This window comes from Varroa destructor, unplaced genomic scaffold, assembly GCF_002443255.2.
Source record: "Varroa destructor unplaced genomic scaffold, Vdes_3.0 BEIS01000001.1, whole genome shotgun sequence".
Taxonomy (NCBI): domain Eukaryota; kingdom Metazoa; phylum Arthropoda; class Arachnida; order Mesostigmata; family Varroidae; genus Varroa; species Varroa destructor.
The window spans coordinates 61,776,088-61,900,686 of record NW_019211454.1 but is presented as its reverse complement, the minus strand read 5'-3'; the positions used below and the strand labels follow the sequence as shown (position 1 = coordinate 61,900,686).

General features: G+C 41.9%; 2 protein-coding genes and 4 long non-coding RNA genes across 18 annotated transcripts in view; 4 read left to right on the top strand and 2 right to left on the bottom strand.

Annotated features, from left to right (window-relative positions):
* Nucleotides 1-3,588: 3,588 nt before the first annotated feature.
* On the bottom strand, nt 3,589-41,114 carry LOC147758912 (uncharacterized). 10 transcript variants are annotated; one of them, XR_015318362.1, is made up of 9 exons: nt 40,072-41,114; nt 37,031-38,538; nt 31,641-31,757; nt 30,815-31,091; nt 30,437-30,637; nt 26,230-29,594; nt 17,086-20,336; nt 12,265-16,841; nt 8,785-9,301 (listed from the first exon to the last, which is right to left on the bottom strand). It is a non-coding gene; the product is annotated as an uncharacterized LOC147758912 (long non-coding RNA). The 10 variants fall into 10 exon arrangements; XR_015318334.1 differs by lacking the exons at nt 37,031-38,538; nt 40,072-41,114 and adding an exon at nt 3,589-4,871 and having other exon boundaries at nt 7,076-9,301; nt 31,641-32,152; XR_015318356.1 differs by lacking the exons at nt 37,031-38,538; nt 40,072-41,114 and adding an exon at nt 32,159-36,943.
* Nucleotides 5,101-16,324, top strand: LOC147758913 (uncharacterized). 2 transcript variants are annotated; one of them, XR_015318373.1, is made up of 3 exons: nt 5,101-6,812; nt 13,078-13,240; nt 14,317-16,324. It is a non-coding gene; the product is annotated as an uncharacterized LOC147758913 (long non-coding RNA). The 2 variants fall into 2 exon arrangements; XR_015318366.1 differs by lacking the exon at nt 13,078-13,240 and having other exon boundaries at nt 5,118-6,812.
* On the top strand, nt 37,707-56,740 carry LOC111243446 (ras-related protein Rab-11A-like). Of its 2 annotated transcripts, none has more exons than XM_022789013.2 (5): nt 37,707-37,846; nt 50,627-50,730; nt 51,715-52,069; nt 52,407-52,522; nt 53,373-56,740. In XM_022789013.2, the coding sequence occupies exons 2-5, from the start codon at nt 50,691-50,693 to the stop codon at nt 53,528-53,530; spliced, it is 669 nt and encodes a 222-aa protein (XP_022644748.1). In that variant the 5' UTR covers nt 37,707-37,846; nt 50,627-50,690; the 3' UTR covers nt 53,531-56,740. The 2 variants fall into 2 exon arrangements, with proteins under 2 accessions (XP_022644748.1, XP_022644749.1); XM_022789014.2 differs by lacking the exon at nt 37,707-37,846 and adding an exon at nt 38,372-38,509.
* A 5,030-nt stretch (nt 56,741-61,770) lies between these two features.
* Nucleotides 61,771-69,768, top strand: LOC147758911 (uncharacterized). The gene is made up of 3 exons (XR_015318401.1): nt 61,771-61,904; nt 64,811-66,991; nt 69,652-69,768. It is a non-coding gene; the product is annotated as an uncharacterized LOC147758911 (long non-coding RNA).
* Nucleotides 69,769-74,059: 4,291 nt separating this feature from the next.
* LOC111255454 (ras-related protein Rab-18-B-like) lies at nt 74,060-79,103 on the top strand. 2 transcript variants are annotated; one of them, XM_022817425.2, is made up of 5 exons: nt 74,060-75,612; nt 75,900-76,053; nt 76,509-76,664; nt 77,734-77,867; nt 78,033-79,103. In XM_022817425.2, the coding sequence occupies exons 1-5, from the start codon at nt 75,555-75,557 to the stop codon at nt 78,347-78,349; spliced, it is 819 nt and encodes a 272-aa protein (XP_022673160.1). In that variant the 5' UTR covers nt 74,060-75,554; the 3' UTR covers nt 78,350-79,103. The 2 variants fall into 2 exon arrangements, with proteins under 2 accessions (XP_022673160.1, XP_022673161.1); XM_022817426.2 differs by lacking the exons at nt 74,060-75,612; nt 75,900-76,053 and adding an exon at nt 76,060-76,273.
* Nucleotides 79,104-111,729: 32,626 nt separating this feature from the next.
* The window catches only part of LOC147758910 (uncharacterized), a 27,544-nt gene continuing 14,674 nt past the window's right edge, over nt 111,730-124,599 (bottom strand). The window contains exon 3 of the long non-coding RNA XR_015318404.1: nt 111,730-112,021. This is a non-coding gene — a long non-coding RNA (uncharacterized LOC147758910). The remainder of the gene's footprint in view (nt 112,022-124,599) is intronic.

Sequence of the window (124,599 nt, the reverse complement as noted above, 5' to 3'; positions counted from 1 at the left end):
TATATATATATGTAATTTTTTTTACTACTTACTTCCCATATATTTCCAAAACGTCTGACGACCATCATTCTGGACCACGACCTTGGCCGTCAAGAAGTCTTTTTCTATTGATACTACAACTACACACTTCGGCAAGTTTCAGTGCCTTTTTCAGGAGACACAGGACAGTCGTTGACGTGACATCCTCCCCTTACGTCACTGTCCTGCAAACTGTCCCGCAGGCGAATTCTAGTCTTCTGATACACAGTGTCCGTTAGCTACCTGATTTGAGCTGGCGGTCCGGGAGGATGGTTTGCTATTCTCCGCCCTCTTCTATCTAGACGCCGTCACCGTTTCTTCCTGGTTATTCGACATCGTCCTGCTCAGGCTCATCAACCATTGAGCCAAGTAGCCAGCCACCAAGCCAAGCTGAGTCCTTTTCATTTATCGCATCCTGCTTCTTCTCCTTGTCTTTTTACTCCTCGGCTGAAGAAGGGACAGCATGAGCGCTGTCCCTTGGACACCAGTTACAACGAAAAGATCGCACTTGGCCGCGATCCAACTTTTCAATTTGCGCGTTTGCGCTACACCCGGCGCTGCCACAACGACTACTACAACTAGCCCTCATGCTTGGAATCTGGGGTCAGACCTTGCTCGGCTCCTCGACACTGCCGCCGGTGATTTTTGCTATTGCTGTGCTACCCGTGTCGCAAGGCGTATATATTCGAGTTGGACGGGACAGGGAGATCTGTGCGGAAGGGACATTGTTACTTTTCTCCCTTCTTGTTAAGTCGTTCATACTCACCCCCGGTTGTTCTCAAACTGCTTCTCGAAAAGTAAGCTGTCCTGCCTGCTCTCGTGTTCTCTCTTTGTGTCTGCAAGCTCTGCCTGCGAATTTGCCCCAGTGTGTGACCGAGTCTACATCATCTCTGGCTAGCCAGCCGACTCGGCCTGTAGCTCCTCTTTCACAATTCTTCTCCCACCGCTGCCGGTATTACTAGTGCCGTTTCGATGACATGAACGAGAAGCGAAGGAAGAGTGGCTGTAGGAGTTGCTCAGAGGCCAATCGAGCATGTCATTTGTGTGTTGTGTGGCTTGGTCCACAGCTCGTCGTGGCGGGACGGCACCATCTTTTTGAATCGTAGCTGCTGGCTAAGTAGATCTTCCATTCGGGCGCTGTCGCAGTAGGCGACAAGTAGCAGTAGGAGTGTCGACGGCGGCGGCAGCAGAAATAGTCGTTGAGTTCCCCAAGTCCTTACTTTCAAGATCCATCGAGCGAACTCCGCAAACAAAATCTTCTTTCCTATATAGATGGGTAGGCTACCCGCACTCAAGAACGTGTAAGGCTGATGCCTGTATGGCGTGACGCTCTAGTTACTGCAAGTACATACGAGCGAGAGTTGCATCTTCCTTTCTTCACAACTGAATCGTGCTGCGAAGCCATTCGTTCGTTGTCAGCCCTGTAAGTACACTTATGAAAATTATCATCATCCAGATATGTATAAATTACAATAAAGAAGTGGCAAATATACGACTCATAACGGCTGTAACAATACTGGACGGGTGACGGGAATAAAAGACACATGATAAAATTTTAACTAGGGCAAAGTGAGGCAAGATTAATTTCCTCACATGTTACAGAAATATGTCTATAGTGAAGTCGATTAACGGCCAGAACAATGATCTGATAGGCCATAAAAATACTTTAAGCATAAGTGAGCATAAGTGTTTATAATTCTTCTGCAGATTTGCAGCTAACAGGAAGTGTTGAAGGATTTGTACTTTCATACGTTTAGATGTACCACTCAATGAAGGTATAATTTCTTGTGCAAACAAATACGTTGCTTTAGAGGATACCGCTTCGTGAAATCTAGAGTACTAATAGCACTTAGATGGATCATTGGTTCTCTACTTATAAACTATAGAAGCCAGGCGTAATCATTAACATTCAGTACTAAAACTGATCAACAGGCCTCTCTATGTTTTGAGTTACGTTTGGTATTGCTGTTAAGCATTCCACCACACAGCAGGCCAATAGACACTGTCGAAAATCGACTAACCAACCTCGACAAACTCAAGGCTTAGCTATCACTCTGACGCTTTACAAAGCCTTCTGATAAGGTGACGTTTTACAATTTGCGATGTAATTTACTCTCTAGTACTACGTAATTGCCTATTGAGCCTAATTCTACGCTTGTCAACATTGCCGTTAGAGATATTTGAATTGAAAGAGAGAAGTCCGGTTTTGCGGACCGCATTTTCAGGTGATGATGGCGCAAAATAGCGCGCAGCGTGGCGCGGCCAAGTTCGGCTTACAATATATATATGTAAGCCCTAATCATTTGGCTGTCTACTTGCGCTATCACAGACACCTTTAAAAAAATGGCATGATAGAAAAAGAATGTCTGACGATGACGTAACGTTAACACGACAACACGGTGCCGGCTGGAGCTAGGCTCAACTGTATTAAGACAACCTTTCCATGGCCATTTCTACGGAACAGCTAAACCAACGTCCTCCTAGGGGAGAGCTAGGGGTTTCCTGATTTTAGTTAGATAGCTCAAATGGCAATAAGTAATCTTTACTCAAAATCTCAAAAGTAGATAAGAGACCCAAAGCTCCACAATAGGTGAATACCGGGAAGTCGGTACCCACACATCGATTGATAAAAACTAGTTGGGCGACTTTATTGGGCGCCCAAGGATCATACGAGGTCAAACAAAGCTGATTTGACCATTCTATCACCTCCGATGCAGCGTTATTTCTCAAAAACAAGTCCTACAACAATGTTCCGACAAAGCTGTTGAACTTTTAATCTATAAATTGTAGCTGGGGTAGCAGTACAACTTTCCTCGTCTGCATTTACCATCTTGTTCCACTTTTTATTGTTGTTGTCTTAGCTAGCTTACCTCTCCTTACATTAGTACTTTGACTAGTTGGAAGCCAATGATATTTGTTTTCCCTTGATAAATGCAACTTCAGCATAAGCGTTTACTAATCAACATCCACAACCCAAGCTTACATTAGCCCATGTGCGAGAATATTATGAACGTTGTCATGGGTAAGTGAAAATCCTTTTGTTTTGCCTTCGTTGATTTTTTATGCCTCCATTCATCCGTTGCTCAAGACTTGACGAAAGGAGTATTAACGGCGACAGCATCGCCTCAGCAGTAGTAGTGGGAAATAGTTGTAGAGCATTATACACACATTGGCCATAAACCATGAGTCGTAAGCAAAGAACGGCAGTGGCCTGTAGCGGTTACCAGTTGGCCTCCTATTATAATATAGAGTCAGGCGTGGGTCGTTTAACAAGTGGAAAGACGTAAAGTGATAGGGCCTGACAAACTGGCCGGCTGCTAATTGTCTTTTCGCTTGCTTGCCTGACTGCCTGGGCATTGTTTGCTCCGTAAGTCTTTCGGCAGTAGAAGGCCAGGTAGGCACAAGGGATGGGGTCGGGCAGAGAAATGTAAAAGTAACTTCAGTAATAGAGGGGAAGTGTGGTGTAGTTACTCTATGAGATTTCTTGGGTCGGTGCGTTGGCACTTTTGTGGCATGACCGATCTCCCTTGCTAGGTATCGCCCCCCCCCCCCCCCAAACGTGTTTCAGCTGAAATAATCAGTTGAATTGGACGGAATGACGGTTTAGCCACTTTCTCACATTGCCGAGTCATGTTATGGCGTTTCAACAGTAAGTCTGCTCTCACTAGCTGCTTGACGTGGATAGCGAATTGAAAGGCAGCAGAAGGAGGTCCGTGCTTTTTTAGCAGGCGGCAGCCTTAGAGTCAACAACTTCGTTTTGTATGAGTTGTTGACTCCAAGAACGAAGATGAGACTGGGTTTACGACTACACTATAAGAAAGGACATCAAATGGCGAAATAAGTTTCGTGTAGATCACACGCTCAACAAAAATACTACAGAGGGAACACGACGAACAGGAAGTGGTTGACAATGTTGTTGACCAAAAAGGACTTGGGCCCCGTTTAGCTTCACGGTGTTCCTATCATTTCCTATACCTATTTTACCTCGCAATACTAAAAAATTTAAACTGTTTTCAGCGCAATATAGGCAGTTACATTGAAGGTTCTTACTGCTGTAGTGTTAACAAGCACTGTTCCCACGAAAAGTGACACTATCTCAAACATCATTGTCACTATCATTTCAAGCAGTAATATGTAGCACCAATCACGCAAGAAGGTCCGGATAGGACAGAATGACAGCGTTCGTTGGCAGGACTAGGGAAAAGCAATAGAGGTAGAAGATGGTAAGTGCAGTAAGACACAGAGACGAAGAAAAGTAGGATGGACACGAAGCGCATAGACGGAAAATAAAAGTCAGTTGAGCTTTTGCTACGTTGAGCCAACGCTACATCAGCCATGTGGAGTAGCAGTGGTAAACGTATGTTCCGTTTAACGCAGTGCATGCGAAAGGACCGGGCAACTAGGCTCGGTGACGAGGAGCAGTAACTACGCAGTTTTCTCACGTCGAGCTAACTACAGCGGCGCAGCTCGAGACGTAGTCTAAAGGCATGATGGGATTGAGCGGAGCTGCTACTGAGCTAGTTCGCTGAGTTCGTTGGTACATAGGCTCGAAGTAGAAAAAACCTCCTCGCATTACGTTCGGGTCTCCATATACAACTAGTACGTTCTCGTTTCTTTCTCGTCGTTTTCCGCGTGAGCATGGCTAAACAAACGTACCTTCCGTCTCTTTCTCTCTTCAGCTGTAAATGGCGCTCAATCTGCGCCAAGTCTCCATCGCACGGTCGCCGTCCTTCATTCTCACGCCAATACTACCTTTGAGAGCTTATCTCGCTGAGCTACTATCAGAGCTACGGCACAGGGCAGAGAGTTTTGCCTTCAGGCTGATGGCGTTTGAGGCGAATGGGGTTAACGGTCTGAAAGGAAAACACTGGACAGCCTGTAACAAGAGGCGTATAATGCATCTACTGTTTCACGCAAAGGGTTGGATATGACAAAAAAAACGGGCTATCATTGATTCGATGATTTTTCAGTTTAGTCACCATGCTAGTATAACGTATGCCGAACTTGTTTTTACAGTAAGTGCATTTGTATTTAATGCCATTATCAATGGAACATTTGTTACATAGGCAGATTCATCAGCCGGCAAAGTTTACGAGTCACACTGCTACGGTGATGTGCAATTCATTATAACCAGAAGAGCCAGGGTGATCCAGCAGCCCGACTATCATTAGAAAGCAGCATAAAAAAGAGAAGCAGTATCCTCTAAACGCGCCCAACATCATCACAGAATAAAATTGCGTCTATATCATACTTTTCGTTTCTTTGCCTTCGAAACACGAAGTCGTGCCGGCTTCACAGCTTCATCGAATGCAAACTATCTCTGTGTCCATGTACGGCATTGGAATGTTCAAGGTCTGGCATTTCCATTTTCTATCTTTATCACTCTGTGGTTGATTTTTCTCGTTGGCGCCGTTTGTTAAACGCTGTGAGATGCCGCGCTAATGCTGCAGTTCTTCCTCCATCGACGTCATGAAAGACAAACTGTCTATCATCTTCAAGCAAAACGTCGAGCGAATTCATTTCGCCACTTCCCCAGCGGCGTCCGTCGCTTTCGCGAGCGCTCCAATCGAAATTTACAAGAACCGTGAACGAATTCTATGCGATGGACATATACAGCGCCCACTGCGACACCGATGTCCTGAGGGCAGGCACGCTCGTTCGCTGGCTAATTCGATCGTACGCCGAACCGTCAAGTCAAAGCTGATATTCGGGAATCTTAGCGAATTAGTAAATTCATGAAGTCGCGCTTACGTTCAGCATTGCTCCGTCGCTCGAGATTTACAAATCACTTGCCAGAAAAAAAGGACAAGGCGCGAGTTACCATACTGCCGCATTGCTTCGTCTGTACACAAAATCACTTAGACGCCTCGTATTGGTGCAGTATTCATATACTATAGTAGCGCAGGCAGATGCTGTTATATTCTAAACTTATGATATATATTATTGCTTCTAAATGTATCCATTTTCAAGTTCCAATGCGTCGCTAACCATTGCTTTAAACTGCTGATTCGCAGCGTAAGCATTATGTCTACTTCCAGTGTCCTACATAAACCTTGTGGTTGTCCTTAAAATCTGTGAGTAAACAAGTTACGATTAACGCATCAGAGGAAGTTTCATTTTTGTGACAAAGTAAATGTGAAGTCCATGTCGGACATTTTGTGATTGTTTTTACCGAAGGAAAGAAAGGAGGCAAACTACTCAGCAGCCGACCGGCACAGCGAGTAGTGCGATGCGTATAAAAAGATGAAATCCTCTTTTGCATTTTGCGGGATTCAACTCTCTGGATCATCAAGCTATCTCTCCGGATTCGAGACAGCAGCACTATCCTTGCCGCGTTGGCGTCGCTATCCATGGTACTTCTGCTGGTCTTTCGCTTCTGGTTTTGCAGTGGTAACTACGGGCAATGCCAACACTGACTTGAGGCCTCCACCCAGCTTATTTGTCGATAGTAACGCGACGACGGCCTCGAATAACCTTTGTACCTGTCTTCTATACTGAACAGCCACCCTTGATGCTAAGTTGGCTTGGTTCTTCACAGCGCCCTTGGACGGCGACGCTGACACAGGCCCTCGATGAAGCCGGCTCACGTCGTTCCATCGATGCTTCTGTTTACAGTGGGCGCCTCGTGCACATACACATATTCACGCGCAGCGACCTACAGCAAGCCTCTTCGTTATGTCGTTTTTCCTCTCAGCCCACGTAAAACTCGTCTACCCCGAGGAAGCACGAGATGCAGTTCGAAAGAGGCAGAAGAAGGATCGAGTGGCGAGAAAAGCATCGAAGAATGCTTCGAGGTATGCACAAGATGTGGTACTCTTCTGTGCATTCTATGTATGTGAGTGTTCAGCTGCCTGTGTGGTGCCTTTTCTGTTTCGTGCATGCGTGACAGTGTGTTTGTGTGTCTGCGAAGGATCTGTGGATGATGAGTCGCATTATAGGCATCCAAAGGTATCCATAGCAGAGACGGTATGGTAGCTAGTTGTAGAGGAATGGATAGGAGGTGGGGGATGCTGGCTCATCGTTTGGATCTAGTCCTAGGGACGTTCGTTGCTGTTACCTTAGGTGCTCAAGGACCGGTCGGTCGACAAGGCGACGAAATTAGCTTGACACCCAACGCCCGATCCCGTTGCCGTCCGCATCGCTGCTCATCTGGGTCATGGCATCACGTTTTTGTTCCTTATTTATATCTGCTCACCTTATCCTCTAGGCCTGCTCCTCACAGGCGTGCCCTCGCAAAAGCCCCTGCGGCTCTATGGCACTCCAAGCACTATTCTTCCTCTCCTTTTACGCACTTTCGCCTTTGCAGAAACTCACCCGTTATCTCACTCATCTCTCGACGTGCCGTCGCCGTTGCCCTGTTCTCTCTATGAGACTACTAGCCCACCTACGCTGTAGCTCCTGTACTGGCTCAGCCGACCAGCGGCATACGGGCTTGGCTTCTACACAGTTGCCTTTAGCAGCTAGGTAACCGAGACGGCAAGAAGGTACCTAATTACCTCGCTATATAGCTAACTTTGCTGAAAAGTAATGATATATAGACATCAGGCACAGGTGACAGAAGAAACTTAGGTTGATTGCAAGGCCAAAGCAGAAATCACGTCTCGAGGTTGTGTCGTATTGAAATTTGATGTTCCTGAATGCAACATCGAATTTCAATTTGACACATAAATACTAGCGACACATTACTAGCTTGAACCGACCTTGATTCCTTACAAAATCTGAAACGAGCTGGATATAATAAGTGGACGTCAGAAAAAAAAGGTTTATCACAATAGTGCTAGCATAGCTTTGTTGAATTTGGCTCGTATAACGTAACTTCCTAAAAAATCGCTAATGGCTGCAACCGTGGTTCGATTCATGACCATCAGTTAACAACGGTCCGCGAAACCGCAACCACTTTAAACGTCTCAGTTGAACATTTTTCGCTACTTTAATTTCGTTTTTATGAAAACTCCGTATGAAGTTCTATCTAAATACACAGTAACTGCTATTACAAGGTAAAACACCATGTAGCCCTGTAAAGCGATGATTTAAGGAACGCCGAGCAAGTTCGTATAATAGCCATAAGTCTAGTGCGACAAAATTGGGCAGCGGACGCGTTTGAGTTCATTCGAGCTTGAGGCACTACGTAAGCCGTCGGGGAATAATCGTTTTGGGTCCGGCAGGACTTAGGGTCGAGCGGGGTAAAAATATGGCCGCTCGCTCACGACCTTTTACGGACCTGGCCTGCAGAGCAAATAGGCTTTATATGTTGTGCAAAAACTCTTGCCTTCATTGAAAACCCTGTGATAAGGCAACTGGGCGAAAAGGAGAACTCTTTCTTAATGTAAGGAGAAAAAATTAGGTGAGCTTCGAAAGCGGGATTTTAAAGGACGTTTCACCTGACGTAATCAACACTCTACCACGGGTGGTATTGTTATAAGCACATGTCTTTTCCAAATTAGATACTGCAAAGTCGTTGAGTTTGAGGTTTGTATTGAATCCTGCTGTCAATAATACTCATGCCTGTTGAATTATCAAACTCTACTTAGTGCGCAAGATCTGATGCACCGACATAGCGCACCTGGAAAGTTAAAAGATTATCCCGTTACCTTAGTATACATGAACTGAGGCCAGTGAAATCTACCGGTACTATCTGAGACTGACAGTTTAACTAGTTCATTGAACCCATAATGTATGTATAAAGCTTATGAAAGAATATGCCCCTTTGAGAATAGCTTCATACAGCCTTCAGTTGTCGTTTCGTTAAATAAAAAAGCAAACGGGGACTGTATACATGTAGTGACCGCTCTTCAACAACATTAAGCATCATAACATTTTCTTCAATCCCACTCAGACCTCATTTTCTTCGATCGCACTTCAACCGACCTCCAGTTGCCTCATTGAGCCGACTGTATGAGATTGGTAAGCGAATGAAAAACTAATGTACATTGCTATAATGCGTTAGAGAAATCGGACCGGATTTCGCACCCGGTGCTTTTGTCCAATTCTACAGCTTATGGAATACAATACATCTCAACTTATGGCGATTGTCTCGAGGAGCTCGCATCTTGTTGCTCCACAGGCTGACCTTCGACCTGCGGGATAGTAGAGCAGGGTCTTGGCTTTCGGAACGAGAAGAGACGAACAGGACCTTCGCTGTTCGTTCCGGTTACTGTTGAGTCAGCACCTTCCTTCCTGCTTCCGCAAAAAATGGTGTCCTCGACTGAGTGCCAAGTGTCGTTCAGCAGCATTGGCGCACGGACGATGTACTCCAGCATAGCAAGGGATCATGTCAATTCATCTGTAAAAGAAAAGATGGAGCTCTAATAGGAGGGAAAGGGCTCAAGGTGAGCAATGTAGGTATCTAGGCACTGTCTGTTGTTTCTTTCTACTTTTCAGTAGAATGGTGTGAAACTTATATCTGTCTATATTAAATGTGGGAATAATCAGGTACGATCATCGTCCGTTTGTTGATTATGATGCACCGGAAATGGCGAGTGTAGCCCCTGGACCTTAGGCAACTGATCACATCGTTGCCTCGCCGTTGAAGAAAAAAGGGGCAACAGCAGCAGCAGACTAAAGGCATCCAAATTCTCTTTTTCATTACTCAGGTTGCCATTGACGTTAACGGCGACGCTAATGATGTCTTTTTCTTTCCTGTTTTCCTTCGCCCTTTATCCATCTCGTAGGTATCCGTCCATTATACTATCGTTATTGCTTACAGCTTTGTTTCATGCAGTTCATCCATACCTGCATAGGATTGATTGCTTGACAAACAAATCCACGGCGTCTTGATCTTCGTAACTAAGGCGATTGCTTCTGCGTACATGAAAAGGACGAATAAGGGTCAACAAGAGAATAAAGCAAAAGGAAACGGATTGACGTCCAGGTGCTGTTAATGCTCGTTTCTCATCAATAACGATAATACAGTTTAGCCATTAGTAAAGATGTGGTGATCTTAGCTCCAAAAAGAAGTCAAATGAATCTGAAACGTAATCAACCAGCAGGCTAGTCACCTACCGCCTAGGAAAAAGATAGGGCACCCATATGTATAAAGCAAACGAAATGGATAAAAAGAGGATGTGCACGTATATGTGCGGGGATCAGGGGCATTTAGAAAGGGGACAGCCGCAGTCCCACTAAATAGCAGTATAAAGGCAAGACGAACGGGAAAAATGACCATGGGATGACATGAATGCGCTTGTTTATGGAGGGATGTGATCTAAGCTGTGTAGGCCAAATAAAAGGGTGCCGCCTACTCACAAAGCCTAAAAATCCAAGGAGAGATGCCTAGAAAGAAATGCATTCGTGCTCCGAGCACAATCACCAAGAAGGGGTGACACGAGTACAAGCATGACCTTGAAGATATGCCTCGCCCTGCGACTATGCGGTGTTGAGAAATGATGCCGAATAGCAGACGAAACGGAACGCGTAAAAGAGCAAATGTCACACGGAAGAAGAGTCATCGATTGTCGCGCCTTGCTCTACTATATTGCTGCGGTGTGTAGCATGGTGCTATGGTGAGGTACCGGCGATAGTAGCACAGAGGCGACTGCTTCTGCCGCAGTTATGGTTTCCGGTACAAGTAGTAGTGGCAGTGACGGAAAGGGGTTCACAGCAGTGGCGGAACCCGCAGGAGCAACAAATTTGTGTCGACACTTCTGTAAGCGGCAGTGGCAGTGGCCGAAAAGGCAATGATTTCGACTTTCAGTGATATACCGATGTGGCGAAAGATGGTGGGGCTTGACAAGGGCGTATTGAGGGCGCGAGGATGTTGCGCCCGCTCTTTTGCCGTTACTGTCCTGCTCCCCATTCCTTCTGCTCCCGTTTGTCGACGTTCAGGGGTGTAACGAAACGTAGCAAAAGGGTGCGACATCTAGGTGGCGGGGGTGGTACAGAAAGCCGAGAAAGTGAAGGCCCTGAGGCTACCGCAGACCAGAGAAAGAAAGGGTGGCGTTGGTGCCATGTATGTAGCCATAGCCATTGCCAAGCGGGTGAACGCTCGCTTGTAAATGTGCACTATGTAAAAGCAGGCAGGCGGGCAGGCTCGTGTTATGTGGTATTTCCATGTGAATGGAAGATTGAGGAGTCGCCGTAGTGGCACTATTGGGGCCCTACCCCCGTATGCAGCCACGGGGACGTAGCAGCGGAAACCGCTGACGCCACGGCGGCGGTTCGTTTCTTTCAAGTTGTCGACATGCAGAACGTGCGGTACTACCTCTTCCGTCAACCCTGACTAACCGACGCCAGCACATGCTACCTCCAAGCGTCATAGTCTACATCCCGAAACTTCTATTTGCTCCTTGCCTGTTTGGCGACGCGCTCGCCATTGACGTGCTATGGTGTCGCTCTTCGCAGAGCACAAACGAGCCGTATTTGAAGACTGCAGCACATCACACATACAACCCCGACACGGAGCTTTCATTTTTTATGGTACTTCGGGTGAACTCTACCCCTCAGTCCTTGAAATCAAGCAAAGCGGGTTTAAATCAAGCAGAAATGCTAAAATCAAGCTTTAAATCGTTTTTACTATTATATAGTTTTATTTTTAAAGGTGATTTAACATCCAGAAGTCAAAATCGTTTTAGTCTTTCTGAATGCAGTTAAGCAACCTCTGGTCGGCGCACAAACAAGAAAGATTAGAAGTGGTATTTCAATGACTTTTCCTTGGTAATAATGCAGTCTTAGTTTCACGTCGGTTTTTTTGCCTCAATATGATTATATAGTATGTGTAATAACATTTGGTCTATGAGCACAAACGCGTGAGAGAAGATTGTGTGTGTATCAATGAAATTTATAATTCGTTTGCAAACATTGCTTTTTTACTGCTTTTACACAGGATTTTTACTATGTCTCTACAAATGTCTTTCACGGTTTGTCTAGAGTAACGAATTAAACTGTATTAATTAGCGAAGTCATCCATCGCTGTGTGTAACTTCCAAGCAAATACAGTGAGGTAGTCACACCTCCTATAATCAGAAGCCAGCTTAGCGGTATGCGAAATCGCTTCCCTTGTCTGTAGCGAAACCTATGGAGACTATCTAGGTAAACACGTCTATTTAAACAAAATATAAATGATTCACATACAACTACGTAAGGCCATCAACAAATCGATGGCTATCATGCTTCACTGAATTAGATTTTCTCGTCGTAACGGTAAATAACAGTGATACGTTTCTCACGACACGATTATTTTGGGAACCCTAGATAGTACGCGACTGTCTTTTCTGCAAGAACTTTTAGGAGCTTTCAGTGATTACATACCCTATTTCTAGAGTGTATAAGCTTAGGTAACGGGCGGAAACCTTTGTCCAGCAATTTCTCTAATTTCCGCACAACAACTCGATACGTCTTCTAGTTAGTTCAAGCACAGCCAGGACACCCATCGACAGAACGGTGTCCGTAATTGTAAAACGTTTATATACTGGCAATTCTGTTACGTTGAACAGTGCTTTCCAGCCGGTGTGTTGGATATATCGGTTGTAAACTGCAAACATAGTGTAAGTAAGTCGCTCTCCGTTAGATTACTGTGTGTTACAATCGCCGTAATACGCCCTATAGGTTTTCTCAACACCTATGTACACATCGCATTCATAGAGAGGTTACGTGAGGTCCTTCATAATAGAGCGTTCAATAGTAGAGTTCGTTTCCATAAAGAGGTATTATTCTATTTGTGGACCGGCTCAATTGAACAAAAAAAAAAGCCGCTCAACGGTTCGACAAAACGTATACTTTAATAGACCATAACTAGCTGATACAGTCAATTCACACAGCCATGTTTTGTAGGTTGCATGCATGTTTCTAGATGTATTTTTATTGTTTTTAATTATTTTCTATTTAGACCTTTGTCAAGTTTAAAACTCGGTAATGATTGCTCTCACCACCAAAATTTTACCTCACGTCCGTGTTATTAATCAGGTATAATTAATAAAAGCTAAATCATAAAAATGTTCTTACAATGGCTACACATATTGATTTGAATAAAATGGGCCTCAAAAAGAGAACAGAAGGCCCCAATAGCGGTTGGCCCGCCTAGTTGATTTGTTACGGTCTCTATGATTTCCTTTTACCGATTAGTTCACTGCGTAGTAAAGGAAGATCGACCAAGGACGAGAAAGGCCCACCTACACCACTTCGGTTACCAAACGGTGGCGGCAGAAGGGCGCGCCCAGTTCGAAGTGCACCTCCGTCGATAGCCGGCAGCCGCGAACGCAGTTTATCTTAATTTAAAAACCATCAGGTAATAATGAGGGAGGATGTGTCTCAATTGATATTAAGCACTCCACTCAGAGCTGACGTCGGCTTACGGACTGCCCTTCCGGCCTGAGTGCCTTTTGTAACTTCCACTTTGGTCTAACCGAAAGTTCAGCTTAGGTAGGAGGTCTACATCAGTGTAGAACGAAAAAGATCTGTCTGAGAGGTAAAACTGGGTTCAATACGAATATTGGTTTTTACAGTGACGATGAAAGTAGCCAGGGAAATAAAACGCGTCCGAGCGCTCGTCGCAGGCCGCGATTATTTGGATAAGGGCAATCGAAGTATGTTATGTTTGCTAACTTTCTTTTGTATTTGTATTTGTTATCTACGTTTACCAAGGAAGTCAACTTCACTAACTTTGATTTGTGTAAAGGTCCTTGTGATGACAGGGAAATTCTGCTAAAATTCCATTATCCGTACCAACTTTTGATGACGTAACATTTGACATCAGTGATTTCCAAGGGGCCGCACCTAAGCCATTTACACATTTGCCATTCTGACCATCGGCTTTTGGAGCAGGTTTGGGGCTAAACGAAAATATCTTAATTATATTTTAATAATTATGGCATCTTCATTACTGAGCGAAGTTTGATGTAATACGAACATGATTTATTTATTTTAAACTTACTCCAGGTTGTTAAAATGTGGTTCCGCTTGTTTAACCGCTGCATGAAAACTGTCGTTATAAAGCATCTTAACTGCCTTACAGTCCTTTTTATAAACCGTCCGGCAAAATCTAATGTATTCTCTCCGAAAAGTTATCTCGTGACATCAGATTAGTTACAGTCGATAACGGTACCGGATCGATATAGGCACCGTTACGCTGAACGTACATTCGTTAATTTCTAGATTCACATTCACTGGTCGTCGCTAATAACTAACAATGGCCGCGGAATCGTCGCCGGGGTGAAGCTTTCACATACGATGATTCCAAAAGCGATTTGTGTCTTTTGCAATCCCTGCAGTTTCACCCCTCTTCTGTCGTTAGTGATTTCATTCTTTTCGCGTGCTCTTGACACAAATTTGACTCTTTTTCTCTTCTTTTCATTTGGCATTCAGGTGAGAGGAAAGCGATTGCAGCAATCGAAAGCCCAACTCGGACCCATTTGAGATGCAGTAGAGCAGCTAACTGAACCAAGATACAGTAAAGAACTTGCGTGACGTAAGGCGGTTTTCCTTTTTCCAAGAGGATACCAAATGCACAACCTGACTCGTGTGTGCCACTGTCAACGCCTCCCTCTTGACCACCGTACTCTAATCATTTCCTTCTGGGTAAACAGAGAAGTGTTTCCCTCAGACTGAGAAATAATAGTGTTACCTAGGCGGAGCAGCCTCAAAGGTGAGCATCAGCACCAAGTAGCCCTAAACGAAAAGACCTACCCAATACCCAACGTAAGCTTGCTCAGAAAAAGACGGCTGAGTCTTTCCCTCTCTATTCCACCTTCACAGTACACTGGCTGCTGTCAGCAACACCCGCTAGTCGCTTGCGTCTGCTACTGATTCCGCCCGCCTATGCATTGCTACGGAGTCTTGTCAGCAAACCTGACCATTCTCGTTGTGTCTGTCGTGTACGACGACGCTATCCCCACTTTAAAAATTGTTCAGAAGGATCTGGCCGAATCGCTGGAAAAGTTACTGGACACTAGTCGACGGACAGCGTGGCTGGTTAAGCGACCCGAAGCAAAGCTGGATGGATAGTCACAACTACTATTATTGAAGACTGTGATACTAACCGCTGTTACCAGCACCGCCCCCACCATCGTCATTCCCTGAACGAAAAAGGGCGTCTGCATTAACTACGAAATTAGACTTGAACTTTGTGGATGAATGCGAAGCCGGCAATGCCGAGGAAAGTACCAGACAGAAAAGCGAAGTGGAAAAAGGGACACGAAGATAACGTAGTGACAGCGACGAGTGGCATGAACGAGTGGGCCGAATGGAAGTGAATGTTGTCGCGTGCTCTTCTTCTGTTCTGTCAACTTCTCTCCCTTTGCTACATCCCCTTCATTACCTCTTCAAGCATTAGCCTTTCTGTCCATAGCCCCCGTCCCCACTGTCCTTCCCAGAACAGGGCTTTGACAGTCGCTCCCTCTGTATCTTCTCTGACCGTCTGCCATTCGTCCATTCGCAGATGCTGTCCCAACCGGCCGGTTTGCCACGCATTTCCTTTCAATTCCACAGCCGTCCGTTGCATCCCTTCCTGCTCATCTGCAGACTTTGTTTCCCCGGGGCTCAAGTCGACTCGTCGAGTTCGTTGTCAGCGGTTACTGGCCAAACTCAAACTCCTGTGGGCTCACTTACTTAGCCAGCCTTTGTACAGAAAAGAGGGTTAGACCGGGTTAGTAGTAGCTAAACACTCTTCACTCCCCGGCTATTCCTCCAGAAACACGCTTGTTTGCCTGTGTAGCGCTCATTTTCCACGTCCGTTCAGTGGTCGCGTTGCGGTTACTACAGCAATCGTCAACAGCGTCAGGCGACGAGTCCACGAATGAGCTTGGTCCGCACTCTCATGAGCGTCATCAAGAATGAGAAGATGATAGCCGACCTTATCGCAAGTGAATGTTGTTTGGCCTAGTACGATAAGTGTTTTGTTAACAGTTACAGCAGCCAGCTGGCAGACGGATGGCGTTTTAAAATGTAGCTCAGCTGAATCAAATATCTCTTTCACTATTGGAATTAGTTTTTTTCGTAGTCAGCTTAAATTTGAAAGGTTATAAAGCAACCTATACGGTTTATTTTATCCTTTATGTTTCGAGTGTTTAAATCGATGTCACGTGTTTCTAGATACCAATAATAAACGAATATAGCTACAATGTAACTTAATGCGCCAAAAAACAATGATAAACAAAGAGTGACGATAATATTAAATGATGGGTAGATATTTCGATTGCGGAAAGAAAGTAACCTTGGCTTAACTATTTTTCACGCACGCGTGCTTAGATGAAGAAGAGGAATACACATAATGGAGGCTCTGTGCTACTAAGACTAAGATTGGAAAAGATTATAGCGTGATCGCAATCGCTGCTTGAAATAAATTATTGCCTGAAGGCCAGATCAATCCTCTAAATATTGGAATTGAATTGAGAATCTAAATTATACTCAAATGCTTATAGCAGCACAAAAAATTCTCTACCAGCGTAGAAAATGCATAAACTGTGTATCCTAAAATTTCATAAGGGTTCGAATTTTACTGCATTTAGAACCAACGTAAAATTTTGGACGCATTTTTTCAGGCGTGACAAGACGTTGTTGGCAATGATGGTAAGAAGGTGGTAAAACTAAACATCTCTACATGATTCGACTTTTGTATCGCATCTCCATATTGACAGCCACAGAGATGTCAGACAAAGTTGCATTCGAGTAACTTGTCCAAAATCCGCCCACTAAGTTGAAAGACGTTACACATTGAAATATCAAGCTAAACAGAAATAGAAGAATCTATACTATGCTACAAACCCGCGCCCTATTTGATTTTATCCCCCCTGGGCACTCTCTTAAACACAACACACAGTCTTGTCAGGTTCCGTGTTAGTGATCATCATGTGTTAACTAGGCGTTCCTGGTGAACCAAATATCTCGATCGACTGAAAAAAAAATGGCATCTATTACCAGAAGTCGACAAACTGTTTCAATGTTGACATCTCTTATACTTTCTAAACAATATCATACTTCTCGTTTGCTTACTGTGTATTACAAAATACAAAGCGCACTCTGTATGGTCTCACGTCGCCGTGAAACTGTCTAAAACTATCTAATCAGTCCTAGCTGCTTATAATTCCGGATCTATTTTCTCACACCGGTGCAGTGTTAGCGTGACTGCCTATTCACCTTAAACGTATAGAGGGGCCCTACGTTCAAATTTGGGCATGGACAGACTGCTATTCTGCAATAGAAGGCCCAGAAAGAGGAAAAGCGATGCATCTAGCGATTGTGCCTTCTTCTGCTTGGTCGTATCAGGTCTCTTGTGTTCAGCTCTTAACCCCGAGTTGTCCTTGAAGCATGCTGCGAAATAGCAAGCTGACCAAGAAAGGAGAGCTGAGAGGCAGCTGCAGAAAATGTTAGACAGAAAGGGTTTAGCTAAAATTAAGGACCATCAAAAACCTCGTTTTCGTATTGATTGTATAAATACCCTACAACAGTGTGGGCGTGATTGAGTCCAATTGTAGATGGATTATATACGTGTGAAGGAAAGTTCTGAAAGAAAATAATAAGTTGATATACCTTTTCGAGCGCAATGCCTGAAGGCCTGAAAGCTAGTGATTACTCCAAATCGAACAAAGATTTATCGATGCCATATACCGATTGCTAATGGTCGATTTGTCGAGTTGGGAAATAGCACCTGTGTCGTATTAATGGCTGTATTTAATCTGGGAAATCCTATAGCAGAAACCTTGTCATCGTAGAGCCACATATTGTTATTTCAAATTCTCTGTTCTACTAATCGATTAATTGCAATCCTACAACCTAACACACATGAACGTCGTGTACATCGAATCTAAAAACTAATGTATTTTCGGTCTACACCCGCAGTGATACGGCTTCACATCTGTAATATAACGAACATCAAAGAAACCATCTCCAAAGCTCGACCAGGCCTATCTGCTATCTCTCAAATGCGAATTACCCGAACGTATATACACACTGCTTCGTATACTGCCCATTCTGAAATACCTACTTACGTGTGTGTTCTGTAAATCTAAGAATGAATAGCGAACCCCTCAAATAGTTCACTAGCTTCGAGCACATCAGCTACGGGTACAAGTATGTTGGAGATGTCTTCTCTTCTCGATTTGAGAGTCTCGACCAAGTGGTCTTCAGTTGACGATCGGCGACTGCCGCTAGTGTCTGTACGGTGGCCTGTGACGTGCAAAGCCGTACACAACCGCTGGTCACTGGTGTACTCTCCATTCAGGAGGACACCTACCCCTTCCGCCCTTTAACCCTTCGATCTTTCCCCCAATTGCCAACTCCTGCCGAACCTCCGATCGTAGCCTCGTCTTTCCCCCAAGCTGCCTCCTCTGGTCTCCACCCCTTAACCCTGCTCCCATTCCTTCCCCTCTTCATGTAGAAATAAACTTTTGGATGGCATCGAAAGCCCTCGCCGCTGCTTTTGCACGATCTCCTCTCTTGATCCATCTCTCTCGCTTTCACTCATCGGACGAAACTGCTTGCTGCGTCGTGCGTATGGAATTTCAATGCGAGCTCAGCATCCGCCTGTGCTTTATCGCGTTTGCCCGTGTGTCTGTCAAAACCTAGCCACACATCAACTTCAGCACAAGCAGGCAGAATCCCTAACCAAAGCCCTCTACAAATTCTATCTTCATCTTCCTGCACCGTCCCCCGCCCCTCTTTGAAACGCCCGTGTTTCGCTACCAAACCTTCCTCTTGTGAGCCACACAGCTATACGAACGCACACACTCGTAGATCTATACATATACATATATATATATACATGCACGCTCAACTATACTCTACTTCGTTAAAGACTACTGTGCCAAAGTACTGGCCGGGTCTCCGCATATCCTCTCAATTTCGCCGATCCCAGAAATTCCACAGCCATTTTTTCGATAACGCGTAAAAAGCTGATGTTGTACTTTGTCCTGTTCACAGCGATTGCTGAAAGCCAAAGTGAGTCATGGTTACCGTGAAACATTCGTGCAATCGTACCGTCTCGTCCCATATGAGCGTCTATGACATGGCACTCAGGGCCTACCCAACAGAAGCGGGACCGAGACAGTACTATATAAATTCTGCTAAGCCAATAATTATTGATTTAGATGTGATGCTCGATACGATTCACATTTAAGACACAGACCTATTTTGAATAACAAGTTTCTCAGAAGCATTAAAACGAGCAATTTTCTCAGACCTTCAATATCTCTGTAGTTAATCCTTATGGGCTATTCAAGAAAGCAAGCCTGTGCATCTCATCACCATAGGCTATTCATATGGCATAAAAGGGATTTCTGTCTGTGCTAAGTATAATTATTTAAATACGACTACAGCAACACAAAGGGATCTGAAGAACGTGCAAAAGCTGAGGGCGATTGTTTACAGGGGCGTAATGATTACGACATAGTGGGAAGGTTTTTGTTCACTGGTACAAAGGTAGCTAAGTCTCATCGCAAGGGCACGATAGGCTCGTGAAAGTTAGAACTTTAACAGTGTGTCCCATGAGTCATTGATAACTTGAAGTATCCAGACATTATAAAAGTACACCGACATTTTAACACTGGTATGACAAAGGATACGGCTACTTAGTTTGGTAACGACTGTTCCCAAGCTAAGGCAAAATCAGTCATCTAAATATGGACTTTCTTATCGATAGATGAGATAGTTTTTTTCGTAATGGCGTACTACGTAGCGCAATCACCAGTGTTACTCTTCGAAATGCTTACCTAGCGTACCAGTAACGTAATGTAAACTATAAAAATAGAATTATTTGTTTTTGGTATAACAACTCGATCCTATTCTAGCCATACAACATGAGTTAAACGACAATTCCTCTTAACTGCAACTTCTTTTTTAGAGGTGGCAGTCTACTGAGTCTATCCTGAGCCGCCTTAGAATACGGTTTTTAGACGAGTTCTTTCCGACGATTCAAAATCAGCCGACAGTCGAGGATCGTTCATAGGGCACCGCTAAGTTTTCCAATTAGAATAGACACAATAGTCACTTCGAGACTCTGAAATCGAAAATCGGGTTTCATCGCAAATCGGAGCCAAACAGAAGCGTCTGTTTCGGTTGCTCATTTCGTAGACTTTGCATGGGTTAATTGACAATGCGGAGTGCTATCATGCTTGTTTCCATTTCTTTGCCTGCGTTTGTAAGATAATCCTGCTGAATTTGTATTTTAACCTTGCACCTTTATTACGATCCCATAGGGTACGTTTAAAGATGATTGCATGGCCGCCTACTCCGCAACCTTTCCAGGTTTCACGTCTTTCCGGTACGAACTTTTCCTCACGTAAGTCAGAGCTACCTTCAGGTGTGCCGTCTGAAAATGTCGGATTTGACATCTTGGACACGTTGTCGAGGGGTATATTGCCAACTGAGGCGTTCTTACAATCGAATTGAATCTGAAAATTCACAATAATCATTTAATAACAATAATAATGAGAATATTAACGTTCCTCGTAATACTCTTTCGTTATAAAAATACCTTTTCTAGATTACTAATTGAAATAAGTATTCCTTATGTAATAATTAGTTTGTGCCTTTGACTCGCTCGGCACGCTCAGGTAGCGCATTTTAACACTGTATAGTTACACAATTTCCAATTAAGTGCTCAAACCGTGCAAACAGCTTTCACTCCTAGCGAAACGTCTACCATAAAAAAAAATGTCGCCAATTGGTTCCAAATTAAAATTTGGCAATCAATTCCGATGCGATTGTATTTAGCTTAGTATAACAGCCAAGCCCGCTATTTTCCTGCCGAGAGTCATCTACAGTTTTCCACAAATGGCTTGAGCTAACGGTTTTGTTTGATCTTTGCATCCTATTTTGTATTACCATTGTACTAATAAATACCGTGCCATTGAGTAACCCGTAATAGAACCAATCTATCTAGCCTGTGTTCTTATCGCTGATGTTAGATCCTTCACGGATTCTTCCGCGCCTCATTAGCTGATTTCTCAATAGATCCCAGCATGGGCGCATCTTCCTTTGCTCGTGTCTATGTGCATGTATTTTATTTTTTGCAAATACAGATCCTTCAAAATCCAGACTAGCTACAGATTCCTTACAAACATTAGTCGGGTTTAAAACTTCTCTCCCACAAATTTAGTCAACGCAAACAAACGACACTAAAGACTGAAAATAGCCTTCTGAAAATCATCAATTTCGCCCGAAACTAAGTCATTTTGTACCAATGATGTCCTTCGAGCAGTCAAAAATGACAACATACTATTCGCTAATTCCTTAGCTGTGGGATTCACAATAAATGTTTTGGGCGTATTTTAAAAACGGTACTCGTGACCCCTTCAAGAGAGGAAATCCTTGTTAGCCAGATTATATTTGGCTCGTCCCTTATACAGTCTCGTATTAAACAGTGAAGTGACGATTCGAAGTTTTAACAAGTTGATTTTAACACCGACTCGTCATAAACAAGTAAGAGTTATTTTTTGCAGGACTTTTGTCAAATGACTGTGCAATAGCTTGCGTTGAAACGCCGAATATAACTGCGTACTCCCATTGTGCTGCCTACAAAAAAATTAAATATAATTCATACCTCACGTTGAGGCTGATGACTCGTTTGATATTTACTATCTCATGAACAAACAGATCTACTGTAGAGCAAATAAACGGGTAAGTGCACAAAAGAGCAATGAAACGAGTAAACATATGTCGCTTTCTCAGTATCATCACGCGTGAATTATACTTTGCAGAACGAACAGAATATACCTATTGACAATTATGCTTCAGTGTTAGAGAGTCAACAAAAACTTCAGGCCCTTGTGTCTTAAGAAGGTCTTTTATGTAATAAAATACCTTTTATGCATCCGATCTTTTATGGCAATCTACCTAAAATCACAGTGAATAAGCCACAATCAGCTATACTGTGTTGTGAAGATGTTATGTCCATCGGCACGTTAGGAACAAGCTTGGTGTTCTCCGGCCTTAGAGACCTTTAAGGCGTCATACAATTAAAATATACGGATTTTCGTAGTATTCGTATAGAAATGAAAGGGTACAAACGAGTTTGATAACAAGCTGATAGTAGAGATGACTGTTTAGTGGGTGCCGTTTCCATCCACGTAAAATTTGGCAGTAGCGATTTATGCTATATACAACGAATATGTTTCGTTACGAAGGGGCGAAGCAAAACTTGTTCTTAGCGGATTTAGAGAAGGCTCTTTTTCATCGTTTGTTATGTCTAACGGAAATCTTAAAAATACTTGTTTTATTTCACGTCGTAGAACATCTCAGCCTTAACATAATACATAAATAAGAAATTTACAATGCTTCCGAACCAAACCTCACTGTTACTTGTAGAAACAATTATATTACGTGCCTCAGAGCAGCTTGACCATATATCACTCAGTTTCACTAGGCCGACTACTCTAGATAGCTAAACCCAAGTTTAGATTTTTTTCTTCAATAAAACTAGCAGAGTTGTATATATGCTATTATTTCTAGTTAATCGTGCTACTGTAGTGGCCATCGCCAGTTTATTTTTGTAAACACGAGGGTTAGTTTGTAAGGCTTTGCATTCCCGTCTATAAAATTCATCTATAAAGATTTGACAGCCAAGTTACTAGCTTTATCCGCCAATTTTTCATTTGGCGTAGGCCACATCATATTTCTGTCGTATTTTGTAGTAAGTCTGAATACGATCTCTCGTAATAATCAGCTATTAGTACCACAACCAATCTACGTACACCCATCGTCCTAATGTCATATCATCATAAGAACGTCCATCATTTCCCATTTTATGTGAGTGTCTTCATATTATCATTTAGCGTTCTTTTTTAGTAGCCTGATGGCTAGATGTGGCGATCGCACATTTTTTTAATATATATAATTTTTTTAATATAAAAATGGAGTGCAAACACAGGCCGAGCCATAGAATTGACTAGTTCTCAGGAATGAACCTTAGGTTAAGTGCGGTTGCCCGGTGTCGTTTTTAAGAAAAATTTAAAGGATATTGACAAAACCAGTGGCGCTTCAAGAAACTGCAGAGGTCTATGTGATATAGCATTCAAGTGTTGTAGCCGCGTCTAGAAGTCTGACTGTATGCAAAAAGCGGAGAAATCAGTACTTTATAACGTACGCGATAAGAGCCATGAGTGAATGCATCCAATTTGTTGATCGGAAAATAAAGCAGTGTTTCTTCTCAAAAATATTCATTATCGGGAACCAAATATCGATCCTTTACAGCGGAGAAAATTTTAAATGAAAACGATTTACCAATTCCTGCCAGATCCGGACTAAATAAATTCTCGATTTGGTAAGGTATTAAAAATTATTTAGCATGAGTTTATCACATGGCCAGCCATTATACCAACTGAGACACACTGTTTAACAGAAGTTTTATATAGTTGACATACAAATTTTTGTGCCTGCTAAAAAACTAGTCCTTTTTCCCTAAGATGGTTTATCCTATGTACTGTGCAGATCTAGGCTTATCAAGTGGGATTATCAGACTCTAAAATTTTTAAATAGAAAAATCGTTTAATATAGAGATGCAGTTTTGCGACAAAAAGCCAAAGCATTTAAGGAAAAAAAGTTAATTACCTTTCCATTCATTTAGCATTTAGTGGAGAATCATTATGTATAATGTGTCTTCTGACCACATACTCTACCACGTTACTGAGTCATTGTTTCTCTACTCTTCTCTCTCTCTCTCTCTCTCTCTCTCTCTCTCTCTCTCTCTCTCTCTCTCTTTTTTTTTTTTTTTTTTTTTTAACAAAAACACTATTTCGAAATGTGTACGCTTTATAAACATAACGTTAGCTTTATTCACTGTATAAAAATCATCGCCGCATATTGATTTGGCGGAAATTGTCTACGTAAGCTATCTATGGTTATTTGATACGGCGCTCCTATTAATACAACCTTTTAAGATCATTACACTTTCCTCGTCGAAGTCTTCAAAATGCATTGAGCTAAAGCTCCTCTTATGGCACTGTGCATTATGAAACGTCTCACAGAATGCTAGTTCTCAATATTTCTTCTGGTCTTCTTGTTGTTTCTTTATTTTTATGGTTCGTTTATTAAGTTTAGAATGTATTTTCTAGGATAGTTAGTAGTCACAGCTCGTTTAACTCGCAAAAGCTACATGTTGCGGACTCGCTCCTCCGAGGCTGTTAACCCTGCTTTGAATGTGACGTAGCCAGATGCGACGCACCACCTAACCAATAACCCTTGCCTCCTTCAATTTAGCGAAAAGTCTATTCGTTAGGGAGCGTAAACATTGATGATGCTGGCTCTGGATTTTATATATTGCCTCATCTGCCATCTGTGCGGGCGAGCAAGCCTAGCTTGAGAGGAAAATCGATGGGAAAACTGATATAGGTCTCATGCATCGTCGCAGTCGATCGTCGACTATCAATCAATGTAACTTAAAGCTAGGACTTATCACCCAAAAGCCTTGCTGCGAAGTAAAATCTGACTAACTTACTACAAGTACGTTAATAATCGGTGTGTGTTATGGGCTCTATGCTAAACATCTTTAGTAAACTAATGAGGTAATATCCTCTGTAATCGAGATAAAAAGAAGCGAGCTTTGAAACTCTTTGGTAAGGGCTTCTGTGGGAATACTTTCTATTAGCAATATTATCACTATCGCTATAGCGACCCATTCTCAAAATCGGTCCGCAAACTATTCATGTTGGACAAACGTAATTAAGCGATGGATTGACACAATGTAAACACTGGGTTGGTTACCTCTATAAATTTAAATTAAATTTAAAATAATTCTAAATCCAGCATTTTCCTCACTGTCAACGTTAGGATTTGTTTGTCAGTGGTAAGATCAAATATGATATCGCCTAATTGTACCCTTCATTATTTCAACGTTTCAGAAGGTACGGCTCGAGTATAGGAGCTCGTTGCATACGTGTAACATCTGATTTGCCAAGTAATATCAGAAATGCCGTTGTTATTACGAGTGAGAGGTCACTTCGTAGCTACACGGATTGCGCCAATTCTGAACAAAGTTCCTTTGCACTCCTTGATCGTTAGCGTCATAAGGGAAATTCAAATTGTCACTGTATATCTGTCGTGTTTTCATGACCTATCACGCGAAAACGTCGGGGTATACTGCGACCATCGTTTGAAATCGAGTTCGCCTCTTCAAAAAAGCAACTTAACTAGCCCTTTTGCTTTAAAAGAAATAACAGTTGCAAGTGGACGCTACGACGACTGATATCTGAGGTAGCTCCTGCTCTATCGTTAACAGTTACTTATAGCTGAATGAGCAAATTAAAAAGTGGTCTTATGAGAACTAAAGTGAGCCATTTCAACGACGGCGACCAGAACGGGTATCCTTCGAGAAGATTGAATCAAATATTAGATTGACAAAATGTTTTCATGGCCACTCAAATGAGATGACGGAGGTCGCGACTATTAAGCAGAGCTTGACATTTCTCGCAAGCGAAAGAACGTAAAAAAGATGAATGGGTGAATAACTGTTGGAGTTTCCCACTTTGACGCCTAAGTTAACTACGAGCTGAACTAGCTACGACCTACGGTTACGTTGGGCCGATATGACCTCGGGTCGAATTCTTTCCGTGTGCAAGTTTGCTAGATTTGTTTGAAAAACTTTACGATGAAAAGAAAGAAGTTAACTGTGCTTATAGTATTTTAAATGCACAGTCGGATATTCTTCCTATTCAGAAAAATATTAGCCAGGCAATAATGAAAACAAACATTCTGTTTCAGCATGAATTTGCACGTACGTACAGTCCAGCGAAGGTAAAACTAAGAGAACTGAGCTTCGATAACGATGATAAAAATTAACCGTCAATGCCACTTTTGTTTCGAATATTTCAAGCGATAAATCTTTAAAGGCCTTCAATGGCGGCAATAAAATGAGGTTATTATAATAAAACGATTTTAGATCCCAGGATTCTGTCTGTCATCGTTGCGAGATACCGAACGAAGAGCTACATAGATGTAGCTGAAAAAATAGGTCTGACTGATATTAGGCATTTAATTCCCATTTCGGCTTCAATTAACATCAAATCCTTAACACCCAAATCTGACTGCTGAGACTGAACGATGGAAGTTAGGGGCCAAACCTAATAATGACTTCGATTCCCAGTTAAGCTCAATAATGTTTTCAACACCGTTAAATTCCTGATGTCAGACGGCTATGTTAAACCAACTGGAGTTTTTTTTATAAACTCGTAACCTACTGAAAAATTATTCCCGCTGTGTTGCAAGTACCATTATTAGCCATGACGAACGTATCGGTGGCGAGAGGTTTTAGTCTTAAAAAAAGAGAAATTTAGCCTTAGTGAGACTCACCTGTTACTCGAAATAATTAGTAAGATGCAGGGATTAATTCGTCCCTTATCCACTCTCGTTGTTAATTTCAGTAGTGTGCTCTTGAATATCTCATGGTCATGGCGCCAGGATGCTAAAACGGTCCGCAAACAGATGGGTTCGCTTTAGGTAGGCCTTGCTGTTCACGTTTGCGATAGCAGTCTGATTGTAAACTTTTGAATTTTCTTCTGCTTTTAACTTCTGTGCGACGAAAACGACCACCCTGGACGCAAGGATGACAATTAGGCGTATTACCAACACGGCGAAACCTAGCCACATTTTAACACTTCCCTTTTTTGATTTAAGCCAAAGGCACAAAAAGCTGTTTATGATCGAAACCACTGATTGCTACGGTTAGCCGTGCTCATTTTTGGTTATGAATATAAAGCCCAACGATAACGCTAATTCGCCAATAAGACAACAACTGATCGATTCTGTCAATGCGTTTTTTATCTGGATCCACTCTCTACTTCAAAACAATGGATTACTTTACAAAAGAGCCTAAGCTCGCTTCCGATACGCAAATGAATGCAAATGGCTAAACAAGATTATTGGAATTGGCTCTCTAATAAGCAACGTTTTGCTCACGACTCTGACTCTGACACAACTGATAAGACTCTTTGCGATGCGGCCTATTAAACCCACACGAGCCTCCATAGCATCAACTTTGCCTCTGTCCAAGACGCCTAACAGCCTTGATATAAGGTTAAACCTTACCCCCCGAAAACCTGTTTCATATCATCTTTAAGAAGGTGGCCGACGTACTTATCGAGCCTTTGCCCATAATGTTTACAGTCTTTTCAAAGCGAGTTATACTCTCAGTCTTTTACAATTGATTGTATTGTAACCTCATTCTACAAAAGAGACAGTGTTCGACTGCTGAAAACCACTGCCTCGTTGCTCAGGAGTTTATATGTTGTATTGTAATGAACGACATTATCGTAGCCTATCTATGCTAGTCTGGACTTTTCGATCCAAACTAACATAATCTTGCTAGAAAGAAGTCTACCTGCACTTAATTATCGGAAGTTCTTAAATGCATCACTAGGCAATTGTTAAAAATGCGCTCCCTAGCATTTATTTTGATTTTTTTCCCTGAACTTGGCAAATCACGATCTATTAATGTCAAAGATATCTATTCCTTGTATATGTTTCAGACTGACAAACTGCTGTCCTGCAGATCTTGCGGATTGCTCATGCAAAGTGCAAATCGAACACTGCCTGTCAGCCTGTTCGATCACACCCTTAGGAGAGCCGTAGGGCTTTTGTCTAAGCCCCTTCTATACATCACATTCTATCAGGGTGTCGAGTTTTTATTCAATGGTGTCCCTATCAAATATAACGTATACGGGCGTGATGTAAAAATCTAAATCAAGCTAAGCATAACAACAGATGTGCTTACAGTCCAGCATGCTATGGGTTTGCTTGCATCCTGGCCGAGAATCAGCCAAATGATGTTATCTATATCAAAATTACTAAGACTACTCCGAATGACGCCGGATCTATATTTTCTGTACGGAGATCAGCTGCCTTTTTTCTTTTTTCTCATACGCCTCTTGCTCATAAGAATACAAATATTTGACAAAGCCATATGGACCGTTTTCTATGAAGAGTAGTATGAACACGTGATCTCCTCCGCGAGTTCCTTGCACCTCTTCACAAAAAGGACACTTGGAACTTATATATATAAAAAAAAAAAAAATTTCCTAGCAATTTCTTTAATTTCGTCGGGGCTTGTCAATTCGCACTTCAGAGGTAGCCACCCTTATCATGTTTCTAAAAATCATCCACGAAGAACCCGCTCTAAACCATTATAGGATAACCAATATCTAAACCCCTCAAATGAAAGACTGTTTTGTGTTCCCGGCATCTACTTATAACCGAATCTGCCAAAACCGTTGGCCTGAAAATAATAAGTTTGTATTTCCAATGTTGACATCATAGCTTGTCTCCAATACACCGTGACATAAGGTATAACAACGGATCGGTAAGAGTCAACTATCTACCTTACAATCAAATGTTTCAATTAAGATATTATTAATTGGCACTCACAGTTCCCCTATATGCTGATACTACAATGTGAGTGTGACAGGCAGACCATTTATATGAATTTTTACAACTCTCAAAACTCGAGTAAAGTCTTCACCTGCGTGATCGCCTGACTTAAGTTCATGTACTGCGTATTTTCGTTAAAAAAAAAACAAATTTACACAAGGCGTTACTTTTCATGATCAGCATTTGATCTTTGTTTTCGGCACTGCATTAGGGGGTTTTCTCAGTTCCACCACTGCCACCCATCAAAAATATCTGTTGTATCCGAGGGCTAAAACAACTGAACACTGTTTCAATGTTCTTTAACAACCCCTAACCTCTTAAGCTTGTTGTATTTTAACAGAAATAAGAATTTCTGAAACAATAGTAAATCCACTGCTGCACATACGTTTGAATTAGGGTTATAGATGGGGTGCTCTCCAGTGTATACAAGCTCTGCTTGAAGGCGGGTGTGAAGAAGATTCTTTTATCAATCGTTTACGGTAGCCTCTGTGAAAATAAGGAAACGACCGATTTTCACCCACTAGAAAAACTAACCGTTGTTTAGCGGAGTTGTGTGGAGTTCCCCGGAACCGTAAAGGCCAGCAGAGTAAATTATAGGGAACAAAAAAAAACGAATTTTCTATTAGGATCACACGTTCCTACTTGATGGACAAATCATATACGTCCTAGTTCTTATTAAAAAGAAATGTATATGTATCCCAAAACTTCCCTTTTGCATCAAACAAGTAAATGTGTTACGTATTTCATCTACACAGAACTTGATTTTGTGCGAACTAGGCATTTAAATAATGAACTAGTAGTCTCAACAAATTTCCCACTCTCTTTGTCCTAACAAACGGAAAACCGTTTTATATTCCCTACACTTAAATAGAACGAACATTTTTCAAAGAATTTTACAGTGGCAGGGGAATGGATAGCCTAGTAGCAACAACTATGATAGACATATACAATTCGTGCGTGAACAAATGTTAAGGAAAAATGCAAAAACATTGTTTAATGTTAACGCCATAAAGTGTGGAACAGTTATGCGACGCCATACCATGCCCTCGAGTAGGAGGTGCAACGATTTAGCTTGTTCTAATAGAAATACTAATTGCTATCTTTATTTGTATGTTCCCCGAAGAAGGTATAGATATACATATATATATTAGCGAGATCAATATATTTTTCCGAGACGCCCATAGTCACGGATAAAATAGTTTTTGGCACACTGAAGGTCTTTTGTCGTCGGTCATTGCCACATTGGCATTCAAAGCTGTATGAAAGGCGCTTAGGCGAAGCGTCACAAGTATCTGAAATGGTGAAGATAAGCAACAACGTCAGCTAAGAGCTTTGTTAGCGCGGGCAATTCAAATGTGATTACTTCACAAAATGAAGCGGCTCTCTTCTGTCAAAACAGGGAGCGTTTCGAAGTCAAGCAGATTTCAGCATACGATATCATTAAAATCGCTAAATCTAAAAAGCTCTGAAGGAGCTCTTGAAAAGTTCTTAGTCGGCACGACATATACCGCGAATGGATCTTTAGTTTACCAATGGAAATATTGTAGTTGACCTGTGCCGCACGCTAGATCAGACAGGCTGTAAACGATATGATGACTAAAATCCAGGAGTTTTGCATCGTTGACTTCAAGCTGTTCATGGCCGAAGTTCGCTTCATACAGTTGAATAAATGAATAGTTTACTTCACGAAAATCTCTGCAGTTCAAATCTTTATAAACACCCGCCACTGGATTTCTCAGAACGAAAGAAACTGCGTAATTGGAGTGACCTTTCATCAACAGGCTCTTCACGGTAGATTGAATGAGAATTACTGTCTCTTTAAATGAATTGTACAAAGTGACGCAAAAGAACGCCTCGCTTAATTGCAAAGCACTTTAAGGCTACACGAATAGTAACTTGTACGTTGAAGGTGGCATAACTCAGAATCTACATGGGATAACCTTTATTCACCCGAACTTCGACCTAACAATGACTTGACGTAGATAGCTATCCAAGGACTGGTTGGTTACTATTACCTGTACTAGCAAAACTTTATCAAAAAAATTCACGCAGTCGATAAGCTAGATATTCGCAGACTAACTTATAATATTCGCAGATTTCAGTTAGGCTGTGTTCTAATTACTGCGAAACTTACCGAAAAAATGATGTCAAATATTGCAACCGCTTATTTGCTTAGTTTTCATTCTTAATACACGACAATGAACCATGGAGCGGGTTTGTAATAATTTTCATCGATGAGCTTCTACAAGTTCTCGATCTTCGTAACGTTTACCAGGCATGACCATCTCCGCTTTGAATATGCAGGGTACATTCAAGGGTCAACTAAATACAATTACTGAAATATTAGTCGGTCAAATATATTTATTCAAATCAATTAGATAGAGACAAATCAAAAGGAACTAACAGTAACAGCACACGTGCAATAATTGCACATATATTTTTAAACATTTAAACACATACATATATGCCACAAGCTAAGTCTAACGGTTACAGAGAATCAGTCAAAATTTACGTTGGATGCCTAGCGCGCCTGCGCTGTGTGGACGTAATCTGCTGTCGGCCTTTCGTCTCCAAGCTGCGAGCCTGCTAACTAGAAGCGTATGATCTGGCTTGAACTTTGCACAGACTATCCGAACACGGGGTATCGTCAATAGAGTTGTCCACCTAGTTCTGCGCTTCTTTGCCGTGCTGCTTTTGCCGTCTATTAACAAAGATACATAACAGAATTTCCTGTTTGTTGGTGTCGCTGTTGCTGTTCTTGTTGTAGTATCTCACGTTAACGTTGTCAACTAAAAACGGTGAAATTGTCATTAAATATTAAAATTTTCCATTTGTTGAAATTTCGAGCGTCAGCTATGATTTGTAGCAAATGCTTACAAGACAGACTCATGCCGATTCGCCTTTTGCAAAGTTCTTATCGTTATTACTAGCGGATTAGCATCCCTTACAGTGCCTATATTTATCATGCTCCATCATTCAACGCTACAAGCAAGAAATCTATTTTACTATTTGCAACAGAGAAATTGGAGGCGCGAAGTAAAAGCTAGAAAGACTAGAAAGCTGTGGCTGCAAAGTTGAGGGCGCGTTCCGTGACAGTATCGAGCTTCAAAACTGTAGATAGTACTTCAAACCGAATGTTGGCTAAGAAAAGCGCAGAGATCAAACAGCCATTTCGTGGTCCTGACTCAGCTTACTATTAAACTGGACCACAGTCACTTTATAAACCATCTAATCAAGTTACAATTGTTACTGTCTAAGTCAATTGTAAACTTTCTTTTTAAGCTTGTTTATTCTTTGCTGCAGGGTTTTACGGCAATAATCGACTTGATGATACCTACCGACCGCTCGAAATCGAACAACTTGCTTGCAGGACTCGTTGTTGTTAGATGACTCGATCTTTACGAACTCGGTAAGACTTCTTCACAAGTATTGAATACGTCCTTTTAGGTAGGCACCTAGGAAAAACTTATGTGAATTTGACTGTCGATGTATGGGCGCTTAATATTAAACAATACACTTCCACTATAATTCGTCGTTGCTGGCCACCTGCGCCGTGGCTTTGCTAGCGTGCTTAATTCCGAAATGACGTTGTGAACAAAAGGCGAATGAAAATGTGTGAGTTTGCTAAAATGTTATGAAACTGATAGCGAGCACTGGGCAACAAATCCTGGTGATAAGCAAAACCTTGCAGTCAAATCATTTCCACATAGGTGCCTGTAGGCCTTATATTCGGGCAGACACAAGCTAAAAACAAACTGAGGAGCCGTAATGTGATAATATCAGTGTATGGGTGTACACGAAAAGAGATACAAATATATAAATTATGTATGTTAGAGAGGGTAACGGCTTAACTTACACCGAACAATCGTTATAGCTTGGCTAAGGTATCCGGCAGTGGTAACAGTTGATTTGCAGTTGGCAAGAAAGAAGGCTTCTCCCGGATCTAGTTATTATATTTTGTGTAAGAGGCCAGTTACAATTGCACCTCTGTATTCAATTTCATGGCTAGTGGAGGGAGTGAGTGCGCTTACGTCATTAAGAAAAACATCTAATAGTCACAGTAATATGCCAAGAGGGCATCGGACTGTGTGCATGCTGACAACGTACAGTATAGCACGCATTGTCCAGTTAAATAAAAGATCTTGTCGTGTGGTATAAAAGGTCAAATCTGAGCTGTCACTCAGCCATCTTGTCGTTTTTCTCTATTTTAGCGCTTCTAAGACAGGCATGTTTGACAGTAAAAGATTAGTTTAGAAGGATACGTTTCATCGATAAGGAATGCTTTGTTATTCAAACCAAACGAACGCGAACGTAGAATATTTTCGAAAGCAGAACGGAGCCGTCTACTACTCCACCGACTTCGAGAAGGAAGACAATGTGAAACCTGTTACGACAGTAACGCTTAAGCCCGCTAGAGTGCTGTACAGAACTTAAGGCACACACAAAGAATGCATTGCTAGAGACTTCTATTTCATTGTGAGCACCTATCAGTGGACGTATTACGTACGAACTACTTTGACGGTTCTAATTAACTCGCTGGAACCTGAGTTACCTTGACTTACGATGTGGCTTACCTTTGGGCGTTCTGTTACGTGCCAACATAGCCAATGGAGACTTCGCCCTTTACACGAATAAATCTAACAACTTAAGTGACTTTGTTTTTCTTTTTATAATCACTTTATTTTTGAGCTGAAACATGCTTTCCATCTACATAATAACATCGTGGTGTTAACACTGCATGCGACTTATTTACAAAATCAAGTTACCGACAAGTTAAAAGAGACAGCTTTTTGTTTTCGGCACTGACAAAGCGACCTTTGGATTCGTTGCCTTGCTCTATCGAATTATCATACCGTATGCCCGAAGTTGGCACTGCCTCGCATCTACGTAGTATACAAGCAAAAGTGTATTTTCGCTGTTCTCTATGTTTCGTGTATGTGGACCGGTAGAGTGCACAAGTTCCGAAGAACACGAGCTCTGCTTTGACATAAAAATACGCTGGCCAGCGTATCCCTAGCCAATATATTCATTTGCTCTGACTCAATTACCGCTAACTATTGTTTAGATTAAATCCGGGTCATTTGAAGCTAGTGCATCCAAAATTTGATTTCCAAGATAAGTATGCTATGACAAAAGTTGTAGTAATCGTTGCATCGAGTGGTCAATCCTTTACGGCGACGCTTGAAGTGTTCGTTTCGAATAGACGCACACCGCATCGTATCAAACAAAATAAGCGCAAATGCTATTAGGACTGGTATATGATCGCCGCCTAATGCTACGTTATGGATGCTGATAAAGAAGCTATGAGATATTAAACCGTTAGAAAGTGGCAGAGCGTTGTCATCTGCATCTACGCAACAACATCTGAGATCAGCAAGCCGATCGCCGAATGCGCCTGGCAGAAACTTAGTGGAACTATAAGATGGTCTAGCTAGCACATGGTTAAGACAATCTTCTAGTAACTAAATTATACCTCAAGGATACTTCTGCATTATATACTATTTTTTTCAAATCGACAGTATTAAGGCACGTTTATGCCTACGAAATAAACGCAGCACAGAAGTTCAAAAGCAGTACTATTTAAGAAATGTAAGGAGTCAGGCTGTATACGAACACATAATTCGCGCTATACGCCAAATATAATATACGAAGAAAACTTATTGTCATATACCTTTAAGTACTCTAAATGTTCAACACTATATATATAGTGTTGAACCTAATATGGTAAAGGTGTTAGGTATTTGACGATATCCTGACAAAAATAGGTTATCACATGTATGTACCTATGCGTGTATCGGTGTACTGTGCAATGGCGAAAGGTAAAACAAAACCCCGAACTCCTGATTCTTCACATCTTTTTCGGGTTGCAATTTTCTTCTTGCCTTCCGGCACAAGCCTGTGTTAGCAGTCTGTCTGCCTCTTAATCAGCATCGTACACTTTATACAGCAAGGCGCGTTCAAGCATCTGTCGGCATAGCATCCCACATGTATATTTTCGGGTACCGAAGAGGAAATTGACGAGTGACGCGTGAGTTCGTTTTGTGTGTACAGTACATCACAACTAGGTGTCACTCATGCGCCTCTGCCATGCCACGTGATTCAATAACGCTTGCAATCTCTATTGCAGCGCTGCTAACTGCTAACCACGTCTCTGTTTTTCGCGCTCGCCCAAGGCCCTTAGACGCGGGTTGCTTGGTCGGTCAGACGGTCGCCGCCTGCCTCAAATATGGATATCCTGCAGTAGAATCTTAGATTGCTGCTGTCCCTGTTACCACCTACTGTTACTGGTGATTATGTGACGGCTGTAGCTGACCATCCCGGAGCAGCAGTAGCAGCTCGGATATTCCTAAAGCCCCATAAAAACCTTTTTGGGGCGGTGGGGATGAGCGACCAAGCAAAAGGGCCGGTATTGTCATCCTTCTGTCAAAATGTCTGTGCTGTTAGACTCCAGCGTTGCTTTCCACATTGTTCTCTGCCCGAGAATGCCGCGAAAAAAGAGGACAGGATGGTTTCTTGCCGCGTACTTGCTGTTGCCGAACGGTCGAGGCGCGGGCTTTGGGATCTTTCTCTGAGGCTGTGCAGTGATTACACACGCACTCACGACCAAAATCCCTCGTACAGAAACTGTTGCTTATTCTGGCAATCCGAATTTCCCTTGCTGTTCAGAAAACCCACCAAATCCTGGTTGCTGACGTTGGCCCTCCACCCTTACGTCGCAAAGTCTGTCCCTTATGCGTCCCCGTGCTAAAAAGCAACAAGACAGCGGGGCATGGACGTAGCTAGTTCTCGAGGGATCTCTTCGTTTCTTGTTTCGCTCTTCCAATTTGGAACTCGCAAACTCAAGAACATTCGAATCGAGCCTCAATAGACCAACCGTTTGGCGGGCATATAAACTAAGAAACACCAATACAGTCACAAAAAACATTTTGATTCATCAGGCTCGTTTGCTCCAATCATTTATAAAACATACGGGTATCAAAAAAGAAACTACTTTGAAACAACGTAAGTGTGTCGTATAGGAATGACTGTGCGCAAAATGATACATATTGCTTTGAATACTTTTAGTTCCTGTCTAGCGACGTCATGTGGCGAGCTATGTGTTGAATAGCCCGACAAAAATGGAGCACGTTATGCGTCTCCCACAATACATGCAATGCAAAATCCTTATAGAAACAAGGCGTGATTGGAGACGTGGCAATGGCTTGAAAGAGCGTTACGAGTTGCGGATAAGCATCGGAACAAACAGGAGCTTGATGGGATCTGGGGGTATATTTTTAGGGAATATGCTTTTGGGCTGTCGAGGCGGCAAAACATCATTTGTTTGAAGTACTCGACGACGATTTGATCGTGAATGGAAGTAGGGGAATAAAGCGCATTCAAATCCGATTTCTCAATGGATCCATCTACTGCAATGGGACATAGGGAGGAGGTGAAAATGCAAGAGGAGAGAGAAGAACAACGGATTCGCGCACGAATCTTTTTTCCATCACCTTGTGGGGCATTTTCGTAGGGGCCGTCACAGCACCCGACTATCAAAACACTCTTCAAACCTCCTTTTTCCGGATTCACCTAGACATAATTTCGAGTTTGCCCATTCGCGTTCTGCTAAAAGTATTTGTCTGGTCAACATGCTCTACTTTTCTATGTGCACTCGAAAACAAATCGAAGCCTTTACTCTAGACCAAAATAAAGAAATATCGACAGCTGCCAAATGCCGCTTTATTCTGTATTATACATATACGTAGAGAGAGAGAGAGAGAGAGAGAGAGAGAGAGAGAGAGAGAGGCAGCATTACACAATATACGAAAAACATGATACGCTCCTTTTTCATGAAAATAGCTATATTAGTACATGTATACATTTCGAGTCATTATTTTAATTTTATTTAACATAGATATATAAAAATATATTAGTAATCAATAGGGAATTCAACGATGCCTTTTTAATGCAGTAAACCTACGGGAACACATTTTTACTGAAACAGTTCTAATTTGAACGCGCCTGTCAGTTGCCACTCCGTGCTATAGTTCACTACATTCGTATGGCGATCGGCGGATGTCATTCAATATAGCCACACACAAATCAAGTTCGTAAAAGGAGCTTAGTTAAGGTACATAATAGTAATTATTTACTGACGATAAGTTTAATAATACTCAATAATTTTGTTTACTTCTCTAGCTATTAGCTTTTTACAGCTACAAATCCAGCCAAAGCGAGTCACAGTATCGAGTTTGTTACACTCATTGATTAAGTCACTTAGTTAACTAGTCGACTATTAAAACCAATTCATGTTATTCATCGATAATTCGAAAATACGTTGTTTTGGAGACACACATTTGGTTATTTTTAAGCTTCCTATTTTTAAGATTTTTTCTATGCGACATAAAAAGTAATCGTAATAATTCGGTTAAACGTTAATCCTCAGCATTTGAATAACTTCGGCATCTAAATAAGCGATATTAGTGTCTTTCCATTGCCATCGGAATGCATGATTTGACTGTAATACTATCACTATGCCCAATGGATAGTGCCTGTTGTGAAATAAAAAAAAAGCAAGTATTCATCCTTTGAATACATTTATGAAAGAGGAATTTAAGCTTTGATAATTAAATTCTTTTTTTTTCACTTACTTAATTCTATTGCATACCTTTATAAGTCAAGCAGTACACTAATCAAGTATATAATTCTAAAAAAAAAGATTAAACTCCTTCTCACAACAGAGACCTACCTTCGGAGCAATCCGACAAATCCGCCGTTTAACGCATTCGAATCACTGCAGGAAGCTGATGTTCTATTTTTTGAAGTCCATCGCCTAAAAGATGCCTCTCGCTCATGTTGAAATCTATTTCTGTAGCCTACCGAATTTAATGAGATTTATTGAATATAATATGACAAAACCGCATGACTCTAACCGTATGCAAAAGCTTCTCACGAAACTTTCCCATGAGCTGATAGATGGTGGCGCGAACCGAAATTTAGCAACTTCATTCCTTTATGAAATTGCATCATTTGGTTAGCGAGTGCCTTATTTCATTGTAATTGTTGTTGCAGGCCAACTAAATCCCATATGGATTAGTAGTATTTAGTCCATTAGATTTCTTTGACGGTTAATGCGCTAGTGGCGTTTGGCCCCATTTTCCGTTTGCGTCACCATCTCTCATACCGACTGCTTGTCTATTCTCTCTTGACACCAGCTGCCTTGTCAAACTCTAATGAGAATTCATTCTGCACTCTGATGGGTATGTCATCATCAATAGTTGTGTCGCACTATAAAGATTAAGAAGTCCCCATAAATCGGCCTCCGCCCGCTAATAGAAAGTTGTCAGTCGGCAATAGCAGTGGTATCATCCAACCCAAATCGTCCGCGGTGATTTCAAACGCGCCTGCCGTGTGGCCGAACACCCGCCTTCGTTCCATGTTTTAGCACGGTGGTGTAAACAGAGCCGTGTTTGTGACTCATGATTTTTAAAGTTTCCTGATTTTTCGTGGATTTTAGTGGTGTCTCCGTGCCCTGCGTTCGGCGGGACGAAGTCGACAATAACAGGTGAGTATGAGCCGAAGTCTATTTTCAGCGACGCTTGCAATTTTGACCCAAAAATTTGCCGAGTGCTTCATTTTTTCCGTGTGCGTTCTCTTCACCAATAGAAACTAACCAACTACTCGAGTAGATATACCTACTAACTGAAATAACCGCTGTTGGTGGCAAGCGGTCGTTACTTGTTGAAAAATAACAGAAGTAGAGCTTTATGCTCGAGACGCATTACACATGCAAGTTTTGTTTCGATGTGATGGATCAATAAGGTTCAGCCGGATCTGCTACTGTGATTAGTTCTGTGTGCTGTTTCGGCGATGTGTCAACATGTCTGTCGTATAAGGGCTGTGATGTGGTGCTATCAAATGCCGTTGGACTGGAAGAAATGTTCGTTTTTATTACGGGGCGCACGAAACCCCAGCCAGTCAGTGACTATTGAGTGGGGCGATGTCACGGCAATCCACCAAGTTTAAATGTACGGGTCAGGCGTGAGTCTAAAAAACTGTGTGTTTTTCCCTGCAGTGACTGGAACAGTATTGCCGTTCTCGTTTACGAATAACGCCTTTGACACTTCACTCTTGACGCCTCTTCTTCTCAGTCTATCTGTCTGTCTGCTCCCGAGTACCTCCGTGGTCTCTGTAGAGATATCGCCAGCGAACGACAAACACTGTAAACGTAAGCGCCGCAGGTATTGCAGGATGACTCTATAAACAAACAGCAAAGATACTGTCATATTGGTAATTCGATTGATGGAAAACCCTTCTACTGCTAAAGGCTATACCCTTAAAAGAGTTTACGGTTGTTTCCGTTGATGGTAACATTGCTTTTTTTGATAGGACGAGTCGGTCATGTTATAGTGCGCCTGTTCGCACATGCTGTTACCGTACCTAATAGAAAGATGGAACAGATTCCACATAAATGGGGAGTGAGGCCTGATAGAGCTCTATCGAGTGCGGCTAATCTATCGAGTTCGAGGTTGTTTATGACACCATTGAAGTCACGGAACAAGATTACATTGCAAAATAAGGTGTTTTTGTATCTGTGAGTCTGTGCGACGAAGCCCTTTAGTAAAAGTGGGTCAAAATAGTTACTAGCCTTTATAATTATGACCTGACGAAGGTGTATGTTCGTAATATAAAGATGAGAATCGAAATTTCCTAGACAAATAATTTTTGCGAAGTCCTCCATCCTCAATATTATCGATTGCAGTTTCTAAATTACCGCAATAAGGTCACATATACACTACCATGTTAATAATATGGCATTGTTACCTTGTCGAAAATCCTTCTGAAAAGTCTTATTATTTACCCTTTATAACATCCTATACTCCACTTTTTGTTAGGCAGCCTGTTCTATCAAGCGCAGTCATAAACAATACTCGGTAACAAATTGCAATAATTTGGTGGTCTGGGTGCAATAATTTGCAAGGTCTGGGTGATGCTAGATACTGAGGATTTTGGAATATGCTCAGCAATAATGGTGCAGCCTATCTCCTTTTGTGAACACAATGATAGCTATACGAAAAAAAGTTCTGTGTAATAATAACTGCGCTGTTTTACGAATATGCGCAGTTCGGGTAATTCACTGTTAGGAGTTGCTGCTTATCCATACAATAAGATTTAGCGCTAACGCTTATTAAACTGAAATGACATGTTACACGCCTGCAATCTGTTGAATGTATGTAAATCTCGGATGACGCACTTTAGCTTTATCCCTATAAAATCACAGCTATAGTTCACTGCTGTAGCCTTAGGCTACTTAAACAAGCTTGACCGTCCTCTGGAAATGAACCGAAATGCTATCTTCGGGTTCGAACACCTGCGTGTCCGCGTCTATATGCAGACCTTGCCGAATAGAAAGCTGGGTTAGTTTTACAACATTCATTGACCTGTTGTATTCAGCCGTTAGTGCTTACTGCTAACTTCACCACATCTACCACAATTGTGACAGGCTGCTTGACTGCCTTATATTATGGCTGCATAGTTTAAAGGAACCTTACCTCTAAAAGGACAGGCAAATATATGTACATAAAATTAGGAACAATTTCCATGGCTTAGGAGGACTGTAGTTGTTGACAATAATTCGGGTTCAAAGTGTTTTATTATTATGCAAACTCACAGATTCGCACTGAAATAAAAAGGCTTTGATTTAAAACTTAGAAATATTAGGCGTGTATGGCTGCAAAAAATGTCCCGTAACAGTCTACTGAATAGGTCGAAAGGTTTAATATGATTAACCTTATTCTCTGTTTAGCAAATTGGTAGCGTCCGCTATTACAAAGGTAATTTCTTCTTTGAAGCATAGCAGCGGACGTATTTTTAAATATCTTAGATGACATGGCAGAATGCTGTTTTATTGGCCTCATGTACGCCACTGATCGATTCTTTGTACGCTTGTGCGTGTACGCTCTTGGACCGCACCGTCACCGTTGCAGGAACTGCTCTGTTCGTCCATATACCGAGTAACATAAAAAGGCCCCATTAGAAGCCAGCTTAGACGAGACTATTCCTTTCCGACTGTTTGGTAACCTCGTCTTTGTTGGGTCGATCACGTAGAGCACCGGCGCAGTAGACACAAAGTTTGACACCCACTACCGGCATCAGCGGCGATGGCAGTAGCGGCAGCAGCAACAATAGTATTAACATTAGAATGGTTAGAGTGCCAGCAATCACACGGCACAAAACAGGCCGCTGCTGTAGCATTCTATGGCACCGAACGACTTGGTTTGGCTTTTCTTTGCCCCGTTCACTCGCCGGCAACAAAATACACCGAAGCGCCACCAGTGCAGTGAAAACGAAACACTGCACCGAACTAACGAAATAAGCGACCAGCTGCAATGGAAACATAACGGAGTCGCCGCGGTTTGGAGCGCCGTCTTTCGCAGCCAACGGATAGATACGCGAACGTTGGTCAACCACAGGTTGCTGTTATGCTGATACCATGACGATGTGGCTCGATTGTGTGGTCCCGTACTGGAATCTGTCGGATTATCTTCACCATGATTATTGTGCACGCGAAGCGAAGACAGCCAGGGGACGCCGTTGCGCTGTGACGCAGGGCTACTACTTAATAGCTCCAACTAGTCAAAGTAAAATAGACGTCTCTTGTCGTTGTTGACATTTAGAGGCAACCAGATGACGCCATATTTAGAGACGTTCCCCGTATTGGATGGTTATTTGTAGGTTAATGCGTATCATTCGCTGGTCATATGGAACTCAAACATAATTTTATAATTGGGGCAATTACAGACAATTGGTGATATCGCTAGATAATTATGTTAGAAGAACTTCGTAGTTAGGGCACCCGGGTTGCTTTGGGGTTTTCCGGAGTTCCGAAAAGGATATACTGTACCATAAAAACTAAGAGAAATAAATTTAAAAATGCCACGTCCAATTCACTTCAGGCGATTTTGGAACGCTGTCAAAGGCTAGGCACTCGGAGCTGCAGTGCGTACGTACAATTTCACATGTTCAACATGCGGTTGGATATACGTACGATAATTGTTTTTAGATTGATTGTTATTTTCACGAAGATCCATTATATCCTTCATAATTAATGCTGGTAATTTTAGTTAAAATAATTCATGGTTGGCCCGAGCGGACCGCTCTGAGTTATTAGTGCGGCAACAAGGAGGGCCTACTCCTTTTTAACGAAACAAATAATTTTTTTCATTTCAAAAATAAATTTTTACTATAGCGTCAAATAAATTATTCGCTTTCCAGGATTTTTCTAAATTATATCGATCATTGAATTGATAGAAATGATCCCTGCTGCCATTTCGCACGCGTAAATAGACAGTATTTGCTTGAAAATATTCAGTGGCTGTAATATATAGTAACGTGGTAATAGAAATCGAATAGATGAGAAACTCTCGGTCATTGCCCAAGTTGAATTGGAGAAATCAATGAAAGTTTAGCAGTTGGTAGACACGAGATTCATATACACATTAATTTCGCTCAAGAAGTCCTCGTTTCACTGTCTACCAAGCTTTTTTTACTGGCCAATTTTCGATCTATAACTTGGATTTGTTACTTTTGTTATCAACGATGAAACGAGTTCATCGAGCCGATTTCTGCTTATGTTAGAGTTTTGGCCTCAGACGGTTCCGTCACTTCGATACAAAGGTTATTGTGTCAGCATGTTTAGCCAATAGACATTTTCAAAGAACTCAAACCGATTGTACGAGCTCAGAGGGATGCGTAGTTTAGCATAGTAGTTCACAATGATGAGTACATGGGAACCGTAGAACTTATCGTTGTCTTGCAACAGCTTCTCTAAATGAGATGTAGCAACAAAGAATAAATAGAACGATAATTGTAATATCAACGCTGAAAAGGTAACCTGTGCTTGAATAATGTATTAGCTAATATATGAATCTATTCTTGTTAAAACTACGAATTTAACGGTGTAATTACAGATACTTGTTGGGGATCGCGAAACCGCACAAAGATCAAAGACATATCACTAAAACAAATATTCACTAAGTAAATATGTAAAACAAAGCTTCCTACTAAGGATTGCCGTCGACAGTGTGTCACTTCTCATTGCTAGTCGCTTACAATAACCAACCCACAAGCTGAAAGGTCATTATTACTGACATAGCTATTACTATACAATAAACAAAAAATCGTTCGTGTTTATGTCTCCTCTTCGGCTCTTCGCCGTTCGGTTACGATCTGTGGATGCTCTAATCGGCATTGCCGTCGACATTGGTTCGATAGAATCAGAACTTACTTTATTGTCACCGATGTTTTACTAGATGTCAGTTCTCCTTGAGCCAAATGATTTGTTGCTAGCAAGCGATTACTTTTTGTTTTGTTCATTCGATAGACTTATTACGTTTACATTCTGCAGTGGTTACAGTCGTATCCCACTTAGCAGAGAGAAATTCCGACGTTTTCAAAGAATTGAGTGACTTTCTCTTAAATATTCAAGGTCGTTTGTATTTCATAGGCTATTCTTAATTTGATTAAATCATCAAGTTTAGTTAACTAATTAAATTGAACTAATAATTTCGACTGAAAACTTTTTTCCGTTACCAACCAAACTAGTGTCTATAAATGCACAAGTTCTGAATATCGCAAATTCGAACTTCATAGAAAAAAAACATGTGACAGTGTCGTATTCGCTTTATCCTTCTTCTTCTTAGAAATTTATGTACTTTCTTACTTAAAAGAGAATATTTAAACTGAGGCTTGATAAACGCTAACCAGCATTATAAATAAGTCAAAAATAAGTTAGTTTTGATTTAAAAAAGAAGATTCAACCCTTTGCATAGAACAAAATATTCGTCCATAAATAAAACCATAATATTTTTTCCGTAAAAAACACTTCAGTTTTCTCCACTCCTTCTTTTCCTTTTCCCTAATCTTTTTTCTGCTGAAAAATGCAATACAGTCCATGGCCATTGAAGCCTGTATTGTCGTAGAAGTATTCTGGACCGCTGGATTGGATATCCTTTACACGTCTATCCAACGTGTTTGGACTAGTCCGGAATTTTAGCCGATGTTATCCAAGACAGTACAACCTGCAGGCCATGTAATACTTGATGAACATTGTTTACCATCGCCTTTCCCATTTAGCTTGAAAAGTTATTGTATTGTTGCACTTTGATTGGATCTCCTGAGCGTCCCGTAATTTTTTTAACTCTTAGATGATCCACCCACTATGACTGGCAGCTCTCATTCAGTAGTACACATACATTCACTAAGAGGGTACTGCCAAGTAGCGGTCCTATCGGCGTAATTGACTGTTACGCGGTTAGGCGCAGACTATTTATCGTTGTGCACCCCAAACGGCTGACTCTGACGTATGGTAGAATCTACACATGAGGTCCGATTTCGTGTGGTGCTTACTAACCGACCTTATCAATCGATTTTTTACCGCTGTCTTATTTTTACACACCAAAGGATTTGAAAAGAGTTTATATAGTGTTAATACGTGGTTGCTAAATATTGATGTGGGTTAACTAGATTAACCAGTTGACAGTTTATGAGATCTAAAACACCTCCAATAGTTGTTATATGCCATTTCCTCTTTTTTTTTCTATTTTCCTATTTTACGCTGTACTAGAGCCTCAAAGAGGGGTGCGCAAAAATCAAAGAGTCCACATTATTATTATTATTATTATTAAAACACTAGTCTATTCACGCTCAGGTTCTAGATTATGTTAAGAGTATCTAAGCTATGTCTACTTTCATTTATCATCAGCATAATCAAAATTATTTGCTCATTTGAGACCACTAGATTGCTTGCGTTGTTGAGAGCTAGTGGCTAGAGTTGACGAGGTGCGTCTTTGCTGTCTGCTAGTAATGCGATGTTGAGGTGTGTACAGGTGGTATAATCGAATCGTACGTAATGCGTAACGGATTATCATAATAACGATTATCCATTTGCACCTCTCTCCTGCCCAGATCGCTTTTATGGGTCGTTTGTCGCTCTACATAGCCAAACTATGGGTACTCTCTCGGTGTTATTACTAATAACAGTCGTTACTACTCCTTAGGAGGCTTAATCTGGCTGACACCCAGACAAATATATTTAGAGCATTGATTCTGCTACGGACGCCATTTTACCTGTTATGCTATCGGCCAACGAAATTCATGACTGTGCGGCCTTTCCCTAAATGCACGGCAAGGGAGCATACAATTGACAATCCTGAGAAATACGTCACTTATCGAAATCTCTGATTTCCAATGAAGACCGGTTTTACATTTACAAACTAAATTGATTTATCCGATTGGTCTGCCATTCATTATTCATGTGTTAGAGAATAGTTCATCTATTCTTCTCTATTCTCTTTCTTGTGGCTTTTCGTTGATTCTGCTATTAAAGAAATCGATTTTAGAGAATTTCACCTAGTTATGGGAAGTTTAAATGCTGCCAACGAATTTCAAGCGAATAGGTTTCTTTATTAAATCACACCCCCATGACGCACTATAAAAATTATCGTTAGATACTTCAAATTATATAGAAAAAGTTAACTTAACATATTAAGATGTACCCAAGTAAAAAGATGTGCCAGTTTCGATTGGCTTTGATTCTTGCACTTGCCAGAGATGTCTATCGTCGCAGTCAATCGTTTGTTGCCATATGTGCCGGCCTGTGAATGCCAGTTCCAGATATATATTCTGCATAACTGTAGTTATATACCTTTACGTACGGTGTAATAAATCGCATGATGATACGTAAATTGATAGTACTCGTTTAGCAGTAGTACTCTGCGTAACCCGCTGATTTCTAAAAATGAGATAACCACAATGTAAGGTGATTCAGTACTGGTTAGTAACGCGAGTGTTTATGGTAATAAGCGGAGACATATATACACACTATTTAAAATATTTGTCCTATAACTGTTACTTCTACAGTTTATCTCTACACCGTCTGACCATCCTCTGTCACGATTCGATTTTCGTAAGCATTGGACGTTTCGTATTGTTTGCCCATGAATATTTCAACGGTCAATGTACTGACCGTGTCATAGCAATGGCGTCGTTATTTTGATTATAAGAGAATAAAGTTCACGATCTATATATATATATACTCTTATCTAAGGGAGCTGTCATTCACCGCCTATTTTCGCGTGCACATCGTTGAGTGCCGGCAGCGGTTTTCGAGACCGTGAAATCATGCAATCCTGTTCTATAACTATTGCCTAAATGCTTGTCCCCAGGCGTCTTGCTGAGAAGTAGCGAACATCCTGCGTCAGCCTTACCTGCCTGGATATTGTTGATGCATCTATGTTACTAGCTCAAGGCCTTTCGTAAATTTCTTGCATAGCATATAAAAAGAACACATGGAACGATATTCCGCGCTTTTCTTTTGGCAAAATCTTGAAATAAAGGAGACGGTTGCAATGAAGCGTTTGCATACGAGCGATTTTTAGGAAAAACGGAGCTCGATGTAATACTGGAGGACCCAATTCTTCCCAAATTGTCTCGTATACCGCCTGGTATTATTTTATGTTTGGACCTACGTTAGAAAAAAACCACTGTGTGCGTTCGTATCATTTTTGTCTCGATTTAGATATCGTGGTCCTACCCGTTGCCTAGCAAAGGGCCAATACACTAGCGGCTTTTAATAGAAATCTTGATGGACCTCGAGGTTGTGCCTGATGACGTCGCGTCGAGTGGTGGTATTAGGTTATTGAAGATGATCTTAGTGGTAGTGATTTTCTCCGCAAAACTGGCACGCGTCTGGCATAGACGATCGTTTGCGTGTAGGTGATTAATGCGATTCGGTTTACATCCGTTGCGCTGTTGGTTTATAAATAAAATCTCTATGCATGTATATGTATGTGATTTGACTAGCCCACTAAATGCGATATGTTTTTGTCTAATATGAATCGTCTAACATACTGGTGAAGCTGTTTAAGTGCAGAGTCGGCTCTATCGTCTAGGGACTTAAGCGAAAGTTGCTTTCTAAAGTTAGTTGTCCTTCCTCGCTTCACTTCAACGGCACCAACACCTAGTTTAATCAATTTTTGACAAACTCGTACAGTCGATCCTCGTTACCGGTTTCATGTCTTTTACAAGTCATCGCTATTATTTTCATACTATTGAGGACAGATTGTATCCGAGATTTTAGCGTATCGGAAATCTTAGCGTAAATTTTAGCGTATCTTAAGCCGTCCTGGGCCAAATATAAGCCTTGATCCATTTATTAGTGATAAGAGCTTTTGCAATGTTAATCTACGACACCACCAGCGTTGCATGGTAATGATGCATTTTGCCACTCAATTACCTCGCTCGCTTACTCAAATTCAGTATGCATATCCGCGTTGTGAATTCTTCATTTTGTTTTTTAAGTAAAACAATTACATTTTTTACCACTGTAATTTATCGCTTTGAGTAAAATATAAGTTACTGTTATGAACCCTGAAAATGACTCACATTCGACAAGTACTCTATGGCTTTTCTCGTGATTCACAGTGTTTAAAGTAACTCGAAATAAACATTTTTTCCAACGTGTGTCATTAGTAAAGGTTATAATTTTATAAAATCAATCTAGTGGAACAGCGAGGCTCATAGTTAATTTTATAGCTAACTTAATTTTTTTTATTTTGCTTCAGCGCTTAAATTTTAGCGCTAATAGTGGCGGGCTGCTAAACTCAATCTAGAAAGATAGCTGGTTGACGAAACGTATATGATATCTTTTTTTCTAGCATGCCTGGTTTGATGCTCTGTACATATTTACTTACATATTGTTCAGGAACATTTTGGTACGCCTATCGAAATACGTTATTGTGTGCAGATTTATTTTTGTTGTCAAAGTTGTCACCCGTTATATATGCTTTCAAGCATGTTTTTTGCTTTAAGCTATTCCTTCCAAAGTAACGTCCGTTTCTCATCGGTACTGTTTCTCGTCGGTACCGTTTCTATCAAAAGCAGGTATTCTTCTCTGTGATTTCTCCGTCTTGTGTAGAGTAGAGAAAAATAAAAAAAAGAAAAAAAAAAAACTTTTGCGCAATTAGAACATCAAGGCTTTAAGAGCTTTTTCTTTCATCTTTTCCCTACTGAGCCGCTACGTGCCGTTTAGCTGGTATAAAATTTGAAGGCGTTGTGTATGCAGCTCTAGACTGTACTGTGTATTAAGTTTTTCCGTAGAATGCAATGAGTATTTCTGATTATGGAATAGCGATTATTGAAGACGATGTGACTGCCATTCTATGCAGCTACATCGTTTTGGGCAGCTTTCCATTTCTTATTATCGTCAGCTAGGAAAGGGTTATTCATGTGCGAGGTCTGGCAAATTAAACGCGTAGAAATCTTACAGAGCCTAGTTGCCCTCACGTGTTCGATTGCTGGCTGTACAGCATTATGTTCTGCTACCCACAAGAGCAATTGTTTTTTCTTAAATTGTTAAGGATTACTAATTGAGAAATTACAGGTTGCAGCTGTTGTGCTTGCTATGATTGCGACCAGTCGAATTAATGCAGAAGCAGCGACACTGAATGCGAAAATAAATTATACCATTGAAATGAGGTGTACATGTATTAATGCTTTCATACATCTACTGTTTAATGTTGATCTGTAAGTTTCTTTTTGACCTCGAAAGACCGTTGTCGTATTTAACGATAAATTATATTCGTTAATAATAATAGTCTGCAGCTTAGTTTGGTTCTACGTTTTGCGCAAAAACGCGAAAGCATACTACGATACGAGTGCTCATACTCAATCCAATCAGAAGCGTAGGTGGTTCAAATGTCTACGATAGATATATTTTATATTTTAGATAACTCGAATCCCAAGTATAATTTCTATATTTTATTTTAGGAGCATTTTAGCAGTTGTATCTACTTGCGAATTGAAACCGAGAACTTGAACTTGTTTGATGACGTTAGTATTCAATGTATACATGGAATAATTAACTATAGTGGATTGGTCACACCGAATTTAGTTTAACTAGCTCGTTAGGTTTTATATACATTCGAATGACCAGTTCTTATTGCTATATAGGAAAAGCACAAAGCTGGAACTACGTTTTTGTGAAATTCGTGATAATTTTGAGGATAAAACGTTATTACTGTTTCCCACTTTATGTATACCGAACAGAGAATGCCATTTCCTTATATATGGTGGAATTCCACATCGCGTGCTATGAGCAACACACGAAGATCTTGTTAACGTATTGACAGTAAAGACGAACGTGGTTTAGAGATGATGGCTAAAAGCTGAAGGCCAGGACCTTCTCATTGAGATCCATTGGGTGAAGTCAGTGGGGACTTCTTGTCATGGCGTAACGATTGCTCGCCCGCACAGTTACCGTTTACCTACCGTTACGACCACTATCTCCACCATCATCAGTGTGGGCGCACGAGGATCATCAACATTTTCTTCTTTGCGGCTTTGAGTCATAAAATTAACTCTCGGAACTTGCGCAGGAGCAGATTGAAGCAACTCGATGGTTATTGATTATAGCTTTGATTTGTGTGTGCCCTTAGGGACTGATAGATAAATAATCAACGCATCGAGAGTAGCACCACACATATATTAGCGAGTGTGCTGCCTCAAACTGATTTTATATTAAGAAGTGGATGTCAGATAGACCGTGGGGATCGCTTTAGCAGTTATCGAGGACTTGCCTTTTTCTTATTAGACGCTCTTGGCTCCGACTGTTTACTACGTTAAATGGAATAAAACACTGTAATTAAATTAGCACAGTGAAGCTCCTATGTAAGTTGATTAATAAACACCAATACATAACATACGGAAAGAGATCTGAAAGGGTACCCCCCTATGGGTATACACGCCCTTGGGCCTCGATCAACAGACCATCAAGGAATGCACTAGCGAACTTCTTAAATAAAGGAATCTCATGGAAATGGATCTACAAATTTTTTTAGCGCGATAAGGTCTAGTTCAGTCGTTTTTACTCGGGTGCATCGCGCTAAATTAGCTTAGTGCTTATGTGGTTAAGAACTTTACGAAGTACAAATTTGGTGTCAATGCTTATGATCGACGCCTAGCAGTAAGACACCCTGACTTTCTGCTATAGCGGAAGTCCCACTTAAACGGAGCTTATTCTCGCCTATCTGTTGCATTCAGCTTCGGAGCTTTCTTCAGTTTAACCCCCTGCCAACCTCCTTCGTAGCCTGTTCGAATCGTCAGGGTGGTTCTCCTGTTTCCCACGCTTTCTACGCCTTATCCATCTGGCCTTAATGGTGCCGGCTGGGCCTTATAGCCGTCGTTTTCAAGCCAAGCTCCGAGGCCCTCTTGGGCTAGTTCCGCTACCCGGCAACGGCTTATTCTGGTGACTAGGCGATTCGGCCCCACACACTCTTCGAAGACGGTCTTTAGAGGGCCAGTACTTTGCAGGCACATTCCTGCATGACTATGCAAGCGTCATGCAATTACGCCTGAAATAGTTGAAAAAAGTTGTGATGTTATAGAACACCCACAAGAATTAAGATGAATTACGAGATATATCTGATACCTGTAAATTCTCTAGAGGTCGCAGTAACTATATTTTTGATTGGAATCTTCAAATAGATTTTTCGTTCCTGGATATTATCACATAAAGAAATTATTTTTTAGAGAGATTTGTAACGTATTTACAGCAACAAAAAAACGTAGACTAGAAACTAGCCAGGATAATTCTATTCTCCGACCTAACACATTGTCCATAGTGCCCAGCTTTAGCAACCTTGTTCAAGTGATTTATACAAAACATTTCTATTAGGTATAAAGGCTTACACTCACATTGTAACCTGTGTTGAAGCTATCTATGGATTGGAGGCAAAATGCCATCATATTCTGACGAATCTAAATTGGCTTAATGGTTTGAGTGTTAGCTCTTTACTGGAAACTCAAATCTTAGCATGAGTAATACATTAATGTAAGTCGAGGATAATATCTGTGTCGAAATGTCTTGATCGGTAATTTTCAACTACAGTGTCCTACATCAAGGTGTCTTGTGTAGTTTTATTTGTTATGTATATTTTTGATTTTAGCTGGGCGAACTTGCAAAACAACCTGAAAAGAGTAGGGCATTAGATATATGCAGATAGACTGAGCGTCCAGCGTCGAGCTAATTTCCCTGCAAAGCCCAAATTATTTCCAACCTCGATTACTACTGTATATAAGTTAAAGCTTTGACTTAAAAGCTTTTAATAATTACACATCCTTTACTATTTTATCTCAAGTATATTGGTTCAATGTAAGTTTAGGAAATTTCATAAGTTTTAGTTAAGTTCCAATAAGAATGCGCCGATAGTTAAGCAGCTTTAGTATCGAGCGCAAAGATAAGCAGTAATTGAGAGTTAACTTTATTGTGCTTGTTTATAAATTACAGGTAGTCGACGTTATATCAGGTCATACACAAACGACTACACAGAAGTAAATTCACGAGTGATAATATGGCACGAACGGAAGACGAGTACGATTACCTCTTTAAGGGTAAGTGGATTAACAGCAGTAACTGAGTCGGATTCCAAAATCTTAACTGGTCCAAAATCTGTTTTTTGATATTTCTACGCGGTGGTTTTGTTTAGCGGACAAGGAATCTTGTTGTCTTCTGAATTTGCGACGTTAGTAGATGCTGATACATCGCTACAAAAACAAAATATCCATAAGCCTTACGGATATAACAAAAGAATGCAAAAATTATGATGTCTTCTCGTTTCATATCATAGCGCATAAGATGGCTTGCGTAGGGGGGCTGGTAGGACCGGATTGTGTTTCGTTTTAAGCCTTTCACAATGTGGACTTCGGTTTGATGGATTAGTCTGATCTGATATGACATGTATCGCTTATAAAAGTCGTCTGCTGTCCAGAATAAATAAATGCCTGAATTAACAGGTCGTAATTTGATTTAATTGGGAGTGTAAGGGGACAAGTTATACGACAGGTTTGCCAGCATTAGGGCTTGAAGGCCACGATGACCCAAGTTCTAACCCCACCTCAGGGCACATATATATCTGACACAACCTCTGGGTCTGTCGTTTAAACTATTAAAGTTAGCAATTGTTTAGAAAACCTATTTGCTACCTACGTTAATGTATAATGAATCCACGTTTATCAAAGGTGCCTTCAAACTTTTTTATAATGTACAAGTGGAACGAAGCTGTTAGGGTCTTTTTATCGATTTGGCCTAATCTCAAGGTAGCGTCGTGAAGCTACAGATCTGAATAGATGACATTTTCTTTTAAAATTAAAAATGCCCTCTGATTTTAGAGCTGATATCTTGCTCTTCCCGGTCCTGTTTCATTGTCCCTGATTTTCAGTACCCTTCAATGATATGACTTCGTTGACGCCAATGGCCGCACCGCTTACCGTTTTTAGGCTACTGACATTTTGATGTGGGACTTCCATATAAAGTGTTGTAGATGATATAATCCTTCAGTGTGTTTTGCTGTCGTTATTTTCTGTTCAATTTTGCAGTTGTCCTTATTGGTGATTCGGGCGTTGGCAAAAGTAACTTGCTATCGCGTTTCACACGTAATGAGTTCAATCTGGAATCGAAGTCGACCATTGGCGTCGAATTTGCAACGCGGTCAATTCAGGTAGAAGGAAAAACCGTCAAGGCACAGATTTGGGATACTGCAGGTCAAGAACGGTATCGGGCTATCACATCAGCTTACTATCGCGGAGCAGTTGGAGCACTACTTGTTTACGATATTGCGAAGCATACCACGTACGAAAATGTCGAACGATGGCTCAAAGAACTCCGCGACCATGCAGACCATCACATCGTTATCATGCTTGTTGGCAATAAGAATGACCTCAGGCACCTCAGGTGTGTACATTGCGTTTTATAATACATTGATTGGCCGGATACGATTTACTATGCTCATTTGAGTTACACTATGCCGTATCGGAATGTCTTACTGTTTTCCGTTTGTTGACAGCCAAGCAGAACGGTATGAAAATGAAGTCTTTGTAAAGAAACTCGTCAAAAGGCTTTTTCAATATGTCGGAGAAACCTTTTCAGACAGAAAAGAAACATATTAACTAGTCAAATCTGTATCGACGTTAGTTATTGCTTACGCGGCGGCAGGTTTTAACAGTGGTAATATTTTCTACCTTGCCAACTTATTTCGAAATGTTTGTTTTGGTTGCACGTAAAACAATAGGGCTGTACCGACGGACGAAGCGAAGGCATTCGCAGAGCGAAACAACCTTTCGTTTATTGAGACGTCTGCTCTCGACAGCACTAACGTAGAAACTGCCTTCCAGCAAATTCTAACTGGTACGTACTTGTCGAGTTAGTTTATACTTCTGATATATTACAATTCGCTGTCTGGTCCATAATAGTATTTATACATTTGAGAAGCTTCCGTATATATTACGGCTATGAATTTTCCAAATATAGTATTTTTTTCGCGGGGTCAATGAAATATTTGTTTTAAAAATTGAAGAATCATGTGTATAAGTACATTTTTTTCTAGAACAAAGGACACGCTTTTGTTTGGTTTTCGTTTTTCGGTGATACAAAGGATACGTCAGATTTATGAGCTTTTTATCCATAACGAAAAAATCCAATGATTGAGCACTTCTACAGCAGCTTAATCAAACTTCGCGCGATGTTTTATTGAGACTTCTGGTTGCTGAAGCTTTTCCAGAATTCTGCAAAGTAGATAGAAACCAGAGATGTAAATCAAAAGAATAGCAGCGTTATCGTGAAACCATAAAAAAGCCAGTACATTCATTGCCCTTTTAGGCAATGCAATAATCCTTTAGTATTTAAATATAGACTACTTCAGTTTGGATCCTTATTATCATAGCTTGGTACTTTACAGTTCTACAGGGCAGCAGCGATTCTTTGTGCCGACGATTCAGTCATCAATAGTCGAAGCGTCACAGAGAACATGTACAAACGTTTTAAACTAAACGTTTTTACCTGAAGTTGTTTAGAACTCGAGATATTGCGGGTGTCACTGCTTCTCACCATTTGTTTTCAATGGAAACGGCCTGAAGTACAATAGAGGCAGACACAATATATCACGTTCTTTGGGTAAAATGTTTTTCTCTATGTTGAATCTATGAGGATTTTTTTGTTTTGTCTCTTCTGTCTTTCTGGTGTACGGTGGGCGCTACAGATATCTACCACATCGTGTCCCGAAAGCAGATGGCTAACGACAGCGACACGGACGCAGCGTCGCAGTTGAAAAGCGAAAATGACAAGATCACCATCCCGTCGAATGGCGACCGCCGTGAACCGGGCACTTCAAACAGCAGGAAATGTTGTAACCAGTAGTGGTAGTTGGGGTAACGTAAGGAACACAATGAAAATGCATTGCCTGCTCTTCTAGCTGGTTGTAGCCCTATTCATGGGTGGAAATAATAATAAAATATAATAATATGTTTAAGTATAGACAGACAAACAGGCAGACGGACAGCTAGGCAGAGGCGAAGGCGAGCGAGCTGGCGAGACGAAAGCGTCCGCGAAGGGGAATAGAGACAAACGATAGAGAAGCGATACACATCGAACACCGACAACCGTATTTACTCAGCACATAGAAACAACAGCCAACGGTATGAATAACAACAACAGTAATATCGGCGATAAATATAATAACAACAGCACGCAGAAACGAACTACTGGAACAAAACTACAATTCTATTGCAACCTTTGCTACCATCAATAAGGAATAGTACGACAAGTAGCAACAGTACACACAGCAGCGGAAGCAGGTGGAAAGCAACAACTTATGGTCGGTGATTTCTATAGCGTTTGTTCTCTTGAAGGTCGCTCGCGGAACAGCTTGATGGCAGAAAAAGCAGCGGACGATGACTTTAGACTTCATTTGAATCTGAGGTATTAAGGAAATATCAAATAGCAGGAGCCGTATTTGATTGTAGACGTATTTAAAGACGGACGGAGAGAGCAATGCTTCGTTCACTGCTACTGATGCTACAAGATAGCTTTTAGGATGCAGTGGTAAAGCTACAGTAAAGCGGCGTGCGGGCACTGAAAAAAACGGAAGGTTAAATAAATTGCGCAACAGAAAACTGGGACACAAGGGGCGAAACGATCCATATGTGGTGATATTGTCCGCGCTCAAATATATCCATATTTGAGCAGAATGTCACTGGTGGGGATATAAGGGGTATGAGATAACACAAACGAAGTAAAATACGCCAAGAAAAAGAAGATGGTCAAGTGTGATGAGCAAAAACATCACCATAATAATGCTGGCGATAAAGAAAAAGGTAGTATAATTCTTTTTCTACAACCATCATTCGCCGCTGAGTTTAATTTATATTGCAAATAAACAGCCGGAACGCGGTCGACGACCGCATGTTTTCAAAGTTTTATATGTACGACGATCCATCAAGATACGACAACAGCAAAACTAATAATAACAATAATAATATGGAAGTTAATAGAATGAATGGAAGGAAGGGATGGAAAACCAACAGACTGCAAAATCTGTCTCTGTTAATAAGGCATTGACAAACAGATAGACTTCACTCATCCGACCAGCTTAGTAGCGTTGGCAGCTCCCTAGGCATGCCATGAATACGTCGGCTGTAAATATCGACCGCGGCCTCAACTCCCCGAAGAATGCCATCTCGGTCACGCCCTCTTTGACTGGAACAGTGAAGGAAAAAAGAAACAATGGTAGGAACAAGCGCTCAGCTTTAGCTACAATAAAGTGTATAAGGCTAGCTTCTTGGGTAAAAAGTTTACAAGAAAAAGTTAAGCACTTTTCAAGGCGAATTCTACTTACTAATAAACAAATGAATGTATTAAATATTACCGTACCCATAATCATCGCCCACTACAAAAGATGCAAAGGGAAATTAAAGGAGACGAACCGATGAGAAGCTGCTAAAAGGATCAGTGTGAAGACCACAACAGAAGGACTTAAGTTGATTTAGGGCGATGTTCGAGGAAGAGAGTCGAAGCCGGTTTGCGCCCTCTGGCGGCTGCTCATTCATGCAACGTACCTTAGCCTATACAAAAACAACCGCGTTAGGGCGCGCGGAGTTGGATGAGAAGGGCATGGCAAGGGGGAGGCAGACACTTGTTCAGTTAGGGAACATCTTTGGAGTTGTTCTTTAGATCTATTATAGAGTCTGAATGGCCAGTACGTGCATCGCGATGTTATCAGTTTGGCATACTGACGAAACCAGCTATCATCATATGATTTAGCGGAGTTAAGGGCTGTTTTCGAATCTGTATTTGATTACCATCTATTCATCAATTTCTGCTCTTATGGAACAGTAGTCACGTATTATGCGGGCGTACGTATTGTTGTTGTCAACGTTTTCATTATTATTAATGATGCATCCAAGTATATCTCTCTCTAGATATACTGCTACATCTTGTTTATCGTTAGTTTCCGCCATGTTTTCATTACGAGCCGCCATTGGATCCCACTCACATGCATATATTATAGAAAGTGATCCTCCTATTATAATCACCAAGGGATAATTATTAGGAAACTATTTTTTATTACTGTCACTTTGATGATAGCTATTTCTTTTCGAACAACAATATTATAGCTCTGTTGTTCCTTGTTTAATGTAAGACTGATTAGTTATTTTATTCGTGTAATCACTAAAAACAGAAACAAACACAGCCCTATCGTTATGTTTAGTGTATCGTTATGATGGACTTTTCCTTGCGCCCATTTATTTTTTTGAAAATATTATTGCTTGTTTTCGTAACTGCGGCCAAACCGTTGGGCTTTCTAGCGGATGAGCGGTAGGGTGGTCATGACGTACGCACTTTCGTTTTGGTCTCTACCATCATTGTCAATTCGCAGCCCACAGCACCTCTCTGATATTTCGTGCTATTATGTACGCCAGTTTTTCTATTTTTTTCATGAAGCAATATCTCTTCGAATCTGTTCCGATTAGGATGTGGCATTGTCATCACTCGGTTATTTTTTCTTCGCAACAATGAGATAGATTCCACAGGTGTTGATATCATGTGGTTCGCTGCTCTATGCTCCGATTTATCACGTATATTATATAAAAACGTGACAGTGGTGCCACGAAGACGGAAAAATAGCAAGAGACAACATATATGAGTAAACCTATAGAGAAGATTTTAAGAGTTTATAAGATAATAATAAGAAAAAAGTGATAATTTTCATTCTATTTTATGATGATTATAGTGAAGCTGAAGCTGACAATAATAATAATAATAATAAAGACGACAAGAATAATATTATTATTAATAACAATAATAAGCATGTAAGGAGATGAACGAGATGATGAAAAGGGAATGGAGATGATGATGATTACCATAAATCGTGAAGATGTACGAGCGATGAGAGGAACGATTTGGTGGGTAGTGAGTGTTTCAGCAAACAATGTTTTATGGCGGCAGTTGCCTCCGGGTGATGGTTTATGCCGCAGATAGTGTATACGTGAAGAACCGAAGGAGAAAAAAGAATCTAACAAGACAGTGATGGATAAGAATAAAGTTGCCCTGATGTTACTAGCAAAAAAATTATATCGAGTATTCATTGTTGTGGTAACTTCCAATGACAACACTTACCGTTCATAAGATCATGGCCGAGTTCGTTGCTGAGTATACGATTCAGCATTTTACCCTTTTTATTTTACAGGACACGACGAGAAATCAACATAAGGGATTTTTTGTAGAATCCGTGATAAGGGTTTATTAGATGGGCGAAAAAATTCTAAGTGTAAATTATGCGACTGATGAACAGATTGCGAAAATCTGTAGTTCGCAATGGATACATGAATTCCAGCAATACACAATTGATAGCCATATAGCTCACGGAGGAATTTTATTCTGCTTGACACTCTCTCTGCCGGTCAATATATTTTTAAAAACTATCGCCGCGTTACTTGCTTTGGGCTTATGTGGAGTCTACTTGAATAAACAAGGAACGATCCAGGAGCACATAGACAATTCTCGTGCAACGGTCGCGACAGGGCTCAACTTGTCACTGAAAATGTTGGTACTCGGTTGTTGTTATGTCAGCGGCTTGACAAGTCATTCGATTGCCATTGTATTCCCCACATAAGCTGGAAACACTCAGCATGTAGCAAAACCAACCCAGTCCGTTCGCCTATTGTGTGGACAAACCGTAAAGGACTTTGGCACACCCTGTCTCTGTCATATTCACTCTCATCTACGATGTTTGTTTTGTGTCAATTAAAACATTTAATAATACCTATACGCCTAAAGTTAGTCGCGTAGTATTACAATGTGGCACAACTCCAAAGGGGTATACTCGATTTGTCTACCGAAAATATTAATAACTTTGTTTGTTTACCTCCTGTATAATAATGAGCAGCTGAAATGGCATTAAGCAATCGCTATTTCAATTTCTCGCCCTCGTAATATTGAACTGAATCCCGATTCTATAAATTCTCAAATTCAACATTCAAATACTTACAACTTCCCTTTTTGGATACCAATTGAATAATTAGCGAAGAAGACGCTAACGGGCAATCCAAAAGAAGTCAAGAGTAACCAAAGATCCTATGAATTGCGTGATGGCATTGGCCCCATTCCGTGATCATTTCACAATCCAACTTTCAATCATCAAAAGGTGAATGTTGTTGAATATCTTGGACGTAATAACGTCTGTATTTACCAAGCTGTGGTACGTCTGTAGGTCAATTATAACTACAATGAAAATAACCAAAGCTTATCATAATAAGCTTACCATTTCTCGATGCGTACGCATACAACATTCTCTGGATGTTGCATAAATGCTTTACGTACGTTCATTGCTAGGAAGCATTGCGTAAATTATTTATCACCCTTGAATAATACGCGTACGCTACATGGGTGATACGCTTTATACGAAAGAGATGCGTGGCAAGTTTTCGAATTTATGCTCGAACGACATATAAACCAAGTGAAAATTACATACGGGCTCCAAAAATAGATTTTTTTGGGAGAAAAGCTTGGCCTGACGATAAAAATTCACATTGAAAACCTTATTTGAAAGGTACGCTTTGTTAATTATATAGGACAACGCACTAGACTTCCCCTCCTTAGTGTGTCTCATTCACTGATTGAATTCATAGCTTGATGTAATAGCCTTTGGCCATTAAAATTTATCAAGATTGTTTGAATTCCCAACTAACACACTTGCCTCTTTAAGGCCATTCAAGGCAAATGAGATTTTACTTCTAGGAATAATTAAATCTTACGTACTGTTATGTCTAGGGTTTCTACTGCGTCCGAGGTTGACTGACGTATTAATCATATAACCAGCCGGAAGCTCTCTAAGCAGCCGTTTGCAGATGGTGTTTAGCCCAGTTCTTAAACAGGCCATAAAAGTCAAAAACCCGCAAGAAAAACATGTAACTACCGTTGCTGCCTTATACGTGATTTGATTACAACTTTTCCCGTCTTTGTTTGCTCGGCTTAGCCGGAACGTATCATCTGTAGACGAGACTGCCCAATAGTGAAAAAAAACCATCGCCCACAAAGCTTCAAAATAAAGTGAATATATAAAATGGAGGGAAGAGAACGCAACAAAAATGCTTAGGATATATCTGCTAACATCGTAACGCTGTCTTCTTATGCTTACATTGTTTTATTACAGGGATTAAACCAAAATATTTTGTACGAACTGTCGCGCGTCTTGAGGTCAGAAAGTATTATTAACTGGATCCTAAACTGAAACAAGTCATAGCTCGCAGCATAATGACAATAACTTTGGCGACATGGACTGACGGAATTTATGTTGGGTACTTGCGAAAATAGTCGCCCTGCCTGCCAGTACCTTAAAATCGGAGTTTTCGGCACGGAAGGCGAACATTTTTTTGCCTAAAGCTCGTGAGAATCACGGGTCGATAATTACCAAAGCTAGCTTGATTCTTTTCATCACTACAGAGAGGCATTATCCGAGACATTCTGGAGTTGTCTGAAAAAGCTCCTTGACAAACCCAACTATTAAATATTGTATATATGCGAAAGGTGTAGCTATTACGAACATCATAGGCTATCTTATCTTAGATAGGACGTCATTTTAACGTACATGACTTACATCATTTACGCTGCAAAGCTAGAGGTTTAAAGGGTGGTGCACGAATGCATGTTTTTACCAGTATTTCCATATTGGTAAATTAGAACCTGGCCTATAGGCTACTTTGACTTAACCTTTAAGCACTAAACTTGATATATCATTTTGAAAAAGCCGCTAAGTGACAGTTTCGACGCATCAACTTTTCAATTTTTTGACTCTAAAATGCTGAGACTCTGTTTAAACCATGCTAGGTTTCGATGAGAAGTATTTGTTACAATATCTCTGCATATTTTCCAATTCGACATGTTTTCATTCATTCATTCATTCCGTTATAGAAGTGCTGATAATAGTTGCCCCTATTATTTGCTTATTATACGTTACTCATTGCCCAATAGTTGCACTTAACTAACCTGTTTTACGCAGAAATCAAATAAGATTTGGTAAGTTGTTTGTAGACCTTTCCGACGACCTATTTTATCAAGCATCGTATGCTAAGATTCAGACATAAATACCCAGGTAAATTTTGAACCGCTGTTTTTATTAAAATTCGTTTTCTTAAGGAAGTCCCGTTGATTGTTTCCGGATAGCGGGTGGACATTCGGACGTTTTCCATCAAAAAGCATGGAACGTCTAAAATAGTTTGATAAGTGCATAATCACATTCGACTTAGATATCAACCCAATTTGGATTAAGCGATAAAATCGATCATACCATCAACAAAGAGTACATTTGAGGTAAGCATGCAACGTCTTGATGTTTTTAACATCAAACACACACAGCCATAGTATCTTATTTGGCTCATTTTTATTGGCGCCTAATGTTTTATTTGCTCTAATATTATATCTAATATTTGCTCACGTTTTGCTAAAATGTGCTGAGGAGGTACACAATGTCCAGATGTTTAGTATACCTAGGAACCATGTTTTCAAGCATTTTTAGCCTGATGAATCTGATAGCTTTCCCTCATTGAAATTTAACTCTGCTCCCAAACATGGTGCGAATCCTTAGCGATTTTACCTATTTCCTCCCCAATAATAAATATTTATGACATTACTATTCTTACTCACTTCTCCCTTGTTCATCTTTTTAAATCACTCCATACCCACATCAATAAATTTTGTTAACTAGCATTTGTATAATCCTTAGATTATTTAAATATAAACAGCATACACTCAACGGCAGTCATGTGAAAATTCCTCTGAATTCACAAGCAATTTGATTTCTGTATTCTAAGAGTCATTATTTTCCCTAGTACCATATTAACTATCCTGTATAGCTTAGGACTAGTATTTTATATTTCAAAAACAGAAAATAAATTCAGCGCAAAAAACTTCTATGAAGTTAAAATCCTAATTTTTCCCTTTCTTTTTGAGTAAATTAGTTGTTTTCTTAGCTTGTTTTCTAAGCTAAATATTTATTTTAAATACACAACTCAATTGTTTAAAATTAAATATTAATTAATTATATAATATAATTAATATAATATTAATTAATTATATAATTAATTATAATTAAAATATTAATATAAATATTTCATTTATATCCTTATTATATTACTTATTTTGATTAAATAAATTCAATGCTAGAAAGGAATTATTTTTACTTCTACAATTTCTTAAGAAAAATATAATTTTTCTCATAAATAATAAACATATATATATATATATATTCTAAATTTTTCAGTAAGAATATAGAATAATATAAGAATTTAATTTACTGACAAATCTATTCCAATTTTACTTAATTAAAAATCGAATAAACGTTTCATTTTTTTATTTTTATCTTCTCTTTATTATATTTGTATAGCTTATACAAAAAGCCTTGGAAAAAAGTGTAATATTCTTAAATTATCAGTAACTTAACAATAGATATGTAATATAATTTATTATCTTCATGATAAAAATAAAACATTAAATTAAATAAATCATCATATATAAGTTAACAGCTTACAATTCGCAATCTTGAATAAGAATGCGAAATTGAGTACTTTATTTAGTAATGAGTAATAATTAAATAAAGGATTTTTTCATCCTTACGAAATTAAATGCAAAATCTCTAAACCTTAAATTATCTTGTAAGACATTTTTGCGCAAATATCATAATTCTGTTTTTCTTTTTATTCAATATATTTAAGTTCATTACGTTTAAGCTCTTCCATTTTTTTTTTTAGATTTAACCTTCGCCTGTCTTTGGAACGTACGATTGTGTCCATTGTATACATAACGTCATGATCGATTATTTCGGAAGATATGTTCAAGTAAAACCTATATTGGATAACGATCTGTCTAGTCATGTGGATACTAACGTACCTCACTATTTTACTAACACACGTGAGGCCACACTTCATAAATTTGGTTCTTAATCATTCTTTTTTCGTTCTTTGTCCTTTTCAATTCATTATTTCAATTTGTTGATTAATGCCTGTGCTTAGAATTTATATCGGGAGCAGCGCTTTCGTCTGCTACAGCGTGGGCGTGACAATCGAACGCTGGGTCTCTATATAGCATAGACAATACGTTTATAGATTAGATAAGTAGTATAGTATTGGCAATAGTGCGGAGACGACATACATTTGTAGGTAGCGTGGCTATCAAGTCGAGCATGTACATCGCACTGCATTCGTTGTAAACAGTATCTAAAAAGACTCGAAAGGCAGAAGTAAGTAGACCAGATGTTAGTTAATTTCACACAAGTTGAGCCTTGTAGATTGAACCAATAACGTGGATCGCCAGCTGCTCTATATAAGTGTTCTTTTCACGTGTTTATATGTAAAGACCCAGGTCTTTTTTTTATGTAAATCAAACATCGGAGAAATGTACCATCTTTTTCTTTTTTTGACCTAATCCGATCCATTGTTGACTCATACAATCCTATCGCCGGGAGATATTTTCATAAAATCTCGACCAAGCTAAATACTCTAAGTAGGCTCAAAGTCTAGAAGATATAATAGAGGAAATAGATATAATATATATAATATAAAGATATAATAGAGATAATAGAAGTACCATTGTTTGAATGAATAATAATATCCCAACCAAGCAAACAAATCAAATTTTGATGATATTACAAAACATAAACCATTCAGCTTTCAAAAGCAACTGGCATATTCATGGCATGACACAACGCAGTCTCATTTGTCGTGTTTTAAGATAAAACTTGAGCGTCCGTTTAAGATAGACTATTTCTGAAGGTAGTTGATCAATATGGTGCAAAGTTATCCGGAAGTCGAACCTGTGATGTTGTAAGGGGCTTTAATAGAAGAAAGGGATGATATTCTCAATAATGTGTGTAATACATTGCTTTCGAATGTAATTTCTAATATACAGGTCTTATTATAGTTCACGTCTGAAGAGTTCATTTTGTGACAAAAAAGCTACCATCGGGAAGTTAACCCTTACAAAGCAGAAAAGCTTGCAAACGTTTATAAATATCGCTAGTAATTTGAGTCTAACTGTTAAAAACAAAAAATTGTCATTGACGTTCGCTTTACAAGCTGGCATTTTCTTGTGTTTTCTTTAGAGAATTTTATAGAACAAAGAATCTCATGATTTGTTTGATGATAATAAAAGTTAAATATTCTTACATTATTAATACCAAGAACATACAAAAACCTTTTTTTTACATTTCTGCTTAAATATTGTTTTTAAATGCTTTTTCTGCTTAAATATAAAGGAAGCTTCTATGTTAAAATTATTTAGGAATCTACCTCATTTTATTTTTCCATTAATAGATTATGCATGCTAAATTATAGTTTAGTAAAAGTGGTAAACAGTACTTGGGGGGGGGGGGGGGACTTTCTAAAAAGCTTTTTATCACTGAGGCCAGTCGTTTAACGATAAATAACCTAAAAGAATTGCATAGATTAGTATTTCTATGATTACGACGACAAAGTGGTAATGTGCTTGCCCACTGAACTTAATGCTTAATTTAGAAACCGAGCTTATATACATTTAGTATCCTGCTGGGGACCGGCCCTTCAAAGTAACACTTAACAACAGCATAACACTCGAAACACTTCTTTTGTATATACAGCATTTGTGTGTCGTTGCAGTTTCAGATGTTCCCTAAAGAGGACAATAGCTAAGGTCAACTGCTGGTACGCCCTATATTATTACTTTTATACTAAGATTTTCATGGACCTAATTTATTTTTCATACCAGTACGAGTCGCAGCCTTTTATATGCAGATACCGAGGTATTTTCTTATAATGTACTATAGTATTTTTCTCTGTTTTTTATTTGAATAACGTTTTTGGTATAGTTATTTTAATAAAACTTTTTAGGCTGTTAAATTACGAAATCGAATGTAGAAACATTTCGCTTTTTTCCGTCCTTCACTTGCACAGGGAGATAGATATTATCCCGTATCGACGTTCAATACAGAAAAAGAATAAATATAAAAAGCGTAGAAATAAAAATTCAAACATCTTCAAGGCATTCTTTCACTTCAAACATTCTTACTCTCATTTATGGTGTTTCATTGGCCAACCTTTTCAATGTGTACATAAAATTCCAGAATAGAATCAGACAATTCGTTCTATCTGTGCTAATAGATCCTTTCTTCAACCAGATTTAGAAAGGCGTGGCTATATGTGGGACAGCTGAATATTTTACTGTACTTTATGTACTGAAGGAAAAATGTTTTTCTTTTTTCACCTATCCCAAAGATAAATTTTAATGCCAAATTAAAAGCAAATTACATTTAATAAAAGTAATAACACTGAATTGCATGAGATGAACATTCTAGGGGCTATATATATATATAAAACAGAAGAAATTACAAGAAGTACAACTCACCATAGTGGGTGTATACATATAGGTATAAACTCAAATCCAAGGTCATGCAGTGTCACCCAGCGTTTGCCAAAACGCGATTAAGTTGATGGACATAACGCATATTGCTCATAATTGGCTTTACAAGCAGTAACGTGACGCTTAAGCATAAGTTGAGATGAATAAGGATAATCAAGTCGTCCCGATGCAGGTCAGAGTGTTAATATTATAGCCATTCATCTAAAAAACCCAGACAGCTCTGGTAGATAAAAATCACAGCGCCTGAACTCAGCGAATTGACTGGGACCGATTGTCCCGCATGAAAACCTCCACAGTTCTATGCAGAAGCCAGGACAAAGTCGGTAGGCTATCGTTTTTGATAGACTGCATATCCGGAACTTATAACGTCTGATTCAAACGTACATGCATTCATTGGTCCACAGTGACAGCCTTCTATGTGTTTATCAACAGTATTAAACGACAAATATTTGGAGCTTGTATTTGTAGCTCAGAACCTTTTTTAAGATAGGTCTAATAACCTATGGCCATATTTAAAAAGCGCAATCTTCCGGCGAGCCGATGATATGCAGCGACTGTCAAAGCTGCCGCGGGAAATCCTGTCACTTTCAGTTACTTATTGAAGCGGAGCAATATTTTAGTAAAATAATTGGCACCATCGGACTTGATTGTATTTACGAACAACTCATTCGCGGCATGCATTTTGAAATGGGTTGTGCTCAAAGGCTAGACGCCGTGCTTATTCTAGGCATATGATGTTATTCTTTTTTGCAGGTCAAAGGTAATCTCAGTTTTCGGCTTCTGCTTTAAAAAGTGCTCCAGAAAAATTTTTGCTGTGCTGGATTCAATATCCACTTAAATTTCTGCGCTTCATCTCGCTAAAGGTGAGAAAATGACCTATCCAATAGGTCACTTAAGGTAGCCCTGTAAGCGAGTTCAGAAAGCGTTATTGGCTCAAAGCAAATAAAAAGTGATCATTTAGTCAAGCAATAGTTGTCAATCTGCGTTCTCGATATGGTGTAGGGGCCATATATTTATTAAAAAAAAGAAACGTTTATTAATCTACATTAGTTACAAGAACAATATTGCATCAATCTGCATGCACTCAACCAGATTAGAACTAGAGCTCCTCCAGATCCTAGTCTCTGGCGCTACCGCGTACTCCACGCCGTGGGAAAAGTTTTCGACAGTACAAGACATAGATAATCCGTTTCACACTAGTAACCAGCCGTCCCGTCCGAGGCAGTGTTTAACGGCAGCATCGAACGTGAAACACTTATTTATTTAACGTACAACTCGAGCATATCCTACGGACTCCAGCTTACGGGAACAACAAATAGAAGTCAGAGGAATAATAGAAGGATGTCGCTTGTCTGTTTTTCAAAACACCAGCCTTGGTAAGTGGTTTAACATTTGGTAACTGAAAAACCCAGGCCACGAATACTGACATGACGACTGATTTAGTTAATCGTGCATAGTTTTCGTCACTACGGGCGGTTCATCCCAGTGAAAACCACGAAGGAAATCAACCCACACACAAGTGCAGATTCTGTAGACCTCCGTAGAGTACAGATCAGCCCTAATTGGTCATAAACGCCTTGTATCAAAACCGAACCGTGCTGTTTTTTCTGTTTGCGGTAGGCGTCTGTTATGATTCACCGGAACAGTAAAGATAAGGAAGTGAATGTGAGCAGCAAGAAGATAGGAATGGAATCAAATGGCCATAAAGAGCTCCCCGGTACCATAGTGTTAATAATAACAATATATATATTATGTATATATATATATGTATAATATGAATAATATTAGTACCATAAATCGAGCTTTATGTCCGGCACCACCGTTCCACATTCCATAAAATGACTGGCCCCCAGCACGAAACAAAGTGCGTTTATGTCTGTGTTCCTACTCAAACTATTACGTGCCCCAAAGATTAGCAGCTCTTAAGGTTAGGTCAATGCTATAATCTTTCTATGTCATATTTTGGAAATAACAATCTGATCGTGAGAAAGGGTACAGAGTCGATACTAATAAATTTTTAATGGAATTGTAATTAGATAAGTGTTATAGCTAATAAATAAAAATACGGCAAACCGATATCCGAATCCATTCATTACTACTACGAATATGTAAATGACGTTAAGATTAATACGTGTTTTTGTGATCACGTTTTTTTGGATCACGTTATTATTGACAACATGTACAGTTTAGGCCGTTTCAATTAATGTTTAATTTAAAGCAGTGAACATTAAACCCGAAACGTTTTTTACGCATTTCGTTCTTACTTGATTTCTACTTAATTTGATTGACAGCGAAGGGATAATGTTAAGAGGATGTCGACTAAATTTGAACGCAAAAATAGACAATGATTACGGAAATGATGACTGCACTTATTACTTCAAAGGTAACTTATTATACACTAGGCTTATATATATATATACTAAACAGTAGTCAAATTCTACATTAATTCATAAATTATCAATTGTATACAAAGAAAGGCTTAAATTAAAATATGGCGGTACAAGCGGCGATAATAAACGGTGCAATTAACGTACCGTATGTGTTGTAGTTTTTACAAAATGTAGACTGAGGTACAGACAAGAGCGATTTCTGAAGGGTACAAAGGCGTTTCTCTATGGGCAGCTTTCTAGTTTCCTATAGTATCGGTTACATGCGCAATATTAGTCACCATGACTTGTTGATTGGTGGCAGCACCAAAGACAAGGAATGATTCTTCAAGATCCGTTTAGATGTCTTCACAAAACAAGAAAATAATGTACGACACATATCAACTTGAAAACTGTCCCTTTGTTCTCATTATCCCTTGTGAAATTCTTTGAATTTACTCCTGTTACAGCACTATTTATTGACGGCCCGGAAGTTGACAAAAACTTTATGAGAGATTTGGTAAATCCCATGAGGTTGACGACTATCGTCAAATTCGATCGGTAAAAAGTAAGTTAATTTCACTAAAGAGAGTCGTCTCAAATATGGTCACTGGGCATAACAAACGTTTCTGCCAGCTCCAGTTTGTGTCGCTATCCTGTGAAGGAGAGTCAGCTGTGATAATTGTTTGTGATATAACAAAGCACACGTCGTATGATAAAGCTGCAGGACGTCTAAACGAATCCGCGATTGTACACATCAGTATACTATAGTGATGCTTATTGGCTGCAGGCAATTGTATATGGCCTTTAAGGAACAAAGAATCGAGTGCAGAAGACCATTGGCAGAGGTTTATAATTGCCTAAGGTCAACCGTAGCGAAGTGAAGGCTAAGAATTATGATTGTTTATGAGTTCCCGACATCTCTACCGATCTACGCAAGCCAACAACTCTACGTTGATTTTAAGCAGGATCATGAACGCAGTGGCCTGTAGCATATTTCTACGAATATGTGTTCTTGTAGTTGTATAGCATACTCTAATGAGTAATTTATATGTGCTTATCCTAGCACTTGAACAACTTAATCCAATAGCATGAGTAGTGCCTCGCTCGAATGTGATGTACCTGATCTCTTCGTTGAATCCATTGACTTTGTAAGCGCTAATAATAAAGTGCTTTCTAATACTTTTTACTTATGTTCATGGGGCAGGACTATGTAACAGAAGCAGCTGAAAAGTTTACGAAGCTTAGCAACTTTAATTTCATGGAGATCCCGGCCTCCGATTATAGCAGCATAAATGAGTCCATTGTACAATTGTTGGCGAGGTGCTTTCGTTTTTCAGTTCTATATTTACCTATGACTGTCTTGTAGATATTCAGCTCGCGTTATCTGTAGCGCGATTTTACAATCTAGTATTAATTAGACGAACGGGGAACGTAAGCAGCTTTGATATATTACTAGAGAGGTCTGGAGTACTACTACTGAAGCTGATCCGAAACTCATCGACAAAAAGGGTTATTAGAAGCTTTCCCATGCTACCCGCGGTTAAAGAACTCGGGGTATAATTGGAGTATAACATTTAGTTTGCGCAAAGCCGGCTGCCCTTCCTGGGCAAAACACTGAAATGCTTTGCACCAAATCGATTAACGAGCAGGGACGCATTGCGTATATATCCATCCATGAACGCTAATTCATTCTATTAAAGGCGCGTGACCTCTCAACAATGGCTAACAGTGGTTTGAATGCACGAGCTAAAAAAGACCGTTGACTATTAGAAACAATGCGACCATATGTTCGTTACACAATGCCAATATATTTCGCTCCCTGTCTTATTCTGTTCTGCTCCTGTGCTTATTACTCGAAAGGAGGAAGATTTTTCCCAGTTCTGTAGTTAACCTGCTATTTTTGACGTTAGCCCCTTTGTGCGCTGGTCTAAAGTGTTAAAGACGCGGATAGGAAATTATTAAAGCTGTCAAGATGGTGCGCTCTTTAAAAAAAGAATTACTTCAATCACTTTGGCGTCAAACTTGCGGTACGACGTATTACTGGGAGGTAGAAGTGAACCAGTGCGGGAACAGATCGAGCAGTCTGAAGCTTATCAAACATTTGTCTATTGTCTAGGCATTGGCAAAATTAAGCAACAAGAATATGGAAGAGGAAGAGTGAAACAAATGTCTCCGCCCTATCGGTTTTACACCTCAAATTCTAGGTTTAAGGTTTTTATTTCCATTAACAATATATTGTTAGTCTGTGGCATAAAGGAGTTAGTCAGCGACATCTGAATTAAATAAAATCAAATAAAATGACCAACAAATAAAAACACGATGGACCAACACCTATATCCATTCAATATAATTCGAAATTTGTACGAAATTCGAATTTTACTACGTAGCTTATTTTTATTGCAACTCTATTAAACACGAGGTGACTGTTCCTAGAAAGTATCAAGCAACTTCACCCGCAGAAATACGTGGCATGGTCGTGAAGATGATGACTGCAACCACCCTTCTAAAAGTAACTTAATATATACACTAAGCTTAATTATACATTTGATTTTCAACTACAATTAAATTGAAGCGCAGTGAAATCCTAAAGAACCATGTACTATAATATACAGGGGAGAAATTGAATCAGAATACGTTCCTTTAAATGGCGCACATGTGCGCTTGGGTTGACATTAAATGTGTATGGCAGTATTTACAGAGCGCAAGCTAAGCGATGGATCCTAGGGACTGACAGAATGACTTTTTAGGGGAAAGAAGTTTCACTAACGGGCAGCCCTATAGCTTCCGGATACGCATAATACTAGTAGAACAGCTTCTAAATATAACATAGGCCACCATGTTTCGTATAGGACTGGCATAGGCTTATACCTTTTTAAGATCGATTGTAGTGAGGCAAGAGCCCAAAAATATAAACATCTATAAGATTCACGGGAAGCATAGACAGCGTCGGGGCTAGCTAACTGAGAGGTGTGGAGGGACTAGTATCTGTGTTCTACTTTCACTCACCATCTCGCATCATTTGTTTCCTTTTGCCCGTGGGCACCCTGATCTGTTTCAACGTACTTCTACGTCCATCTGGTTATGACTGTTGCCCAGTGGCACCTTCAGTAATAATAACAATAATAAAAACAGCTCGTCGATAGAAATTTCTCTCGTTATAGTTCTCACTTAACTATACGTTTTCTTTTTAGATCTTTTACGTATCGCTTTCTTGTTCCTTATTAGCCTGTGCTGCTAAGTCGGTACACTCGTGACTCGTGGGCGTCTTGGATTTAGCGCCTTCGTGCACTCAACTTCGCTGAATGCTTGACTGGATCCACCCTTCCTCTGGTCACTTCACTGAGACTATCTTCTGATGCTGACGCGATTTTACTGGCCGTATTTCTAGGTTTTGTGGAGTCTAGCCTACAGACGCTGCCCTTGACGGGCTAAGGATTGCGCTGGAATTGACATGGTGCCACCACTTGATGCTGTAACTCGAAGTTGAACAAATAGTTTTATTATTATTATGTTTTGGCTAATTGCTACTTGGAAATTAAAATGATAACTATATAAGCAGAACAATTACAAAGAACGCTGTGATTGATTGTCATTTTTACTTGCTGGATTAGTACTGAAAACAGGCGTAATGTGGACATCATCATAATCAGATAATGGTAACGGTCAGAAGTCTAACTTCAATAAAATCGCGGCTTAATAAATAAATAAAAAGGCGGGGAGTAAGGTCCACATAGTAGAAGTTCTACTTAGATATCGTTTTTTCAGTAGTTGCCTGATTTCGGTAATGCAGGTTCTAATTAATCGTAGCTCACCAAAGCCGTTGGGAACACTCCCAAGAAGTACTCGAAATCTCCGACATTTCCACACGAACCGTTTCGTCGAATAAAAATAACGGAACGTTGCATTTGCACGATGCGGAAACTTCAGCAGAGAACGTCCATCGCAGTAATTTGTTTTTACTGTTTACTAAAACTTTTTTCGCTGCATACCAATCTCACATTTTTAGTGTATTTACCGCATCGTGGTATAGTAAGTTTTTTTTTAATTTTTTAAATTAACAAACATCATTACCGTCTCTCTCGGTCTCTAATGATGCATTAATGTAAGACATTAATGCAGGTTTTCATGTAAATTGAACAATGTGCTTTGACAAGTATTTTAATTTCGAAAAACAGGTATTTTATTTATAGAAAGAGAGAAGTGAAATGTCTCAACAACAGTAAACGGTTTATTGCAACGATACATGTAACTGTGTCTGATAACCCCAATTTCATCCAATATTAGCTTAATAATCGTAAGATATTAGATGGAAAGGGAAAAACGGGGGACGTCTATTTTTCTGTATACATACGTTTCTCCTTGTAGAAAATTCATACAAAAGAAAAGCGATTGTAACTACCTATGTGAAATCTAGCACAGTGTCTTTATCCACATCAAGACAGGACAAATTCTTTATAGCATTCGGGTCCTCGGAGGCCAGCGAAGTGAAGTACACTTTTGCCTGAAGAACATTCTTAAAATTCAACATCAAGGATCATTTGCTGGTTGTCGTTTCGTTTCAACAATAAAAAATGTAAGGAAATATTTGAAACCACGGTTAAACACGTGTAGAGCACTAAAGCAACTTCGCTTTGATCTTATTAGGCAGACTTTAGCCCTTGATATTTCTAGACTCCACGAAAAGAAATGTTGAAAAGAATTCGTTGCCAGGTGCAGCCCTTATTAACAGTGAAGATGATGCGGGTCATTTAATGACTCACTCTCGTAGTCTTTTGGCGTCATTTTGGCTTTTCAGTGCCTCTTTGGCTTTTCGGTGATTTTTTTGTGTCTTAATGTGCTATTTTTATTTCTTTGGTGTCTTTGTTTTTTTTTTGTTGTTTTTTGGGTATCTTTTTGGTCTTTTGGTCCCTTAAGGCCTTTCTAGTTTTCTAGTGTCGCATATGCAACCGAAATTCACGTTTGAACATATCTGTTTCTATATTGTACTTAGTTAATAGCGATTCATTCACAAGCAGTTTCAGCAAAGATTGTGTCCAAATCTTTTATACATCATTTAACCTGAAAATTACCATTTTTTGGAGATATCTTGCAACTTCTTTTTATTTTGTTAGCCTACTCGCTGCAGCGGTACCAATCTCTGTGTATCATTAAATGAGTTTAGCAAAGAGAACACGGATCTTACCGGACCGTAGAACACAGTACTAAGATAATCTGAATTTACTGTGCGACCAAACTGCTTAAAAGATTGCTATCAAATGGCAAACTACGACTTGCCCTTACAGGTTTATACTAAGTAGCAAAAAATTATAAGTGTAATCCTATCTTGAAAATTATTCCTTATAGCTAAATAAGAGTACGTCCTTGCAAGCAGCTTCATATGTAAATGTTAACTATTTCAATATGACATTTCCCACTTTCAATAGAAACGCTTCATATTACAATTCTATAATCCGACAAATATCATGTCATTTATGTATGATTGAATAAACAAATATGAACACGCCCGCTGGAATTGGGTTGATTATTTTTTTAACACTAGTCGATTAGATAGCACCCCACGTATTATCCTGAACCGCAACTTCACTGCTTTTTTTTGTAACAACACTATTCTAGTACTATTATTAACTTCAGAGTCACCGGGATGGCAAATAGTAAATCATGTACTTCGGAGCATTACCTCAAATGACGTTTTAGCACGAAGCTGGAACCAAAAATGGATGAAAACCTATCATCACATTATTTTGATCTTATAGAAAAAAAAATGCTAGGGAAAATCACTCCTTTGTAAATTACCAACTAAAACTAAAGTTTAGATCGATTTGAACAAACTTCACTTATCTATATTTCGAAAACTAGGCGTTCATGACAGTAAAGTTATTATCTTAGAACCACTAGGATATTAACTAAGCAAAAACAATAGTGTTTAGGTTGGAAGGCCTTCTTCGTGAGTAGACCGTTGGCTCTTTCTTTCTTGCATTTTTAATTCTTGCTTCTTCAACATACAAACTTAAACTCTCTATAATCAACATCTAAATCCTATAAGGAGCATGTCTTTAACGTGAATACGTTCTTTTGGACGAAGCTCAGAAGACACAAAGGAAAAGCTGTGAGCTTAATACAACCCCATCCAGAACAAATCGTTAAAAGATTTGCTGATCGGAGGTAAAGATCCAAACAGAATTTCAGAAAAACTATGAACTAATGCCAAAACTGGCCTAAAAGTACGGATTCTTATAAAGTGAACTTATACGGTAGGCCCAACAATTTACTAGACTTAAAAACAGAAATTTCACTAATAAGCGCGTTTTTCAAACGAATGAATTTAATAACGGTAAACAATTATTGGTGGCAATGAGAAAGATAAGGTATACAGAAGCTGACTATTGAACTTTGAGTCATATGCAATTAGCGTAAAAATGCTTTTACTCGGAATTTAACCGGAAATTAAAAAAAAAAAAAAAAAGTGTAAAATGAACGTGATAATGGAACTAAAAAGAAGCAGTGGTTACAAGTATCGTGTGATGATGATAGGAGTAATCGACAGCCTGCAGTGATTGCGGTAACTCATTACGTTATCTTCTATGTGAACCTGAGCTTCTAATTTCGAGTTAATTCACTAACGCTTCTGAGTAATAGATTTTCTGTCTATAATCAGCAAGCAAGCAAGCAAGCTCTGCCCGAGTCAGTCCGCCTGCAAAAGTAGCAAATATTACTAGCGCACCACATCCCAAAGCATCCATCGTTGAAATACTTGAGCAATAGACGATCATCAAACAATAATAATCACAGCTGAATTGAATGACTGAGACTATCTTCCTTGGCACCGACATCCGGCGTTCGGTCGTGGCATCATCATCATCTTCGTGTTGTTATTAGCGGTACTCCACGTGCGTAAGTGACAAACGTCGAACAAAGACGATTCTTCACGACCGACCGAACGTAAATGTGTACTATTGGACAGCTGTAACGGTGGCGCTTCTTTCATTACTATTAACATTTGTTCATAGTCGCGCCTATCCTATCTCTAGTCCGCCGAAGTAGCTACAGCAGCCCAAAAAAAAGATATATTCGATGCCCGATCGACGTACACCCCCTTTCTGTTTCCATAAATCCTGTTCTTTTTCGTCTAACTGTGAATTTGTGCGTGGCAGTTGTAATATTAAGGGCAGTAGCAGTCAATGTTGTTGTAGTGGAAACGGCGTCACACAGCGGGGTATCCATAACCACCATCTGCCCCCCCGACTGCTGTAGTTAACTGGTAGTCGAGTGGAGCGTCTACTGAAAGTGTAGTCTTTAGCTGCTGAAACAAAGCTGGCGGCAATAACAACAACAACAGCAACGGCAAATATAGCAGTTCTCAAGACCAACACGCCAGCGGCATGACGAGCTACCGCTGTTATTCGTTGACATGCCCTAGCCGTTGAATTGCTGCCGTTGACGCCGTCAGCACAGGCGCCGGATCAGAGTGAATGGCCACTCTCCAACGTCGCAGTCGCAACGCGCGTCATAGTCGTCTAGAACAGCCGTCAATACTTCGTTCTGCTATAGGAGCAGAACTCAAACGGCTGCTACGGTCGCTGCGGCGTTAGGGGCCGCGGACACTAAACTGATGCCCGGCGTTTCTTCCGTTGGCGCGGCTGTTCAAGCTGTTGCCGCCAATAGTGAGGAGTTTTTAGAGGCAGGTGAACGTATACACTGGCGGGTAGGCCTTTTCAGCTTTTCGAGCAGCAATAATCACGACTTGACGTGACATTGCACTCTGCTATTACTATTCCCATCGACCACCACCATTTGCAGGACTGCTATCGGCGGCAGCTCGACGCCACAGACAGAGTGGCCGACCAGAGCAAGACGGAGTGAATGACGCGAAAGCTGAACCACACCTTAGAAAGCCGTAGCTGATGTATGGGCTTTCCCGCCATTGTACATCCGTTGGATTGTGTGCCGTATTTGTGCATTGAAGTGACGACGCATTAAGACTACCTGCTTACGAACACTCCCGTGCAGTAGCCAACTTCTCGAGCCGTTACGATTCGGGTGTTTGGCTATGTTTCTATGTGCGGTATGCATGTGTCTCTGGCAGACCTGCTTAAAAATTGTTTCCGTGTTCTCCACTCGGTCCTCACGTCTAACTTCAGAAGGCTAACTTTTTTTCAGAACGAAAAGGAATCTGTCTGTGCCTGAATTTGAACACAAAACAATACATTTCGTTATACTTATCAGGTAGACCGGCTACCCGCTGGGCTACCACCAGAACACAGCGCACTAACGTACGGCACTCACCAACCTGGAAATGGTTTCACAACAAAATGCTGTTGGGTGACATGCTAATTGCGTCCTGTGAGGTGAGTGAGACATGAAACAGATTTCATTTTCGTTTGGAATAGCGAGAAAAGAGAAGCGCAGGGAGAGACGGAGAGAGATGTTCGTAGAGCCGCCTCTCATGGGTGTCTGTGGCAATAGGACCATTGAACGCCAGCGGCGTCGCTTCTCGAATATGGTTGTTGAGTATAGCATGACGCCACAACATCAGCAGTGGTATTTGTGGAGTTGACTTACTGGAGCAGTAATGGCCAACCGTCATCATCAGTAGCGCCGCAAAATCGAGAAAGATGACGGCAAAAGCCAGCTTCTGTCGGGAAGCCGTTCTCGAATGGCTTAGCACTTAGGCCCGTGTGAACACACGGCCTCTGCTGGCGCTAACGTAGCGGTAGGAAAAACAGGCAGCAGACTGCACTGGGATCCACATTGTCACCGGAATGTTCTGCGAGCGATGACAACATTATACAGGCAGTACAATTACTATGTCATCGGTACATATTTCATCCTGCTTCCACTAATTCGTCCGTCTGTCTGTCTGTCTGTCCAATTGTTCAGTAGCAGCCCGTCATTCGACGATTCAAACTACAGTTTGTGCTTTTTTTTTTGAGTGAAGTAGAGTGACTGAGTGCGAAGTGAAGGGGGCATACCGGATGTGTGGTGTGGAGCTCATTAAGGATGTAGTCCGACTATATATTATGTAAGCCGTATCTTGTCGTTGTTGCTGGCATAGCTACAGTGTGCGAACGCTTCTAAGTAATACTCGGTGATTGCCGTCACAAGATATTCTGATAGCTAGCTCATACAATATGTATCGAGCCAATTCTTGGCGGACCGATGGACGCGTCCATTACGATAGAATCGAGCGTAAGTTATTTGTTTTTCCTTCTTAGCAAGCGTAACTGTGCAGAACGGACAAGTTCGAAAATAGTGTGTTTTCAATACAGCGTATCTAGCACGCACGTACTGGCTAACTTAGTGGACAAGCGAAATTGTTAGGAGTTATACATGCGCCGCCGAATACTAGTCGTAACAGGGTAACTTACATTTAAGAGCCAATCAGCACAAAAACTAGTCCCGCTTAACTAGCAGCGTAACAAGAACGATACGTTGAATAATAAAATTATTTTTATTTATTTCCTGCATCGCGGTAGTATTTCTGTTTGGCCAAGCGCGTGTTGGTATCACATCATTAATCGATAGCTGGATGCCGGAACGGAAGCGGACGCTCGTCTTAGACGACTGCCTGAAGCGCGTCGTTCTGCATGAAATTCGTGAGGAGATTGATCTCATTAGGCGTCTTCGTATGTGAGTTCATCACGAGCATGTACTTGCATAGATCGGTTGAGATCTCTAATGGACAGTAAAAGACGATTTAACAGTCCCGGCTCTAATTATTAATGTACAAGATATGCTCCATTTTTATCGCTAGGATATGAACAGGAAGACGTTCTCGATGACTAAACACCAAGAAGAGGAAATGAATGGGGATGAATTTTAGATTGAGCATTGAAGCTGCCGACAAAAGGTATCAGTCGTCCACCCCGCTGGCCCATTCTTCTATCACTTGGAATTAGTCGCCCGTTTAATTGGGCGAATGGTATTGGCCGACTTTCTCAGTTTCTATTCAGATAGCAAACGAAGCTTTTATTTTCCTACGTTCTCTCTCTCGCCGATATTGTGTCATAAATAGAAAACGGTGTGGCGTATGGGTCGCAACCTGCCATGATGTCTTTCTAACAGCTTTCACTTCTATTTTGCAGTTCGCACACACGGCCTCACGGAGCTTTGTTTTTGTTTAACGTATGCGACAGGGATTCCTTCCTCTATATGATTGCCCTTTTGCAGAAGCTGAAGCCGGTCTTCAATAGTAATACGATCAGATACCTTGTCGGAACGCAACGGGACCAACGAAGCGGGTGAGTCGATCACTGATCAGATTTTTTCTGTGTTAAAAGTAGATCGCAGTGTTAATTTTAAACACTGCACATGCTGAACCTGACCCGCATCACTTTGGCTTAATGTATTTTAATTGGCAGATTTGCTACCTGCTTACGAGTGTCGCCCTTTTGATACCGGTCAAATACAAACCTCACGAGCGAACCGATGGCGTATTGCCGTTCGTTCTTCTGTTTCGGATTTGAAAAGGGCAAAATATATCCAAGCTACATTTGGCATATCTGTGTAGTTTGCCTAATGCGGAATATGCCATACGTTTCTTCATGTATTAGATTCAACGAAATGAAATTTCCGATGAACTTTTTCGTGGAACATTAACATAATCTTTGCCTTTGTATATATAGCTAACTTCGGCGTTTGATCAGGAACAGCCAGTGAACAAGATCCTATATGTCAACAGTGCTTAGATATTATTAGCTGATCAGTAAGTATCTGGCTAACGTGCAACACGTTTTAATTTCCATTGAAAGCTATCAGATTTGATGAAACGTATGGCTTACTCATATGAGTATCGCTTGGGCGAATACGTCCATAGTGATGCTATCAATCGCCTAGACAATTGCGTCTGTGACAATGAACTGATTGTCGCTAGTGTATGAGCCATGTGCGATCTGCAGGATATTGATTAAACTAACACCTTACGATGTCGTGCTAATGGTTGTCCTGTGCAATTTTTTCGTGTCTATACGTAAAGTTGAGCCTTCTTCGTGGGTAATTCGAGTGACTTTCGTCATATAAACTAGTGTCTAGGTACATCTAGGCTCATACTGATCGCTCGCTGATTATATCCACACATTGTCGAGAAGTTGCTTTTTATACCTGTATCATTGCCTCCTTTTTTGTCCTGCATCAAAATTCTGACAGTTTGTTAGAAAACAATATAAGAAAGTATTCATAGTAAAAAATTGATTACTTATTACACATAAAATCCTAATCGATTCAGTGGACTGTATACAGTGCAATGAAGAACACTAAATGAAATGGGTAAACATCGTTAATCAATTTACCGCTGTGTTTTTGCCTTTTCAGAAATGTAGACGAGCCTAATGAGACGAATATTGAAGAAGCCGTCACGCTAGCAGTGAAAAACCTCATGAGGTATCGTGAGACATCTGCTACAACCAGTGAAGGTGTACAGGGTGCTTTCATGTCAGTCATTTATGGTAAGTATCTAAAGACAGTCAAAAATGGCTTCAACTCAAAATCATACTATACGATATGAATCGATTCGACCTGAGATTACATGTGGCATCAAGCGACCTCCTTTTCAACATTTTTTACCTCTCATAAACGGTATGTATGTGACCTGATGTATTTATTCATTGCAGATGTTCACCGCCTAGGATTACGCTTGGAAGATCAAAGTTTAATTAGAAACTTGGGAAGCTTTGTATCCCTTCCACGCATGAAAGAGGACATCCTTATAAACTTTAGCCGAAAGTTATCACTTGACAGTGATAGTTCAGAGTATGCCAGTGAATTAAGCTGTGCAGAATGCGATATTAACGATTTCGTCAATAGTCCTGATGTTGGCTTAGACGAGAGTGCCATGGACGAGGCCGCCGTAGACCGAATCGCCTCAGAAGACCAGAGAGTAGACGATTTAGAAATCTCTAGTAAAGACAATACATGTTACCGACTTTGACCACCCCTCCTGATATCCTTACCGATTACACACTCAGTATACAATCAGGTATACATTTTCAAGCCGGACCTTGCCTAACTCTAAGGTACCAGAGCAAACAGCACACGATAAGCGCTCGTGCTACTGGAAAAGAAAGGAAAGGCCGAACTTTTGCGTAATCGTTTTCTTGAGCATGATGGGTCATCTGTCGTAATATAGTACTTATTAGTCATGTGCTTTCGAGAGTCGTCGTTGTTGTTGAGATAAAGAGCCTCGAGCGTTTATGGTGCGATATCTCTATTAGAAAGTTTATTTACAAACTCTCTTTAATAATAATAATAATAATAATAATAATAAAAAAAAACTCTTTATTCGTGTATGAAGGTAAATGTTGTGATGTGTTTCCCTGATGTGTACGTAGTGAAGGAACTTCTAGCTTACATGTAGAATACTCTAACCAAGCTATTTGTCTCGGATTGACATATCCGGCCTGAACCGTCTGTCATTCTATTCAGTTTCTTCATAGTAACTGCATATTCTGCGTTCTGATGTGACTGGCTGATGGAAAAAGGCTACATCGTATGTAAGCAAAGGCTGATGCTATTCTGTGGAAAATAAGTTAGCTAGGTTTAGGTTGTTCAATAAAGCTATGGTGGCTGGCAGTATTTTGAAGGTTTTTATAGGACTACGTTCCCAACTTTGAAGGCTTGAGGCGTCACGTGTTACTATGAAATGTTTAATAAATTACTAGACTCCAATCAAGCCAAAATAATATCTGTTCAGTTGATCTAATTAACTAAACGCATAACTTAACTTAAGTCTTGAGAGAGTCATCGGATCTTCAGACCGATCATTAGAACTGAGCTAAAAAATATTACGGTCGGTTTAGATGGACATTCGAAAGTGTTATTGGGCTGGAACTTTATCTTGGAATATGTGGCGTTAACATTATTGCCATCGTCATGCTTGCATCATTTTCATAGCCATTGGATTTATTGACTTAAGTTGAAATTTGGGCAAATTCGTTAGAAGACTCCACGTATTATGCCTATACTAAAGAATCATTGGTCACCTCTACTGTCACCAACTATGCTTGCCAACTATATTGATCATCGGGCACGTGGACAATACTTGGGTTGTGACAAACGGCACTCATTTAATAAAGTTTTGCTATGACATAGCACGCGGGAGCTTGTTCAATTATATTACTAGGGACGGACATTTGTTCTGTTTGGCAAAGGCACATGAATTTAAATAATTCTTTCACTGGAGTTTTGAAAAAAAAAATAGCTGAAATACAAAGAAACACACTTCAGACAATCGTTGCATCTTCATGTTTATACCAAAGACCTTCAGTTCCGACTATAATATTCGTTTGCTTGTTTTAGCCCAGTAGAGTAAACACGTCACGTGTACTCTTGAGTGAAATTAGTGAATATGTATGGGTAAGGTGTCTGAAAGAGCGAAATGACACAGAAAAATAGACAGGCCAAATTCGATTTTGCCTATCACAGCTAAGAAATTTACAAACGGCTTGAATTTATTTGGCATTCTACAAGTAGTCCTATGCGTGCGACAGTTCTATAAATGCCTGAAGGTACCGTTTATACATATGAGGATAAATGATTATATGGCTAGCAAGTGCGTGTTATTGTGTTTCTTCGTTGTAGTCCAACGCTCCGCGTCACTAACTAGTAATTATATGAGATTATCTCTTTCACTTCGCCACTTCAAATTCAAGAATATGGCTATCTTTCCTTTTTGTATATAGAGTTCTATAGATCTATATCTGCACATCACGGAATTACGTTCTACAGATCATTTGAATGTTCTCTAACTGCCCACTTTGGTGTCTTAATTAATGCAGTTTAAGGCGCTCTGAACAATAACTGGGTCAAAATACAAGTTTGATTAACATTGGGGTATCCCAATGTTAATCAAAGGTCAACGATTTTGTTGATCTTCTAGAATTAGCGATGTGAACGGTTGAACTGGTCCATCTTTAGATCTATATTCCCTCCCATACGTCTTTTTATATTTGTATCTATTCTGTTAGCCTCAGTTTAGCACTAACTGTGGGTGTACGCAGAGTGCTATTAGGATAGATCAATTAGCTCTCTCAAGCTAAAACTCGTGCATTTATCTTACTAACGTAGGTAAATCAGCCTTCTTCAAGCAGAGAGTCACACACTTTTTCACACAGACAAGTTGTACGCGCGTCAGTCTTTCATCTTGGACGATCTGCCCCTTTATGCTGCATTGTAACGCAGGCATGCGAGGAATTTTCTTGGCCCGTTGATCGTAGCTGACCGAAGTGGACCTCGCTCGATGGATTTTTGTGGACGTTGTCCACCGCCAATCTAAACGTCGTTTACTTTCACTTGTGTACTTTTATCGGTGAACGACGCTCCACGTACTTTTGTCAAAGACATGTATCTTTCAGTTACATTTATACGAAGCTAACTGTTCACGCTTCTGTCATAAGGACTAACATTGTGAAGCTTCTATCCTTAGCTAAGATGTATGACCAGTTGTGTATGGTGGCAACGGAGCAGTGCGTGCGGTTGGTACTGGATGGTTTGGCAGGCAACGCTTCGTTTCGAATGACTCATATGGTCTTGGGAGACCCAGCAGGAGAACCGCCCGGCGTTATTTGTTTGCTGCAGAAATTATGTTTACCATATAACCTCACAGACAGCTAATATTCCCGCAGTCGTGTCCGTCTTCATCAATAGATCAAACTGTACCGTTGTCATCAGCGACAACAATTGTTACGAGTCGCTAGTATTAAGTGAGTCCGTATGAGCGGGTTTATAAGTATCTTACTCCAATCAATCCCAACCGACCTCACTTCATCAGCCTGTTGGCTATCTGCTGCGATGTATCAACTGTCCTTTCTCGCATGAGCTGTTTCCCCTGGCAACAAACAAAGAGAAATCGCTTCGGTTTTCTGCCTTTTTCGCGAGTCCCCCCTTTGTCTAAGGGAACGTTCCTTAGGGACGGATTAAATTAATGGATTGAATCACTTAACATTGACGCAACGGCGACCGTCGACTGCATATATACCGTCTGCTGTTAGAAGACAGAAATACGATGTATGTTTTCACTTGCCTCAGTCTTTAGGAAGGCGACGAAGTCAACAATGAACACATGTTTGCAAAGTATCGTAGGACAACGCATTAATGTCGTGTTACTAATGGCAGTATGTGGTAAAAAGATAGAACGGTACTCCGAACCGTCACGTTGTTTTTTCAACCGAACTATTCGAAACAATCAAGTGATGCTAGTCCTTTTATTATAACCCTTATTATACTAATAGCAAATCCTCCGGCTACTAGACGTCCTATCTGATCGGCTAACAAATCGGTTAAGTAACCCACCTCTTAGCCTAAAGCTCATAGTTTTACTGCCTTAACAGCTTAGACACAACGTCGACGATTTGTACAACAAATACATCGGTTATTATATTTCTTTCTTCGTTCGTTAAGAAGACGATAGGGATGAGCTGATAATTCGTGAATAGTAAAACATTGGATGAATTTCGTTGGACATTGAGAAGGACTTGTCTTATCATATCTTGTCTAGCGTGCTCATCTTGGACTGCAGGTACTACAAGCTACTGGGAAAGTAAAGTTTTTGCTATTGTTGCCACCAGGTCCACTGTTGATGATAGCGATGCCGTCACTGGCGTTGGCTCTTGTAAATTTGGTGTCGTAAATCCTGTCAGCAGTTCTGTTAACATTGTAGAGTAAATAGATTGAGAAGGCGCGACCGGTAAAACGAACGGACAGGAAATCTGTGGTAGTTTTACCTTTTGCTCCGCCTCTGTCCCTATCAGCCAACCTCTGCCAGTCAGTGACATTTACGAGCAAGCAAGCAGTGCTTGAACGACCCAAACTTGATGACAATGAGCCGATTTAGATAATGTTTATGTAATCTCCTGCCTATATGACGCATTAATCGAAATCAAAAAAAAAAAGCAATAACATGGAGAGGACGAAGACGTAGTCGAAGAAAGAACAAAAAGGAAAAAAGGCGGGGGTAAAAGGAAGTTAAAAAAAGTGCGAATGCCTGTGATATAAAGGGCGGATTGTATAATTTACGAGAGCGACAACTCACCGCAGATCAACGACACCACCCAAACCTAAGAAGTCGATAAAATAAGAGGCGTCGTCGTTTCTCCATCTGAAATCTTACGCAAAAGCCTTGCACAAGTAATTCAGTACTGGCGTAAAGTACTGGTCCGCAATCGGATAGCTAGAGCTGAAAAGGAAAAGGAAATTTGTTGTGGATGCTCAATTTTTTTCGACTGGTTGAAACCATTTCCATTGAACTGTTCGCTCTGATCGTTATCCACCCCACCTGCCTAAGGACGGTGCCTATACTTGTACAGCTAGTCCAAGGCCCGATAAACATCCACCATAATGCACCCCGAAAGGACAGAAAGCGACCTGCCTGGATGTGACACCTGCGGGTGCCTCAGCTGCGTTGGTCTCATGCACCACTCGCTCCTTTCTGCGTACGGGTGTGGGTGATGGCGTTCATGGGATATTTTGCAATAAGAGATAGCCCGCCGATCGTTTCTTGTCAGGCTGCCCCTCCGGTCGCCAAAGGGAAACACCGCTGAGGAATGGCGTCGACATCTAAGCCACAAAGGACTCAAACCATTGTTGGTTAGAGTGTTAGTGGGAGTGAACCGACTAGGTTGTAGGGCTTAGAGAAAGGTCGCTACGACCCGGGCCAGGAACATAGGGACACTTATGGCAAATCAGGACACTGTACTTAACTCTGAGAGTGAGTAAACTATATGTTAGTTAGGGAAATACTTCTGAAGCGCCAACACCGTCACGTTGTTATACGATTCTCGCTTTCTGGTTTATATCTATTTACAGAGGAATAACTGGCTAATGTTCGAGTAAACAAGACACAGCTACTCACTATTACTAATATTACTACTATAAGGATAAAGGCAAGTTTGCCCCGTTTTCCTTCAAAGCCAAGACGAGGACTCTAGATCTATTTCGCCTAGGGCTATCCATAACGTTTCTCTTTAAGGTTAGCCGCCGAAGTACATCAGTAGAATTATTCTTATGGCTTTGGTGAATCGTAGCTATTTCATGCCTGCTTGTGAGAGCTCTTTCATTCACACACGAAATTTTGCTCATCGGCCTTTAGGGAGGTAGGCAGCTTTAAATATAAAGAGAGAGAAATAAACAAGCGCCACCTAATGAGTCCATCTAAGCTGGTGCTCTCTTCCCCATACTTTTTGTCTGGATGTCCTTGATGCTAAGGCTATAATGTGGCTGTACACAGTAGCGGAAAATGTAGCAGAAGACAAAGATGAAGGAAGAGAGCAAGTCGTGTTGTTTTTGCAGTTCAGAGCGGAAGTTGAATGTACTTCAGTATCCCGTCTTTGTCCGGCGCCCGGCACTAGTACCAGCCGAACGGAAGTGACGGCTTCGGAGCGCCACTTAGAGGGAAAAGAAGAGTTGCTTTGGAACAGTTTGGCCTGTTCTTGCATTACCTTGTTTGTTCTGATTTGGCTTGAGTTATGCTTTGTTCAGCTTCGTACTCTGTAGCCGGACTCCACACGGTACCATTTTTGTGAAATCTACGCTGTCGTCTGACAGCCCCGCTATCCGGCCCCATTACTCCATGGTCGTGCTTCTCTCTTTCCAGTTACACCGATGAATGAGAGGTATTTCTCATGTGCACACTTTCCGATTGTGAGGCAACGATGAGTCTAAGGAATCCAATGGCACAGTAGAAAGATGAGAAGTGGACCCCACTCCGCTAGTGTCGTTGTCAAAGTTCGGTCCGTCGTGTGAATTTATCAATATCTCAATGTTACGATGATCAAGGCTTAAGAAAAGCAGCGGCCATACAGTCTTCAGGCACAAATACAAGGCTCAGAAAACTCGAAGTACGGCAAGGGAGAGAGACACACGCGCAAAGCGCGACGTTCAAACAGGAAACGAAGCGATATCAAGTTTTTGCCTCGCACGGCTTCGTCGTCCAATCTAGTCGACTTCGTCATGCCTTTGTTAGCCGCTTACTGCTTTTCTGGTGCTGCTGCCTGTTAACCAGTTAGCAACCGAAAGAACGGCTGGCGTTGGTATGCTAAGCAAAACGAGGCAACTCAGGCTGCCTGTGGCTCAACCGTCTATCCATTCTAGGATGATGACGATGGTGAAAGGCCGTGGAAAGGAACAGTTACTTTTGTCAGTGACGGCAGCCCCCGACCATATGGCCTAGCAGAGGACAATTCTGCTGCTACCGTCCAGGAGGCATTAATTCATGGGCCAACACCAACTAACGTAGCCACCGGCCTGCAGCCAGTCTTCGACCCGCTTTTACTCACCTTCTCGAAACGAGGCAATATTATCCATTGTCCATCTAAGGAGCAACAGCGCATGGAACCTTACGAAAGCCTTTGTCAGGTTGGTACAGTTCGGCGGTCAACTTTTTGCCTCTTATCACCCCTGATCACTGTGTTGTCATTCGATTGAAAAACCTACAGCTGCGTTGGACGGCGTCATTGGTTACACAATCATACACTATCACGCCGCAGTTTGATGAACAGCGGGCGGTGGCGGTAACAGCCAAAAACGGCGAAAAGTCTATCAAGCACTTTACATGCGCGTGGCATTTGTGCAGTAAGTGTATATAAGTCGAGAGCTGACGGGGTTCGTGTCATATTATGATTTACATTGTACTAACTACAACATACCGTGAATTACGACAAATTCATGGATGTTTTACGATGTAGAGTATATGTATATACCAACCTGGTAAAATATGAAAGCCATTCAAACCCTTACGGTAAATAGTATGCATTGAAGAGCAGTGTCGTAATCAATTGTATAATTTCGCAAAGCCTAAATATATATATTTTATATCTACTTTTTTGCTTGACAGGTTTATTGCTCGCGCATATGTTTTGATTGTTTCGAAAGCTTCCTTCCGCTAAAGCCCAAAGCGGCGTAAGACAAACGTTGAATGCTATGTCGATATAAGCCAAGAATATAGACGCATAATAAGTATATGGCCATTAGACTGATGGTAATAGGGGCGGCATGGTCTAAGATATTTCTAGTACACAAGCAGATATCTGTCAGGTCAAGGTTGGTTTCTATGCCCGGATGTATGTTTGTATTGGTGTATATATATATATATATATAAATACATATCCTTCTACCTCGCTCTCTCTCTCTCTCTCTCTCTCTCTCCCGTTTCTGAAAAGGGATCGCTCACTCATGCATGTGCGCTGCTGGTCAATGGCTGTCTGCCGGTGAGTCTAGGGTCCTCCCCTTCTAGACATTGAGATGGACATAAATGGACTGAGCGACGTGATGCGACGACAGCCGGCTAAAAAAAGATAGGCTAAGAGTAGGTCATGTAACTAGCAAAGACAGAACAAACCGATACGGCAGAAGGACAAACATAGAGACAGATTTAGGAACATGTTTTTTTTTCTAGACGCCCCTTAGATGTCTCCAAAAATGGCACCAGGGTCTCTCTTCCGCGACGCTGCCATGTAGTACAAAACGGACGAAGACGAAAGTCTCGCAGAGCAAGGACGGTACGCCTCTTCAGCATAATATTGACGAGTTAGTAGAAGAAGACGAAGAAGAGGGAAGCACAAGAAGGAAAACAAACGAAACGAATACGTTGTGTCTGTTCACGAGGACACAACGTTTAGAGGACTTCGAAGACATGCTCCCTTTGCTGCCTCGTCGGCCGCCGCCACTGGTCCTTGTCGCTCGCAGCTACTACCGCAGTCGCGCCTTAACGTCTGATACTGCTCTCGCTTGCCCAACACGTGATTTTCGCCCTCATACCGCCACGCCTGCTCACATATCCGACATTGTAGTAGAAATCGCAGCAGACGCATAATGGCTTCGAAATAACAAGCAGATGCATTGAGAAGCGGTGAAACAGACAAAGATTATTCGTTCAGATGCGGTGCCAGCCAAACCGAGTGCAGTTAAAAGTACCCCACAGGCCGGGCGAGTAAATGAACACAAGGCGAGAAGGATGTGGTAATCTCCACTGTCGCTCAGTGCCTGTTCAAACTCTTAAGCTCGCAGTTCCTTTTTTTTTCCCTCTCGCTAATGTTTTGCTGGTTCGAGTGTCTCGGTACAATGCAAGCAGCTGCATACGTCCGTGCATTTCATTGATTTAGCAGTAACTTATACATCGGCCGTACGTACTATATTAAAGAGTGACAGCGAGGGTCCTTCCGTCTACCGATCCTGTTTAGTGGACCGAACTTAAGTGGACACACCAACAAAGATAGAGAAAGGTTGTCTGTCATTTTATTTATATGGGTATTTAGCGCAAACTGTACCTGCGTATATAAGCGCCGCTTGTGCATATAGTTCAGAGAGAAAAAGAAATCTGAAAGGAAGCCTGTGAGTTATTTATATACTCACTGTGTCTTTACGTATATGCATATATATATACGTGTTCACAAACTTAAGTATAAGTAAAGCAGTTAACAAGGTTGTAAAGTTAACACTGCAAAATTCAATTTTGTTATTCATTCTGTAATTACGTATGCGCATAGTGACGTTCATTTCGAAACGAAATATAAAGGGAAATAATTCAGAAGCCCTAACTCATCTATGTGAAGCCTCGAGTAATATTTTAAATGAAAGTAAAATTTGACGTCCTTCAAGAGCATTTATCTGTATTATTTCGCGTAGAATAGACGTTATTGAGCAAAGACCTAAAATAATGAAAAGAATATTACTTTTGAAACCATCAAGCATTAACTAATCTCCCACACAGCACTTCAAAACAATTGGTTTCTATTCCCCTTTTCCACTCCATTAAAATCGTCTGTGATTAACATTTGATTTCATAGCGACTCATCGCTCATGAGATATTCATCACTCTTCTCACGCTAAGCCGCTGAACAACTTCATCAGTTCTGGATAAGCCATACGGACCAAGTGCCGCGACCATTCGAGGATTCAAGCGATCTGTCGAGGTGTGACATTAGTAGAAGTCACTGGGGAAAGCGGCCAGCAGCGGCCTGTTTTCTACCTATATCTTGGTTTTTCCCTCGCTGGACTCCTGGAATAAAAGGAGACGCTATCCCGGCCGTTGCACATTGCGGATTAGGGGTGGTTGCTCTGAAGGGGACACAGGCTCGCAAGTTCTTCTGTCGCAAACCAGGCGGCGCCTCAGTTGTTCGTTCCTGAGCGAGGGCCCGAGTAAGTCTCTTGTCGAGAGGAAGGGTACCGACTTCTTCGTCGGGTTCTCCTCATCCTCTGCACGTGTTCTAGAGCTTCAGCGACATTTCTTGCGCGAGGACGTACGTTCCTCTTTTCTATTATTCGATCTATTTCACTCTATGCAACGCTCGAAATACCAGTTCTATCTTCGTTTGAAGGCGAAAGGTTTAGTTCTATATGCACTATTCTACAATTTCTATTCCATTGCGTATTACCGACAGTGTAGTACGACCAGGCATTACCTCGTATATTTCAAATTGTAGTCTACTCCACCGAGAGAGCGCCGTGTCCGAATATTACTAGTTACCGATTTTTGTCTTCGATTCAAATATCGGTTCCCAAGTTGTTTTTTCATTCTTCCTGTGTCGCTGTGCCCGGTAGAAGTGTGGTGCTTCAAAACGAAGCGCGGCTGTTGTGTAACGCAAGCAGTTGCAGTAGCTGCGACGGCAGTAGCAAGCGTCAGCGCGACCTAGGAGTCTAATTGACGGACCTGGAGAATCTGTGTGTTTATGTGTGTTCACGAGTGCCTGTCCAACACGGTGTGTGTCGTCGATCCGTCGAGCTTTGAGAAAGCACTAGCACGGGTGACTAAGCTGAGAGACCGAGGAAAAGTGTGGTGATATGCTTGTAGTGAATCAGTTCCGCTAGTCAACTAAACTGTGTTCTGGCCCGCCAGCAACGACGGAACTAACCTTGTGAATATCTAGCACCTCGCGTTGCGTGGAAACACCACAACACTAGTGACAACAGCAACATTAGTCGTTTTGCCGTACGAAATTAGATTGACTGACGGCAACGTTCTGTCAGTGTAGCGCATGCCGTCGACCTCATCATAGCTTAGAGCTTAAGGGCAAAAGCCAGTGAGAGAGCGAAATTTATTGCATGTTTCAGAAAACAAAATACCAATAGATAAACACAAAGGAAAAAAGCAGGTTTTAAAGCCAACTGGCTCGAAAGAGGTGAGCTGCATTGGCTCATAAAATATGAATAGAGAAATAGAAATGTCGGTGGGCTCCAGCTGTTGCTCAAAGCGACATTCTATAACGAGGCAAAGAAGCACAGTTGTTTGAAAAATTACGAGCACAATAAGACACAACTTAACAGCGTGCCGTTCTTCTTCAACTATCATTTCTGTAGCCATCATCGTATGCCTATATAATATATTTGAAATGTAACGTAGCATTCACGTTCAATGGTGTAAGGTGATGTTACAAATCGTGTAAACATGTTAGTTATTGATGACTAATGTGGAATACAGTTGATCGATGATCGCCGTACTACATTGCACCGTGGAGTGAGTACCTGTTAGAGGACAAATCAACATCTCCCTTGTGTTTTATGCTACTATCCACCTATATCCTTCAGCCCCTCTGGCTACGTTTTGAGCTGAGGTAAGTATTTTCACAGGTAATTTAACCGAGCTGCCCAATGTCTACTATATCTACGTGCAAACAAACTCGAAGTTAGCTGTAGAACAATTGTAAAATAAACAAATTAATCAGTTTTTGTATAGATATATTTGTGTCGCTCCAGACAATTGCGACTTAATTTACTAGACGAGTTTTGCGTTCGTTTTCTAAATGCGACCCCCGGGTACCCCGCCGATACCACCTCACAGAGCAGGGTACTTGATAAAAAATTAAAAAAACAAAGAAAGTTACCCGGATGCCAATTGTTTTCAAGACATAAAGTAGCAACACATAAAACCTAATTGAACAGTCTATGTCCATCGGCCACAGAAAGCAAAGATGCTTCGAGACAGTGACGTCTTACGGATCAGAGACTGCGATTGATGAAGTTTATTTTTACATATAATGCAGAAGAAAGAAAGAAAGAAAGAAACGAAAATCGCGCTTTCCAATCTTTTTCGAAATTAACGAGTAAACTATTGGTCTAGGCTGGGCTAGCTCTACAGAACTTCATGGGATCGGCACATATAATACGTAAGTATCGAATGGCTTCCCTGAATAATGATATCCGGATGTGCCACGAAAAGTCGCTCCTTAAATATGGATCCGACACAAGCTGCTTCAAGTGAAGCATTCGTTTAGAAGCTCGAAAAAAGCACCCAGCTTCATAGTTGTTTCCCATATTGTCTCGAAACCAACATCAGTTAGACAGTTTAATGTCTTTCATATATACCGAGCAGAAATCTATTTTCTTCATTTGCAAAATCGTCGTGTATCGTATAGATAATAATGCAGTAGCCCATTCCAAGTCTATATATATATACTCTACACGTGCCTTCAAGATTCTACCGAACGTCAGAAAACGGTGCTACGTTCTACAGAGTTAGATAAAAGGAAGGCTCTTTCAGGCCAATCCCAACCAATACACGTCAAGCGAGAATGACGCGTATGGAGATTGACCATGACATGACGGTAAACGACAGAAGAGAAACGGCACTTGATTTGGCGCCTTTGGCGGTGATGGACACTGATGTGTTAGCAGAATGCAAAACAAGAATGGAAAAAAGCACACGCGGCATAGTGAAATATGTACGTTACGCGGGCCTCGCGTCAAGGCACGACGGTTACTATGAGCGTAAAAGCGGCTTCTCTTTGCGATAACACATTTTTGACCCACATCCGTAGTTCGCGTCTACAGTAATCGTGACCCTGTATCCGACGAAACATTTATGGGCTTTTCTTGCTAGTTTAGTGAGGACAAGCGATTATCTCTTTAAACTGTAGTGGGCTTTTGAAGATTTGCGTCAGCGATCGGTGGCATTGTCCACACTGAGGCCTGTTGCCCTACGCTATCTAAATCACTACTTACATTTATCACTAATTAATGACATTTTATAATATCGGGCCTATCGCTCGCTCGTTCACTCACGTACTCACGAGTCAGCCGAGAGCTCGTTTGGCCTAACTAACGCTACAGTTGCTTTGTCATACACGATTAGTCCAGTTACGTACCAAGCACGAAAACAATATTCTTATTTCGACGGTTGGTTTGGAAATCTGTATAATTGAGTAACTAGCGCAAAGTGTTCGTTTTCGTATGTTTATTGGTAGCTATCATGCAACCCTCCTTTACAATGAACAGTGTTTTTGCATCCTTTAATATCCTCTCGCCCTGTTACGGAGGTTAAGCAGTATGATCCGAAAGAAGAGCCGGGCATCATCGAAGAAGACGAAAATGCACGAAGAATCTCGTCAGGCAAATGCATTTACTGATCGTCGAAGAACTAAGCAAGTGAATTGGCTGAAGAGTCATCAGATCAGTTAACGTGCATAGTCGTACGACTACTTCGAACCGCGATGTTGTTGACTTAGGTCTGTTTCGTAGAGAATGAAAAAGTAAACTTGCTGGAACAGACTGCATTTCTGCTGGTTGCTACTGTTATTTATGTTGGCGACGTCTTATTGCTTCTTTCTTCGTCGTTGTGGCAAGTTATATCGCTCAAACAGTGCGTAGCGCTGTGAGAGTCTGTGGGATAGCCGAAATCAATTATGACTTATTCCGCGGCGGCAGCACAACCACTAGTGCACGAGATTTGTGGGCCTTCATCGCTGAACACCCCCCAGACAGGAAGATATGTATGTGTATATACGTCTCTTTCCATTCGTTTCGTTTCTTTTCCCCTTTTTTTCTGAGCTTTGCCAGGCGCGCACTGTCTTCCCGAGCCTTTTCCCCGGCAGTCGCCGCTTTCGCCCTAAGTACAACCGCGGACTGTCGTACATCAGGTATTCGGGACCCGGCCACTTGCGCCGTACGCCAAACAAAGCCCGGCCGGAACAGGTTCGATACAAACGCTGAGTTCTAAAATTTACGTGCGCACATTACGATACAGAACCGGATAATCGTCCATGTACGAATGTTGCAACTGTTCATCTTTTTTGTTGCACGAAAAGTCGTGCTATTCCTCGTTGCCATTGTGAGGAAATTGTTAACTATTAGGTATAAAATTGAAGTCTGATTATGTAAAAAGTGTTCTCGTAGGGACGGTGTGAAGGAAAATCAAGCCAAACCCTTTAAAAGCTAAGACCTGGAAGCAACAAATGCGATGATGACCAAAGTGGGCCAAGGTACTATACTGCGTGTATCATTTGGTAGATATTCTCTAGATACATTGATTGAATTGCTTCTTTAGTTGATGTTGCGCTCCTCCAATTTTATCTGTATGAATGCGATTGTTTTTCTGAAGGAAGCGCAGACGAATCTTCCATTCACAAAGATGATACCTGTTAAATTTATTAAAAGCGTATTGAACTCGCAGATCGCTCCCGTGAACTAGCTTCGACGTTGTTTGCCGCTAACTTGTCGGATAAGAAAATTACGTTCCGTGTCCGAAGAAGAACAAATCGTTTCTAAAGCCATTGCTCGTTGTAACATACTAGTATGTCCCGGTAGAGCATCACGATCACATATATTGTTATTTTTCTTTCTTTGTTTTTTTTTTCTGTCTACTACAAATACGTATAACACCAAAGAATCTATAACGAGAACGAATAGCGTATGTTGGTGGGAATATAAGCGTGCACGTTTATTTGCGCCAGTCTTTTCTAGCTTCTGTCTCTCTGTACCGCGACGTTCCCTTGTTAAGAACTTTTTTTTGGCATTAGCTCGTGAGGGACTTCTCGTTTTGATCGAAATGTACACAAGATTCAGATATGGGCTGCTTAATCTAAATTTCTTGACATTTCTTGAGGGGCTATTTTTGTAGCCAGCATTCGTGTACCCGCTATTCCTGGTGCTACAAAAGATTTTTTTGTAAATAAATACCACAAAATAATCATAACAAAAGGCTGAAGCTTCCTTCGGATATTGCAAAAGCCTGGAGCCTTTTTCTCTGCATGACCCTTGGAGGCAATTTTTACCGTGAACTATCGACTGTCTTCGGCTCTGCCCCAGCAGGAAAAACGTTTGTTGCTTGTGCAAAGGTCCAGAATCCCAGAACAATGTTTGTAGCTCGTCCACGGTTGACTTAAGCTCCTTTCATGAAAACAAACAGCATATAGCATTGCATAAACCGTGGTAAAATCGCTGCCGTAAATAGAGTACTATCCTTCCTGATGCAAAATGGAGCACTGATGCAGAAACGCTGGCTTATGAAAAACCGGGTTCCTGATAATTTGAGATCTATTAAAGGCAGGGTATTTTGGCCCGCTCAGTAGCCTAAAATAGGATATACATAGCATTTGAATAAAACTCTAGCGAGCCTAAACGTATCCATGTCAATACACGATCACGATTAAAGAGGCACAAAAGCCTAGGAAACGATTTATGCGCGATTAGACCCTGAATGAAAAAAAACTCGCAAAGCGGACGGCAAATACACTGAGAAAGCATTTGCCTGAGAAGTGTTCTTATCTACTATTTATCTATTTAAGGGGAGCGGTTGAGTGAAGACCTTGTTGCCTTTCGAGAAAGTGTAGTAGCTAGAGCTACGGTAAGCTACGTTGCAAGTGGACTGAATAAGGAATCAGACAATATTAACACAGATCAGAAGAAAATGTACGCGAACTATGACGACCGACATGAATCTGACTAATGCATCATTTTAGTTACGTATCAATCAAACGCCGTCTACTAAAAATAATCGGCTCGTATTCGACTTCATTGAGAGCTAAAAAACGCTCTCGGGATGAAGCAAAACAACTTGGCGTATATCTGATATAGAATTCACTCAGGTTCAAGGCTCGGGCTACCTAAACCACAGTTAATTGGATAGATAGTGAGGAAATATAAAGATCAGATATAAACATAGATCTGTTGTTCCAGATATGTTTATTAGCGCAGACAAAGGAAAGTTTCTATTGACCCTTTACTTCCTAAAGTGATTTATGAAAATTATTTAATTTTTTCGGTACTCGTCGCCTATATTGTGTTTTCTACATGAATATCTTTCTAATTCTAGTATGTATAATAATAACTATGTACGTTCACATTATCGGTAAACATTTGCTGCAAGATTCGATTTTTCTAAGATTTCCAATGTTGTTTAGATTGAATCGACTTCATGGCGACCTTAATTCAAAAATCAAAGATAACGTATCACTTAACTACGTAAGCTGAAGCTATGATCGATAACTTAATGTAAAGCCGGCAGGTTCAGTAGGACAAATTTTTGACATCCAAGTGGTCGCTGAGCGGCGTTCAAACGACAATGATGTTTCGCACTGGTATCATCATGTAGCTGGTATCATACTAATCGCTCACTAGAGCCCAAACCACGAACTGCGATTAGAATCAATGAACAGTTACCAAAAATATGTTCTCGCTTGTAAAAAGCGGCATGCGGACCCATCTTGTATACCGTGCCGGAGAGACTAGTGATGACACACATATCAAGCTATAGCTGAAGTCGGTGGGAGTGTTTCTGGTCACTGGAAATACGAATGTGACGTTTCAGGAGCTTCAATAGCAGCATTTGCTTGTCAAAATACTGTTTCTATAATATGTTGGATTATACAAATCCCATCATCGCGTGTCTTTTAGAGGTATACTTAGGAATTGATAACAACGCAGAAGCAGATTACTGTTACCAGTATCTGTGTGTGGTCGATAGCGCTGCATGCTGAAAAACTCTTTCTATGACTATTTGCACAAATCACATTGACTTATCTATAATATTTTTATCATAAATTCCATGGTTTTATTCGATGGTCGAAATCAAGCACCCGGTGCTATATAGCAACAATGAACGAATCAAAAACGTGATTACAGTCATGATTCGAGGGGGTCAGAAGCTACGGAACGGATCCCTCTGCAAGATTCACTGAGGCTAATCTCAAAAGGAGTTAGATCGCGGATGTCGCTGGAGGGGCTTAAATACCTAATCCTTCATCCCCTGAGTTCCTCATGGTAGCAAGACTAAACCATGTCAGTCCGAATTTGCCTCGTTTTCTTCGAAGGCGCCCGAAAGCAACATTGTAGATTTGCTTTTAGGAAGATAGACTCAAACTAAGTGAAGCACCTGGTAATAGAAGCGTGCGCACCGAGCTGAGCTTTGTAAACTTTAAATCTTCCTGTTAACAACTGCCCATCCAACCCCGCCATTTAAGTCTGAAACAATCTGAAGTTGACGTTTGTTTCTTTTGAATGTAAACAAGACCTTTCAGAAACGTTGGATACAGACCGAAAGCCCTACAGTTTTTTACGGACCTGTTTGCTCTTAAAAAAAAGCGATCGTATTGAGCTGAATTTGATTTGATCTTCATCCTCAGCTGCGTTGAACACAATCTCAGCTTAATGGCTTTCCAAGCTTGTGAAAATTACACTAAACTATCATAGAACGTCCTTAGTGTCTAGAACCCAGCGTACAAAAGTGTCACTTTTTGAATGCAAGGCGGGCTTTCCGTTACTGCCTTCTAATTTCTTGAACGCTAAATGCTACTAATGATTCTGTTTCTTAGTCTAGCCAGTCAAATGAAACTAAGTTTCATCGAATAACCCTTATCAGGTGAACTCTAAGGAACACGACCGTTTTTGTCATAGAATGCTGGTAGTGGTGCCTTCATTCATTCCGACACCGTTAACCATTCCATGGAAGAAAAAACCTATTCGAATCTCCGATTGCCACCAAAATGGCAGTTTCTGCGCAGGCCATCGGCGGTTTGCGCCCAAAACGAATTTATAGAGGACGACGAAGTGTCTACATATTTTACCGTACGTGTAGTTAAATTAACTTGGCGTGTAGTGAAATTAAAAATCAGTCAACAAATTGAGCTATGGATGTGCCTGTTCCGTGGTCTATTGCCACAAGTATTATTTAAAGTTGCTTCTTTAGATACTCAAACTACTCCATTGAGCGTTCTGAGCAACAGGCGCTGAGACTGGAAAATCGGACTAGCGTTCAATGAAAAAAATGTGATATGCGATAGGGTACGAACGGGATAGCATGTCCTAAAGATGCGTTTCTAAGTCGCGTGTCTTTGACAGCGACCGCCTTGGCGCTTTAATAGAATGCCGTCAAGAAATTTAAAGAGCCTGTTGCAGTGCCGGGTGCTTGTAGCTTTCGAAGGATTCTCCCTACCCAACAAAATCTGGTTCGTCATTCGCGTATAAGTCTGTTCACTTCACTTAAGATCCTCTTTAGAAGCTTTGTATCCGCCTCTATCCTTTCTACACGGACGAAATCTCTTTACGCGTTCGTTCCTGCAATTTTTCCAAGGTCTCCATACGTACGAACGTAGCATCACTAGAGACTTTGGTGTGGTTCCACTTTCCTCAACCGTTGACTTTGCAAAGGCCAATATTTGAATCATTGGATTTAATGGTGCAGTGCTATTTGTCCGCGTGGAGTTACTGTCATGTCTTTCTCAGGCCTCCGACTAGTTTAGCTTTTTTAGTTTAGAAAAAAAAGTTCTATTAGTAACTTGAGTCATTCATATATACTAGAAAAAATGAATCGAAAATCGTCGAAAACTTTTGTTCGACAATAGGGTTCGGTGGATTAGATTAGCCTGTTCGCTATCTAACAAAAGACAACTTGCCTTGAGCAGAACAATAATACGGTACAATATTACTACTTTTTGTACGTATTTAAGAACGATTTTCAATACTTAGACTAGTAAATTTAGTGTCATACGAAGTGCTGTTACTTCTCTATGTATATGTCGAACGGTAGTAACAAAACCATAGTAGACACATTGTAGTTCTCTAAATTGAAATCCTTTAAGCTTGACCACGATTAGATACCTTTAGGGTTCGCCCGGTCTCATCTAACGACTCTTGCGAAGACTGGTTTGTTACAAAATTAAGGCACAGCCGTCATCAAGTTGAAACTTAGAAAGTCGAAATTTGCGGATGGAGGAATTCATAGGAAGGAGCGATGTTGCTTGCGCTGCTCAAACGTGGGCCGGGATTGTGAGGGCCGATGAGTTTGCTGCAAGAGACGGTTGGTTTGTGGGGTACGGCAGAATCTGGCAGCGACGTTGGGCTCGAGGAAAGTAAGGATAAGTTGTGCTGGGGGGCATGTCTGTGTTCACTTTGCGGCGCCACTAATGCCTTTCTTGTAAACTCCTTGTTACCGACTGGAGTCAGCACTTTGTCTCCTTTTTTTGGAAATCATAGAATCGGCATAGAAACGCCTATATTAAATGCGAGCAGAAAATTTCCCCGATTAAAATAGATCAGGCATGGCTTAAAAGAGAAGAGATGCCCACATGTAAGTGAAGAAGCCTCAAAACATTTATTTAACTCATATTTTCTCAAATCTATGCCCAAGTGTAAATAAGGAAACTGAAATAGTTGGAATAGAAGGTCTGCTCGTCTAAAACCACACTTCTGCAAACAGTTCCTTATGTTTGTCGTACTTAGACTTCAGTATATACAACTCTTATGATAAGAAAGCTGCGACTTCAGGCAGAAATGTCATGAGTCATCCACATCGAGCCTTGCTAAATGAATGGCTCAAATTTGTTTTTGCTAATAGATTTCACGCAGCCCAGTTTCTCTAAGTAGATCTCTGCTGGTTGAAAGTTGAGTCATCACGATGTTAATAAAAGGAAAAAATGCAAAATATTTCTTGCATTGTACAATAAATGTGGGTCTTACTTTGGGGAACTAAAAGGATTTCACTTCATCATTCATTACTATTAACAGAAGGAAGAGATGACACACGTAATAGTGCTTTCTCAATTTCCGGCCTCGTATACGTATGTATATATTTATGTCTGTATGTATTTTAATACAAGAATCTTGTACGTTCAAGGAACGAGCAAATGGCGAGAGCAAGGAGAGTTCTTCCTTCTAAGCCAAATTCAGCCGAAGGAAACCGAGCAAAGCCTCCTAAAACGCATTTTCTTCATCATCCGTTCGTATCCGTTCGTGCCTAGAATCTCTTCACACTTCCTTACGCTGCTTCTTTTGCAACCGCTGCTGTAGTGTAGAACTTGCATTGGCTCAATGCAATGCAATGCTTGCCTGTCGCCATAGACGCTTGGAGGTGGCTTGAATTGTTGTACAGCGCTCAGGCGAGCCGACCGATTCCCTGGTCCATTTATTGTGCTGACCAATGCGTTTCCATTGTCATCTAAAGGGAGAAAGGGGGAGGAACTCACTGGGCAATGGCTCTTGGGCCTCGGCCAGCACCACAAGCGTCTCGCAGCGCTATCAAAGAGTGCAGGGCGAAAGTGGGTAGCTAGGCCAGCATAAGAGAGTATGGGGAAAGCAGCGCATCGGGCCGCCACGCTGGCTACAGCCGTCGACCCCTGATATTTCAAAGGCGGTTTGCCAGGCGGCTGCTAGGACCCGCTGCTGGTCTAGTCAGTAGCTGTACTGGAGCCCGTTGAAGCTTCTTTGCCGGCCGCTCAGTTGGGCGGCCTTTTTTTTGCTGCTGCTGCGCCTTACGGCTTCCTGTGTCACCCTGGAAGGAGTAGAACTTACACTCATCTCAGTGGAGTACCGAATGAGAATCTTTTGGGGCTTTTTGTTCTCTCTTACGGCCGTCTTTTCTCACGAACATCTCATGCGGCTGAGTTGCAGAAAAGCAGACGCCGGGAGCTGCTGCCTGCGTTCGTTTACGTTCTCGACTTCGACTCCTTTCGTATGGGACAGTCGGGGAGTTTACGGGGTAGGGGTAAAAAGATTGAGGCAAAAGCCGGCCAAACCAAAGAGCCCTTCGGAGGACTTGTAACGGTTACTTTCATTTCATACTTGCTAAACCTACAATCGTAGACGAATCCGTTGAAGATCCAACTTCAGTTTTTTTTGCTATTGATAAAGATCATCCTCTATCTCAAAGAGGATATAGGACCAGAGTTGAAGATAATCGAATTTAACACGTTTAGGGTTGACGTTCATTGTTCTTACACGCCTGTATATTTTATACATCAACAGTGGAGGTGGCGTAATATATAAATATGGAGAGGATTAGATAGGCAAACTCAATTTTTAAAATGTTCTGCTTTAATCCATATTTTAATGACTACATATTAGTACATTTTTTAATCTCTTCCAAATTATGAAATATTACGCAAAGCCGTTTTCTGATATAATGCCGTTCGGAATTTCACCCTTCTCTTTAACTACAAATATTTCTTACACTTGCTACCTTATCGGCCAACTATCTCTTTACCGCAACAAGCTGGCGTGCTCACAAAAAATCGTTTGCCGACAACGTGAGCAAGCCATGCGGTCACCGCACTGGTCGCAATGGCGATCTTGTTCATGGTATATTTGCTCTAGGTATTGCGCAAGGGATGGGAACGAGTCATCCCATACCGAAGCCGTTGGCGGAGAGGATGACATCGATAAATTATTATGTTATTGCCCTGATAGCTTATTTAGGTCGACAAACTCACCCGAAGACCCGCGCATCCAAACACACATAGTCCGCAACAAACACATGCTTCTAGGTCCACAGGTTATAACAACGAAGGCCTTACGCTCGCACACAGACCGACCAATAGCCATACGCAGACGACACGGTTGATGTGATGCGGTCTGCTGCTGTGGCCTGCGGTCCGACAGTAAACCACACGTATACTAAGACGACTGACGCTGTCACTACGATGGGTCTTCGACTGGTGCTACTATTGCCATTGTAACATGGTAGTTCTGACACGACGGGTGGTGGATTGGCCAGCTCTATGCACATGGGGCAAACGGCTCCTTCGAACTCTGCCTGTCCACGCTTAGGTCTCGCAAAAACAACGAAGCATTCTGTCATTTGCACACACATAGACGTAGACACATAGATAGGCGAACACACACAGGCACAGAACGATGGCGCCGAGACGCCGACTAACGTACAACGAGTCTCTGTGGGCCATCGCAACAGAGTGCTTCTTGTCTTGCGGACGAACGTGCTTGTCATTACTAATAGTGTCTGTCCTCACAGAGCAACATATAGCGGGGTGGTGGTGGCAGCAGCAGTAGCATCCTCTCTTGCCCCTGTTGTCCCGGCTCACCCCTACCTTGTCTCGCATTCCGCGTCGTCGTGCCATCTCATTCCATAGCAGGCATCCGGGCTAAAGCCGCCTGCTGCCCTGCATTTCTGCCCATCTCCCTGCCTGCGCCGTGACGAGTTCTCACGGTTATTATATCCGGACGACAGCGACACCAGCTGCAACCAGCTACAGCCTTAGCAGTTCTAGCAACTGCTGGCCCTATTTGCCTCGCCTTGCGGTGTCACAGTCGATGTCGTTCTTTCACTGTGCTTCTTACTACATCCTAGCTTTAGCTTGCCCTTGCTTGTCCTGTATTTCTACATCGAGGTGATGATAGGAACAGAGGAGCCAGACAGGATGCAGGATAGACCGGGATATGGAATTTGTCAGTCAGACAAGCAGGGCGAAGGTTGGCAGTCGTCTTCGGTGAGTGGCTCACATTTGCCACTGTGCTTGTGCCGTTGGCGGCCAGGCCGAAACGGAGAATGACACCGCTGATGATGGCAATTCCCAGTGGTATGCCAACCGAGCAGCATCTATTCTCGCCTTTTTTATGCTACCAGTCGATTCAGATGTTTCCTCCGTCACCCATCAGTCTACCCGTTCGGTAGCCCTTTGCATGTCAATGCTGGATGCTCCCGAGCCAAATCAGAAGTTGTTTTCTAAAAATGTAGAGTTTTTTTGGCCAGCCGTTATAAGTGTGTTTTCTATGGTCGCAAATTGAAACAGTAGACATCGAGCAGCTCGATGCTTGCGTATATTCGTAGTGAAGTCAAAAAATCGAAACTTTCTCGGTTTAGATAAACAGGTTTTACAATAACATGTTAGCAAATATCGCGAAATCGATGACCTTGCCAACATAATATATTTCTCAGTGACAATCATAACTAGGACGATTTAGCGAGTCCAATAGGTTTCTTCATTAATTTAGAGTGATATACTAATATAGGATTTGAACAAATACGTTGAGAGAGGCCAACATGGATTTAAACAAGCACCAGAAATCTAATTAGCCTCTCCTTTTTATAATACATCTGAATGCAGAGCGGATTCACGCTTTTAATTATAAGCTATGTATCAGTATAGATGTGCAACGAAGACTGCATCTGTTTGCTGTTTTTCTTAAAATCCACTAACAGCTTTAGTGAACGCTACTTCTTGGGGATCTGCCAGACAGGTTGGCGCGGTTCCTTGAACAAATACGCCTTACTCCGACGTATAAACACATACGTTTTTAAGCGATTTCGTTATTATGCCCGAACTTTCGATTGCTGTGTAGCGCGAACGCCCAACAGGTCACCCCCATGACTTTTTCAATGTCCAAGCGTTTGTTTGTATTGGCTGATTTGTTCATAGACCTATAGTGCCATATATACGTGAGTAGAAACGATTAGAATTTTTCTTTGGATAACGTAGTCTTGTCAACCTTTTTCTCCGCTCCTTCTTCGTGCATTCCGATTTGTTGCGATAAAGACGAAGAAATGCTTGTTTTGTCAGTTGAAGTCCTCGCCTCCAACGCTTTGTAACCGAGCCGGCGAAGCCACCCCAGTTTTTCTCCTAGGGGAAACGTACTGTCCTTGGCTAAACCCAAATATATACTTACTCAACATCCGCATTGCTCGCAGCAGAGTGGCACGCGGCAGACTGGACCGGTCTTAATAGTTCTTTCTGCCACAAGTCTAACTACTACTGCTGACATGGTTTACCCTTACAGCTGCTATTTTCCAACTCTAGGTGCTTTGCCCAAAAGGCAATACAGTTTGCTTTGCCCGGGCGGAGGGGGGCTGGCAAGCGTATAGTCAACCGGTCCCAAGACTTAACTGTTGCCGTCGCTGATTGTTCTTACTGCACGACTTGTGCTGCTTGTCGAGTACCAGCAGCCTCTTCCACTCTAGGAAATGAAAGTATAATAGTGCTTCTCGTTTTCCCTGCACGGACGTGCGTTTTCGTGCATGGGTGTCGGAGTGAAGGTAACTATAGAGTTCGCCATGACCAGAAGTGTATAAGACACAGAAGCGGGTAGGCTACGTAGCGGTTAGCATGCTGTTAACAACCAATACCAATTGTACTGGACACCATCATGAAAAGCAAAGTGTGCTCCAGAGGCACTCATGAAAGACAGTCCATTGAGAAGCCTATTGTTTATGCTTTAATGCTGTCACCCAGCAACGGTGATAATAGTGATCCCCTTCAGAATATGTTCATGCTTAAGGATTCGGTCCGCAAAGCCCACAAAACCCCGCATTCGTATAAAATTCGTATACATATAACCATATAAGAATGCACGCGCGTACATTCTGCCTTTGCAAGAGACGTGAAGCTACTTCAGCAGTAATCCAGTTAACTTATGCAATGCGACGGTACGTAGTAAAACTCAATTCGAGTTAGGTAGAGCACAGTGTCCACCCGCAGATCGGACCTATGAATCACCGGTTATGTTTTGCTGTGGTTTGTACTTTACATGCTTTTACAAGAAAGGCAGCCAGTTAGACGGTAGAAGAAACATGACAGTGTTGCTCGGATCGAGGTTATTGACACTTGAGCTTCTACGGTGATAGCGTATTGGCTTCTGATGTTGACATTGCTACATGGATGTTCGACTGGATTTCCGACAGTGGACAACTGCCAAATAACGGTGTTTGCAGGATACTACAAGCCTTCGTTATTCCCTTCAAACGGGCATAGCAGCTGTCGCCATGCCTGGCAAACCGCCCGAACCAGACTTGTTAAAATAGGCCCAGCAAACTGCGAACGGCAGGCGACATCAGTGTTCTCCACTCTGCCAGCGGCATGCTTTCCGCTTGCAGAACCTTAATCTCTTGACAATTGCCGCTTTCTCGAAAGAACTGGCACAGTTCCTTGTGAGCGTATGTACGGCTTCTTTCGTACGAAGCCTTCATTTTGTCAGGCTTTGTGCACTGTTCACTGATACGGATTTACACATTCATTAGGGCTGCACAAGAGATCATCTTGTGGATTCAGATCTAAATATACCTGTAGTAGGATACAACCTTTTCTTGAGCCAACTGCATCGCCCGCGGGATACAAGGCTCAATTTCTTGCCGTTAACATTTCAAGCATTATAAATAATTCAAACAAAACACAAATATGCTCTATATGGCTTTCGGAATGGATCTAAGTAGAAAGCGTGATACATACGCCTGCCCATCATTGAGAATGTCAAATTTAACCTACGTATCAATTTATAACCGGATGAACGGTCTAGTCATATCATCCGACTTTCTCTTTTTAGGAAACTACGCTACGCTTCAACCCCCGCATCTACGAATGTTAGACCTAAACGAGTTGTAGATGTCCCAGCGACGAACACTGCTGCTTTCCTTTCGGCATGTCCTTCGGGGTACTAGTGGTTAATGCTAGTGGTACCAGTGGTACGGTACAAGCTGATGCCGTTAGCAGCGCAAGACGATTCTATCGTCTGCTGGAGCAGAAGCAGAGTGACAGACGGATGAAGAAAGAAATTTTATTTGTAGCGCTCACATTCGAAAAGTCAATTCTTCCTGATTGTTTGCCGAAAAGACTGAACACGATGTTTTGTGCTGTTTTGAAAGAGAGTACTATCGGGTCAGACCGAGTGAAAAAACAAGTGAGCGAAAATAAGCGAGCAACAGGATACACAATTTCACGTCTTCCAGATGCAGAAGCAGCAATAGTTCAAGTCGAAAACTAACGAGATCGTCTGAAACGTAACTCTGCCATGCACTCACTTCCCGCTGCCTTTATGTATTGTCCTCATTCAGAGCCCTTGACTTCTTTCCAGAATGTTGTATACTTTGCCATTTGAAGAGACCGTCTGCACTTTCCTTGCCACGGCCACATGTCCAGGACCAGCGCTGGCAGGGTAGGTCAAAGTTGTTCTACCCATTCCACATAGAAAACGTAACGGTAGTTTAGCAAAGGTGCTTTTACCCATTCGTCTACCCGCACTTCGGCTTTCATCTCATGTAAAAGACGTAACAGCCGTTTAGATGAACTAACTTCAGCCGTTTTTGCTGTCCGGGCTTAACTCCAATTAAACACAGAGTTCTGCCATAATACAACCGACAACGTATCGCCAGCAGCCCCAAATGGCCGGCTTATGTTGTACCTTGTCCTACTGCTTGTGTCGCCCGAAAATGATATATACGTATATAATAAGCAGGCTAAGTCTGGCCTTGCCCTGCGGCAGGGAATTTCGCGCTACTGGCTCACGTGTTTACGACTCCTTTCAGTTCAGCCGCCTTGAAGGCAGACATCGGGAGAGGCACAGAAAGCGAAGTTGGATTGATGCGTAGGTCAGATATGTTGCAATATTTTTTCCCGTCACTAACAGCCACAGCAGCAGCGCCGGAAGTAGCATTTTTCGCGACATAGATTTCGTCTGCAGGCCGTGCAACAAGGAAAAATACTCTGCATTGCGGGCTGTCATAGGCTGCTAGAGTCTCCACCGCAGCCATCTACTATGCCCTCAAAGTGGTTACAGTGCATAACAAATATAATGCTGCTTAGTTAAAAAAGAATACGATTCTTAACGTTTATCCCATCTCCAACCACCCACTTCAGATTAGTCCCGTTATCCGCTCCATGTTTGAAGGTCCTATGGTTATCGTTGCGTTAGGTCGCTGACGTCAGTTTTGACGGCAATCAGTATATCCTAGGACTGGGCCCCTACAGGCTAGCGACAGGTTGCAGCTCTATGCGTGGCCAGCAATGAATTCCGTCTTAGCGAAGGAAAACAGTGAAGGGGACGTGCAGATGGGTAAAGTGAGACGAAACAACGAATACCCTTCACTGTTAATCATAGTCCGTACATAGAATGGGCCTGTCATGCATTCCTGAATCGCACTCCGCACTCATAGATCCGTGCTCATATCTACAGTACATCTTCGTGCGCATTCTGACCAGCCTCAAAATTATGCCAAATCAGCTTTTACTTTAAAGAAAAACACATCGCTTTCCGTTGTCAATGTAAACACAAATCTAGCATCCAACCGTCCACGAACATGTCGTGTCTACTTCAAACCACACCTGGAAAGTAGTTGGCTCAAAACGGTGGCCCTTCGCTTCTTGAAACGTAAACAACATAAAGTAAGAGATCGTTAATTACCTACGAGAGAAAGGAAGACAACAAACAGAAAGTACGTTTGGCCTTTGCGGACGACGATGGTTTGTCAAGTCGATATTTCGATAAGTCCCTCGAAATGGGTGCCTCGATCGTCGTGTAGCGCTGCAGCTAGGAAAAAGTAGGTATACTCCGCCGTTTTTCTCCACTGTCAATGCTCGGCACTGCCATCGCAAGTGCAGCTGAGAACCGAGCGGGTTGTACGGACCGAATGGCAAACTGAAGTACGCTTAAGGCAAGTTGAACAACGTCGAATCGGTGGAGATGCGTTGCCAAGATGGACGAAAGGAACACAGCGAAAGCAACAGTGCCAGCTCGCGCAGCAGGTGAGGTGGCGTCGCCTGTCGCAATACAGACAGAAGGCTGCTCATTGTTGTCGTTAACGGTGGTAGTAAGACGAGAAAGAAATCTAATATGCCTACGTGTAATATTTCGGCCCGCATACCGCTGCGTCTGTATGCTCTCGCACCGTAGTGCAACAGCTTAGCTGATGCCGACGGAGAAGGGACGCGTCTGCTTTGAAATTGATGATCGTTTCGCCGTCGTTTCCATCGCGGCGGCTTTTACCTGACGGCGAACATCGCTACCATCGCCGGCAGTTCGAAACCTTCCGACAACGACAGGCTGGTAGTGTGCACGTGCCATGCGTTGCTTTTTTGACGTACGCCTTAGTTGTCCTAGCATCATTTATTATGCCAATGTACCGTCGGCGCCTTCGCCGTTTCTGGCCTCCGACTGACAACAGCGGCCATTTCAGTAGAAGCAGCTGCAGTACTACACTTGGCGCTTCGTGCCACGTGGTCTGAAGGTGCACATCGAAGGTACACTAACAGCAAAATCCAAAAACAGCAAAAGTTGACCTACCCAACTCTAACGATAATCATACAATACAGAGTTCTTCCGAGGCTATAACATGATAAAAGGACTTACCAGTGGCTCGTGTCATATCTTTCGAAATCAACTTTTAGCAGGGTGAATATTTGGAAGGAACGGCTCCTAGTATTGAATAGTTAACTCATGATAGGTAACTTGCTTGCGGGCGCGAGCTCCTTGCTAAATTCAGCGTATCGGTAATACATGAACCTCTTAATCTTTAGAACTACCGCTAAATACTGTTGCAGCTCTTACGACTAATGTATTTATATTGTTCGGCTTTTTCTCTCCTGTCCGAACTTCTTCTCACAATCTAATTCCAAATCTGTAGAGTTTAGCTGGCTTCGCAGTACGAACAAAAGTACGCGTTGTGCCGTGTAGCGAATGCTGCTTTCTAGTGGGCTGATGACGTGACTCTAGTGAGTTCCGATGCCTTCGGACTCATTGCTCATGATAAGACCACAGTCGCCGGCTCGATAGGTAGCACAGCCACGGCCTATCGACATAGCTTTCTTTTTTGACCCTTTTGCAGTAGAGGCTATCTTAATCGGAACGTAAAGACGGTCGGACCTTCTCCTTTACCTTCGTTTGCACCAGCGATGTCGACGATAAGCCAACGTCCTTTAATTCTACTTGCACGGATCGACTGGTCCGCTTCGTTTGTAAGTAGCTCGTCAGCCTTTTGCCTGCTTGCTTGGTTCTGTGGCATTCGGACGCTGCGAAACCTCCTCCTCCGTCCGATCCCAGTGCTGCGACTTCTTCCCAATGATGTGCAGATATTTCGGTAGACTATCGCAAGCTTTTCAGGAAAGCCACGACACGCTGCCAGGTAATCGAACTCTGTCATAGTACTTTGAAAACATAACACCGAGTAGGGTCTTTATGTGGAAATCCGGTTAACAGCTGAACGATAACTGTGGTACTGCAGAATGATGAGGCTGTGCAAACAAAAATGTTGTCTTCCATTACGAAAAATGATGCGCACAAAGCCTTTAACAACAGTAACTTCAATAGCCATAAGTGACATGGTAATCCGCAAAATGGACTGATATTGTCTATGCAACTATTCATTATCAGTACTCATTTAATATTCTTATTTTCCTTACACTCCCGTTGTGTGGAAATCAAAAAATCTAATCTGAGTCATTTTGCCCGCAATCTACTGATCGTGCACGTAGGTTGAATAGGCTCAACGAAAGCCTGATGCATTCTTGTCTTTTCCTCCTTACACTCATGTTTTAGGTATTGACCAGATCTCGAGCCGTTGACGTAAGCTTCATCATTGTGGCTTCCTCATGTTATAAGGTTCTCAATTTTCTTCCTGTTTCTCTTTGCTCCCTCACTTTCTGAACGATCTCTGTTGGTTTGCACCACCGGTTTAACCCCTCTCCTCTCTTCGTACAGCGTCGCTCGGCTACGACCATTGCTTCTCTGCTTCTGCAGATTCCGATTCGACAGTACTTAAGCTAAGAGCCATTTCGGCCGATGATTTGACGATCCCCAATCCCAACTGAAAAGCTGCAGCTAAGAGCTAACACTGGTCGCTTCCAACACCACCGACATCACCCCCCTGATGAATGAAAGAGTCAGAAGGGGATTACAGAGGGGGCCGGGAAGCGGCGAGAACTAGCTACGGCTGCTGCGATGATGAGGACAAGGAGAAAATTTGCATAGTTGACAATCTCTCCCAAGAGAAACGGTGGTCTTGACGAACCCTGCTGACTGCTTTGAGGCTGCGAGATAAGCCAACGGGACGTTCTGGCGCCTGAAGACTCTGAATCAGTTGACTCCTTTGTTCGGTTGCCTTGTTGGTCACCAGACCACGGAGGCAGCCAGAGAGGAGACAGGCAGCACGAGAGCAAGAGATGAAATATTATTTTGAATTATTATTATCCGTCTTCCCCATTTCCCTATTGCCATCGTCTCCCGCTGCGCGGTAGATCCCTCTTGCCTAGTCGTTGGGTCCCTCTTCGACTGCTCCGTCGGAGGCAGTTTGAATTGTGCTGCTCACACACTCAGCAGATCTTGTCGAGATCGAGATTAGGGAGGGCGACACCTCAGTGGGGCCACGACCGGATCAGTCGATGTCGTCTTTGTTTCTGCTGCTGATGCACCCGAAGGCATTACCACTCGGGGCGAGTTTTTTTCTTTCCCTCACTTAGGCGGTTCTCGGCCGCTGTTAGCTCATCGCTGTCGGTTCGGATCATCGTTCAAGAGCTACTGTCTCTTTAGTTCCCTGCGGCTTAGCTGCTGTTACTTCTAACGGCTACTTTTCCTGCTCCAAATGCGGGCAGAGACTGCAGTTTGGACATGCTACTGGGGCCCGCCTAGCGCTGAGCCCAGCGAAGCGTGCGGGATTCTCCGCCATACCGGTCATTGAGGTACTGCTGGTCGTAGTAATGCTGCTGTTCTCGGCTTTAGGCTCTGTTTGGCTCCTGGAGTTCGTAGGACGAGAGACCTCTAAAGGACTTCCGGTCCCAGCGTGTGTTTTCCGCTAACATTGGGCTACCACCATGTAGTAAGGCGGATGGACGAATGGACGAACGAGCGGGCGGTCGACCGACCGACGGACGACAACCTCACACGATCGAAGAGGGGCGGCAAAGGCCGTGTTTTTGCCTGCTGCTACTGCTGCGGCCTCTTCTGCCGGCCGCACGGTCGTTGAAGCAAGAAGAAGTATGAGCCTGTAAAGGGCCACTGAATGTGTAATGGCAAAGGAGAGAGTTATATTATCGTCACGTCTCGTGTGATTCTGGTATAACGACAAGGACGATGTGCGGGACAGGAGAATCGATAGACTCCTCAACCCTTTCATCTCTATACACATCGATGCTACGATACGTTCTGCCGTATTCCCCTGTCCACCTATACATCGACTGCGCACTAATGTAATACGTGGGCGCGTCGGGAAACCCACTCTTCCTCTAGCTAAAAACAACAAAAGGTGCAGAATGACGACTTTCCTGTGAACGACGCGGTAGCGGTGTGATTAACTGACTGGGCACGTCTTTCGACAGATAAAGCACATTAATGCATATATAATAGTAGTCACTATAATGCAATAATTGCTTCGAATAGAAAACTTCAGAATATGGTGACTGTAGTCGTGTGCGTGACCGTATGTAATAAATAAGTATGTTTAAACAAACAAAGAAAATCATTCCTTTCGATAGTGTTACTATGAGCGAAAATGGCTGACTTCAGTTAACAGCCTGAAGGCAGTGTTTTCCAGATAATTTTCATCGGATTCGACCAGAGGTATGGACGGCGGTCTGAAGTCGTTACAGTCTTCAAGTATTCGACACATCAGAAACAGAGCTTCATTCAGCGAAGATATTCACTTATACATTGTGCACATGAACTCCGTACCGCATTAGTTCGCATTCCAAAAGCTGCTTCACTGGCCAGTTTACTAGCTAATAAGCTAACAGAGAAAATTACCTGTAAGCTCCATTGCTGAGCCGGTAATCATTACGAATCATTGAATCTAATTGAATTCGTAGCGTAAATGATATTAGGACGACAAAAAAGTAAGTACCGCTGGACAGCCGTGCGACAATGCCGCATGCGGTGCGGTACTCCGAATAATACTAGAAAACCACCCCTAGCTCTAGATTATTGCAAAACCAGAATTGAAACCCCTGACTCTTTAGGACATTGTTTCCAACAGCATCTACCACTACAGGTGTGGAAAAAAGGTGATATGGCTATTTCCAGTAGCAGAATTATGAACGAGCCATCATTTAACACCCATTAAGTAGTTCAACGATTGTCCTCCACGGGTATGCCAAATCGAATCCGTGGGGCGAGTTCGTTTCTTAATGTAACAGTAGCGCAAGAACAACATTTGCATTTAGGTAAAAAGCTTTTCTATTAGTTGACCGTGGTGTAGCTCACACGCTATTATATCGTATTGCTGCAGACGTGCTGCCAATGACTGCTATAAAGAGAAATGGTGCAGTTATATCAGCAGCAAATTGCGCTTTTCTCCAATGTTGATATATCCATGGCTCGAGAGGACCATCCAAAACCAGATCTCGCGATGCTGTATTCTCTGCGAATAAGTCATATTGCTGTTCCGTTTGGACAAACGTCATCGTCGTCGTTGTCATCATCATTGGCAATGCAACGTTCCCCAACTTCGCCGACCGCTATCATCAGCGGAGCGAACCGGTCCCCTTGTAACAACCCACAAAGTCATGGACGACCCACTTCAGGCCCTGTCTTCAGTTCCACCTAATGACGGTTGTCTGTAGCTATTTCGCCAGGACGACCGCGATGACTGAGACCACCGCTGCCGACCATCAAGCCAAAGCAAACCATCGAGAGCGAATACTTTTGTCGCACGCTCGTAGTTTGCCTCTACTGTACTGTGCTAGACATGGCAACTTGATACAACCTCTCATCTAAGCTTTGGGAGCTCAGCTGACTCGAGCGAACTTTGCCAACCACCCTTAACCCTCACCGTTCGCGTCCCCCTGGGGGGCATCGGTACCTGTGCCACACTTGTTTCAACCAGCCTCGCATCTTCTCGCCCATCACTAACTCTTTGCACTCTTAACCCTATTTGACGCGTCGTAGTCGTACTCCTACAAAGTTAATCAAGCAGCGGTTCATTCTTAGCCATACAGCAGTACACAGAGCAACATTTGAGCAAGTTTCCTAAAGCGAGCTTGAGCTGTCAGCTAGACTTAAAGTTAGCGTAACTGGTCTTAGTTGCGTGGACTCAATTAACTGTACCGTTATCACAGTTATGAAAGAAAGCACGCAATTTGACATGTGACCTGGACGAGGGAACCACATAGATTCAACTTGGATACCCAGGCTTGTCTTATGTTTCCAGCCCACGCCATCACCAATGGGATCAGTAGGCTGAGTTCACACTTCACGGCCGTAAATATGTATACCTATAATAGTGGTTATATCGACAGACACGGACTGGCCCGGAAGGTGACAGAGCTTAAACGGAACGTCTGATTTAATTGCGCCAGAGCCAAATTCTGCAATACCGTGATGGTCCATGATGATACCAGAAGTGACATTAGACTATGTCTGAACTAATATATAATGTTTACGTGTGCAAGTATAGCTAACTGAAATGTGTCAAGTCAAATTGAGTCTGTCAACAACAACGCTGTTGGAACGCATAGTTGTTGGGATAGGAAATGCTTCAAAGACCGAGAGGCGTTTTTTCTACATGTGTATCGCTGGACAAAGCTAGATACAAAAATAACAAAGAAGTTATAGCGGTCGTTTCTGGCCATATCTGGCACCGCTGATGAATGATTCGCCGAAAAAAATTCCTCTTCCAAATCGCTTGCTGTAGATAACCATTTACCTTTACTTATAATGCTTTTCTACGCTTGTGAACCTAAACTGCCGCAGATCAGGATTCAAATGTGGTTATTAATCGTTTGCCGATGAGCATATGCATTAGTCCACCCCATAGACGCCAATTATGTGGCAACGTCCTGGTTTCCTGTGCGCTTAGAGCTTCCCCATCTGATCGTCTGCATTATGTGTTTATATTGTGTTGTATCGTATTTAGCCAATGTCGTGCAGTGTGTGTCGGTAAGCCGAGCAGAAAAAAAAAGACAAACAAGTCACCGAGTACTGCTCCACTACAATTCGGCATCTTCTCTGTTGTACTTCGCATCGCATCACAGGCTTCACGTATCGTGCATTAAGTTGATAAAATCAAATCAACGTTTAATTAGTCGTTGCCATCGTTCCTTCTTACAAAAACTACGTACATAACAAGGACAGAGACATTTGTGCCTGTTACATAAAGATGGTACGAGTGAATGTGATCCAGGATTAATCCAGGTGGCCAGATCGTCAACAACCCCCTGTACGTCGAATGTTGTTGGTAAGACGGTGGCTTTTTACTAGAATAGAACCTTGTAGATTAGTAGGAACTTGATCTCAGATTCGTGATAAACATCACAGTCAACTAATCTGTAGTTATTATACTAAAAGTAGACAGCGAACAGCTATAGAAGAAAGGTAAAACATTCTGGCAGAGCTTCTTCCTGCATTCGTCTTTATATATGCTGAGTTCACATGAAGACGCTACAGAGCATAGCCAACACATGGATTCATTGGACACAGAATATCTAGACAACGCCAATTATACCCGGCCCAAAAATGTTTGTTTGTAAAGTATTTATTCAGCTCATATTTTATAATTTTTTTATACTTTAAAATTATAACATTTTTGAAGCGGACCAGAATCGTCTGGTGCTTACAAGCCATGTCGAAAAAAGGGTCGGAATTAGCCATGTTGCGTTCTGAGCGTTCCATCTGTGCACTAAGAAGTATATTAATTCCCAGCGTATATTCCTCGCAAATCGATACTATACGACGCCAAATAAAAGTGTCCCGGAAGAAAACGGGAACGCCAATGTTTGATACATTGTTCCGTAAGCTGACTTACCGGGATTTCTGTCATTTGTTGACAGAAATATATATTGGATCCAGCGTAGTTCCCTGTTATCTCACTACGTGAAATCTGTCTGGACCCAGACATCCGGCCACGGCCTGTTGGATGATCAACATTGCGGGCCGCCTTTTCCAACCTGGTGACCAACAGGAGGCATGTCCTTTGCGGAATCTGCAAACCGCAAACATGCACCGTAAGGGCCCGTTCTGCTATTGTTGGTGTGGATCCAACGGCCATCTGCTGTACTCCCAGACAGAAGGATGATTTTTCGTATTTGGGCGAATGCAGACAAACTAAACCATTGAGAGCCGAAGAGGCTCTACAGTGTTGCTAACAACAAAAAGGAGGTGCCTTCACTCTTACGTGAAACTGCACCCACCTGGCCGATCTAGGAAACGAGTTATTAAATGGTAGAAGAGAAGCAAACAATTCAGTCCGACTGGTGATGGAATTTATTGAAGTATTAATTGTCATATGAAGAGGAAAAAGATGCTGTAGACAATATCATGTAGGTATGTCGAAAAAAATATAAGGCCTGAAAAATTTTACCAAAAATAAGAGCTCATTGGTCGAGGACGACTGTTTTAATCTCTTGTATCCATTAGAACGTCGACATCTTATGATATATTATAACTCGGGTGAAGCAGATACTTCAACTGCCATTTAACAAAATTACATACGAACCGAAAAGTCAGTCACTGTAGTGTGCGCGTATACTAGATTGGATTTTCTTTAAGAATTTTAATAGAAGGCCGCAGCAATACCAAAGTAAGTAAGATATAGAAGCACAATGATAAGTGTTAGGACCTTCCAAGGGAGCTTGAAAGGTACAAATTTGGGTTCAACTAGCGATAATCGAAAGGCCCTGTATGAATCATCAGTAAAACATAGTAACAGCGTAAATAGTTGTACGAGTTACCACCATTCCGGTTTGACAGTTTGATACCTGACCTAATGGCCTCGTTGGGTCTAGCGATATACAGCGCACCCGTCATGCACTCCATGGACGGAGTGTTGATACTTTGGGATACCCCTGTTACCATACGATACCGTCACAGAGAACTAGTTATGGAGATGCTAGCAGCTTAAAGCACTGCTAATTGGATTTGGCAAACAGACTGTTCCCTTCGTGCTTTTTTAGCCTTTAGTCATTTTCGTTCGGTTAGCTATTAAGTCAACATTGTGTCCTTTCTCCACAAGTTAAAGGGTGGCAGGCGCTGGTCGGCCAGCCTACAACAGCTGGATAAAAGGCCGTCGAAAATTACAATAAGGCTAGCTATTCTTTGTCGTAAAGTAAAAACAGAATGAGCGGCCGCCATTTTAAAGTTGAATATGTAGTATCATAGACAGCGACAGCAGCACTGGCGTTAGCTCTGGTGTAACGCGATCGTCATCTGAAAGTCCAACAATGCCCCATAATTTGCAGGTGCACCTCATTCACCACCTTCTTTGCTGTCCGAAGACAGTTTTTGCTCGTTTCGTATAAATGTAACATATGTCACATCGCTTCGCTTCCCGATTGATTTTTCCATTGTCCCCTAATCCTAGTAAGGCCACCGTTGTTGCCAGCATGACTGACTCAACCAGGCCCCCATCGTTGAATACGCTGTGCAAAGGCCCAAACCAAATCCATCTGAGCTACTACATGCGGCCTTGCTTTTTGTTATGGGACTTGCGGAACGATTAAGAGAGGTTAAAAGAAGTTATTGCAAAAACAATGATAGCATCGGGGGCGTCGCGAACATAGCATTAACGGCACACGAAACTGAGGTTTACTAATGTCCTTCAGAGCGTTTATTACTCGTTTTGCTTCTGTCCCCCTCTTCACTGCAAACACGAATTGGTGTTGTAGAGATCCATGATGGTTACTTCTAAGACTGTCAGTAGAGACGAACCTTTCTACATGAGAGCCCTGGAAAGGACTTAACTGGAGAATCGCCACGAAGACATCCACGTTGTACGGCTATACGATGTTTGAAGATGATATAGCTTCTATTTGTGACCAGAAGCTTCGCTGATTGTCATAGTTTCTGTTATCGACATTGGTAGCTGGTTGCATTAGCTATCCGATTGAGGCAATGCAAGTAAAGCTTTTTTGCATGGAAAGGTAGTAAGATTGGAAATTCGATAAGCTTTCCATTAGGAGGTTTTCCACAACGGTGTTACTGTTGCCGCTAATGCCGAAGCGGCTACAGACGACACTGACGCTACCGCCGCCAGCTTTGTTATCATATTCCAATACGAACCGCGAAAAGTATACATGGCCTTATAGATGTATCTACACACGCACAAATACAGCCGAAAAAGGGAGTAGCGAAGTGTAAACACACACACATATGCACTTATATATATATGAAAAGAAATAGATAGACTCAGTCACAGAGGGGCAGTCTGAAAGGAGGCAAATGATGATGCTGGTAAAAACAAACGAATTTGATCGTAAACGGAAGTCGATAACGGAACGCTATAATGAGAGACGACGAGCAAAACCAGCAGCATCAGTCAGGCTCTAAAGAAGCAGGGAAAACAAAAGCTGGCTAAATCAGAAAATAAAGAAGTAAGATACCTTCACACAGAATGTTTAATGCGTAGAGTTGCACCATGTATTTGCCATATGAGAAGCTGACCACCTACATAGGGTATGACCATCTTGTTATAAACAGCTGGTAAGGGCGGGCAAAACTTTGATGCATAGCCATGTATTAAGTACGTGTAGTTTATTTATTTAGAGTTTATTAGCTATAATAAAATAATTAAAATGGTAACGTTACGCTATAATTTAAGACTCATCTCTATTTCCACCAAATACTCGCCAAAGCAATACATGACACTGTTTCAATCAGGAACATGAAGCATATATTTGGTAGAGCTGCTGTAGATCTATGTCATGGCAAAATGTGTCGTAGCGTGCAGGACGTGAATTGCGTCGCGCTGATATCTAGCTGTTGCTTTATTGTAGTAAACAGCGACCATCGAAGCGACCGGAAAGAACCGGAGTGTAATGCTAGCAAAAAACAGATCGTACGACAAAAGGTGAATGCGAAGAAGATAAAACACTCTAATGTAATAGTAATAATAAAACAATATGTAATATAATAATAGAACAGACAGAAACAGCAGCGGAATATGGCTGCAGATCTACATAGATTTCATTTTTACCATCCACATTGGCTTTTAGTAAGCGTACCTTGTTGATCGATGGCTTTGGCAAAGCAGAATGATCATGTTTGATGGCCACTCTTGCGAAGACAGACATGTCACTCAAATGTTGCCAATAACCTGATCACCAGAAACTTGCGGAACTAGTGGGCAAGTTGATACCACTTGAATCACTGACCACGATGAAGCTTTGACAGTGCTATATAAAGGCACTTCGTCCTACAAATGATTTTATGCTTTTTTGATAATCTACGAATACCGATATTTTGTGAAGAAAAAAACTTTCGAGTTTCACAATATACAAGTAAACAATGGGGATTCACTGAAGAAAGAAATTGTTTTTGGCGCAGATACAAGTGAAAACGGTACAAACACAGTAAGAATCAAAATAGGAAAGCAAACTCAAAAACATCTCGAAATATGTGCCATAAACATCTTATAAAGAAACTACTTACAACAAACAACATACGCATGAGTCGGTCTGTAATATTATATCTATGTCAAGTCGTCATTTCGCTTAGGTAAGGGCAAATGGCGGTTCGAACTCGCCTACGAACTCTCTGTAAAGATTTCCAACTTGCTTTACAGTAACACAGAGAACTAATAGTCTCTTCAGGCGGCCAAAATGAGAGCCAGGTAGCAGTCAGCCGAGGGGGAAGGGCATCCGGGTGCGTGAATGTCCGTGTTGTTTGTGGTGGACGGAAAAAAACGGAAAGGCGAGGGCATTGAGGCATGTCCCTCTAGGAATGCCCGCGAGCGGAGCTGTCCGTAGTCTATCATGCATATCGTGTGCATCGTCGTCCTTGCGACGACATTCCTACCCTTGCGCTCTACACCGTTGCCCCGCCGCATGCCCAGCTTTCTGTTCGCTTAGCCCAGATAGCCAGGACTGAAGTCCTTCGCGTGTCTCAAACACCGCCTGCCCGAAAAACGTCGTCTGGCCGTTGCTGGCGACAAGTCCCGGCAACGGCACCCTTAGACTACTTTGCTCGAATACAGCGACCACACGTTGGATGCTAAATGAACTTTCTTCGTGCAAGATCCGAAATATCTACTGCAACACGATTATTATTGTTTCTCTCTAGATTACGGAGTAGAAGGCCATCGGGTTTACTCCTGTCGCGTGAGCTAACGTGCATTTCGACCCAGAGCTGCACTGGTTCGGTTACCCGTCGTCTGCTAAGCAGACACGCTGAAAAGGTGCCAACGCCACGAACAAGGAAAGCTCATGACAGCTAGCCAAAACGATGCTGCTCTATATTAAAGCATCGCTACTATGATGAACAGATGCCTAAGGGTAGTATAAAAAAATCGTTATTCTCTACCTTTCTCATTTGTCCTTCGCCCCACAGCGTGAGATGGCTCTATTTCCGTTAGTACCGCTACTGCTGCTGTACCTTGCCCGCTGCAACTCACTGAAGTCTTGATGGTCTCTCTTCTTGTCTTTAATAGGCCCTAAACGCGAGTGGCCTGATAGGCTTCACTTTAAATCCAGAGGCTTTAAGGCGTGGTCTGATTGCCATTCACAAACGGCCGTTGCGTCCGTCGGCCAGTCGACCTGATTTTCGTGGGACGCAGCCTCTTTTGTCGTTACTACTACTGCTGCCGCCTGCGTCGCCACCGTCATTGAGGTCGTAGAAGAAGTGGTCGCTGGCGACTCAGCCGCTAGCCAACCTGAGCTAACCTTACGAGGCCACTTGGACTTACGAACCACGTCCAAGCCATTTTGCCCTTAGCCGCGCCGTAGCTGCTACTGCTGGTTTTGGCAGTGACGCTGCTGGCTTAGTCACGCGCTAGGCCACCAACTACTGAACGACGCCCAAAGCTTTGACAACGTCAGCAAGTAACTTAGAAACCACGCAACCGCCCTGTATTATTATTGCGCCTGCTGCTTAGCGCTAAAGTCGTACACCTATTCCCTTTACAACGACGACGACGACCGCGAGGGTTGGTGGCACGGGCCATCTTTATCATTTCATGTTTGATGAGAGTGACGCATTACATGAATAGGATGCATTGAGCATGCTTTTCCTGGCCATGCAACTCAACAACGAAGCATGCAACTCATCAAGGGCTGAAGGATAACAATTTAAAAGAATGACTAGCCGTGTATAAAGCATAATCTTCTTACTTTATACCCAGCATTATGTCCAATTAGTTGCAACTAGGTGGTGTGAATTGGGGATCGTCCGATCGGACCCACGGAATATGGCAAGACGTATCCAAGATCAGCAGCGGGTTGCAGAGTCTCCAATTTAAAGCTTATTGCTGTGTCGAAGAGATGGCAGAGATTGAAAGCTCTTAGCAGAATGTACCGTGTTAGCTCAGAGTCCGAGTGCAAAACCAACGAACACAGGAGTGATTTGATGAAGTTCCTTATTTACGTCTCATTAAAATAGGCCAACCACCGTTATGGAAGATGAAGCTTGGAGCTTGGAACGGCTATTATACATCATAGAATGTTAAATCGTTTCGCTCCCGCCACCCAGTTCGTTAACCGCCATCTCGTTCCACACAGACCTTCTAATGAAAACGTATACGAACTGCGCGATCTGCTCCATTTACGTAAATCCGCTTTTGTGGTAGTTGCAACGGTCTTGCTATAAGCAATATGATCCTTTTAGAAGCAAGCAGCCTTATTCTCAATAAGAGGTACTCTTAAGTACAACGTTAACAATGAGATGGTTTAAAGCATCTACTAACCAAATCAAATGTACGGATTTGTTCTTCTCCTACAATGAATCCATACAATGAATGTCAGTTTAAGTATGGTGGGACATATTCCGCTGGTACTAATTTTGTTAGATGTAGATACCTAGTTAATTAAAGTTCACGTAATTTATTTATTTATCGTTGGTGTATAAAGCCGTATTCGATGTTGACCCTGTAGCCCTCCTCAAGGGACATCTGCTTACTAAGTAGCAGATTGATTGATCAGATGAATGGGCAGATGATAATATTTTCACAATTTTTATTTACTAAGCCAACGATGTATAAGTAAAGGAAGACCAAACAGGAGGTATGACTGATAAACGTCGTAAAACATTCCGTCTACCATTACGTGTACTCGATTTCTCATTAAACTTCTTCTGTTCCTTTGCTCTGTTTTTTCTGTTTGCAGGATTTCAGGACGGTCACTTGTTGACATGAGTGAAAGCGGTAGGAGCTGGTGACAGCTTCCCTCTTTTGCGAACGGCTGACGAGAGGGAGGATCACGTTCCCACGTAGTTAAGCGAACTCTTCCCTCTTGCCAAGTGGCGCCATGAAGATCGACATCGGTGTTGGCCTGCTTTTCGCACTCGTGTGTTGCGTTAAAGGTACACATATTGGCGTTATATGCAGACATGCGTATGATAGATATTGATATATGTCAACGTGCGTATTGCACCTTTCTTGCTTAGACTGTCATCTGGCTCAAAGCAAAGTTATCAGCATAAAAGTTGTGTCACATACACTAATGAAAAGTTTCGACGGCAAAAGCTCAAACGATTAAAATACGAAGCTTCAAGTAGCGTGTTCTTTAATTTGATACCTATTTGCTTGTGGAATGCTTGGATGAATCCTATATATCTTAAATAAGGTACCTGATTGACAGGAAGATCGCCTAAGACATTTGGCAATCCGAGCTAAAGCCATATATGAGAATTATCCCGAAAAAATGCAAATGATGGGAGACAGGCTCTGTGGAACAAACCTAAATTTTTGCAGCAAATTGTAAATGCCCTATTAATATCCAAAAGACTAGTACTCTGTCTTAAATCGCCAACATCTTCTCCGTTATCTCGTCTAATTTCAGCTAAATTTTGCCTACATGGACGCAGAGGTTCGACCACAACAAACTACATTCCATTGGTCAAAACCATCTTATCAACAAGTTGCAACTGTGACACTCCCGTCGCTAAACATGGCTTCCGTTTTCTTTCTTCGAGTTCGGTCAAATCAACTTGCACATATATAAGAATGTCTGTCTAGCCAGTGATGTGACCGTTCCTTCTCTTTGCTTTGTAACCCACAAACCTTTGCTGTCGTTATCGTTACACGACAATACCACATGGCGTACTTTTTTGAACCCACCATTATTACGCCGACAACTGGCCTGCGCGACAACAGCCATCTGTCCGACGACCGTTTTACGGTCATCAACGCCAATACCACAGTCACAGTCACCGCCAGACACCGCCTTCACCACGCCGCACTACACGCACTATATCCTGTCGCTACGGCAATATGACCTCACTCGGCCAATGTCCTTCTCTCTGTTCAATAAAGGACTCGCTCACCAGTCTCTCCCTTTTATCCCCCATTCTCTCGTTTTCCCCTTGCGCCGTTGCCGCTCCCTCTCTTTCGCCTTCAACTTCTGTGGCTTCCGCGCCTCGATCATTCCGCCGACTGAGAAGCTGTAGTGCTGGCTGTGGCACACGCAGCTGATGTCATATCCGTGACGAAGGTGGTTTAATGTTGTAACGTCATGGTCGTTGTTGCTATTGCCCTTGTGCTTATGGTTGCATTCTGATAGTCTATTCAGTCAGCACAACCATTTCTATGTGGCTGTCTCGACAGAGGCAGCCCGTGACGTAGCAGCGACCATTGCCACCGATATCTGAGGATCGACGTCTGCATTTGCTCCCGGTGCTGCGCTTGCTTCGTGGGTCTCTTTTGGTTGGCGCTGACGAAATCTCTGTTCGGTCGGTCGTGCTGGTTGCCGTTCCCGCCGAGCAACGGCCGAGCAATTGGGCTGCTGTTAAAGGGAAATGGCGAATCTTGGTGGATATATTTAATAAAGAAAATCACCTTCCAGACTGCGTTAGCCCCCATCTGGCCGGTGGCTAATGGAGAACTGGCTGGCTGCCTTTGCTGCTGTTGCTACTGTCATGATGATAACAGCGACTACCAACTACCGTGGGGTCGCTAGTGCGCCTGGGCTTGCCGGGTCGCTGCCACTACTACTATAGATGGCACTATATCGACAAGTCTGTATGTGCGTACCACGATATGCTGGAAAAGTGGTGGTTGCAAGCGAACAAGCAAACGGAACAGAGCGAAGACGAGGGGTCGTCTAATGCCGTCGATAGCGATGCAACACAGTTGTAGTACCATAGAATGTCTGATCAATGAGAAGCCCAACGAAAACGAGCTTAAAAGCCATCCATAAAGCGGTTATGTTGATATGTCCAAGGCGGGGAGAGTGGACACTCAGGAGAAGGGCGCTTTGTAGATTCTTACTTTATTTTGCCTGAAAGCTTCCGATGGTACGCCTCCTGCAGAGGTAAAACGATGGATGGCACTAGGCTCCTTTGGACCTAAGCTCGTCACCCAACGGGGAATTCCTTTCAGTGATTCACTGCAAAATGCACCAAAAAACTATCGTCCCTGCTATTACAACGCGATGCACGTGATCGAAGATAGGCAGGCCATCGAAGCTGGCAGTATTATGCGACAGGGCACGACGATGGCTGGCACCGAAATCTTACAGACAGTGAACGTATATATATATACTGTTTGCGGGCAACGCGAAACCGAAGAGAGGTAAATCACTCGTCTTGTAGACCGACCAGACCAATCAACCCGACTGGCGCCGGCAAAAAACGAATGACTGAAGTTACGCTAGGAACTGGGGGATTGAAGTAACTATAATGTCAACAGGTCGCTCTTACCGGAGACGGGGTGAAATCACAGATGACCAAGAGAGAATTAACCCAGCAGCCACGTTTGACTTATTCTCAAGGGTCAACAACAGCTAGCTTATCCCCATGGTCCTGCCTGTTCGCGTAGTCTTACTTCGCTCTTTACGATAAACATAAAGCGTCTACTTGCAGTACAAATAGTAAGGATAGTGATGGTAGGGGTCATCGTAACAAGGGACAAATCGGGGTCGTAGAAGCTCTGTCACACGCAGAGACGACAAGTGACAAGAAAGCAATGCCTAGAAACAGTGGCACCAATAACAGAAATGCAGTAGTGGTAAAATTTAGTCCCTTTTCCCATTGCGCAAGATACCCCCATCGTAAGCAATAAGATAGAAGAGGCGAATGGATTAACAGAAGCTACAAGCGTTTCCTTCGATATGATGTTGCTTTCTGCTGCAGTCGTTCGCCTAACAGCGAGCGGGCAAGGCATTGCCAGGAAGAAAGCCCCTTCTTAGTTGTCGTTGATGCAATCGGAGATAAGTCCTTTTTCTTGTCCGGCTCTTTCTTGTCTTCCCAGATCTTAGTCACTTGCGTTCAGCAAATTCGACACCAGTCATCCACCACCCCGTACTACTTCGTAATCTCCGAACACGTCCGCCGGACTCATAAAGCTCACCCGCGGGGCTAAAGGAGAACTCAAAAACGACGAGCAAAAAGGACCAAACCTGTATTGTGGCCAAAGAGCAAATCAGCTGAGGCTCGCCTAAGGCAAAACCCTACTTACTTTTGCCTTTTTCTAGCTAAGAGAGAAATTCCCTACATTTCTTCGGAAAAAATACTAACCCATAACGGACCAAGCGAGCGAATGACCCATAGGCGCGTAGTATCTATTCATTGTGGCGGCACCAAGTACTTTTTTTGGATGAATCTGTTTGGTGCTACTACCCGCCCGTCCTTTGGCGGCCCCTAGTTCAGTAGATCTGGATATCTGTTTGATATTTATAGTGCAAAACAAGATTGAAGAGGTGGAAAAAGAGGAACTGAAGAGCTCAAATGGGATGATGCAAGGAGGCGCCAGCGAGAGTAAGTGATATAGACGTTCTGATGGACGAAGCGAACTGCTATACTGTGTTACACGATGGCAAAAAAAAAGACAGGGATATAGGCACAAAGTGGCTTAATATCTAACTACGCCAGTAAATATCTTACCGTATTGCAGGGAAGCAATGGAGTTCACGACTGGACTCACCTCTTATTAACTGCAGGATGATTTCTGTAGGAGTGGTAAGAGTGCTCATGAGTCGAAGTACAGAGTGATCACAGAAACTCCAACTTGTGCCTGCTGCACAAGCTGCTTGTTCCTTAGTGCACAAAATGGAACCCCGGACTAAACATTATGGCCAAACAAAGCTCACAGCGATGTCAAACATTCCAATATAAATATTAGCTTTAGCAAGATGATATCGGTTTACATAGGCTACCGAGAGGCGGTTCATCCATATTTCCACAAAAACGTCCTTTATTTTACCCGAATTGTTTAATTTAGGTGCATCCAAATTTTTCCATTTACCAATGCGAGTAATAATAATGTTAATGAGCAAAATAAATGAGGTACACGAATCGAGTGACGAACATTATTTGGGGTGCGACAAGCTAGTGAATTAATTGCGCGTCCTGCAAGAACATTCCGAAAGCTTTGTCCTGCACACCTCTATAAATCCTACTGATGTGTCTGTTCTATCTTGACAGATCGTAGCATTTCGTTTATTCAGTAGTTAGGGCGCTTCGGCCAGTATTTAATCAGTCACGACCAATTTAGCCATCAACTAAAGTTGAATCATTTCTCTGCATTTCGACCCATTTCAGAAAAAAACACGACTCAATAAGTTCAATTAATTTGGTCTGTTGCTAACATAAAGGCGGGAGAGAGATTTCTATTATTATTGCTGAACGGCTAACACGAGCCGAAGTCATCTCATTTTCTGGTTTGATTGCATCGGTAGTAACTTTTACTTACTGATGACTTCACAGTAGAGGATTGTTCGTTGTTATTCCCCTCCTTTGTTGTTCCCCCATACTCGGTCTTTAACTTCCCTCAAAGACTGTAGCTGATGCAAGAATAGAAGTTTGGGGATACTCCCATTTCGATCGTTGCGAAATTAAGGGCGTTTCGCTCACTTGCTTGCATGTATGCCGAATCTCTTACTACTGTACTATGTGGCGTCACGAGCAAAATCAAGGCCAGAGACCTTAAGGACGTATACCATTAGTACGAGTCTTAGCTCAGTTCCTCACAAAATGTACGAGATCAAGGAGCACTAGCCCAGCTTTATTTCTCGTTTGCTCCCGCTGGTGCGTTGCCTTTCTTCCTGTTCATCGCGACAGGATAGCGAAGAAACTTCGCTACTCTCTGTGCCTAAACAGCTGGTTCCATAATATTCTATCAGCGCCACCATCTACCCAGCGCGTTCATTTACGACTAACTTCACAGCGGGTTGCGTAGGCGATTTGGCTTTCATTGAATTTTCTAACCATACTTCCAATCTCACCCGATGCGCTCTGCACAGTTCAACATCATCTCGTCGCAAGAAGGCGAAACGCTTGCGCGTTCCCGTTTTTAGCTTGGAGATCGCAGTCTTGCGAACAGCGTCAATTGTCTGGATGAATGCGCTCAAAATGAGTGAGGGGATTAACTCTATCCAAACCGAGGAGGCGGAGTAGCCATAGAGGATAGTTCTGACGGTGCGATGATGATAAGACTGTAATTTGTGCTTCGTCGCCGCTCTGCGCCCAATGCTGTCGCGCTTTCGACACGTCCCATCATGTCGACAGGGGGTCTGATTCAGTCATGACGCAAAGCTGAGGAGCTTCATGACTGGATGTATGAGCCAAGATTGATGCAAGAGAAATTTGAAGAGGCGAAGGGAGAACCCAAACAAGCGTGCAGAGATTCTAAGGAGAACGAGTAGCTGAAATGCACCACTCGTAGTCGGGAGACCCGCTCTGTTGAAATGTCATACATGTAGTGCACCTGCACCCTCATTACCAATCCATGCTTCTAATCCTGATCATACATTTTCCCCAAGAACCCAATATCAGTCAGTGTGTGAGCCAGGACATAGGCTTCTCTTTACCTCACGACAACTCTGTATGAAGACGCCGATGCCTAATTAGATGATTCGCAATGCGCTGATTCAGAGGCACACTATAGATAGGGACACACGTTGACACATATACTCAGAGACTCGTCCAAAAGGAATACATTGCACGACAGGACACGTCTTGTAGACTCCCTGACAAAGGCAACTTCATGATATATTTACACGACGGGTAGAGTTTGAGTGAAGGTAGATATGAAAATAGACGGGCGAGGGTTGATACGCTACTACAGACTTCACAGTTGTCGTCGTGCTATTGTTATGGCGGCGTCGCTGGAAAACGCCTCTGACCCGTTGACCTTCAAGTGTATGACAGCGTAATGTATGAAGTTAGCTGGGTGCAACGTACGACTGCATGTCGCTATACGCCTCTTAGGTATAGCCATTGCTGTCTTCGTCATAAAGGTATCCGTGTTTTCCTCACACGCTCTAACAAACCTGTGAAGGAAGATGTCTACGTTCGTCGTTCTCAGCGCCGGACAAACAGGGACAGGGTACAGACGAAAGGGAGGGAGAGAATGAAGATCAGATGTAGAAAAAAAGGGACAGCTGTGCTCTCGCGTAGAGCTCCCGCAAAGTTCACGAAGTCGCTTATTTGCTACGCCTACTACGAAGGCAGCGACTATTGTAGCTGCTGCTATTTCTGCTAATGTCAAACCCCACAGCGGAAGTCAAGTTGACACCTAACACACTAACTGGAAACGGGTATGGAGACGAAGTAAAGCGAGGACGACAGCAACAATAACAGCACGCGCATCGCATCGTCACAACGGTGATGATGACAGCAGGGATGACGGCGAATGCC

Excerpts from the sequence above, each read along its gene's own strand:
- LOC111255454 (XM_022817425.2), top strand. The coding sequence starts at position 75,555 with ATGTATCGAGCCAATTCTTGGCGGACCGATGGACGCGTCCATTACGAT. Across the intron at positions 76,665-77,733 it reads CAACGGGACCAACGAAGCGG|AAATGTAGACGAGCCTAATG; the intron begins GTGAGTCGATCA and ends TTGCCTTTTCAG. Across the intron at positions 77,868-78,032 it reads TTTCATGTCAGTCATTTATG|ATGTTCACCGCCTAGGATTA; the intron begins GTAAGTATCTAA and ends TATTCATTGCAG.
- LOC111243446 (XM_022789013.2), top strand. The coding sequence starts at position 50,691 with ATGGCACGAACGGAAGACGAGTACGATTACCTCTTTAAGG. Across the intron at positions 52,070-52,406 it reads AATGACCTCAGGCACCTCAG|GGCTGTACCGACGGACGAAG; the intron begins GTGTGTACATTG and ends GTAAAACAATAG. Across the intron at positions 52,523-53,372 it reads CTTCCAGCAAATTCTAACTG|ATATCTACCACATCGTGTCC; the intron begins GTACGTACTTGT and ends TGGGCGCTACAG.